Consider the following 144,179-nt stretch of genomic DNA (forward strand, 5'->3'; position numbering starts at 1 on the left):
GACTGGTTCTTCAATGGTACAAAGAGCAATTAGTCTTCTATGGCAGAACAGAACAATAGAGAAAAAGACTGGTAGTTCTTCGAAGCTTAATCTCAATGGCAGAAGCAGAGCACAGAGGAATGGTCGAAGAGAGAACAGAGGTGTGCTGAAGGGAAGGCCAAAGGTGTCTCTCCTTTGGGACAGAAGCTACATAAAGGTCACAACTAACAAAATCATGCAAAAAAAAAAGAGGGTAAAATTGGGTTTTTATTGGCCTTTAAAGCAGTCGGATATGTACGTGCCACAAGAGACAAGAATCGATTGAATCGTGTGATTCGATTCATCGATTCACTGCCTGAATCACTCAATTTAGGTTTGATTCAGCTTTAAAATCTATTCCCCTAACGATTTGACTCGATTTGCTGCCTATTCAATGATTGGAATTGAGAATCGTACGATTCTAACAACTATGCTCTCAAGTACCAAAGCAAAATGCTTTGTTGGGTTGAATTTGTTGTTGTAATCATGAGTTTAAGAGATATTTCTTCGTAAGTACATTAATCAGCAGAAATAGTGAACAAAAATTTCACATTTTCTAGACCTCCTAGATAGTGACCCGATTTACTTCTCCATGCACTTGGCATGCTTGATTTTAGTGTTTTTTCTTTGGCTGTCTTCTTAGTTCTTACAGCTTGAGATTGTTATTGTGTCTTTAGACAAAACCTGTTGATTGGCAGCAAATTGGGTCATATCCCTAGTCTTGGTTTTAGTCTATGTTGGTTTGGTAGCTTTGGTTCTGGATTCTGATAATCTTATTTATGCATGGGTATAAGAATCAGAATGGTAGTCTTATATAAATACAAAGAAAAAAAATAGAATCATGGTAAATTAAATTAGAGATTTCACTGGAGAAAGATCAGTAAGAAGTTATAGCACCTCCACTTCCCCATCCTTTTATTTTCTTTCCATGTTTCCACGAGTCCATGGCGACTTATTGTCTTTAAATCACTTTCATTTCTAAAGTATAATGGTTGTCGCAAGATGTCCTTGACCCTTCCAATGGGTTTATCTTCTTTGCCTTTCCACATGCTTGTGTATAAGCTATGTTCAAACTTTAGTATTTCAAGGAATGGCATTATGGTCATTTTGTTGGTACCTGCCACTCCAATCCCTGCTTGAAAAATAAAATAAAATCAAACCAATATTTTGTGGCCCATGTGATAACGAAGGGGAATTATTTCATTCATTATTTTTTTTGTCTCCCTTCTGTTTTAATTTTTTTTAAAGCAGTAATTATACTCCTTTTACTTATTTAGTTTAACTAGTGATTTACACTGTTATTTCTATTATGCTGGCAGAGTCAGCCCGTGGAGGAGTTCTACTGCGGTCGAGGAAAACTGATGGAATTTGATCTACCTGGAGGGATCCCAGAGTCCTGGCCAAAGTTGCTACAAGCTCTTGATCTTGACGAGCCAGAGGACCAGAAATCTGCCACAGCATGAGTTTCACGGCAGTAGTTTAGATTTTCAAACTGAGTTCTATCATATTTTTTGCATGTCTAAGTTGCATGCCCAGCAATTTTGCAGGAAGAAATAAAAACCTGAAATCTGCACAGCTATTTAATCATGGCAGCGGCAGCAGCCTAGATGAGCTTTGATTTTTTGTATTTCATGTATCGTAGTGATTTATTTGAGTATTGAAGCCTAATATTATTTGGCTGATGGAGGGTGTTGGCATAAGTAGCCTTTCATGGGAGCGTTGTTTCAGTAGCAGGTCTACCACAATACAATTGTGCTTTACCTTGGTGGTTGGAACTAATCAAAACTGTATGTTTCCACGAATTCTCCAAACCAAAGTTCTACTTACTCTTCTAATTTGAATAATTTGACCTCGGTTTTCTGTAGTGTATGATTCTATTTTTACTGGATTGTGTTTTGGTTGGTATCTGTATATCCTTCTGATGTTTATAATGATATTACTCATAATTTGCAGCTGTGTTTAAGCAAGGGCCAAGGGAGCAGCCTTAAATCTAAAATTTTTATGGATTTGGATGAAATATAACACAAATTTTGGGTGGAAACAATTCTGAATTTACAATATGGTGCAGCGCAATGCGAAAATTGTACTGTGCTCTGTTTTGTTCAAATTCAAACAGCTTGAAATTCAAGATTGAATTTATGCACTCGGGCACTGTTCTATGATTCTGGGTTTATAGCATTTTAATTCTTTATCGACCTTTGAACTGCATGAATTGCAAGAAATAGGTTTATTCATCATCTCCATGTGCTCCTTATGCTTCATCAACTGGTTGTCCCCAGTCTTTCTTGTTCTAGAGAACCAAAAAGTAAGGGATCCATGTATCAATAGCATAAGGGTGCGTTTATTTCAGTAATTAAGATTTATGGAACTAGACTTGATTGAATGATATTAATAGGACTGATTATGGTCATTGTCTTGCTCTGTATTTGGATTGTCATTGATAAATGGATATGGTAATCATTTAAAAGATCAAAATTTCTTAAAAAAGAATACTATAAGGTTAACTAAGTCATTTTATTACATAGTGGGTACATAGTAGGCCTAGTGGCAGTGCTAGTTGAGCTAGCATATTTATGTCAAGTAAATGGGTTTATCTCTTTTGACTAGTTTGTTTTAGCCAGTACTTTTGTTGCACATGTTAAGGGTCCTTAGCTTAATCTATCCTATTGAGGTCACCGAAACTAGTGCATCCTTTGATGGTACTTAATAACATAATTCAATAGAATGCTAAGATTTGTGTACAGTTTGTGCGCACAAGCATTTAATATATATGTTATATAAAATAAAATTTAGTAATTTGAAAAAAAAAAAAAATTGTAAACGGGAAAAAACAAACATTTGATGAAGATTCTAAGCTTGCAAACAAAAAAAAAAAAATCTTAAAATTCACCAGTCCATGTGGCTGTGAATGATGATTGCTTCTTATTGTCAAATTTTGACAATAAGAAGCATACATAATACACTTGTTTAGAATAATGATGATTGATATGGGTATTATATTGGGACAATAAAAAGAACCCAAGTGGTCCAATTAGAAAAAAACCAATTGTCTCCTAAGCAGCACAATGAGAAGCCACAATTTTAAAAGATAAGGTGGATCACCCTTTAAGGCAGGCTACTTTCTCCACAACCATTGAGTGGTAAATAGCTTGAGTAGTTATAGTAGTGTAGCTTCCTCCATTCAAACTTTATTTATAAATCTTGAGAGAATGAAGTCATTTGAACTCTAGTTAGTGTCAAACTTCTTTTCTTGGACGCTCTAATAGACAAAGCATTGGAGGATTCTTTCGGAACTTGACCTCCATATTTGCGTGTCTTTTTGTTGGTGATTTCATCGTTCCACCTTATTAAGACCAAAGTTTTTTGTTAAAAAAATCAAGCATCGAATATGGGAAGCATGGACAAATAGCCATGAGACACTTATGTACTCATTATGAACCCAATAACCTAATTTTGTATGACAATGATGATGACTATTGCTCAATATTATCTCATCTCAATAAACTTTATAATTCACCACCTAACTCAATTATAGTCTAGGTCCCCTATAAAATGCTATCCCCCTTCTTGAGCAGTTTAAAGCGATGAATGAATAGATAAAAGCTCTTGCTCAAAATGTGTAGATAGTCTCGTAACTCTTTTGTTGTGACATAAAAATACTAAGGGATGAGCTAGCTTTGCTTCCTCCTTGGAGCATTTTTGGTTCCTCCTTGGAGCATCTACTTAAGCACTAGCTTATAAAGGAATCTTTCAATGATATCATGAACCTAAGAGGAAAATGATTGGGTTTGAAGAGACCAATGGGTGAATTTTATCATAATCGAAGTCCAATCATCCTTAGGGTGGACCCAAATTAACCAAGAAGGTCATTGAGAGTTCCTATCCCTAGGCTTTAGGATGCCTTCCCTCATTGAGTCCTATGGTGACACTATGAATCCTATAAATAACTTGGAATGTTCAAAGCCATAATGGTTCTCTATAGGACCCCGATGCCATTATGTATAATGGAATAAGACATTTGCTACGACTTTAAAGAAGGTTGCACATACTTATTATTTCAACATGGATTCAACATTGTTGCTCTTTTAGATAATTTAGTGTTATATTAGTTTATTTATTAATTATTTTAGCAGTAGTTTGAGATAAGCCAAAATCTTGGATAATCCTTGAGGAATATGTCAAAGCATTCAATACAGAGGCTCTTAAGGTCCTTAACCTATATCATAGTGTAAGAGTAGTAGGTATGATGCATAGACTATGTTATTCAAGATTTAGTTTATCCCTCTCTAGGAAGTCCTTAAAGTCTTTATCTAACCTAGAGTGAAAAAATGATACAAGCTTGTGGGACATCTAGCATAGCAGCGACCTAGCACACTTGACCTCTTGCAATGTTATCATGATGAGCATCATGTCCACTATGCAGAATCTTATACATAACTTTAAGACATATATGGCCTTCACATTACCTTGCACCATGTTCTTCGAACAAGTCATGGGAATGGCCTTTGTTAAGTTCCCTTTGTCTATTAGTTTGCTACAAAGTTAACTTGGTTGGATACCTTGATAAGTCTTGCCTTACAACTTACAGTCTAATATATTGGGAATTACCCTTCTCAAGGTAGAGGGCCTTTTAATCCTTTTGAAGCACCAGGTTGCACTTGCCATTAGGTTCATTATTGGTGCAAAGATGATAAATGTGTTTAGGGAATTTTTGTAGCATTAGGAGTGTTTAGGAGAGTGGTGGTGGTGGGGTGAGGGGGGGGGGGGGGGGCACATGTACGATACTTGTGAAACTAGGGGTTATTTTTTGACAAAATACTCATTAAGAGCTTGATTATATTTGTGTGGGAGATGAAAAATAGGCAAAAGGCTGAAGACGTGGTCTTATTTTGACTTTTAGACTTAACTGGGGTGAGTCTTTGTGGGGTGTTCCCACAACTATACTCTCAGTTACAAATGCAAAGTCATTTATTTTCATGAAGTTCCTTATCTTCATGAAACACGTGCCATTGACAAACCAATGCTCCTTACCTTTTGACCATCACCTTGACCCCTATGATAATTTATGGTTGTTTGCATAATAAAGAACAAACGTGTTGGCCCCTTGTAAAGATTATCGACTATAAGAAGTTCCTTATAGAAGCCATGCATTACTTTAAGTGGATAGAGACATAGATTCTTGCTTGAATCACGGAAACAACCAATAGGGAATTTAGTTATATGCTTCTTTAGATTACTTGGAACCACTCTAATAGACAATAATAAATAGTTTAAATCCCAAATTTCAATGCATTTTCTGTGGAACTAAACACTAGAACATGGTACACCTCAATTAGGTACCCTTTTAGTCAATGGGCATGCCAAAGTCACAAATAAAACAATTAATTCCACATGTATTGAAGACTAGAGCAAACAAGTAGACCATGATTGTGTGACTTGGTTCAACTTAGCTTTTAGGATAGATGTTGCCATCTTATAAAGTAGGTATAGGCCAATAATGATGAGGAGGGAACTTGTATCGATCTAAATCACATCATATCGACAACAAACAACTTGATTTGATGACACCATGGATAGAGAGAGGCTATTCTATGTTAGAGATCTTGTTGTAAGAAAAAAATATCTCTACCATTGAGCTAGAAAACTTAGATAAAAGTAGGAGTGATCTTGTCGAGTCAAGGAAATTGTCTAGCTAGGAATTTATAGACTTCAAGATTTGGGAGGCTATCTATCCCTATTTGGAATTCAAAATACAAAATACACACACACACACACACACACACACAGGTACAATGAAAAATCTTAACTTTATGCCTTTTCTTAATGGTTGTGCATGTTTTTAATTATTTATTTCAATTTTTAGTCTCACCTCCTCAAATTCAATTGTTTATGCATGGAAAAGCCCTAGTCTTGCTTAAGCATGATAGGATTAAAAAAAAAAAACTTACTCGAAATTCATTAGATAATAGGCATAAAGATTGATATGGACTAAAGGCAAGACACCCAAAAAAATATTAAGGACAATTAGTTTAAAAAAGGATAAAGGTTTCTTGAAAGCAAATTCCCTAAAAATATCTTTACAGAAATTAGATCAAAAAAGAATAAAAGGCATAGAGCTTGACATACCTTGAAGGCAAAATGCTTAAAAATTTCATAGGGGTGGTTTGCTCGGAATAGATAAACTGCAAGCCTAGCCCGAGGGCAAAATACTTGAAAAATCCTAAGAGCAATTATCTTGAAAAAGAATAAAAGGCACAAATTGTAGCATATATAGCCTAAAAGCAAAAAACTCGATATATATATATCAGAGACAATTAACTCAAAATGGATAAAAGGGCATAAAATCTCACTTTGCCTAATGGAAAATTGCTTAAAAATTATAACTTTATATCGAGGAGAGGCTTTGGATTTGAATTTGTGTGGATTTGAAAAGCATGTCATACAAAATTGTATTGATTTTTATTTTTATTTTTTCCAAATCCACCAAAATCCAAATTTAAGGCCAAAAACCCATACTCCTAAACACAACATAAAGGTCGTTAGATTGAAAAGGATAAAGGGCATGGAATCAGGAATAACTTGAAGACAAAATATCTAAAAAATCTTATGGTCAATTTGAAGGCCTGAAGGCAACTCAAGAGGTGGGATGAATTGGGTTATTTAAAAAATTAATTAAATTTAATATGCACAAGATTAATGCACAAATAATCAATGCAAATAAAAATTAAAGAGATAGGGAAAAGAGAAAACAAACTCTTTTATATTGGTTTGGCTTCCTCAAGCGTACATCCACTCTCTCAAGGCCCAACCCACCTTGAGGTTCCACTAAATGTGCAACTTTTCAACACCTTACTTTCACAGGAGGCAAGGACTCCGATATAACAAAGAAAGAGTAAATTGAGAGTGAAGTTCCTCAAAAAGAAGAATTTACAAATACTGAGTTCACAACAACAAATTCTCAAGAAAATGAAGAAGTTAAGGTACAAGAGAGTGTTTTCCTAGCACAAGAAAAATTTAAGAGAGAGGAGCGCTTTAACTTTTGAGAATATGAGAGATGTCACTTTCTTGCTGTTCATTTGCTCTAAGGTTCATAATAAATACCAAAACACAAAAAAAAAAAAACGTTTTTTTATGGACATTAGACACATTTTTCAATCAGGCCAATCGGCCGCTTTCATAGACCGGTCAAATGCTTTCTAGCCATTAGAGCAAAAAACTATCCATTGAGATTAGGAGGTCTGCAAGATGGTCGACCGCCTCAAGCTTCTACCTAGATTTGATCGATTGCCCTAAGCTTTGCAACTTGGTTTCTTCTCCTTTCTCTCTCTTTTTATCACACTAAAGCTTAAAACAATTAGATCTAAGGTAGTTTGTTATCATCAAAGTTAAGTCGTGAAACCTTGAGGCTAACACAATCAATGTACAAACGGGTAAAGGACACATGTCCTAACAAATCCTAAAAACAAATTTCTTGAAATTCTAAGGTTATTCAACTTGAAATGGATAAAAGGCATGGTGCTTTGCTTAGCATAAAGGAAACTGCTTGAAATATCCTAAGGTGGCATTTGGTTTATGGGGAATCTTTCAAAATTTTCATGATTGTGATGCACAAAGCATTCAATTTCTCATTTTGATTTTGGAGCCAAAAAGTGATATGTTTGTAATATTAGCAATTTTGTAAGATAAGCCAAAGAAAAATATTTCCATGAGTTTGGACATCTATTTCATGAAATATGATTATTGGAATATTTCATTTCAACGGACATCTTATATTTTGTGGACCAATCGGTATCTAAGGTGGCATTTGGTTTGTAAAAAAAGAAGGCAATAACATTATTAGGAATAAGATGCTTGCCCCATATTAATATTTTTATTTGGTTTACATCAAAAGATTCCTAAAAAATTATGTATGACGCCCATGTCGATGTTAAGTTGAACATGAGAATTTTGGCAAACATTTCAAAATGATGACCATTATACCTCCTAACCTTTGCATGAACAATATATGAAAATTAATTATATATGAAAAATAATTATATTTTCAACACAAAACCTACTAAGAATGTGTAACAATTTAAATCCGTCTCCTCAAAATTTCAACAATCATAAATAAAAAAAGTTCAACATTTAATAATCCAACCAAAATAATGGAGGGTCATATTGTTGGCCCAAGTGGCAACCTAAGAGGAAGGATGAATTGGGTTTAATAAAATTAAAAGTGCTCAAAGCAAAATTTAAAGCAAATTAAACAAACCAAATAAGTCACAATATTAAAGCAAATAAAAAAGAGAAGAGGAGAGAGATGCAAATGATTTTATGGTTGTTTGGCTATCCCCACCAACATCCACTCTCTCAAGACCAACCATCTTGAAGTTCCACTATTCCTTTGTTTTAATTGATATCAAAGAACTAATTACAACCCCTTGTTTTAATGGAGACAAGGCAACCAAAGCACTATTCTTGTTTTTCAAAGACCAAAGTATCAGTACAACAGAGCTTACAAAAGAAAATTCCTCAAAAAGGAGAATTACAATTCAAGCTCAAAAAAGAAACTCTCAAAGAATAATCAAATGTAGGCTCAAGAGTTTTCTAGAGAATCTCTCAAGAATAAGCAATTCAAAGCACAAAAAGAATTTGAGAAAGAATTGAAAGTAAAAGCACTTGGTAGTTCAATATAGATAGCTTTTTTAATGTTCTCAAGACTTATGAGAGCATATATATAGAATTTGGATGAAGATTAACCATTTTCTACTTGTTGGAGCCTTTTGGCTTGTCAAACCAATCGACCGATTACAGGTCAATTGTTTACTAGCCGTTAGGGAGGAAAAAGTGACCATTGTAGGCAAAAGCTGCCAGATCGATTGACAACCTATAGGGGCTTGTTTATTGCCTCTAGTCTTTGCCTAGGCCAGTTGATTGTCCTTTGGGGCCTAGTTGCCCACCTTGGCATAAAGTTGGGGTTTTGCCATTTTTTATTCCCATTATGCCAGATTAAGTATAGCAATGCTACGCCTTATATTTTCTTAAAGTTTTACAAGTTGAAATACAATACAATAAACAATGCAAATACATCAATTTAAGTCTTCAATATGTTCTCTCAATTCTTCAACTTTTCTTCAAATTAAATGGCTTAAAACTTGTAGAAAACAAATTAAACACAAAATCATTAGTTCATAATATAATTTGTTATCATCAAAACTAGGTTGATGAAACCTTGGGGCTAACAAATATGGTTTCATAAATTTAACCTTATTATTGTATTATATTATTATGATAATGTTGAAATATTCATTTTTTATTCATTTCTATTTTTTATTATAATAATTTATTATTTTAAATATAATAATTATGCATAATAATTTTATATTATAGGGACATTAATGTCCTTCTAAACATACAATTCATATGGGAATGAGATTCCCATGAAATTTATCCATAATAGAGCATGAAAATGAAACTTTCCAACTATGTAGGGTTCATTCTCATGGAACATAAGATTACTACCATGTTACATTCTAGGTGATCCCAAAATAATAGTGGGGTCAAGATGCAAGACATCACATTCCTAGGAATTTGAAATTAATGACATACATGAAAGTAGAATATCTATGAAGGAGCACCTTCCACAAAGAAGTAAAAGAAAATACATCAAAACAGCGAAATATCAAGGAAGTCATCGTCGTTCGCTTTTTTAATGACTCTAATTTTGCATGAGAGGAAGAATGGAGTCGTTTGCCACTTCCATAGGCTAGTTGTCCTCCTATATCCACACTAAAGGGGTAAAAGTTGCTTAGTGAAGTCACCTGTCTTCCTAAAGCATCTTGGTGACCATCTTCTCATAAAGTTGAAAGTAGTCAATCCATAAAAGGCTTTTGTGCTCGTCCTTCTTCTTTTAGTAGTCTTGAAAATCTTTGGCTTTAGCCAAGTTAGATGATATCACTTGGGCCTCCTCTTGGTGTGGTTAAGCCTCATTCTCAACAACCTTAGCCCCTCCCCTAGCCTCGACTTGGGTAAACTTGACATCTACTTTAAGGGCTATGCTCCATTCTTCTTTTTCTTGAGCATTACCTAGTGGGATGCAAGATGCTCGCTAGAAGCCTCCTTGCTTAGTATAAGCCCCTTGAATTGATGTTGCTAATTCCCCCAAAAAATAAGTCACTAAAAAATAAATACACATAGAAGGTCATTTGCATTAGCTAAAAAACAAGAACCTCCAAAACTATAGCCTTCAAAGCTTCAAAGTTAGTACGACTCAGAGATTACACAAATATTCACACCTTTTCCCTCGAGGTGGCAATCCTTATTATTATCTTAAAGGGAAACCATGAATAATTTGACCTTTGTCCATGCCTTTTCAAGGTGACTACCTCTATTAAGTTAAATACTCTTATTAAACAACTTGATATGGTTTTGTTTGCATCTCCCTTTGCCACTTGTTCTATAGTAGCTTTGCAATCAACTTCCAAGGAAGCTTTGTTCAAGACTATCCTATATTCTTCTTAATTCCTTTCTTTCTCCCTATACCCCATGAGGATGCTAGTCCCTAAAAGCTTTGGAGTTAGGGGGAACAACTATAAAATATATAGGTAAATAATTTTCTTTTTTTGGAATTAAAAGTAATCATATGGAAATTATAAGGAAATGACGAAAGGGAAAAGGACTAGAAACCTACCCTCTAATTTAACAAGACTAAGAACTAGTCCCATCAATCTCTCTTTAGCTAGTAGAAGAGAGGAAGTGGGGGTCATAGTTTTAGAGCTCGTCCTAGTGAGCTTTCTACTTCTTGCTCCATTGGGGATTAATTGCCCATTTATGATTGGCGAAGACATACTTGCCCTTTTGATTTGTGGTAAAGAATATTGGCTTTAACATAAATATCCTCTTAGGTTTGGCATAGAAGTACCATTACTCTAAAAAATTAGAAGCTATTAAAAGTGAATAGGTAGTGGAGGTGTAACGACCTCAAAATTCTTATCATTTTTCATTGTTTTTTTTTTTTTTTACAATAAACATTCCTACGCAACGGAAACACAAATCATAAAACCATTTATACATAAACTGTACAATACTAGATTCTAGAATATACAGACCATACAAAAATGCTACTCCAATATCATCTATCCCAAAAACATACACAATTCTACCAAAAACTCACCCTACAACCAGGGTGATCTGAGCTACACTCTATTCGCGAACCTGGTCTGCTCGCCTCACTGGCTTACCTGAAAAATATTAGAGTAATGGGGTGACTCGACGCTCAGTAAGTGGAAATATTCTATCACTAGTGTGTGGCAACTAAGTTAAAGGTACTTTAAAATATAGCAACTGAACTGTAATGCAACAATCTGTAAAACATATCTTTCAAACATATCTATCTTTCTCAATTTAAAATACACTATATCGTCTGTATTTTCTACTTTTCATACTGACAATATATCATACTATTCTCATCATATACTATAAAATTGTATATATATATAAAACTGTGCTTTTATCCATGGGACTCTATACGTCATGATTTGACCCCTCATGACAGGGTTGTGCGGCCCGTAGGCGGGACTCTATTTGGTCGGCCCTCTAGATAAGTCATCATACTCTACACTACCTCAGCTCGACCAAACTGCATCCTTTCCTAAGCTCGGGATTGGCTACTACCTCGTCAAATCGGCCCCCTCAACCTAGTGTATTGGAGAGCTGCATACTCTCCGAATACGGCTAATGGTACCCACATACTATCTGAGATATGTGGTTGCACTCTATCTATATCTAGCAACGGTACCGTGCTCTGTAATCTGTATCTGTTTGTGTACCTTTCCTCAGGGATCTGTTACTATATACATATATACATATATACTTTTTTACTGTTTTCATCATGTTTCCAAAATTACCGTAACGCTGTCTTTATGTACTTTATATATATACTGTAAAACTGTATACTGCATCTGTAGCATCTTGATGCTATCTCTGTATTTCTGTCTGTATATTACGGTAATAGGAAATATGGCATAACAAATTTTGTATAAAGCTATGGTATAAATACTGATTTGAATAATACTGTATACATGTATCTGTATATATGTATATATATCTGTTTCCTGAACTATTCATATAAAAACTGTATATGCATGTACATTTCTCTGCGAATATAAATCTATCTCTGTATAATCTCATATGCTGGAAAACCATATCAATTGTATATACTATCTATATCTTTGTATTTAGTATAGTATGATGTTTCATAACAACTGTATAAATTCATTCTTCACACGAAAGTCTACTTAGGCCACACAAACATTTATGCTCATTTTCTATAAAAACTGTATAATAGACTGACATAAAAATATGCTTATAAAATCTCTATTAACTCTATTAAAACTCCTCACATGGCATATTTCCCTTACCTCAACTTTGAAAAGCCCCTATAAAAATCTGGCTCTATACCTGCAGGATTCCTAAATCAACCTCCTGAAAACACAATATCTCAGAACAAAATATTATTATTTTTCTGCCTACGTCATTTCTTATAACTACCATAAAGCCAAAAACTTAATAAAAGATCTTAACCAGAATTTGGGATGAAATCCAACTTCGTTTTCTCAACAATCCGCTCTGGCAAACTTGTAGGGAATTTCACTAGGAGCGTCGTGGTAGCCTCAGATCGTCGATCCGGCAACCAGTGGGGCCGGAAACGAAGAGAGAAGGGAGAGAAAGTCGTAGGGAGAGAGAGATTTCTTAAAAATGAATTTATTCCCGGATTCTCGTATATATATATAACAGGGGATTTCGTCCACGAGACCCTGTGTTCGTCGACGAGTCCTTCACAAATTTCGTCAACGAGGCCCTGTATTCGTCGACGAAATTCAAGCTGCCTCAAAACCCCTCTTGATATTTTCTCATCGACGAAACCCTGTGTTCGTCGACGAAATTCTAAAGACCTTCGTCGACGAGATCTTGTGTTCATCGACGAAGCTTGGCAATTTTTCTGAAATTATTTTTATTTAATATTATCTCCAAAATGCAATGTCGTCGACGAACTTCTACGACCTCCTTCTGTTTCTGTATCTATTTTCCTCTCTCTTTAATATTTGAATATCAATATTTTTCTGGGTCGTTACAGGAGGTACCTCAACTTCAAGGGTAATTGTTTCCTTGATATACAACAAAACTTGTAATGATTCACAAGGAGTTTGGAAGAATTTAGAAAGGAGAAATCTTATAAAGGTTAAGGACCATGGTATAAAATTCCAAAAGAATGAGAGGTTGCCTTAGGTTGACTGTTACAACCTCCTTTGTGGGGGTTGACAACCATAGGGTAATTGAATGAGGGATGCTAAATTTTCCAATGAGCTAATAACGATCTTCAATAGTAAATATACTAAATTTTAGGATCCTTCAACTTCGTATTGAAGAGCTTTCAAATATCGACAAACCCTTTAGTCTCCTCACCAAACTTAGGGGAAGCTTGGGAAGTAGGATGAGATCAATCAACCTCTTGAAGACCTCTTAGACAATAGGGTGTTTCTTTTAGTGCAATACTATGGGATCGAACAGATCATGAAAAAGGAAGGGGAGAAGAAAAACGAGAATTCACACACCTACAAGCATGGAAGAAAGAGTGAACTCCTAAACCATGAAAAGAAATGAAGAAGAAAAGTGTTTAAGGACAAGGAATGAAATAGAAATAAGATGAAAGAGAACTTACATAAAACCAAAACTATATAATTGAAGCGACTAAGAAAGAAGAAGAAAAGGGGGATGCCTTCAATGAAAGAGTCATGAGGAACCTTGATTGAAGAGCACTAAAAAAATGACAATGGTGAACCAATGTCATTATGCTTACATGACACTAAGGAGGATAGATGAGAGAGTAACAAATAAAAAAGTGAGCCATTTCCTACCTTTAAATATATACCCTTTATAAATAATTTAGATCACATCAAAATCACAAGTTGGAAAAAGGTTTGTTCAACATACACTAATGCTCTCCATGTGTCTAATAATCCTTTCATCTATCCCATTGTGTACAAAGATGATATGGTGCTTTAAAGTGTTTGAAGACACTTCTATATAATGTAAGAGATTTAATAAATTTAACTTTTATCGACCCTAGTGTGCGTCTAAAGCGGGGGTGAATAGATGTTTTTCGTAGACAAAAAGGATTGCTACAAAATAAAAACTTTGGCAAGCAACAAGTGAAAAATATCACAATAAATGACAAAGCAAATAATCACATTTGAATAAAAGGATGAGGGAGAGAGAAGCTCAACACAACAAATGAATGTGATTCGGCTCCAAGCCTACGTCCACGCCTTAGTACCAAGCCAAGGATTTCCAAATCCACTATGCAATCCCCTTCAAGGCAGAGAAGCCTTTACAACACAGGTACAAAACTTAGCTGCTCACCAAGAGCTTCAACCCTAGGTGTTCACCAAGAACTACCTCAATGAATGCTTACCAAAAGCCTTCAAGATTCACAAACAATAATATATGGAAAGATTACAATATGATGCTCCTTCTTGAGCTGATGATACAATATTAAAACTCACACTATTCTCTTCTGCAAATGATGTGTAAACAAGAGATAAGGAGCAAGAGAGTTGGGAGCAAAATGTGAAAACCTAATATAAATGCTCAATGAATGTTCTCAACAACCAAGATGCTTAATCTACTATTCAATGAATGCTAAAGGCCTATATTTATGGCCAAAAAGACGAACATGTTGCTGGCTAGCCGTTGGGCATTAATGGAGAAGAGACAAGGAAATAACTAGTTGTTATCGCGCATTTATTGCTGTCAGCTCGAGTACACTCGTCGACGAGTCACACACATGCAACCATCGATGAATGCCCTACTATCATTGACAAGTCTTCACTACAGGTCTCAACAAGGTCTCGACATTTCTTCGTCGATGATTCCCCTGTATTCGTCGACGAGTCCCTTTGTTTTACTTCTTAAAGAGAGACCAAAATGAACTAGGATAGGTTCAAATGACATGTGTACTTCCAATTATGTTCCAACCTTGTCCAAAGTGAGTTTTTACCTTATGTAAGATGTCTTGTTGATAAAACTCTCATTTGGACAACTTATGCAGTGTGTGACTTGGTATGCATGTGTCAACTTAGTTAATGGTATGAACTATATGCATATGCAATTTGTTCAGCTCTTTACAAAATGTTCTTATACACATCATACACACTAGAGTTACAACATAAATCCTACTTCACACATAACCCAACAAGTATGTAAAGAATGCAGGCTTTCGTAAATGCTCCGGTTGGTGGTGCTTTGGGTGTTCTATGTATGTGCCTTGGATATGACCCTTTGCTCATTACTTCTTTGATAAACGTTTGACCCTTATGCTTGCTTTAGTATTGTCCTGTTTATCTGAACTGAACTTGAGGAAAAATATCAACTAACCTAAGAACCACTAATGAGTTGTTATCATCAAAACAAGCTGGGATGAAGAACCTTAGCCACTGGGGCTAACATCTTCAACTCCCTACTTATTAACTTAAATATACTACAATTGTTTCTTTATAAAATTTTAGAAGCGTACAAAGCACTTCCCAAAAGGTGCTAACCTTCGTACAAGCTCGCAGGGGGATATGCCCAAGAAATAACTATCTTGGTTCACACATCTACCATTTTTGAAGGTACAAATACTTCATTGCATGGATGGATTGTGTAATACCTATACTCCTATATCCATATGAATTGAACAAGGTTGTGAGGATAATTGATTCATAAGATAATAAGGGAAAAGTAAGTGCCCAATAAAAGACTCAAATTTTTTAGCCACATAACATAGATGTGGAGAGGCCATAGTCCTAAAATATTATATGGATCAACCTTCATATGGGCTACTCTTATTGCAAAAGGAGTGCCTTGCTAATTATGTATTCGAGTCCCATTTATGGGTAATTGTACTATTGTAACTTCTCCCATTTCAACTTTATTTATTAGTCAACAAGTTTAAGAGAACAATTAATTATTCAAACTCTAGTCATTGTATCCTTTTCTCTTCCTAAAATATTTGATTGACCTAAGTATTGAAGTTTCACACAGGAGAATAGGATTGATTGAGGAAATATTTACCTTGTAGCTTATATAATTTTGTTCTTTGCTTGCAGTTGCAACTGTTTGAGGTTTGCAACTATTCAAATGAATGTTAGGAATGCTTTTCTTAATGGCGATCTTAATGATTATTTGGTTGAGGATGTTTACATGAAGCCTCTTTTTGGCTGTGAACATCCCCTAAATAAGGGTTGCTGCCTCCACTATGCCTTATATGGTCACTATACATTATGTGGTCTTAAGCAATGTTGTTGAACTTGATTCTCTAAGTTTAGCTTGGTTAGGCTTCTAATCTAGTGGAAAAAGATTCTGTTTTAGTCATCGAATGCTTTGATTTTAGTATTATCCTTCTCCTGTGTGTTTTGATGACATGGTTATTCTTAGAGATAATGTTTTTAGAATTTGAAATCTTCATACTTTTCTTGGCCAACAATCTGAGATGAAAGACTTGGGACACTTAGTTACTTTTTGAGTTTGGATGTCACCTTTTATTCATATGGATACTGCTTTCATAGGCTAAGCATGCTTCTGAACTTATTTCTAGAGTTGCTCTAACAGATGGTAAAATAGTTGACAATCCTTTGTAGAACAATGCCAAACTTCTTTCTATAGATGGTGACCTTCTCATAGATGCCACTCTTTATGAGTAATTGGCTTGGAGTCTTATCTATTTGGTAGTGAGTCATCCTGACATTGTGCCTGCAATCTCTCTTGTCAGTTAGGTTATGATGCTCCTTACTTTACTCATTTTGTAGTTGTTCTTCTAATTCTATAGTATGTTAATCGTTTTTTCTTGTTGACTCTCCATTATTCATCATGTTCAAGTCTAGATTTACATGTTTACTAAGAAACAAATTGAGTTGGCAGCTCCAATCGTTGTTCCACCACTAGGTATTACTTCTTACTTGGCATCTCCCTTATCTCTTAGGGAAATAAAAAACAAAATAAAGTTTCTCGCTCCAGCACAAAAGATAAATATAAAGTTTGGCTAGCATTACCATTGAGGTCCTTTAGCTATGATGGTTATTATAGGATAAGAGAGTCCCGTTCTTTGGTTCCTATATCATTCATTGTGACAATATAAGTGTTATCCAAATTACTTCCTATGATATCTTCCGTCAGCTTAAAAAGCGTATGAAGATTGATGGACATTTCATTCATCATCGTATTCAACAAAGACACTCTAACTATGTCATGTGGATTCATAGAACCATCTTACTAACACTTTCATCAAATCTTACTCTTCGAATTGCTATTGTGACCTATCATCATTATCATCTTGTGTAACGACTCGGCCCTTTATACGGACCCAAATTCCTACCACACATACAGAATACCTATACCTGATAAACATACATAAACAACCCACCCTAAACAGGGACATACGAGTGTATCTCATACATAACTGTAATTCAAATGTTACGGAAAAACATAAACATCCATAGGAATTTTATTAGACAGATACCAAAGTTCTAACTGTATCTTTAATACATATGATCCATACTTAAAACATAAACTGCATTATATCCCCAAAAGAAACTAACTAGGCTAATAACACAGTACTAGTACAAAAACTTACTCCTATCAATCAGATTCTAAGCTTCAAAGTCTCACTAGAAGATTAGGATTGATGCCCTAAAGGACCTGAAACAAAGGTTGTAAGATTGAGGTGAGACACTTCTCAGTAAGGAAGAAGATATTACAACAGCACGTGATTACATGAGTTTATTCTAGTTAAAACAGTTGCACAATTCCACATTCGTATTACTGCACCATAGGAGATATACAAATATAATTCAGCATTGTTAAAAGTGAGAGTTCCCGAGGTTAGGGTAGGGTACAGGCCCATACATTGTACGATCCCTCCACATGGTACTCAACACTATGACCTTGCCTATTTTAGTTTTTAAATCATGTATATGAATATTTAGAACAACGAACAGCTTTGAAATGTGATAATATGCCTATTTATCTCATCGCACGGGTTGTGCACTGATATCTCTGACATGTCTTGTTCGTGCAGCCACTATCAAGCATCTATTATATAGTCCGACTGCACGACCTGGTCCATTATTTCACAGTGGTCCCAATACTCTCCTGCAAGCCAACTATCTTTGTACCCACACTGATTCACTTGTGTGGTTGCACTGTACTTTATTAGCAATGGAACCGCGCCTTTAGAAACTGGAGTATCTTTCAACTCCTTTAATCTGAAGTATCTTTCAACTCCTTTAGTAACAAGTTGTGATCCCATTTATCATATATAAAATTTACAATGGAAACATAATAACCTGTGCATTTCCAATATTTTCACAATCTCATTAATGAACTAAACAAGCATTCCTTCTTTCTTTCAAACTGAGGTATCAACCGGCACACGTACTCTCGGTTTACCCCTTTTTACATATAAAGTTCGGTATTTAACCAGCACCTATTTTCCACAGTTTTAAATAGTATAATGGAACCTTAGTTCCTATAGTTCATAACTATATATACCAATGCATTATAAGTCCATTTAACAACATATATCACGTTCGTTTCGTCAAAAACTGCTTTAAGGAGTAATAGGTTCAAAAAGTCATTTAAATGAAAAATGAGGGTTCAAGCATCTCTCACTAGTAGTTTAAAGCAACTAAGTAAGTTTTTAAAACATTTGGAGATCATATGCAAAATCCCTAAATTTACCAAAACCGTAAAAATAATTAAACTGACACTTTTACCAGGTAGAATTTTGCAAACAAATAGTCATAACGTACATAATAGTATAGACTACAGTTTTACTGGTTTACTTTTCAAAATAAACTGATATAAACAAATCCCCTTACCTTAAACCTCAAACCGAAACATGAATAAATCGATCCAAAATGACAACTCGGGGTCCCTAAGACCTAAAAACTGAAGAACAATACTTCAATATAATTTCCTATACTACCGATCTACCGAACCGAAATCGAATTCAAACCTTTACCTCAATTTTAGGAAAAATTCTAAAATTCCACAAATGAAGATTCGTTCCACAATAAACATAGAGATTCTCCTCTTGATCTATGTGGTAACGATAGATTGTGGATTCCGGCCACGAACGACGCGAAATCCTAGAGAAAGAGGGTTGGTTTGAGTTCTAGAGAGAGAGAGAGAGAGAGAGAGAGAGAGAGAGAGAGAGAGAGAGAGAGAGAGAGAGAGAATGAGAGTTTATAAAATAAAACCTAACTTAGCCTTTAAGTAATCAAAATAAATATCTCCTCCAAGATATATATATATATATATATCAAAATATCTCCTTTCAAAATATCTTCTCCAAAATATCTTCTCTAAAATATTTATTTATTTATTTATTTTGGGTTGGGTTACTACAATCTCCCCTCCTTATAAGAATTTCGTCCCCGAAATTCTCCAACCGATACCAAGCATACTCTACCTTACGTTGGAGACCTACAGAAGAGTCGATAGCCACCCACAAAGCAGCTTCGGCCCGAATTTATTATCTACCCTTGCTTATGGCGTAGGAATACCATGGTTACAATGCGATGCTTCGGAAGATTACACACACACACACAAAACTCTCCCGAAGACCATACCACCTATACTATTATACTAACTACCTACCATAAGAAAATAATTGTGGGTACTTCTGGTGTATCTCTGACTTTAACTCCCATGAAGCTTCCTCCACTGCATGGTTACGTCATAATAGATTCACTAGCAGTATTTTCCTAGTCCGTAATTGCTGAATTTTTCGATCTAATATCAGTACTGGTACCTCCTCATATGATAAAGCATTATTGATCTCTAGAGGTTCGTAACTTAGCACATGCAAAGGATCCGACACGTACTTTCTCAGCACCAAGACATGAAACACGTCATGGACTCTAGATAGTATTAGAGGTAAAGCCACTCGATGAGCAACCAAACCTATCCTTTCCAGGATTTCAAAATGGCCGATATACCAAGAACTTAGCTTCCCCTTCTTCCTGAACCTTATCACCCCTTTCATCGGAGTGATCTTTAGAAACACCATATCACCTACCTCGAACTCCAGCTCTCGTCGACGAGTATTAGCATAACTCTTTTGCCGATTCTGAGCTGTCCTGATTCTTTCCCTGATCAATTCGACTTTTGTAGAGGCCTGCTGAATCAGTTCCGGACCCAGTATCTATCGCTCGCCTACCTGATCTCAGTACAATGGAGATCGACACCGATGACCATACAATGCCTCATAAGGTGCCATCTCTATGTTGGTTTGGTAACTGTTGTTATACGCGAACTCGACAAGTGGTAGATACCGTCGCAACTATCACCGAAATCCAATACACAAGCCCGCAACATGTCCTCTAGCGTCTAAATAGTCCTCTCAGACTGTCCATCCATCTGCGAGTGAAAAGATGTACTAAATGTGAGCTACAATCCCAAGGCATCCTGTAGACTCTTCCAGAAACGAGACGTAAAACGTGGATCTTGGTCTGAAACAATAGAAATAGGGACACCATGGAGTCGTACTACCTCCTGCACATAAATCTCCTTAGCCAACCTATTCAGAGAATAGTTGACTCTGATTTGAATGAAGCGTGGAGTCTTCGTTAGCCAGTCCACTACAACCCATATAGCATTCTGACCATGCACCGCCACAGGTAACCTCGTTACGAAATCCATCGAAATGTGTTCCCATTTCCACTTTAGGATATAAGTGGCTGAAGTGGTCCTGCGGGTCTTTGGTGCTCTACTTTGACCTTCTGACATGTCAGACACTGCTTTACAAAACAGACGATCTCTTTTTTCATGTTGGACCACTAGAAAGATTCACTCAGGTTTTGGTATATCTTCGTACTTCCAAGATGTACGGTGTAGAGCGAACGGTGTGCCTCTTCCAGAATGACCCATTTAATCTCAACGTCATCTGGTACACATACCTTGTTATGGAATCTCAACATCCCATCACCTGAGATACTGAAATCCGACTTTAAACCATACTGAACCCCTTCCATAACCTCAACAAGCTCAAGATCCTACTTCTGTGCTGCACGGATGCTCTTCTGTAAGGTCGGCTGTACCACCAAACTAGCAAGAACAACCTGATGATTTCCTTCCACCACTTCCAAACCCAACCTTTCCAACTCCATACAAATCTGGTGCTGAACTTCCAGTGTAGAGACCAACGCATCCACAGACTTCCAACTTAGAGCATCAGCTACCACATTTGCTTTACTCGGGTGATAGTTAATGATACAATTGTAGTTCTTTATCAATTCTAACCATCTACACTACCTCATGTTCAGCTCCTTTTGGGTGAAATTGTACTTCAGACTTTTTATGATCGGTAAAAATATCGCACCTTTCACCATACAAGTAATGCCTCCAGATTTCAATGCAAACACTACTGCAGCTAGTTCCATATCATGTGTCGAGTAGTTCTTCTTGTCTCTTTAAGTTGGTGTTGACCCTATGTGTCATACCCTGTTTTGATGGTTCTTCTTCTTCTAGTTTCCTTGCCTTGGACTATAGGAAGAACTGGGAGGTGCTGGCCTCTTATTCGAAGCCTGAACTACAAGGTCCTCCTGTAGACTCTCCTCTGCAACATTGGCTTTGTCCACCAAAGCGGCAAAGTCTTGCATCTGCCAAATGGCTGTCTGCTTTTGTATCTCCTTCCTCAAACCCCTCTGAAATTTTCATGCCTTCATCACCTCATCAGGGATCATGAATGGAGCGAATCAGGAGAGCTCCTGAAATTTGGCAGTGTACTTCTGAACTGTTAGCTGCCCCTATGCCAAACTCATGAACTCCTCCATCTTTGCATTCCTAACCGTGGTTGGGAAGTACCATCCAAAGAACAACTCTCTGAAATGGGCCCACGATATCACCACTAGAATGGGTCAATGCTCCTCAAGCATTCTCATAGACTTCCACCATATTTCTGCTTCGCTTGATGATTACGGGTCAAAACTGCTTAATTGGGCATCTTAACCCGGGCTTTTCGGTTTATATTTTTAATTAAATGTCCAAAATTGTCCAATATTTTAATAAAATGCCAAAATCATCATTCTTGAACTTTATTGCACTATTTATGAAATTTTGGTAATTTTTTTGTCGCAGGAAAATTCCCGGGAATCAAAACCGATACCTGTTTGTATTTCATACATAACTTTTCCGTCCGAGCTCCGATTGATACGATTCAAATTTTTGGAGAAAGAGGAAAGGATTATCTACAACTTTCGTGTTTTGAGTTTTATGAGATACGGGCTCTAGAAGAGCATAATTTGCGACGAACAGAGAACAAATAAAATGAGAAAAAAAAATATATATGAATAGGTATTTGATGTGACCCGGCCATGCATGGCCGGCCGGGTTGGGTAATCCGGGTCATAGGGTTTTTCCCCATCCCCTTTAAATATTCTCTTCCTCCTCCTTCTTTTGGAAGGCAGCCCGTGAGGGCTCTCCTCTCCTCTCCTCTCCTCCTCTTCTTCTTCTTCTTCTTCTTCTCCTTCTCTTCCCCTTGCTTCCCTGCTCCCTTGCTGCAACTCCCTCTGCCCGTTAACACACAGCCGCTGCAACTGCTGAAGGAAGGCCACCACTGCTGCCCTGAAGACCCAAGACCTCTCCAGCACAAGCCTCTGCTCCACTCTCCTTCAGACTGCGACATCAACACAACCTCAACCTCAGCAGCTCCACTTCCCTGCCTGCAATTCCACAACTGCTGTCCAAGCCACACACAGCAGCTACATCTGCTGCCATGGCCCTCTCTCTCTCTCTCTCTCTCTCTCTCTCTCTCTCTCTCTCTCTCCCTTCTTTCCTATGCTCTTTTCTTTCTTTTATTTTAAATTACAGCAGGTTATTGTTTTTTTTTCCTTCTTTATTTGGTTTTTATTTAGAGTTTTGAAAAGATTATATGAATGAGTGTTAAGTGATGTCAATTTATTTTAGTGAAGTTTAATTTTTACTTATCTATTTGGCTTTTAATTGATGTTATTGTTAAATTTGAAGAATTTAGATTAGTTTTGGTTAGAACTCTTATTCAGTTAAAGATTCAATTTTTATTACGCGTGTGTGTGTTGAGTTTAGTTTCCATTGGGTGTTTTTAATTCCTTATTTGTAGTTTCCATCTTTAATAATGCGTGTTTAGGTATTTCCTTAAGTGAACTAGGATTTCCATACTTGTTTTTTTTATTGCAAGCATGAGTGGCTAAGTTTGGTAACTCGGGGTGTGGGTTGATGTCGTTTGCGTTTCATGGTTTATTAGTTATCCTATGATATCATTGTTAAACTTTTATTTAGTTAAAATCGAAAATTAAAGGGATCGTTGATAAATCGCTAGCTCTTGCTTCTTGTTTTGTTGTTGACGTTAGGCACATCAAAACCTTGATTTAATCTAGGATTTTAATCAACTTATTTACACGATATTCGGTTGATGCGTAATAAGAGTTTTTATTTTCTTCCGTTTGGATGTGGCCAATTTACTCGATCTTTAGTGACAAAATTTCATCTTATTAATGCCTTGATTGGATTAACAAGAAGAGGAGTAAGGCCTAGGAAATTAGTAAATGGTGGAAGCAAGCAGACATTGACCCGTAACCCGAGTGTTTGGTAAAACTGTTTCAGTTAATTTGTTTAGTTTTGGTTGCGTTATTAGATTTACATTTTTGAAAAATTGATAAAATTTCAGTTTCATTTTGATAGTTTACTCAAGCATCTCCCACTTTGTTTACTGTTTTCAAAATCATAAAATACCAAAAAGATTTTCAAACCCCATTTTTCAGCAACAAGATTTCACTAAACTTGCATAAATACTTTGATACTCAGTGGTCCCTGTGGAATACGATCCTGGACTCATCCTTGATACAACTTGACACTTCTGCACTTGGAAGCATAACTCAGAACGAGTCACTTGACAACTTAAAAGTTGTAAAGCCACTTTCCGCTTTTCAGTGCACTTCAGGACGTGCGGTATCTTCTCAATCTCCCTGATCCAATTTTCAACTTGAACTGGGTCTGCACTTCCCATGAAAACAAGAAGCTTTGGCAAGGTGAACAGATAAATAGAACAACCTAGCTCAGTCACAGGATGATCGTGCCCCCTATTCATTTGAACCACCTCAACCATCAACTACTGAGCGAAGTCCAGCAGAACATTCGTGGAGTCACTGCCAGCCTCAGGGCCAGCTCCCTCACTGCTACTACCTCCAACATTGGCAATATTTTCCCTGGATTCCATCCTGAAAAGCAATTGAGAAACTCATCTTAGTACTTTAATACTCTACATATCGGTTACTATCACAATACTAATAGACTCATGTTTCCAATTCTACCTTCCCACTCTAACACAAATTCCGCCCCTCTACTCGGAAACAAAACCGTCAATAAATTGTCGTGGTTTTCTGAACCCTTCAAAAGATCCAGAAAATCCCAAAATTCTGTCAATGTATTCATGTCTTCAAGTATAATAAGCAAAACTCAAGGTCTTATCCATGTCCTATACTCTGGTATATTCTAGACTACAGAAACTAGCAAATCCTAAGTTCTGCATATATCTCTAACCAGGCAGTATGAATCAAATCACACTTCCGACTGGTTAAGGCTCTGATACCAACTGTAAAGACCTAGCCCTTTATACAGACCCAGATTGCTACCACACATACAAAATACCTATACCTGATAAACATACATAAACAACCCGCACTAAACAGGGACATACGGGTGTATCTCATACATAACTGTAATTCAAATGTTGCGAAAGAACATAAACATCCATAGGGATTCTATTAGACATATACCAGAGTTCTAATTGTACCTTTAATACATAGGATCCATACTTATAAACTGCATTACATCCCCAAAAGAAACTAACTAGGCTAACAACCCAGTACTAGTACAAAAACTTACTCCTATCAATCAGATTCTAAGCTCTAAACTCTCACTAGAAAACTAGGATTGATGCCTTGAAGGACCTGAAACAAAGGTTGTAAGATTGGGGTGAGACACTTCTCGTTAAGGTGGAAGATATTACAACATCACGTGATTACATGAGTTTATTCTAATTAAAACAGTTGCACAATTCCACATTCATATTACTGCACCATTGGAGATATACAAATATAATTCAACATCGTTACAATCGAGAGTTCCCGAGGTTAGGGTAGGATACAGGCCCATACACTGTACGATCCCTCCACACGGTGGTACTCAACCCAGTGACCTTGCCCATTTTAGTTTTTAAATCATGTATATGAATATTTAGAACAACGACCATCTTTGAAATCTGATAATATGCCTATTTACCTCATGGCACGGGTTGTGCACTGATATCTCTGACATGTCCTGTTCGTGCAGGCACTGTCAAACATCTATTAGATAGTCCGACTGCACCACCTGGTCCATTATTTCACAGTGGTCCCAATACTCTCTTGCAAGCCGACTATCTCTGTACCCACACTGATTCACTTGTGTGGTTGCACTGTACTTTATTAGCAATGGAACCGCACCTTTAGAAGCTAGAGTATCTTTCAACTCCTTTAATCTGAAGTATCTTTCAACTCCTTTAGTAACAAGTTGTGATCCCATTTATCATATATAAAATTTACAATGAAAACATAATAACCTGTGCATTTACAGTATTTTCACAATCTTATTAATGAACTAAACAAGCATTCCTTCTTTCTTTCAAACTGAGGTATCAACTGGCACACGTACTCTCGGTTTACCCCTTTTTACATATAAAGTTCGGTATTTAACTGGCACCTGTTTTTCACAATTTTAGATAGTATAATGGAACCTTAGTTCCTATAGTTCATAACTGTATATACCAATGCATTATAAGTCCATTTAACAACATATATCACGTTCGTTTCATCAAAACCTGCTTTAAGGAGTAATATGTTCAAAAAGTCATTTAAATAAAAAATGAGGGTCCAAGCATCTCCCACTAGTAGTTTAAAGCAACTAAGTAAGTTTTTAAAATGTTTGGAGATCATATGCAAAATCCCTAAATTTACCAAAACCGTAAAAATAATTAAACCGACACTTTTACCAGGTAGAATTTTGCAAACGAATAGTCATAACGTACATAATAGTATAGACTACAGTTTTACCGGTTTACTTTTCAAAATAAACTGATATAAACAAATCCCCTTACCACAAATGAAGATCCGTTCCACAATAAACGTAGAGATTCTCCTCCTAATCCATATGGTAACGACGGATCGTGAATTCCGACAACGGACGATGCAAAATCCTAGAGAGAGAGAGAGAGAGAGAGAGAGAGAGAGAGAGAGAGAGAATGAGAGTTTATAAAATAAAACCTAACTTAGCCTTTAAATAATTAAAATAAATATCTCCTCCAAGATATATATATATAAATATCTCGAAATATCTCCTTTCAAAATATATTCTCCAAAATATCTCCTCCAAAATATCTCTTTATCTATTTATTTATTTATTTATTTTTTTGGGTCAGGTTACTACATCTTGAGTTTGAGGGAGGGTATTGAGATTTTGAGTATTATTGTTACCTTTGTAGTTGCATCTTTGTTGTTTTTAGTTATCACGTACATTGGGCATAGAAGCATCTGTGTTATACCCATATTGCCAAATGTCTTGGCCGGGATCTCAAGGAATGTCACCTTTTTGGAACATAAATCTTTTATGAGCATAAAGGTTATCCTTTACCAATTCATGTTAGATTACCAATTTACTAAAGTCTTAAGTCATAAGGTTGTTAACCGACAATGCATATCAACCATTAACACTCTGCCACACATGCACCTCAATGCAAGATATTGGAAGATAAATAACACCCGTTACACGGATAATATAATTTTTTACCACCAACACAATAAAAGTGAACAATAAGACTAGGACTTTAGACCTCTTAGTAACCATCACTCTCCATAAAAGAAAAATATATAATTGTGATAATTTAGGATGTACGAGAAGTGCCGATATACCTTGGAGGGCAAGAATAAAAGGAAAATAAAATCGCAACCGATGATGCACAAAATCTCACATAATCTATTAGGCCTGGCAAAACGGGTCATAACCCGCCAGGTCACCCGGACCCGCCCGTTTAAAATGGGTTCAGGTTTAAATAAGTCAACCCATTTAATAATTGGGCGGGTCACGGGTCAGCCCGTTTATAAACGGGTTCAGTCGGGTTTGGGTGGGTCACCCGTTAATTTGGATCCTTAAGCTTTGCTAGCAGCTTCACACTTAAAAAAAAAAACCTTAAGGCTAAGTGCCTGACTCGCTAACCCCAACCCGCGCCGCGGCTCTCCTTGTCTGAGTCGTCTCTGACCTCTCAGCTCTCACTCTCTCAAATCTCAGATTGTCAATCCTCTCCTCTCCAATCCTGAGTTTCCTTTCCTCTCCTCTGGTGACTGGTGCGCTGCTACGTGCCGGACCTGCCAATGCTGCGAGCCTACGAACGATCCACTCCACACCTTGAGCAGCTCGAGTCATCATCTCCTCTAGGCTCCATGGACAACAGCCACAGGCGTCAATCCCCCCCAGCTCCAAAAACCACTTCTCCACATCTCCAGCCTCTAGCTGCTCCACGGTAAGATTAAGCTCTCTTAGGCCTCACGAATCAAGCTCCCTCATGATCCACAGATGCAGAGGACCGGAGGTGGAGCCGTGGAGGTGAGTTACAATTTTTTTATTTTTTAGGTTCTCTGTTATTGGCTTGTTTGGTTTCATGGATTCATGATGAATCACGAATAAAATTATCTTTAAAAGGATTTTTAAAGGATAATTTTCTTAGTTAAGTAGTGTATACAAACATATATACATGCATCCATATATATATATATATTCATACAATTTGTTGCAAAAAAACTAACGATTTTTTAGTTTATAAATTTTATAAAACACAATAGAGTGAACATGTCTAAACATATTCTGTTGCCAAAGGGGAAGAAAGTGAACATCCATGTATACTTGAACATATTCTATTGCCTTTGGTTGTTACTTTTAGGAAAAACCTGCTTACAGTAAACCACATTTGCCATCCAAAGAGGGGATTTTATTAGATAAACCCTCTTAGGTTTGAGATAAATGTGATTTAAAATACCTCATTCCCTTTATTTTTACCACAAGGACTCACACACACACACACACACGTAAAATGAACATGAAACAATTAATCAACCAAAGTGGACATTCAAATGCATTCAAAGTGATCAAAAAAGTCTAAAAGTAGAATTTTGAAGGATATTTTGGGATTTTTTTTTTGACAATTTTGATGAATTTTCTATTCTAAGGGCATTTTAGTCTTTTTAGAAAAATGAAAATTTGCCTTTTTTTCTATTTTCTGAAAAAAAAAATTGTATCTTTTTTTAAAAAGAATTTTCATGGCTTTTCCTTTCTTTTGTATAAAAGAAAAAAGGAAATAAACATGACAGATTATAACATAATAAAATAAACTAAACACAGTAAAATAAAAAGGTGATTGAGATGTATAGGAGAGTCCTTGGTCAACATACTTTAAAAGAAAAAAAATGTGGGGCTGAATATGTTGCTAATGTTTCAACCCATGAGACGACAAATTTGAGACGCCACATTAATAGTTGTCCATTACGTGATAACTATGATGTGAAATAGATGCATATGAATTATGGAACCAAACTTCATGCGAAAAAAATTAAGCAAGATGTTTATCGTGAGAAGATGAAAATTGCTGTAATAAAACATTGCTATCCTTTTTCATGGGTTGAGCATGAAGGAAATCGAGATGTGCATAAATATCTTAATCCTGATGTTAAACCAATTGCCAGGAACACTGCTAAGGTTGATGTTTTGAAAATACATAAAAGGGAGAAGGAGAAACTTAGACTTACACTAGAGAGTGTTTTGGTAGAGTGTGTTTGACTTTTGAATGTTGGTTTTCTCCTACGACTGAAGGATATTTATATATTATAGTTCATTTTGTGGATGAAAATTGGGTATTGCATAGTAAGATCATTAACTATTCTCACATGCCACTCCCACATTCAGGAGTTGCTTTGTCAAAAAAAAAAAAACATTTAATGTATTGAAGGAATGGGGTACTGATAGGAAAATATTTTCCATCACATTGGATAATGCAACTGCTAATGATAGTATGTAAGATATTCTATCAAGTCAATTGTCTTTGCAAGCACCTTTAGTAAGTGGTGGTGAATATTTTCATGTAAGATGTTGTGCTCATATTTTGAATCTTATTGTTCAAGAAGGCTTAAAAGTGATTGAACGTGTTGTATATAACATTAGAGAAAGTGTCAAGTACATTAAGGGTTCGAAAGGCAGAAAACTTAAGTTTGAAGAATGTATTAAACAAGTTGGTATTCTTGCTTCAGTCAGTTTGTGCTTGGATGTACCAACTAGGTGGAATTCAACTTTCATGATGATAGAAAGTGCACTTATATATCGACGGACTTTAATTCATTATGCTTTACTTGATGCAAATTATAAGTATTGTCTGTCAAATGAAGAGTGGAATAGAGCTGAGGTCATTTGCAATTTCTTGAAGCCATTTTACGACATGACAAAACTCTTCTCGGGTTTAGATTATCCTATATCTAATTTGTATTTTTCAAATATATGGAAAATTCAATTGCATTTACTTGAAACAATGGAAAATTCGGACTGCATTGTTAATGCTATGGCTGCAAAAATGAAAGAAAAGTTTGATAAATATTGGAAGTGTTATAGTGTCGTTTTGACATTTGCAATTGTTCTTGATCCTCGTTACAAGCTTCAATATTTCGAATTTTGTTACTCAAAGATTGATTCCTCTACTTCTCGGCAAAAGCTAAATCTCCTTCGTCAGAAGTTGTGCTCTTTGTTCAAAGATTATGCAAACAAATCAAAATCTTTTTTGGAATCTACCGCTCCATCTACTAGGGGTATTGGTGGTAGTGACAATCTCATTAGAGATGAGCTTTCGGTAACTTCATTTATATTTTCTAATTTTTCATTTCTTATTTTTAGCTGTTATATTTATATTGTTTATTTTTCTATTATAATATATGACAGGAATTTGAATTTTATGAAAGCCAATATTGTGCTACTATAGAAAAATCTCAATTAGATTTATATTTGGAAGAGCCTAGGCTAAATCGTGTGGAACATGCTGAAATGGATATATTACAGTATTGGAAAGATAATCGATTTTAATATCCTGATTTATCTCTTATGGTGCGTGATGTACTTACTATTCCTATCACAAGTGTTGTATAAGAATCTGCATTCAGCATTGGAGCCCAAGTTCTTAACAAATATTGAAGATCACTTTTGCCGAAAAATGCAGGAGCATTGATAACAACTTGAAATTGGTTGTTTGGTTAAACAAGTATGCATTTTTCTTTTGAGTTTTCCAATATTATTTCAATAATTTCAATAATTACATTTTATTTACTTTCATATCCTTTGTCAATTGTTATTGTTTCTTATTTGTTATCTATTTATTTTGTCATTGCTTGGATCCAAGTGAAGAGAGAGAAGAAGCTGAACAATTAGAAGTCAAATTTGAAAATCTTTTGATTAATGATTTGGGAGAAGCTTCTACAAACAATCATGGCTAATTAAGTTTTTTTGTTGTCTTTTGAAAATTGTAATCTTGTGGATTTTTATGGAACTCATTTAAATTGAGCTTTGTTTGTAAATATTTAACTGTTATATTTTTTAAGATTATGTTTTGATTATGGGATTTGAATATTTGATTCATGTGTTATGCATAATGTATGAATTAAAAAAATATGAATGATGAATGAACTTATTAAATATTTTACATTTAACTTTGTATGTAAATATTGTGGGACTCATTTAAATTTATATTTATATATAAATATTTTATGCATGTATTATGCATATTTAATATTTTTAGAGGTGTGTTTTTTTTAATTATACATTTTTTAAAAAATGTATTCATTAAAGGGATCTATTATTTTTTACATTTTATGTTCTTTTTTTTAGAAATTAATAAATATAATGCAGTATTTAAAAAAAAAAAATTGTCATTTTATATGAAATTTTTTAAAAATTTTAAAATAAATAAATTATATATTTTTAAATAGGTGACCCATTACCCGCCCGTTTATTAAACGGGTGGGTTAGGGTTGGCATGTGTGTGATCCGTTTAATATCGACCCGTTTATGACTCGGCCCATTGGTGACCTGCCCAAACCCTACTCGTCCGCCTGTCCGTTTTGCTAGGCCTATAATCTATGATGTGACAATTTCTATGTATCTTTTTATGCATGGGAAAGTTGTTAGATAGATGAGCTATTGCTTAATTATACCCACTTGCTTAAAATTGAAAAATGCTTATCATACACAAGTTTTCTTAAATTTTTTATTTTATTTTCAAATTTAAATTTAGGTGACTTCTCAATTTGATTTTAGATATTTCATTGTATCAATTTTTACTTTGAACTGCGCTAAAATTTTTTATCTTTCAATGTTCTCAACTCTTTCATCTTTCCTTTCTTTATATTCATTTTTTTATTGATTAATAATTCTTTAGTATGTGCTTCTAACCGACCGTTGTCTATTGAACTTATATTTGATACTTTCCACAATTAAATATATTTAATTTTACAACTTCTCTCAATATTTTGTTAATTCTTTTCTTTTGCTATCCCAAATGTCTAATTTTATAATTATTTTTATTAAAACCTACAAAAAAGGAATTTCAGGATATTAATAATATTTGATTTGAACGTTCTAGAACTTTTAATTCAACAATGGCTTAATTCATCCCTCTTGTTACATCTAATATTGAAGTCTAACATTTTTTCTTATACTCCCTATCAATATGAAAATTTTAATTGTCCCCAAAATACAAACCTAAACTCCACCTAGTAACAAATGAAAAGACAACCTAAACAAAAGCCAAACAACAAAAAAATATTATTCAATATTTCAATCATAAAAGAATATTTGTTAATAGGGTTATAATTAAAGCAAACCAATTTATGTTATTAAAAGGGAATGGACGGCTTGTCTTTTATGAATTTTTTCTAAAAGAAAATTAAAAATATATTAAGAGAATTGATCCACAATCTTGCAGCAAATCAAAGCTTGCCATGTGCCACTGCCCACCTTGCCTTCACTTTATAGATAAGGAAGACAAGGTACGTAGCTAGATTATATCCTAAGCAACCCCTCCTTGTAATCATTGGGTCGCTACAATTTCAACATTGGAAATGTTGTAGTATTTCTGATATTTTATTTTTAAATTTATTTTATATACTTTTTAAAATAAATAATTTTTAAATAATATGGATTTTCAACATTGTAAATGTTGTAGTATTTTATGATATTTTTATTTTTATATTTTTAAAATAAATAATTTTCAAAAAATATGAATTTTCTTTGAAATTAAATTATTTTTACTATTTTTGGTTGGTTATGTATTAATGCTCCACACAAAATAGTATTATTAAACAAAATTATTAATAATAAATTACTACAATTAAAAAAAATAAAAAAAAATATATAATACTAGCCTCGTGCCACTAGAAGCTCAACCCTTCCACTACGTATACTCACGGTATCATTTAGTTTTCTGGTCTAATTATGGTTGACAATTGTTAGTTTAGATCTATCGTTAAGATCCCTACCATCTCTGCTTGATTCACTCCCTCTCCATAAATTTCTTCAAGATTTTTGGTGTAGTTTGGACAATTCCAAGCTTACTGCCATTGTATCTCAACACCACAACCAGAGAAGGTTTAGTCGAGAAAGACCATTGAAGGGTCAACAGAAGCTACTTACCTATTAAGAAGATTAATAGAAAAGTTAAAAGAAAATAAAGGGGAACTTGTATTTGGTTTTTATTAATTTAGAGAAAACTTATAATAGAGTATCTAGAGAAGTTGTACGCACGTGTCTTAAGAAAGGAGGATGGAGTTGATATACTGATATTATTAAAGATATGTATGATACGGTAATAACTAGAGTTAGGATTATAAGAGAAGAGTACAGATTTTCCAATCATAATAGGCATACACTAAAGTTCTATTTTAAGCCTTTATGTCTTTGCTTTTAGTGATCAATGAACTTAATAAATTCAATACAAATTCTGATGATGTATGTTTTCGAAAAAATATATTGTTTTTATTGAAAAAGAATAAGAGGGGATAGAAGCTAAGTTACAACGTTGGAGAACAACTTCAGAGTCTAGAGGATTTATAATATGTAGAATAAGATAGAATATGTGAATATAATTTCAACCATATTGAGGGGAATATTGAAGACAATATTAAACTTAATCAAGAAATTAACAATAGTGATAGATTTGGATATCTTAAATCTTTTGTGCAAGCAGGAGAAATTGAAGAGAATGTAGTATATGGAGTTAAAAACATGTTGGGTAAAATGGAGTACATCGGGTTTACTTTGTGACCATAGAATACCATTAAAAATAAAAGGAAAATTCTATAAGATGACCATAATGCTAGCCATACTTTATGAATGTTGGACAAGTAAGAAATAACACATTTAGAAGTGGTCAAAATGTGCATGTTAAGGTGGATGAGTGATATAATATTAATATAAATTAAAAAATAAATATATATTTGTAATAAGTTAGACAAAACCTTTGTCGAGGATAAGACAAGAGAGGGATGACTTAGATGATTTAGACATTTGAAACGTGAACGAAGTATTGCACTAGTGAGTAAGAATGTGCTCATTATTATAAATGGTATTAGAAGAGAATACGAAGGAGGATAGACATAAAATAATTTGGAATTAGATAATGAGAAGGAATTAATAGCTTTCTAAGTTAGTGGAAGAAAATCCCCTTAATCACATGAATCACGAGATATGATTCAAATAACGAATCATACACAGTGATACTTAAGGCTTGTTATTATTGTCATCGTCGTTAGATCTGACAAAATGGATAAAAATTTGTTAATCCGAACTGAATCTGACCTGCTTAAATTGACTCATATCGGATTTGTACATTAAATGAGTCGAATATGATTTGAACTTTTTTATTTACCTCTAAATGAGTAAGTTGACAGATTTAGAATTTTTTCCGATGGATATCCGCTTATCTACTAACAACTAATAATCCCATATATTCATGCTTATTAGACATCAAATCAATTAGTATAAACTCTATTGGCCAAGACCTAGTCCCACACTCTCAATTATTGCACTAGTGTATGCATCTCTAGGTCTACCATATGCCCACATCCAAACTCAAACTCAAATACTTAGTTTTCTTATAATAAAAACAAAAGTCTCTAAATTCATGCTCTGAAAAATAAAAAAAATTATAACTTTATGATTAGTTATTAAATGTTTAATATATTACCAAATTATAATTTTAAAAATAACTTTAATTGTTGTGTTGCAAAATAAATTGTTTATTGGATGGTTAAACAAAATTATAACAGGGATGAGATTGACGAATTATTCGATCCAAACCACCATAAATTCACAATTTAAATTAGTCGGATATATATTGTAATATTCTCATCCAATAATTTGCTTAATTTGCCATAGATTATCCGACCCAATCTACTTTGCTAGGTCTAATTGTCATCCTCGTTGAGGTACTAGTCATGTGCACACAACATGAACACCAAAGTATTTTAGGAATCCAAATTTAAAATTATTTCTAATTTTTTGAGATATTTTTAAAAACTATTGTGCTTGAAAGTAACAAAGTTTGTTTGTTTTTGGGTGGGAAGATAAATTCATAAAATATAATTTTACACAATTATACATATTTCAATATGTTGATTATTATTTGAAAACATATTTAGTTTGAACGGTATTAACCCCATGTTTGAGGAGCTCTTAGATTTGGATTTTGATAAAAGGTAATATAAAATTATATTTAAATTTGTCCAAATCGAGCAAAATCTAAATTTCCGATTCGAAATTTATGCTCGTAAATGCAACTTGAAGGTTTTTTGAAAAATGATTGAATAATAAAAATGATTGAAAACAATTTTGAGTTTATTTAACTAATAGTATAGATAAAAGTTAAAAGAATTAACATTATCTCAATTATTTCATTTAAATCGATAATTAAGAATAAATTTTTTTTATCTTTATTTTTATATATCAATACCAAACTCATAGGATAATGTTATTTCACAAACTCAATAAAACTTTTTTTGCAACCTATTAACAATAAAAAGCTTTGAATTTGTGTTAGATTTTGATAAAAAAATATATTAAAATTTTTTCAAATATTTACTTTCAAAGATAATGTTATTTCACATGAAAATATTTTTGATTTGGCAAATATCATAATCTTGGTCAACAATCCTACGGTCCTAGTTATGCGGTCGCCTGGGAAGCGTGTTCCCCGCTGCACTGTATGCGGCGTGTCGCCACTTGTCCTTAGATTTTTTGATATTTGTGCCAATCACATGAAGACACGAGTAATGTCGCCGTAGCATTAAAAAAAAATAACGCAATCGTGCGGCCTTTTTAAATTTTTTAAACCGATCAGCTAACGACATCTGGCTCGCCAAGTCACCCGGATGAGGCGCGAGGATCACTCGAGATACTTCCCGAGTCCCTTCAGCCAACGGTTTTAGATTTTGTCCAGCTCAGACAACCATCGCCCCACATGTATCCACGTGGCAATATGGAGCCCTCCTGGACTCCTTGTGGCCACGTCAGCAGTCCAGGCACTCTTCCGAAACTACCCCTGAAAAGTTCAAGATTTCCAAGCTTTTTCCTTCGACCTCAAGTCTCATCATTTTCTTCTTCAAACGAGTCAAGCTCACATATGCAACACATCGCAAGAAATAGGTGGGATTCTTAGACAATTTCATACCCTAGTTTACACGAGAATCGTCCCACGGAGCATTCTTTTTCTTCAGATTCTTCTGGTTTGATTTTCTTTCTCTCTTTTTCTTTTGTTTTTCTTTTTGTTGCATCTTTTTTTGTTCTTCGCCAGGTTGCTCGAGCTTTGATAATGGGGGCGTTGTTTTCTTAATGATGCTTTGAAGTGGAGTTCGTTCAATATAGTTGTAATTTTTCCCCGTAAAATCGATTATTATGCGGGATATTCGGATGATGTATTTTGATTTTTTTGTTCTAACTATGATTGACAGGATTCTCTGTGATTTTCAATTTCAGTAGTAGGGAAATGGTTATGTCATTCGTTGGTTATGCGCATTTGATTTGATTTGATTGAGATATTTGAAATGAGCTTTGTCTCTTTTAATTCTTTTTGTCTCGGAATATCTCTCTGTTTTGGTTAATATATTAGGGTTGTGGGTGTGGAGTTTATGCCGATAATGTGTGCAGGTTTTACAGGGAAAGAGTAGTTTGTGGAGCTCAGTGACATTTTTCTGCAGATTAAGATGGCCTGTTGTGGTTTGGCATGACCTGCATGAATCTGGCTGTGTTTCTTCTGTCTGTGTGACTGCTTGTGTAGTGATTTTATTGGCGTTTGAAGAGGTTTGGCTCTTGCTGAAGAAGCTATGTATTATTTCTTTTGCGGTGCAAAGAGATTTTATGCTTAGCTTTGACCTTGGACCCTTCTTATCATCAAATTCTTTTTCTTTCCCCTGAATCTGGCTGACAGGGAGTGTTTCGATGAATGTTGATGGAGATGGGAAAAAAGAGTTGGCTGAACAAAATCACTGTGAGCAAGAGGTTAATAATGTTGGGGATGAAGTCGCAGGTGCAGGACAAGATTTGTCCAAAGAAGATAAGCAGAGGACTAGTAAACTTGCCAAAGATGTAAATGATGGTAATGAAGGGGCGGTCCCGGAGCGGGCTGTTCTTCGAATCCCACAGCAACAGCCTCAAGGATCTGTGGTATGTTGGGAGAGGTTTCTGCATGTAAGATCCCTCAAAGTTCTGCTGGTAGAAAATGATGTTTCTACGTGCCACATTGTTGCTGCACTCCTTCGCAATTGCAGTTATGAAGGTTGGTAACATGTTTTCTGGGAAATAGAACATGCCATAAATTGGACCAATCGCCTAAATTATGGGGTCATCCTGGCACTGGAAAAAAAATGCTAGATTACACCATTGCCATATTGGTCTCTGCATCTGTCTTGATGTGCCTTAATTGTCATGTATGCAAATTGCTTTCTATTTTATTGCGTGCACTTTGTTTTTGGTGTTGATTTTGAATTAGTAATGCTGGTACAAATTAAGCGTTACTGTTGCTGATTTCTTGAATTGTGCTCTCAAAGATTACCTTGTCAATATAAAGCTTTCTCAACTTACATACTTTTCACTTGGAAGGGAATCTAGATAAGGAAGGATCCTAAAAAATTCTTCTTGTTCCTCATTCAAAAACACAATTTTCATTTTGGGCAATCCCTAGCCTGTGGACCCTGCCCCTAGGGTCACTCTTCCCTAAAATCAGTGCTTTTATTTGATTCAAAAGCTTTAGAAGAAAAGGCCTAACCCTGTTAGTGCAGTGGTAGGAAGAGAAGTATGATCCCCTTCGACAAGCCAGCAATGCCCCCAGCATGCTGTGGCTCACTAAGTAAATACTTAGCTATATTGAACTTTCAAATCCTTCGTCATTGGTCTCCTTAGACCATCTATTCCTGTCCTATCATCTGTTTAATGGGGTTTATATATTTGTAAAGCGGCATTCCTCCTTGACTTGATCTTTAATTGAATTATGGAATTCTCTCCTAGAGCTGTGGAACTAACGACTATATCAGAAAGTAGAATTACCAATAGGAAGAATCTGAAATGATCCCATTCTGCATGGCAGGCGAGGTAGGATAGAGAAGAAGGTTGCCTAGATCTATCTTTTTATTTTTCGAAAGAGGAGATTTTTGGAGAATGTGAATTTTGGGCTGAAAATGATTTTTAGATTCCTTTCCAAGTGATTTTTGGGCACAGACAAGCCTCCATCATTAAATCATCCATTCTAAGAGAGAGGAGCTTCTGGTCATCAGCCTTTGGCCATCACCTCTAACTCCGAATGACCTTGGATAGTAGGAACATACTTACACTAATGTGGGGATCATTGCCTCTATTTAGGTAATAGGAATCCCTTTTGTGGATCAGTTATACATCTAAGTGATAACAACTTGTGAGGTTACTGCCGCAGATATTTATCCTTGAACATTGGGAAGCCATTCATTGAATGAGGAGTCAGCTTATGTTATTTTAAGGAAAAATAAGAAAAAAACTATAAATTGACTCAATAATTTTGAGAGGCATCCTAAGGAAGACTATGGTTCAGGAATTTGGTTACAAATTCAGAAGGTTATGGTCCTTGTAGCAGACCCATTAAACACCTCAATTTGCCCTTTCAGTCATCTTTTTGGCGAGTTGGAAATGGAGAGGATCTTTAAGGTAAATGCACAATTTGAGGTATAGAACATCAATTCAATAGGTATAAAAGCAACTCTCCATCCATCATCCAAACAAGCAAACGAGAATCTTATAATTTAGACTATGATTTGAGTCATTTGACCCTTGGACTTGCATGAAAGGTCCATGTTAAGCTAGTCATGGGGGAATAGACAAATCAATAATATAAAAAATAAAAGCTATCAAGTTAGGTAGACACCCTAGGGTCTATTTTGATCGTGGATTTGTGTGGGGTTTAAGCCTTAGGTTGCCTACATATCCCAGTTTGTAATTGGGAATAAAATCATTTCCAAATGAGTTCATCCTCTTGCAAATGAGAAGATCAAACTAGGGTTAACTGCATGCACATGAGAAAGGCCTTCAACATCATATAGTATGAAAAGTAACTACTGTACTAGACAAATACATGCTTATATGCTATGCCATTCTCATTTGCTTAAGAAAATTCTAACTATAACACAAGCCCACTTTATGCAATAATCAACAAACTAAGGAGAAGAGGTTACTGTGCTTCGAGTATATATGTGCAAAACAAGCTTTGAATTCCTGTCAGTTCCTCCTTGGAAATTCTTTCACAATCAATCTCCAGTGTTGAGTCTTTCTTCTATCTTCTGAGTACACTCTGCTATAATCTCACAGGGGCAGAGTTTCCTGAGTTTCCCTTTTCTCTCTTTTGCTGTTCTTGGTCTCCTAATTGAGCTCCCAAAGGTTCTATCACAGAAGAAAATCAGCAGCAAATTGAATTAGCATTGGGAGATGGGAGGGTAAGTCAAGCCAAAGGAGCCACCTGAGTTGGCGCCTTTAGCTCCTATGGTTGCTGCCTTTGTTGCTCACAGGTGCTACTCAATTGGCTGGTCCTGCAGGTTGGCTTTTTTGTGGTCTTTTCCTTCTCTCCCTTGTTATTTTGAGGATTTGGGGAGACATGGCCGAGTTGGGCCATTAAATGCCCCATTTTGGGCCTTAAGAAAGCCCTTGGTCTCCCCACAAATTATGGAAATGCCACTTTGTAATTTAGTACTTCAATTATTTTTTTTTGATCAGAAAAGAAATTTTATTAATAGAAAAAGCAGGGCATCAAGGGCATGCCGACCAAGTGCAGCGAGAACAACAAATAAGAAAAGATACACTAGTCAAAGAAGAACATCGAGGAAGTCGAGAATAACAGACAGGTCCTCCCAGGCATCCCACTATGCCAACTAGAGATCATAGACAAAATGTAGCAAGGGGTATAAGGGAAAGAGTCTTTCTTTTGGTCTTGTTGGAGCAGGTCCCTTTCCAAGCCCAAATCTCATCCTCAACCAAAGCTGCCATGACCCATTTCTGTTTGACCATGGATTTGGAAATGGCCAAGCTCCAGAGAATTTAGTACTTCAATTATGACAACTTTGCACCCTGAAAAAAAGTGAATTTGCACCCAAGGGCCCCCCCGGGGCCCCGGGGGGGGATAAGGTATCTACACAACCAAGTTTGGCTAGAAGAGAAAATCCGTTTAAGCCTTCAGAGTGAAGGTCCTTTTGTCACTCTCTTCGTATGAAGTCTTTGGCTACTGAATCATATATTTTCACTATCCAATCTATTTTTTGCTTCGTTAGAGGCATCCACTTGCTCCAAAACACCTTTCTCAATGTTATCGGAAAACTGTAATTTGCTAGTGGAAAATCCACTTCATGGAAATTTGTTTTAGAAGCTGGGACAATAACTATGGTGGGAAGGCCTCATAAAAACCTAAGGGTAACAATTTTTTTGTTCAATGAACCTGATCAATCTTGTCCCAACTCGAACTAAAGTTGTTTTAAGCAAAATTTAAGTGTCTGAAATCCAGGTTTAGATAATGTAGGCTGTTCGATTTTGAGACTTGGTTTTGTTTGGCTTGACAAATCTGGGCAAGTTAATCCTGTTTGTCCACATTATGCAGACTTTGCATATGAAATCATCATAATTACTAGCATAACATGCGATCTAATATCGTTCTGTAGATCATTATTATGTTCAAGTATATTCATGTTCTAAATTGATATGTTCTTTACTGATTTCAGCTAATCAGATTGTTCTGGTTTTTTAACTGAGTTTAACCATGCTTCAGACATGTATATAGGATAGAAATCTTATCCAGAATGGTTATGAGTCCTTTTTTGTTTAAATCACCATTATTAAAATTTTAACTTTTTGAATTTCTTAAAAATTAATCCTTTGCGACAACAATAGATTAAAAACAATCAGTTGGGCAGTTTTTTTAATATTGCCACAGAAGTTTAATGTCTTTTGGTGTGTTATTTTTCTACCATGTTATTTGCCCAATAGTTATTGATGTTCCTGAACATTTTTTGCTTAGATTTGACATTTGAGCTGCTTGGTAATATTTTGGGCCATAAAGATATCATTTTAGGCATATGTTTCCGTGACTAAAACCAGATCATGCAAAAATCATTTTTCTTTTCTTTTATTTGATGATTTTCTGGTTTCATTGGGTTGTGGCAGTTATTGAAGCAACTAATGGATTGCAAGCCTGGAAGATATTGGAAGATCTAACCAATCATATAGATCTAGTCTTAACTGAGGTAGTCATGCCTTGTGTATCAGGAGTTGCTCTTCTATGCAAGATTATGAGCCACAAAACTCGCAAAAATGTTCCTGTGATTAGTGAGTACTCGTTAGCTCTGGGCCAGTGGCATCTTACTATGTATTTTATTACTTCTTCTGACAAGATTTTTGTGCAGTGATGTCATCTCATGACTCAATTGGTTTAGTCTTTAAATGTCTGTCAAGAGGTGCAGTTGACTTTCTACTAAAGCCTATACGGAAGAATGAGCTTAAAAACCTTTGGCAGCATGTTTGGAGGAGATGCCACAGTGTGAGTTGTGATAACTCTCCATTCAGATATTAGATTTACTATTTTTTTGATAAATTAAATTTGTTAAGGAAGAAACAAAAGAGATACAAATTAAGGGAGGATGAAAAACTAAAATTAGAAAAAATGTAGCAAAGAGAAAAAAACTATCATGACCTAATTTAAAGAAGCCCCCTCTTTAATCCGCTGCCAGCATAATTCACAGAACACTGCAGATTAGCTAATTCCCAGTGGCTTTCTTCTCCTTCCTGGCTTCAAATGAACTTCATTTCCTTCATGACTAGACAGCCATAACCAAGGTCTTAAATTTTGATTTTGACTCAAATTTCGAAGCTCCAAAAGTATAGAAACTTCGATTTCGATTTAAAAAAATAACGGAAATCAGTAGTAAAACATGGAATTTTTTGTGAAACTTTAGAAATGGTTAACAAACAATATAAGTTTTAGGACTATTATATTACAAATTAAATGCATCTATATTGTGTACGAGGTGGAAAAGTTGTAATATAGTATGTGTGTCAAAGATATTTGTAGGATGATGTACAATAAACATATTCAGTTAATACAAATGAAATTCATAAATCATTTAAATATTATTTATTATACGAATAATGATAATTTAGACATGAATGGTAAAATAAAAAATATTGCTGTAAATTTATTTATTTTATATAATTTCAAAAGCACTTGTAATAATCTTTTGTTTCGATAAAACATATAAAATAAATTAAGAGAGAAATTTCACTTCACTTCTGAATCCTTCATTTGAATTCCGAGGAAATTTCATTGTGTAGTTAAATTTTCGACAAGTTTCGCTAAAATTTCGCGATTTTGATAAATTTGGATGATTCGTTGAGATTTTGACGGAAATTATGCAAGAAGGAAATTGACTGCCATTTAGATTTCGAGGGTGACGGAAATTGGAAATTTCGACAGAAATTTTGACAATTTTGTGGAAATTTATGACAATGGCCATAACCCCATATTGTCCTTTATCTGTTGAGCTGCTAGATCCTTCCTATCCAAGGTCTCCACAGGAACAGGCTGTATCCCGTCCTGCTGCTCTTTTCCCAGACCAACTTCCTCTGAAAGAGGAATTCCCTCCAAGTGGAGAATTCGTGTGTTGACATGCTCTTTTTTTGGGTTATAGAAACATGAATAAAAATGTGTGTGTGTGTGTGTGAAAGAGAGAGAGAGCAAGAGATGAAATTTGGGCTAGAACATTGAATGCTTCAAATCTGGTTTAGAGCCATTCAACCTAACACCAGTGGGGTACAAGGAAAATGTATTACCTGCTACTCAAATGAGTGCAGTCGAATGAGAACAAGATGTCCTCCAAAGATCAAAAGAAAAAAACCAGAAAATTGCAAGAAGGCCTTCAAGGAAATTAAATTGTAGCAACTGATGGCGAGAGTTGTTGTTTGTGGGGAAGGGCCTAGCCGCAAGTCCTAATCATCATTTAAGGGATGATATTTGAATTTTCAACTTATTTTTATTTTCAGCAATTTATTTTTGGAAGAGAGAGAGAGAGAGAGAGAGAGAGAGAGATGCTTTAAATCTGGTTTAGAGCCATCCAACCTAGCATCAGTTAGTTCTATAAATTGTTCCTAGGATGGAGAAAGTTTGATAGGGGATCAAATCGTAGCAATGGATGGCGAGAGACGAGAGTAGTTGCTTGTGGAGAAAGGGCCTAGCCCTGAAGCCCTAGTCGTCAGATTTTAATTTTTAATGTACATTATTTTCAGCAATTTATTTAGGAAAGATTACTTGCTTTAATTTTGGAAAATAAATTGTAGGATTTTTCTGTTTATGTGGTTGTAAATGCTTGGAAAAGGCAGTCTTGGAATTTTGAGGATTTGAAAATTGAATTTAGGATTTTACTTTTTGTGTTTGCCGGTGTGTCCTGCACTGGCGATGTTATGGTAATGCATCATTAAGTTTTAGATAAAGCCAATAGAAAGACAATTAAGTGGGACTCTTGCTAGCTAAGCCCTCACAATATTTAATGCGATATGTGAACAGAAATGTTTGAACTGTTGTTGAACTCAAAATTTGATTTAACTCCAAGTTAATATGGCTCCATCAGCATCCCACCAAACCAGTGCTTGTGGTTAGGCACTGGCAGAATTACCACCTATCCATTTACCCGCCCAAGCCCTTAACATATAAATATATGGGTTAAAATATTTATCCCAATTATTTAATGGGTTGAGTGTGTTGACCCACATCCACTCATGCTCCCATCTAAGTTAACTCTTCCTTATCTTTAATTAATTTATTTAAAAAGTTAAAATTAGAAAGGCGTTCATGGTGGCAGAGATGGTGGTGCTGGTGGTGCAGCGGTGGTGGTAATAAAGATGGTTATGGTGGTGGTGGTAGTAATGGAGTATATCGCATTGGTAGTAGTAGCATAGTGTTATGTATGGAATGGTGACAATTGTGGTGCAATGATGGCATTGATAGGAACCTAGAATGGACCATCACTTGTTGGAAAGTGGTTGCAGAGGTTCTTCTTGGAGGTTGGTTCCTTATGGCATATGGTTGTTAAAAGCAAGGTTTTTAGAATCGGGATCCTACATAGAATCATTGGGAGGGTCTGCAGGATTGGACTGGATCATGGATTGTAAGATTCTACTTACAATGTAAAATAAATTAAAATTTCTATATTTGGCAATTTATGACAACTCCCAATAAAAAAATGCTAAAAACTTGGTAGTAAGTTTAAGAAATTAAAATTTTTTTTAAGAATGTTGCTAGCTTGCTAGCTAGCACCTAGCAGGTTTTTCCTTCAATAATTTTGACCCTTAAAAAAATCTGAATAGCCTGAACTGCAAAGTGCTCTGCCAAGAGCAGACTGTTGTTAGCTTATTTATACAATAATCACTATTAAAAAGAAAAAGCAAAAAGAATGAAGAGAAGGAAGAAGAAATTGCTAATCTAATATAATGAATTGATGTAAATTTCTAGTTTCTGTGGTTTTGTCATCAAACCTTAAGAAGAAGAAGAAGGAAAAGAAGGGAAAAGGAATAAGAGGAAGAAAAGAAGAAAAAGAAAAGTGTTTTTAGTTGAAGGAAGTACTTTTTGTTAGTTGCAATCTGCTTTGGGAAAAAAGATAGATCTCTGGCTTGTCGATATGAAGAGAAAAAGAAAAGGAAGATGGTAAGAAAGAAACTACAAAGATAATGCGTAGCTGCTTGAAGCCTGCAGCTTTAAGCTCTCAGCCTGACTCTGCAACTCCCTGTTTGTTGAAGCTCTCTGCTGATCTCAAAGCTCTCAGCTGGCCTCTACTGTTGCTGGAAGAAGGAACAGCACAAGCCTAGCAATAGACAACCTAGAATCTGTCTATCAAGAACTATTAGCTCTCAGAGAGCTTTCAATTTTGAAGGAAGAGAGCTTTCAAGAGATGCTCAATTGCTCTCTTGACTTGGATCGATCAAGTCCTAGAACATGGTCATTATTTTGCCCTAATTTTGATGCATTAAAGCCAACTAGACCAAAAGTTGTGTCTATTGCAAAAGTAAAGTGTTTGAGCCAATAAAAAATTATATTGGGCCTTTTTATTTGAAATCCTAAATAGGAAAAATCCATATTCCATTGCATTAGTAGGATCGGTAGCCCGATCCTAAGATCCTAAGGATCCAGATAGGATCCTATTGGGATCCCACTTTATTAAAATTCTACTTGAGATCTGGATCGATTAGGCAAGTTTGAATTGTAGGATTGTATAATCGCATGATTTGGATCGAGATTTCGATAAACATTAAAGCAAGTATGGATTGCGTCAGAATGGATGGGATGCTAAAGGGAGTGGCAATATTTCTCACGCAAGCCCTTGGAATTTTATTTCTAGGGTTGTTCACTTCTTTTACCCTCTTACCCATTTTCTGTTGGGAATGAGTCTTATTTTATAAGAGGATGTTTGGATTGGGGAGGTTCTATTGGAGTTTTTGGTCCCTTGCCTTTTTAGACTATTTCCCATGCAAAATTCACCGCTTAATGCTTTCTATTCTTTTGATTTTTTTTTTTGGGGGGGGCGGGGTGGGAGGGGGTGGGTGTTTCTTTGCATTGGAATTTTTTTTTTTATAAATCTCAAGGTTGATGATTAAACCATTTTTGTTTAGAGTGTTGGAACCTTGATAACTTGAATGGGAAGTGACTTGAGGATTTGGTTTGCGGATTCCTCTGGTTCTTTCTCCAAAAAATCCTTTCAATCTTAGTTGTTGAAAACTCTGAGCCCTTAACCATTTTATCTGGAAGGCTAAGATTCCTTTAAAATCAGGGTTTTTATGTGGACCGTGGCTCTTAATAGGCTTAATATCAATGATTTGTTGTAGGTGAGAAGCCTTTCCAGACTATTAGTCCTAATATTTGTATGATGTGTCTCGAGGCAAATGAAAATGGCGACCACTTGTTTCTTCATTGTCAAGTGGCTAAGCAGCTTTGGGTTAACTTGTTTTCGGTTTGAGGAAAATTTGGTGATTCCGCGGACTGTTGAGTCTTTTTTGTTGGTGTGATACATGGGCTTTAGGAGGAGTAATAAAGGAATAGTTCTTCGGAGATGTGCATTTTTTATCTGTTTTGGACTGTGCGGATAGAAAGGAATGCAAGGATTTTTCATGACAAGACAAGTCCCTTACCTGTGCTTTGGGATAGAGTTATTTTCTTGGCTTCTTTTTTCATTATTGGACCATTATTTGTTGCTTGTGTATGCGGAAGTCCTAAGTTGAGCAATCATGGGGAGGATAAAAAAAAAAAAAAAAAAACTTTAGAACCACAATTAAATTCTTAAGCCTATGCAGAAGGCTGAAGGCTTAATTTGGGCAAACCATGGTAATTCATGACAATTAAAATAGAAAAGAGGTTAAAGCATTGATTTAAGACACACAAAGGTGATTTGTCCATGGCTTTGCACTTGGAATGAAAAACCAGTTGCCTAATTAACCCTATTTTTGATACAGAACCAAAGTAATTCCTAGGCCTCTATGTAAAGGAAGTTTTCACATCCATCAAACACATCAAAATCACACACACAATCTAAATATTCATGATCTCATCATTCAACCAACATATGTAAAACAATCAATTTTCTCAAAAGTATAAACCATAAATCACCCAAAGAAAAAGGGCATTGTGATGGTGGGATTGCACTAAGAATAATAGTCCTACTTGCCTACCTGAACCACAGTGGTTTCTATGAAGGAAGATCACTGACTTGAACAAGCTCCCAAACATGCTACTATATATATGTAGCTAACAAAATATTGTAGCAGTAAAGGACCTCCCTTTAGCTAGTATGACAGCCTTTTTTGGACAGATATGATGGTGGACTTTGCCTTATTTATTTATTTATTTATATTTTTGGTTAATGACATTTAATTTTGGGATAGTATAAGCTTTTGGGACAATATGTCGTTGATCAAATAACTTTTTTTTTAATTTTTTTTTATGAGTGAATGGATTATGTTTATGATTTGTTAAAGAAATTTTATTTTAGATTCATCTATTTTTATTGGCTTTTGTTTTTCATAGCTTGAAATTTATACAATAATGCTCGACATGCTTTGGGTTATTGATTGATTAACAAAAATGAGAAAAACATGAAGATATCCATTCCAACCATTCATCTACCATTGCCGAAAACAAACTCAACTCCTCATAATGCTCTTACCCATGTGCAAGAATTAAAACCTAATCCCCCTTAGCTAGGCTTTGCCTCTTGTTATACCTCTTAGCAAGATGGGAAAATGGTGAGATTTAGAACTCTAAATAATGTAGCCTTCTTCTTAGAGCTCTGCCTCTTATGCGTCTTGTCGTACCCTTGCTCTAGAACTCCCCTATTTGAACTTCTTCCCCAAGACAGGGCAACTTAGAATCATATTTATAAACAAACAACAGCCCCAGGGTTAGGGTTTTATCTTGGAGGCCAGGGAGTCCATTGAAGGGTCCAAAATAGCCCTAAAATTGATCAAGGGTGAGAAATAGGGTGTCCAAAAGCTTGAACGCTGTTGTGGAATAAAAAATGCACAGAGAAAGACAAAAAAAAAAAAAAAAAAATGGAAACATGAAGCTAGCAGTGCATTCACCCACTGTGTAGGCAGTGCTGTACATTCTGGTCAATCTCTGGCATTTTCAGCCTTTATCAGGTTGATCAGTTCTCCTTTGACAAATGCAACAATGTTTATGAGAGGAAAAAGTAAAGGAATATTTTTTCCTAATAGCAAAAGAAGATTTCATTAATAGGAAGAGAATTTACATGAGGAATAATGAGACATCTCCTGAAAAAGGCCTGGAACAATCCAGAAAAAAACTAATAAATTCCAAAAAAGATAAGATCAACATGCCAATAGGTTCCTCTAATCTCTTTGTAACTCATGGAAACTAATTCATCTGAAAAATCTTAAACCAGTGCACCACAGTGAGGCCAAAGTAAAGGAATATTTATTGCTTCATAAGTGTACATTATGATAAAGCGACATAGATAGCTTGGAGCACTTGTGTTACATGCTAAATCAATATTTCCCTGTTTTATTTTATTTTATTTTTCCAACTTTGAACTTCCAAAGAAATTACAACTCAAGCAAAGCACATTTGCAACAATATGTGTGCAACAATAAGACCTATTATCATTCTAAATGTTCTAGTTAAGCTTAAAAAAATAGGCATTATGTCACACAATTTGTACAGCTGGTCAATACCAATAAGATGGAGAATACGGAATGGTATCATTAATAATAAGCATAGGAGTATTATCCTGGTCTAGACTCTGTTTGAAGGTTCCTTTGATTCTTTAATGCCTATTATCCATTAATTTTACAAGTCATGTGGGTTGGTGTTTTAATGACGAGTAGTTCTTTTAAGGGGATATTTGATAATGTGACTGAAAATTGGGTAAAAAGTTTCAGCTATTTGTGCTTTTATAAATGAAATAGTTCTATATTTTTTCAAGAGAATAATGTCGTACAGTGCCAAATTCTGTTTGTAAAATTTTATATTCCTACAATGCATTTTATATTTCATTATCTCATTATTGATTGCAATGACATTTTATGTTTCTCATCCTTCTTTTCAGTCAAGTGGTAGTGGGAGTGACAGTGGTACAGAAACTCAAAAATCTATAAAATCAAAAAGCATTGAAAAGTCTGGCAATGACACCAGCAGCAATGATGAGAGCATTGGCTTGAATTTTGGGGATGGAAGTGACAATGGGAGTGGTAATCAGGTATTATAAGTTCTCTAGTGGGGAATTTCAAAATCTTGTGTGTGTTCCTATGAATTAGATTTATCTGCCTTTTTTTTTGGCAGAAATCTAATCATGGCTTGAAATCTTTTATTCGCTTTATATATACTCTTATGAACAATTAACCTGTCAATTGGTCGCTGTCAGTTTGGAATATGTACTTATTTTTAATTTATTGCTACTGGATGACAGCTGAATTCTTGCTTACTTTGGATGCATTAATTTTTCTATTATTCCTATTCTTCTAATTTTTGATGTGTTAAAACAGATTGTTAGTATTTAGTTTCACTTGTATGAAGCGAGCAAGTTGCTTTTTTGTATATCTTCTATGGTTTCATTGATCTTCTGGTTTTTTTTGTTGCCTATGCTAAATTTAAATTTTCATTGTGAATGATGATATGTTGATAATAACTAATGGCTAGTATCTGCAAATATGGTCATTGGATTCAGTTATGAAAGGCACACACATAGGGACATGGACAGTCTTGTAAAAGGTAGGCCTTGATGCAGCGAGTCATGATGATGAATAATTTGTAGTTCTTGCATATATTGTTCTTGTGTGTGCATGTATGGGATAACCATTGAATGTTAGTGTACTTTTTATGGTTCATAAGGGTGTTTGTCATAACTTTATTTATTTTTTTATGTACTTTTTGTGTTGGGCAGTGTATACACTCAAGAGTTCATGTACTGTAGAAGTATACTAAGCTAAACATGTTAAGTTAATTATTATGGATACTTAGTTTCAAAATTAGTTGATGTTACTCTACTATTGTGACAGTTCAAGGATTAATTGTTGAACTTATTAGCATGTAATGAATTAATCCTAAGTGGTTTACATATATTTAGAAGAAATTAATTTCATATTTTATACTGTTGGAACTTGACCCAGTGGTAAGGATGTTGAACCCAAACATCTCTCCAAGTTTGGAGGTAAGACTGCATACCACAATACCGTGGGAGCCTTGTCTACTCGGGGTTACATTTATGGGAAACTTTATTAATGTCAGGTTGTATTTTGTTTTCTTTGATGCATGGATTTCTGGTCCTAGGCTTTGTATATTCTCTCTTCCTCCTTTTTTTTTTTTTTGTTTTGTTTTTTCATTCGTTTGCTTGCTAGACTAGAATATATGAAAACAAATTCATTGGGAGTGCAAATCATGGGATCTAGCAATAAAGGTGTCAAAATAAAGGAAAGCGAAAGACATAGACTGCAGGATTACACACATCTCTGACCTTACTTCTCTCAGTCTGGAACCATTGGTTCAAGTGCATCACCAGTCTACCCTAACTCATGCTCCCAAGGGTTTTAGAGGTAACCATGGTCTGAAATATGAGAACACCATCACCTTTATACAAATCCTTCTGGTGACTGGGGGCCCTTGGCCCCTTGTATCTTACAGATGCCAAACTGCCCAGCCAGGGATGCGAATTTGTTTTTTCATGCACTGTACGAAACATCCCAGGACAGATTGACCAATAACAAGCCGCATCTAAGGTATCCACAACAAAACTAATGTGATAAATTGTTTTATGTTACTGAAGTGTCTACAGATAGTCCAGAAGAAGAGAAGACAGTTGTATGATTCTGGCGTTGGTTCCTCCATCAATCTTGGTCCCCATGGGGACAGTTGTAGGAGTCTTGGAATGCCTGAATTTTCATCCATGATACTAGATTTTGTGGGTGCACATGATGCACCTGCAACAAGATGCATTGCATTGCACATGCCTAAATTTTTTTATTTTATTTTTTATTTATTGGGGTTGGATTCCCTGTCCCCATTCGTTTGTTACTTCCTTTTCTCATTCTAAAACACTTTCTTTTCTTTTCTTTTTTTAAATAAAAAAGGTCTTTTAACTTTTAATATTCAACCTCTTATCACACTCCGGTCTATTATTATTATTATTATTGAACACACCTGCTATAATCTGAGGGCAGGCATTGGGTCAACAGTAAGGTTGCTCCTTTGTGACAGTTTAATCATGGGTTCAAGTCCAAGGAAACAGCCTCTCTAGATTAAGCAGGAGGTAATGCTGTGTATACTGTGACAACCCTGCCCCTACCCTCGCAAAGCGGGTGCCTTATGGCCTAGGGACGTCCTTTTTTTTTACTGCTTCTATAAGTTGTGTTTTAAATTACGCTGCTGCGGAATGTTCCCTCAGCCTCCTAATAGGTTTCTTGAGGTAGGAATCGTGATCTTTAAGTGCCTTCCAGCATGATTGGAAAGCTTTGTTGTACTTTCTCTTTATTTTTGCAATTTTTTTATGAGTAAGGAGGGTGTATCTTCCTCTTCTTGTACTGTTCTCTCTCTCTCATATAATTTTTTGTTTATATGAAAAAAGTAACTGGTGTGTTGCACACATGAAAGATAATCGATGGATAAAAAACTGTAATGATTTCTGCTACCTTTTTTTCTTCAGCTTTCTGATGCTTTTTTTTTTGGTAGAGTTTTACTTAGAAACCAAAAAACAAAAAAGAATGGTGAACAAGATTTCGTTCCAATTCCATTTTGTGTCAAAAAGGTATTTCTAAAAGTTAATGAAAGATTTTGCGATTAGGTTACTGTTAGCTACCTTGTGCAGCACTCATGTAGTCACCGGACTCTTGAAACTGGGTACTTGGGTATTTTATGAAAACAAACCTAAAATGGTGAAAACATCCTCAAAAGTAGGATGGTGAGTTTTTCTTTCTATAGCAGTGTAGGTGCTTGCTGTTTGATCACTTTTGCATTTGACTGATCACTGCAGGACCTAAAAGCTTAGGGTCTATTTGGTATCATTTCTATTTCTTGTTTTCTGCTTTTGTTTCTCTACGGTGAAGACACAGTTCATGAAAACATGTTTGTTTGAGTAGACAAATTTCTGTTTTTGTTGTTAGCTTTCAATTGTTTGTGGAAAAATTGAAAATCGGATTTTATGGTTCTCAATTGTTTTGGAAACTTGTTGCTAGGATATTTTAATATCCAGAATTCACTTTTTTAGACTAAATCATTCATTTTATACATATTTTTTAAATTAATATAAAAATAAAATTATCATATGAATTTAAACTATAATTAAATATCCATAAATTTTATAAAAAAAATAATAATAAGAGCCATTTACAAAATATTTTTATTATTTTCAGATGTCGTCTTACAATAAAATTGTTATTGTAAACTGAATTTTGAAATATAATAATTAAGTAAAATGATTATAATAAATTTACTTTTATTATGTCATTTTTTTAATTTATATTATGTTCTAATTTTATTATTTTAACCAATGTTTTAAAAGGTGAAGACGTAAGGCGAGGTGCTCTAACCTTTAAGAGGCGAGGCGTAAGCTTTAAGGCATTGAGGTGTATGCCTTTTGAGATTTTTTTTTAAAGATAAAAATATGTGAATAAATTACATATTTTAAAAACAAATAAAAAATTAAGAAAATCACAAATAAAATGTAAACAAAAAAAATCAAATATAATTTGCAAACTACTTGTTGACCATTCAAAAAATTGCTAACTTAAATTCATTACGTAAATCATGACAAAAGATAGCTGTGACATTACAAAGTTCAAATTATTTTTCAAGATCTAAGATACAACTAAATTGTTTTGGAAAGGTTGAGGGTTAAGAGTTTTAGAAATCAACTCATATTATGACATTCCTTTTATATAAACACGGAGTTAATAGTTTCTAGCCAAATCTTACTTTTGAGAATCACACACCCAAAATGCATCAGCCTTAAGTAAAAAGGCGGAAAAGGCGTGCCTTTGTGCAAATGCATTAGCCTCAGTGTATAATGTGTTAGCCTTTTTGGGGTTTGGTATTTTAGATTTAAGCCTTAAGGCGTTTTAGGCATGCCTTGCCTTGAGGCGATCCTCAAGGCAAGCCTCAATTAAGCCTTTTAAAACATTGCTTCCATCAATCCTTTTCGTTGTTTGGGGATCTTGCTAACACCATAAGAAGGAAAGAAGGTCACTAAACATTTATAAGATCTAGTTAATTGACTAAATGATAACATGTTAAAGGGAATTTGAGGCACATAAAACATGTACAAAAGAGGCATAGAAGGAAACAAAAGAATATTGCCACAACGAGAAACCGATGTAATTGAACCATAGAAAAAGTAATCTTGAGTGTAAAGTAGTGGGTTTCAAGGATTGAAATAAATTAGGGCTACCTGTCATATGGGAGGAGACACCATAATCAATAACCCAGGTGAAGAGGATGAAGAGCCAAGAAGCTGGCTGTACATATATGGGCTACAGTAGCATTAAATGTAGAAGACTAAGTTCGGAGTTTTTGAATCACATAGACAAGATTGTTATATCCCTTTTTGAGGACATGGCAAATGATGTGCTTAACTCCCCAGTGTAGTGGCTAGGTGCACTTGAAGCACTCTCAACCAGAGACTTATTGGCCTAGGACAATTTCCCATGGAGATCCAACAACAATAGTATGGTTTTTCTTGCCACAATGTATGCAAATGTGAGAATTGCCGCTACGAACTCCTAGTCCTTATGCATTACCTTTGCCACAATCACTTTCCAAACTCCATCCTCGTCCTCCAACACTTCCCTTATGTCATGGCCAAGTATTTCACACCTTGTGAAGGGCTGTGCAGCAGTAGTTAAAGCACTATTGTTTAACAAGTTAGCCAAAGATTACCACAATTTACTAATAGTAGAACACATTCACAACAGTTGAATAAAATGTAAGCGGAAGCAATAAACGTTCATGAAAGCAAATTGCAAGCAAGTGGTAAACATTGAAGCAACATAATTCATTAACAAATACCTCTGTAAGTGACGTGTGTTTAGCGAGGGAGGCAAGTGGGTTAAACACATTTAACAATGCTCGTGAGTTTTACAAGGCTGATGAACGTTCACCCTCCCTAGACCTTTATATGCTATTTTAGCTTTGACACTAGGAAGCATCAAAATGTCTGAGGGGTCATACTCCTTTTTTACACTAAGCCTTGCACCTACGCGGAGCATAAAATTATACTAGTATTCACATGATGATAACCCATCCCATGCACATCTGGCAAGCAGCAACAGGCAAGAATAATGTCCTAAACAAGCTTGGCTAGTGACATTCTCCCCCACTTATGTGGTCAAAGTCCGTGTAGACTTTGATGCTAGGTACTCTTCAACTTTGTCCCCAAACGGTTGCATGTCTTCCTCTAAAATTCAGCAGATTTCTTCGTCTCCAAAGTCCTCCCTCACTAAGAACTCATGCTGCTTCTTCCTTGATAATATGAACTCTCTATTTGCAAGGATCACTTTAACTTCTCTTTTTTCAGGTTGTGTTGTCTTCATTGGCGCTCCGGTCAACTAACTTTTGCTTGGATCTTTAGTGTCGGCGTTGAATGGCTTGAGGCAGCTGACTCGAAACACAAGATGCACTTCATCCAAGCCGGAGGATCAACCTTGTGAAAGGCCTTCTTGACTTTGGTCAAGATGGGGACTAGTCCTTCATATTGGCGAAGTTGTCTCCTATCTCGACCCCGTAATGTTTGATCTATTTAGGATGGAGCTTAACAAGCACCAAGTCACCCATGTTGAAGTGCTATGGCCTTCTCCCCTAATCTGCCCACTTCTTTATTCACTTGGAATCTTTCTCTAGTTAGTCTTGTGCAATCTCTGCATTTTGCCTCCATTCTTTGGTGAAAATGTATGCTCTTGGACTCTTTCCTTTGTTTGGCTCATCCACTGTGTGAGGTAATAGCAGTTGCTAGTCTGTAACAAGCTTGAAAGGACTCTTGTTGGTTGTTGAGCTCTTTTGGGTGTTGAAACAAAATTGAGCCACAGCAAGTAGTTGCCAATTGGCAGCAACAAAATGGCACAAATACTCTTCTAATAGCCCGTTGAATCTCTTCATCTGTCCATCTGTCTACGGGTGTTAACCATAGTTTTTTATTTGTTATTTGATTCAAGGACAAAAATGAGCATTTGTTTAATGAAGTTTTTAATTTGTTTTAGTTCTAGAAATGTTAACCAAACAGGTTGCTAGTTTCCGGTTTTTAGTTTCTATTTTTATTTTTTTGTTTTTTTTTTTGGTTCGACCTTGGACTGCCCAGTTAATACTTCTCTTTATGGCCCAGATCTCTGTTGCCAAACAAGCTAGTTGTTATGCTGTGAGCCAAAAAGTTTCAAGCTTCTGACATTCCCCGATATTTGCAGATTGGTTGCATGTGGAGGATAAACAAGCAATGGATTATGCTCATTAAGCAAATAATGACATCCAGTTAATATAATTTGAAAAATAGAAGACAAATGTGGGCAAGGAATTGAAAATGCAAAAAGAAACTATGTTCACTAGGAAGTGGAGTGACTAGCCTTAATATCCTAATCCCCATCTTTCCATAGGATTTTGGCTATTCTTCACCAATTGAATACGACTTTCTGGTCGTAATGGATTTAATGGTGTGGTGAGTCAAAGGTGGGGAGGTGAGTATGGAGCTTTGTAGACTCAGAAACTTGTATGATTCTTGGTTAATAATCTTGCACATCACAACTGCTACTGTCTCTTGTCCATCAAACAAATGTTAAGCAGAATGTTGTAAGTTTTATTTTTTTTTTCCCCTGTATAGTGTTAATTATGTAAACCAAGGAACATAATTTTAATGTTAAGGTTTCATTACAGTCGAGAAGATCCTAAAAATGGTTCCAGAGTTATTTTTGTGGTCAAAGATTAGAGACACCCAAGCAAGCACATATAATTAAAGAATTTCAATAACATATAATGTTCCGATTATAATTATACAGGTCTATCCAATTTCTATTGACATGCTCACTTTCCTCTATTAAAAAAAAAGATCCTGCATGATGAAATATGAAACCTCCAATAGCTGTAGGTTTTGGCTCTAGTTATTACAAACAAGATAATAAAGGTCATGTGATAATCTTATGTAGGAATAAATCAGTATGAGACTATCAGATGCAGTTACAGTTCTTTGAACTAACCATATATTAATCTACTATAAAATGCGAATTTTGTGTTCATGCATATGTCTACGTCTTGTATATTTTGTAGTCATGCTTATAAGCGTGAGATTTGGCCCAATTGTCTGGGTGCTGCATCTAGACCAAGGAGTCGCAGATTCAAAGCACAGAAACAGCCTATCCAAAATGTGGAGGCAAGACTGCATATATTATGCCCTCCCAAACGCCCAATGTGGTTTTGGAGCATGGCATGGTGGGTGTTCTTTCAATGTTTTATGTATCTGTTGCATGGATGCTATGCGCCACTGGTTCAATATTTTTCAACAACTTAACAAAATTCAATGCAGAAATGTGCTGCATGGCAACACTAGTCATGAATATTATCCTACTTCTAACTGTTGCTGGGTGCCAGCAGGAAGGAAAACACTTGCAGACAGACAGTGAAGCTATTTTCATGTAGAATATAGGTCATTTTATGAATGATAATTCTGTGACGGTAAACCAATCTCAGATCCACTTCAAAATCAAAAGAGAGAACAAACATAAAAAACTTGGAATTTTTTTTGGCAGGGTTATTGTACAAAACAAGCAGCAGAAGTCGACAGCCTCCAAGCAGTCTCTCCATCAGACCAAATTATGAAATGTCCTGGTAGTAATTGTGCACAAGTTATCCATTCAAAAGTTGAAATCATTGGTAATAAGCATGTTCATTTATCTGCAGCAATGGAGTGCCAAGAACAGGAGGACCAACTTGGTATGCCTAAAAAAATCTGGGCCTGTGTGGCTCTCTCGCACTGCAGTTATTTTTTTTTGATGAAAAAGCCAGAGATGTTATTAGAAGGGAAAAGAATGAGCAAACCAAAGCAAAAAAATCCTCCTAAGATGAAATAAAAAAGAGGTCAAGTTAATTGTTGTCAATCTGAAATAATTGAAGATTCAAAGATGAAAATACGGAATTTAGTAAAAATAGCATATTTTCTTCTAACACTACCCCTCAAGTTGATGGTGTATAAATATCACCTAACCCTACCTTGTTACAACCATTAGACAAGGTGGGCTTAAATAAAGGCTTTGTGAAAATATTGCCGGATTGATGAGTTTATAAATGGAGTCTTCACAATCTTCTTAAACATAGCATCCCTTACAAAATGATAGTCAACTTCAATGTGAATTTTCGATTGCTGGTGATATAAATGATAGCTTGATTATCACAAAACATATCTATTGGCTTCGTTACCAAGAATTCCATCTCTAACATAAGAGATTTCAGCCACAAGCTGATTCACTGTATGAGCCATAGCTCAGTATTCTGCTTCAGGACTAAATCTTGCTACAGCAGTTTGTTTCTTGCTATGCCAAATAATAAGATAACTCCCACAATTGTACAGAATACAATATCTAGTAGGCTTTTGATCCTCAACAAAGCCAGCCCAATCTACGTAGAAGTAATTCATGCTCTCACAGTTTTTATTACATTTATATATCAATAGATAACTCCCACAGTTGTACAGAATACAATATCCAGTAGACTTTTGATCCTCAACAAAGCCAGCCCAATATATGTAGAAGTAATCCATGATCTCACAGTTTTTATTACGTTTATATATCAAAAAGCCTTTAAGATACTTGAAAAACCCAAACAACCAATTACATTTATATATAAAAAATCTTTAAGATACTGCGAAATCCTACAAGCAACATCCCAATGTGGTTGTTTGGGATTTTCAATAAACTAACTCATCACCCCCACTGTAAAAGATATGTGATATCTAGTGACAGACTGATAGTCATGTAGATCAATTTGCCAACCAACTGCTTATATTGAGTTTGTCTTCAAAATCCGGTCTGACATCCCTACACAACTTCATGTTAGGAGAGTATCAAATGGTTTATCTCCTAATAAACCAGCTTCAATAAGTAAGTAAGTTTTTTGCTGAGATTGATTCAACCCTTTTGTACACCATATAATTTCAATATCAAGAAAGTAACACAAAGTACCCAATTCCTTGATTTGAAATTTAGCCTGAAGCTATTGCTTAACACCTGCAATCTCTGTTCTAGTCAAAGTAATGATCATGTCATCAACGTACTAGAAGAACCAAACCCTCTCCTTTATGCAGACAAAGACCAAATGATTAGTGCAGCACAGGATAAAGCCAAATGTTGAAACCACCATACTAAACTTGTCAAACCAGGCTCGAGAATATTGCTTAAAACCATAATGGCCTTATGCAACCTATTTACCATCCTCCCTCTAAGCAACATACCTAAGAGGTTGCTCTATGTATATCTTTTCCTCCAAATCTTCATGCAAGAAGATGTTTTTCACATCCAAGTTTAAGGCCCAATCAAAATTAACTGTCAATGAGATCAACACATGAAAAGAATTTAGTCAAGCAACAAGAGAGAAAGTCTTAATACAATTAATAAAAAATCTTTTGGTGTACCTCGTGGCAACCAAACCCTTAGCCATTCAATAGAGCCAAAAGATATTTGATGGTGTAGACCTAACAACACCTAACCATATCCTTACCATAAGAGTTTCATGTCCCTCGAGTGGTCAAGGCATCCATTTCTACATCCATTGCATACTTAGAAACCCTCTCAACATGTGAGGAATAGAAACATAGGAAATAGACAAGATAAATGAACACATAGGACTAGGAAGGTGAAGAACTAAAACATAATGATTAATAAGATATGCAACTTAAGGACTATTGATTGCACATTTGAGTACCTTTTTGGTGAGCAATGGGCAAATCCAAGTCATCCAAAACCAATAGTTGAAACATTGATGGGCAGAAGATGTGGTTGCATGATGGTAGTGATGTCTCATGTCTGTGTTTGCGTTCATCATTTATAAACCCTAAATTGTTTCTTTTGGTCTATAATTGCTGGATTTGGAAGAGTAGAAGATTTATGGAAAGGGATAATGGTAGGAATAGGAGGATACAGTACATGAGCAGGGATCATAAATCGTTGATGGACTCGAATAGATTCATCCAAGAAGGATACTACACTAGAGAAATACAACATCCCTTATAAAAAATGACATCTGCACTAACATATTTTTGGGAAGTGCGGGGATCATAATTCTATATGTTTTTGAGTTCTTAAGTATCCACGAAAAACACATTAAGATAAGAGCACAAGGAGATAACTTATCCTAAACCAGTATGTGGAACATGAGTAAAACATGTACACCAAAAGACATGAGGCACTACAGAGAACATTAATGTTTTTGAGTACACCATGGAGAAGGGATTTATCCTCCTAGAAGGTTGTAAGAAGAGCATTAGTCCAAAATAATTTAGGAACACACATATGAAGGATATAGACCATGCTATGTCAAGTAAATGTCTATTTTTTTTAATTTTTTTTTTCAATTACTCCATTAGGGGTATGCATACATGATGTTTGATGAATAATTTCCTTGGACAAGAAAAAAACCGAGGCTCATTTTGGACAAATTCAATTGCATTATAAAGATCGAAAAATTTGGATACAATGCCAAATTGATTGTTTATTTAATTGAGTATATGCATTAAAAATTCAAACGTGACTTTTAGCAAATATATCCTGAATATTCTGGATTATACGTCAAAAATAATCCACAAAGGACACAAAATATTGATGATTACTAAGAGAAATTCTTCACTATACATAGGCCCCAAGTATTTGAACAAATAAAGAGAAAGCAATGATTTACTATGTGACTTGATTCTAGATGGGAAAGATGTCCTAGCATGCTTTTGCAAGGGACACGAAGAACACTCAAAACAAGAAATATAACTGAAAATAGGAAAAACTTGTTGTAATTTTTGAAGAGATGGATGATGCAATTGAGTGTCATTGCTCATGAAAAGCACCATGAGCAGAAATTGAGGATGTGGTATGACAAGAGTTGGATCTGCTTCCATCACCATTGAAATAATACAAGCTGTACTTCTCAAGCCCTCCATGGGGTGGTAACTCGAAGAGATGTCAAGAAGTGAACTAAGGATTTTGAAAAGTTTGTCCAGAAGTTGCTAGTAAAGCTTGAGTCCCAGTCACTAATAATATCTTGGGGAACACCTCAATACTTCACCATATGTTTAAAAATCAATGTGCTATCTCCTCTATTGAATAGTACTTTGGTGTGGGTATGAAAAAATTACCAAACTTAGAAAACCTGTCTATGACCACAAATATGAACCCTGTACCTCCCACTCTAGGTAGACTGGGTGATGAAGTCCAATGGGACGCTCTCCCACAGTCTGGTTGGTACTAGTAAGGGCTCCAGTAACTCTGTAGTCTTCTTCTGCTCCGCCTTGTCTTGTTGGAAAGTGAGATAAGTTCAAGTATACTCGATCACAACATCGCACATTTGTGACCAGTAATACCCTTGATTCAGCAATGCCAAAGTGCAATGCCTTTCTGGATGGCTTGTCCACACGGTGTCATGACATTTTCTTAGCAATGTCTTCCTCAGTTCTCCAACTCGAGGCACAAAGAGCCAGTTACCATGTGTCCTTAGCAATCTATCTTCCAAATAGAACTGGTGCGCTTTGCCCTCTTCTGTCAACTTTATGAGGTTTTGGGCAATTGGATCTTTGGTAGTGGTTCTCCTTAATGCGTTCACACATTGTCGTGGAAGTGCGTTACCATTTGTAAGGCCATAAGTTCGGCCTTCCTACTTAGTGCATGTGAAACTTGGTTCATCCCCCTTGCTTGGTGCTTAATAATAAATCAAATTTTTCCAAAAATTCTTGTCAGTGGGTTTGCTTGGGTGATAATTTTGGTTGTGTAAAGAAGTGGCGACAATTGAATTATCTACTTTTACCACAAACTTCAACCCAAGCAGGTAATGTCATTACACGGTTCAGCTTCACTAAGCTTACGACTCTTTTACGCAATGAGATGCCCATCTTGTAACAGGACTCCACCAAGGGCATAGTTTGACGCATCTATCTGTACCTTAAAGGTTTCATAATGTTTGGAAGAAGTACTGAATCTCTCATCATGGCATCCTTCAAGTAGTCAAAGGCTCCTTGGCACTTTTCTATCATGTTCCACCCATTACCCATCTTTAGCAATTTTGTTAAAGGAGCAATTCAACTTGAATACCCCTCTACAAACTTTCTGTAATAGTTGGCAAGTCCAAGAAAGGAATGCAGGTCTATCACTGTCATTGGGACCATCCAATCTTGAATAGCTTTTACCTTTACCATATCCATCTAGATATGACCTTGCCTGGTCACATGACCAAGGAATTTGATGCTCCACTGAGTGGAAGAGCACTTCTCTTTCTTCATATACGGATTGGTCTTCTTTAGCTTGTCGAGCACCTTTCATAGATGCTATTTATGTTCCTCCAAAGTGGAACTATAGACAACAATATCATCTAGGTATATCATGACAAACTTGTTGAGGTGCTCAAGAAATACCTGGTTCATCAAGGTGTAGAATGTTGCTAGCACAATCATTAACCCCGAATGGCATTACCAAGAACTTATATGCCCTATATAGTGTCATATAGGTCGTCTTCAGTACATATTTGTTTGCTATCCTCATTTGATAGTAACCTGACCTTAAAACAAGTTTGGTGAAGTACATTGCATAGCTTAGCTAATCAAACAAATAAAAGATTAGTGGTATAGGGTACTTGTTGTGCATAGTCACCTTGTTGAGCGTGCGGTAGTCCACACACATCTACATGATCCCATCATGTTTCCTTTGAAAGAATGTTAATGCTCTGAATGGTGCTTTGAAAGGATGTGTATAGCCCGCTCTTAACAACTCTTCAAGTTGTTCCCTTAACTCTTGCTAACTCTAGATGCACCATCTATGGCGCCCTTTAGCAAGCAGCTTCACTCCTAGTAACAATTTGTTCTTATGCTCCACACCCTATTGTGTTGTGAGGTAGGTTGTTTGGCATCATAACTTTATGCTCATCTAACACAGCTTGGATGGCAGTAGGCACGTGCTATTGGCCTACATCTTCATCTACCACCAACGTAGCAAGATATGTTTGTTCACCCTCCTCAATCCTTTCTTCAGCTGCTTGGCAAATAGAAACTTCTTATTGTCTCCCTTCTTCGTAACAACTTGCGCCATGCAAAGGTGGTCTCCTATAAAACAAAGGGACCAACAAATAATATTAGTATTGACTTAGTCTCCCTCAAGAATTTCATTCCAAGAATCACTAGGAAATCATCCAAGGGCATAGTTGTGAAATTTGCATGTCCTACCCACTATACAAGCTTCATACTAGCTTGCTTGCTTGCTACTTCTAAAGTAGGTTGAGCTGTGGAGTTAACCGCTTTCATGCATCCTCAATCCTTCTCTAAGGATAAGTTAAACTCTAAAGATAAGTTAAGTCTCTGTGCTTTTAGTTGTGAAACGAAGGTATTGGTAGCCCCAGTATCAACCATAGCATAGGTGCTATTCCCATTGATCCATAGATCCACAAACATCAACCCTCTAGCCTAGATAACTTTCGTCTCTTTTGTCTACCTCTCCAACGCGTTCACTAGTTGCATTGCACCCATGCTCCAGGTTTCCTCCTCATCTTCATCATTTTGTAGAGCCCTCTCCACAATGGAAGCTTGTAAGGCATTGAGTGATGACTTGTGAGGGAACTCGGAAACTCTATGATGGCCTCGAGATAAGAAGCATGTCATCTTACCCTTACCATTGGGTTTGTTGAATAATCGAGATCTTGAAGCTTCCTTTGAAGTTAATGCCTTGGTGTTGACTCCCCCAATTTTAGGCTTGACCTTCTTGAAAGACTTTTCGTTGTTTCCACCTCTACCACTCTCTTTGGATTTTATGGAACTCTCTCCAACGTAGTCAGTCAAGTGTTCTATGATAGCTTGTGTGGTAAGCAAGTCTTGAACTTTTTGTAGGTGAAGTTGCGTCCTTGCCCACGATTTAATCTCTTCAAGAAAATAGAACAACTTATATTTCTCCAACATATCCCGTATGTCCAACATCAAAGCAGAAAATTGTTTCACATACTCCCTGATTGACCCATCGTGCTTAAGGTCGCTTAGTTTACGTTGAACACTGTACTCAACATTCTTAGGAAAGAATTGGGCCTTGAGCTCTCTCTTCAACTCTGCCTAACAATTAACAACACAACATCCATTCTCAATTTGATTGCACTTGGTACCCCACCCTAGCTTAGCGTCACAAACCAAGTACATTGTCATAGTGGTTACTTTCACCTATTTTGTGTTTGTCCTCATTGACGAATGTACCACTCCATATCAAATAAGAAGTTTTATATCTCAGCATCATGGACACCCCTAAACGTTTTGGGTTCTAGCACCCTGATTTCTCCATACTCTGTAGCATTGGAGTTTCCATAGCATAATCACTAGGTTCACCTTTGCAGTCAAATTCACCATCTGTGCCTGCAAAGTTTCTAACTTATGGTGGAGGTCCTTTGATATTTTCACCATGTAACTTTGTTGATGATTTTGTGATTCCTCCAAAGCATCAACATGTTGAGCTAGTTTGACCATTGCCATGGTTGCATTGTTGGTTGTATCAGCATACGCCTCTATTGCATCAATTCTCTTGGTATTGGTTGGCATATTCTCTTACCAATGTTTAACACAATCCCACAACGAAGGTAACTAAATGCACGTAGCAATTAACTAAGCTCTGATATCAATTGTCATGGACCAAGTATTTCACACCTTATGAAAGGCTGTGCGACACTAGCTAAAGCATTTTTGTATAACTAGTTAGACAAATTAATGCAGTTTACTAACATAACACATTCACAGCAGTTGAATGAAATGTAAGTGAAAGCAGTAAGCAATTCATGAAAGAAAATGGCAAGAAAGTAGAAAACATTGAAGCAACAAAATGCAAACACCTTTGTAAGCAATGTGCTAAACATGTTTAACAATGTTAGTAAGTTAGACCGATGAACATTCACCCTCCCCTAAAGAGCTTTATATGCTATTTTAGCTTTGGAACGAGGAAACATCAATATGTCGGAGGAATCATACTTCCTTTTTACACCAAGTCTTACACCTACTCAAAGCATAAAAGTTATACTAGTATTTACATTATGGTAACCCATCCCATGAACACGAGGCAAGTAGTCATAGGCAAGCATAATGCCCTGAACAAGCTTGGCTCGTGACACCCTACCATGGTTGGAGGCAATGCTAACCATGGTTGAGCTATCATAGGAAGAGGCTTGAGAAGAAGATTGAGTGTTATCTTTAGTGATCCATTGGATTCTAGCATATGCTTCATTTGGTATTGGTTCACTGGCAATAATTTGATCACAAGTGGATTGAAGCTTAGGACTACAACAACAACAACAACAACAAAACCAAGCCTTAGTCCCACTAAGTGGGGTCGGCTATATGAATCTTTTTCCGCCAATTTATGAGATCATGGACCGTTTCTTTTGATAGATTCAAGGAGATTAAATCCTTACTCACTATCTCCTCCCAAGTTATTTTAGGTCTACCCCTACCCCTTCTATTGCCTCCCATAGTAACTAAGTCACTCTTCCTCACAGGTGCACTGTGTGGGCTATGTTGCAAGTGTTCATACCATTTGAGTCGTCCCTCCCTTATCTTATCTTCTATAGGAGCTACACCTAACTTACCACGAATATGTTCATTCTTTAATTTATCTTTCAATGTTATACCACTCATCCATCTAAGCATTTTCATCTTGGCAACTTTTACTTTTTGGATATTATGTTTCTTCGTCGCCCAACATTCCGATCCATATAGCATAGCTGGTCTTATAGCTGTCCTATAAAACTTCCCTTTCAATTTTAAGGGTATTCCACGATCACATAGCACACTTGAAGCATTTCTCCATTTTACCCAATCTGCTTTAACTCTATGCATTACATCATCGTCAATTTCTCCTTCAACTTGCATAATAGATCCAAGGTATCAAAATCTACAAGTGCTATTTATTTCTTCATCATCAAGTTTAACTTTGTCTCTGATATTCCTCCTATCATTACTAAAATTATATTTCATATATTCTGTTTTATTTCTACTTATCCTAAAGCCTCTAGATTCCAAAGCTTCTTTCCATAATTCTAACTCAGCCTCTACTCCATCCCTAGTTTTGTTCAACCTAGAAAAAAACTTGGGATCCAAAACTCTATCCTTTGCCTCTTAATCATTTGAATGTCAGAGCTAATTGTTTGATAGTTGTTGAGTTTCTATCGTGTACCGTTTGCTATAGTACTCAGGAATGGGCATACCTTCTTGGTCATATTTGAAGAAATTCCCATAGAGGTCAAAAATACGAGTTTGATTTTTTTATCTTGTGAGAAGCTTTAACAAAGATCATCCTATATGGCCTTGGCTGTTATATGAAACATCATGCTTGCAGCAATTTGTGGCTCCATGCTATTCCACAACCACATAAGAAGTCATTTTCTCTTTCATCCAATCTTCTTAATCTTTGGGAATCTGAAGATGTATGAGAATGCAAGTAAATACTCGGACTTCCCTTTTGCTTTAGTAAACATATGTACTGTATGATGCGACAATAGTTAGTTGGAGGACCAAATGGCTGTGATCTGTATGGTAACAGCATATGCTGAAGCTCTCTCAGTAGAGGCCATCAAAACCATCCCCTATACACTACAATCTGTGCACACCAGTATTGGGAATAAATAGCACAACAACTCGCACATGCACTGAACAGCAATCAGATCTTAAAAGTTCCAGAACTTCAACAGGAAGCTACAACCACAGAACTGAAGTACAGTAGCCTAGGAGGAATCACATACGTAAATAGTCTCTCACCCACCCTGTCAAAGTTGGCTTTGGGCACACAGAGCAGAGAAGTCCACACTTTGACCACACAGAACAGTGGAGACCACAAGGAAGCACTGCAGACACTTACAAAGCAGTGCAGGCACTCCATGACCAACCTGGCAGTAGCTAGAAAGCATAGGCAGGCATGAAAACAACGAATACAGCATCATAACAGTATCAGCAGTTGACCGGAAGTCAAAGGAATCATCAGAACAGCAACAGTAGTCCACAAGAAATAGTAGGGTGCAGTATTTACATGAGCAAACTTCCATGTGCCACACAACACACAGGAGGGGTTCACGGCTGAGAGGAGAAGGATAAGAAATCCTAAAACACTCCCAAACCAGAAAAAAAAATCTCTACTTTAAGGGTTGACAAGGGAGAGAAAAGGAGAGGAAGAGAAGGGCTGTAAAACTACATCAGATTACTCAGGTTCAGAGAAACTACTCTGATGTCATGTTGTAAATCTGAAATAAATTGAACATTCAAAGAAGATAATACAGCACTTAGGGTTAGAGATGAAGAGAAGAAGGGAAGAGGAAGAGAAAACTCAGTCAGCAATTTTCCTGGAGCCTTACATACAGCTCCAGGTCTGCCCTCTTATACGTTAATAGAATAAAAAGGACTTGACAAAAATGCCCCACTCAACCTAATTACTAAAATAACATATTTTCTTCCAACATTAATAAGGTTTTCCAATCACATTGGAGATCTGCAAAACAATTTCCTTTAGAACACCCAAAGGCAAAAGCATAAAAGAGAAGCCAAATATTGTATCCTTTCCCAACGCAAAGATGCTCAATCCCTTTCTAGTGAAAATACATGCATTTCTCTTGCAACTAAATCCACCGCAAAACAGTGGAAACCGTGCATCCCCACAAATGATCAGCATCCATGCTGCTCTCAAAACCTCTAAAAGAGATGGGCAAAAGATCTTCCACCATCTCTGGACTAACTAAACATAGATGAGTAATAAAGATGAATAGTGGAGAGAGGTGCCTCAATGAGGGTGGTATGATCACCTAGAGAAAATAAAACGTCCTTCCACTCATGCAAGCATTTAGCCTCCTTAGTGCCCGTGCCCATTGGATCCCAAAAAGCTACAGATCTAGGATTACCCCCCAAAGGAGCACCTAAATAGGTCAAAGGCCAATCTAAAATTCCACAGCAGCTAAAGAAGCTCACTCCAAAACCCTATCAGAACAAAGATTTATAGCCCTGATCTCACTCATCCCCAAATTAATTCTTAAGCTGCAGATCTAGGATTACCACCCAAAGGAGCACCTAAATAGGTGAAAGGCCAATCTAAAATTCCACAGAAGCTAAAGAAGCCCACTCCAAAACCCTATCAGAATAAAGATTTATAGCCCTGATCCCACTCGTCCCCAAATTAATTCTTAACCCAGCGAACCCCTAAAGATTCAAGAGTCATAAAATTTTTAAGACTGTGATCGGCTAGGAAGATAATAATACCACCCATATACTGAAAATGAGACTATGACCCCATTACTACCCAACTCAAACCCTCCTAACAAACATTGTATCCAGAGCCCTATATATCAATTTACTTAAAGCATCTACAACAAGAACAAACAAGGCTGCCATTAATTATCACTCAGAAAGCAGATCCCCTTTCCTGACATCTCTCAGAGACCTAAACAATGACTTGCATTCACCATTAATTTTCACTAAGAAAGATGCTAGATAGACACCCCCTCGTCCAAGACCGCCACCTCTCACCAAAGCCCTTAATAGGAAAAACCTTATCCAGAAAATTCTAACTGATCACGTGCCTTCTGAAAATCCAGTTTAAATATTCCTCTTCTCGTTCCTCTGGTGAACATCTTCCACCACCTCATTAGCCTACTAAAATAAATCTCTGTAGCCCCCACAAAATCACTCTGAGCCTGAGAATAGTGTCACCTAACACCAAACTGAACCTATATGCAAGAATCTTTTCAATAACCTTGTACAGAGTTGTAACAAAACTGATAGGACAAAAATTTGACAGCTTAATGGATAGTCTCTTCTTGGGCAATAGGCATCAAAGTGATAAACAAAGAGTTAATACTTTTCCTAAGAGATCCATTTAAAATATATATGATATATATAATATATGTATTATACTATTATATATCATATATATATATATATATATAATATTATATCTTCATAAAAAATTCACCCTCACTATTTCCCTATAATCCTGAAAAAAGCTGTATAAAATCCATCATATTAATACCTCTTTGTATTTTCTGTTTCTTTGTTTTCTTTTCCCTCTTTCCTTGGTAATTTGTTGTTTTCCCTTCCATCAGATATAGCTGCAATGGCCAGAGAGTCAGGGATAGGGGTACCTAAATTTCCAGATTTACAACTTCAGGATCCAATTGACGCTTCAGTTAAGCTGGTAGGTGCAGGGGAAAATAATATGACTAAGATAGACTCTGGTAAAGTCAATGAGACAGTTGACAAAGAACAGTTGGATCTCAATAATGATACTCCACTTGGCAAACTGAAGTGCAGTACTGCTAAGCTGATGGCAGGTATGATCGTTGACACTGCAAGTCCTAGGATGGGTGGCAGAGAGCCCAAGGCATTAAATCAATCCAAAATCTCAGAAATCAACAATAGGGACACCAGTGATGCTAAAGAGTTACCATCCCTTGAGCTTGATCTAAGGGGGCTTGGAGGAATTAATGACGTTGGGACAACAGTCCAGGGTGGCCAGAGTGCTTTGAAACACTCAGATCTTTCAGCCTTCTCAAGGTTTGAGAGAAACTCAAGGACCTGACAAGGAAAATTTTAAATTGTCTTCATGGAATCCCAAAATGATAATTTCTCTTTCCTAAATGGAGCTTTTAACAGATCTAGCCATTCACATGCTGTCTCACTGTGCAGGTACAACAAGGCCTCTTGTGGGAACTCTAGAAGTGGTTCCCCACTTGTGAAGACATTATCAATGCATAAATTGTCTCATTCAATTGGTGATCCTCCCAAGCTCTGCTCAAATTGGGCTACTGATAGTTTTGATACAAACTCCAACACCATTGGAGTTTGTGCCAAGTCTGTAAACCCAAAAGACAGGTTGGCGGCAACATCTTTGAATGCACTCGCAGGTTTCCCATCTATAGCAAATGCTGATATGAGTTCGAACACCAGTAGTCCTCAGGTCCTAATACATAAGGCTATTGACTTGGAAACTATGAGAGTGCTTGCTCAACCAAAAGGCACACAACAGAAGCTGGAAATTGTCCACCCACATCGCCATTATGACCACCCCAAGCATCTTGTCCACAACATGCAACAGCAACAGCAACAGCAATTGCCATTGCGACACAGCCAAGATGATTTTTCATTGAAGGAAATTGACGCTGCAGCTGCACATAGTGGGTTGTCTAGCATGTTAACTGGGGCTAAAGGTAATGCTAGAATTTACAGACTGGATGAAAATGCCTCCAGTAGTAATCAGGGGAGCAATGGGCAGAATGGGAGCAGCGCTGCAGTGAATACTGGAGGGACAAACATAGAAAGTGATGATGTTTTAGCGGGGGAAGGTGATAGTGGTGGTGCTAGTGGGAGCGGAAATAGAGATAGAGTGTATCAAAATAGATCTGCACATAGAGAAGCTGCCTTGACCAAGTTCCATCAAAAGAGAAAGGAGAGATGCTTTCAAAAGAAGGTAACTACATTTGTTTTCTTTTCTACTAAAGCTTGGTGTTGGTGGTGGTGTTGTTGTTTTTTTTTTTTTTTTTTTAAGATACTTTGGCATTTTGTAAATTATTTCCCCCCCTGCTCTTTAGTGATTTTTATTTATGTTTTTGTCCTGTCTTCTGTTTGTCCCTTACTGATTGAGGATGTGAGTGAAGACCTCCTAATAAGCAATATTGTGGGACACTACCCACTTGTGGGCCCTCAAACTTCCCTAGTTGGGTGCTTTTGTGTGCAATCATGCTCATGCATGATGGGTTAGACCTGGTTGCTTTATTTGTTTATTTTGTATTGTAAAGTTATAGACGGAGGAAATAAAAAGAGAAGTAGAGGAGGAGAAGAAGAAAGAAAGAGGAAAAATTAGGTTGCAGTCTCTTGGAGCATACTTACAGGGCCAGTAATAATAATAAAAAGACTTTTAGGACAAAAATACTCCCACTCACACAACCTAATTACTAAATTAACATATTCCTTCTAATACTCACCCTCAAACTGGAGTTGTATAAATATTACCTAAACCTAGCTTGTTATAGCCATCAAGGCAGTGTTAAAAAAAGTTTAGCTAAAACATCGCCTAACTAATCATATTTCAAAAGGACCTTCTTCAACACTGTATCCCTCACAAAATGACAGTTGACTTCAAGCTTCTTTGTTCTCTAGTGAAACACTAAATCTCTAGCAATATAAATGGCAGCTTGATTATTGCAAAACACAGCTTCTTTACTGAGTCTTACATCTCTAACATAAGAGATTTCAGCCACATAAGCTCACTCATAGACCCAGAGTTTGAGCCACAGCTTGGTATTCTGCTGCAGCACTGGATTTTACTATAGAAGTTTGTTTCTTGCTATGCCAGGTAATAGGATTACCTTCCACAATGTACAATATTCAGCAGTAGACCTTCGATCATTCCTACCTATCTACATTAGACTATCCCACCATCTCACAATTTTCTGTATTAAACCTCCAAGAGAGCCTTTGATTGCAAAATCCTGCAAATAGCATACTGGTGTGGTTGTTTGAGATTTTTCACGAACTAGCTCACACCCTGCAGCTAAAGATATGTCAGGTCTAGTCAAGGTCTTAAATTTCGATGTCAACTCAAATTTCGAAGCTCCAAAAGTATGGAAATTTCGACGGAAATTTTGATTTCGATGACAATTTCGATTTCAATGTCAATTTTGATTTTGATTTGAAAAAATAATGGAAACCAATATTCTTTTATGAAGCTTTAGAAATGATTAATAGACATAATAATGTAAGATTTAGGACTAATATATTACAAGTAAATACATCTATGCCGTGTATAAGGTGGAGAAGTTGTAATATAATATATGCATCAAACATATTTGCAAGATAATGTACATTAAACATATTTAGTGAATCAGTTAATACAAATGAAATTCATAAATCATTTAAATATTATTTATTATACAAATAATGATAATTTAGAAATGAATGGTTAAATAAAATGTTGTTGTGAGTTTATTTTTTCATATAATTTCAAAAACACTTGTAATAATCATTTGTTTTGATAAAAATGAATTAAAAGAGAAATTTTATTTTATTCCTAAATCCCTCATTTGAATTCCGAGGAAATTTCTTTACATAGTTCAAATTTAGACAAGTTTTGCTAAAATTTCGAGATTTTGATAAATTTCAGATGATATGTTGAGATTTTGGCGGAAATTATGCAAGACAGAAATCGACAGCCATTTCGATTTCGAGGGTGACGGAAATCGGAAATTTTGACAATTTCGTGGAAATTTAAGACCATGGGTCTAGTGACAGTCAAGTAGATCAACTTGCCAACCAACTACCTATATCTATGTTTACCTTCATCTAGTCCAACATCGGTAGACAACTTCACGTTGGGATCTGTAGGAGTATAACAAGCTTAGCTCCCAAAATACCTATGTCACTTAGCAAGTCCAACGTATATTTTTGCTAAGACAAATTCAACCTTTTCCTACACTGTACAATATCGATGTTGAAAAAGTAGGGTAGAGTACCCAAGTCCTTGATTTGAAAATTTGCTTGAAGCCATTGCTTGGCATTTGCTGCTCTAGTCACTACCAACGACGATGATATCATCAACATAAACTATTAGAAGTATCACACTTGTCTCCGTTTTATGGACAAAGATCAAAGTAGCATTGTATGAAGCCAAATGCAGAGACTACCGCACTAAATTTGTCAACCAAGCTCAAGGAGACTTTAAGATCATACATTGCCCTTATGCAACCTCCGTACTTTATCATCCTTCCCCTGACCAACATACTTAGGAGGATGCTCCAGGCATACCTCTTTCTCAGATCTCTAAACAAGAAAGCTTTTTGACATGTAAGGTCCAATCGGAATTAACTGCCAACAAGATCAATGCACGAATAGGATTTAGTCAAGCAATAGGCAAGCAAGTCTTAAAATAGTCATACCATATGTTTGGGTGTACTCCTAGGTGATCAATCAAGCCTTAAGCCATATGATAGTGTTGTTAGGAAGATATTGATGATGTAGACCAAAAGACACCTAACCACCTAGGATTAGCAAGCCCTTCAACATATGAGGAATGGGTAGAATTTATAGAAACAAAAGGAAATAGACAAGGCGCAGGAACACATAGGACTAGGGAGGTGAAGAATTGATGTATAAAGAGTAGGATAAGCAATTAAGGACTATTGAGTACGTGTTGAGAGTACCTTTCTAGTGAGAAGGAAAATCCGAGTCACTCTGGGATGGATCTTGAGACCTAGGAGTCAAAACAATGATAGGCATAAGAGGTGGTTCCATGGTGGTAGTGATGCCTGTGCCTACTTTCCATCATTCATAGACCCTCAATTGTTTCTTTGGGTTAAATGATGGATTCAAAAGAGGAGCAAAAAATTTCTCGAAAGGGATAAGGGTAGGAATAGGAGGATCAACACACGAGAAGGGGGGGACCACATATCGTTGATGGACTCAAAATATATTCATCCAAAGAGAACACAACACTAGAAAAATAAGTTGTCCCCTAAAAAAAGGTGACCTCGACACTAACGTATTTAAGTGTGGGGATCATGACATCTATATCCTTTCGAGTTCTTGAGTACCTAACTAAGACACATTTAACTGCACTAGGAGAGAACTTGTCCCGGTAGTGGAACATGAAGAAAACATGTGCACTCAAGCATGAGGCACAATAGAGAAGATGGATGTTCTAGGTACACGATAGAGAAGGGAATTTGTCATGACCCTAGAACACTGGACTCTTGAGGGCATCTTGTTTAGCACAAAGCAAGCTATAAGAAGAGCATTAGTTCAAAAAGTTTTAGGAGCATGCCATGATACCATCCCTCCTCCTAGTTTGCCATCCAATGATTTAGACCTCCTCATTGCTATTCAAAAGAGAACCCACTTAAGTACCTCACATACTCTTGAAAGGAATACTTGTCATTCCTCCATAAGTCCATATCAATACTTTGTCGCTTTTCCCCCGATGTCTCCTCTGAAGTCTTTACAAGAAGTCATGCTTGATGAAGGTTGAAGATGGTTACAATGAAGAGATTCAAGCTCTTCATCGTAATCTTACATAAGGGGTTGTTGATGGGTCTATGCAATTACATTCTACCAGAATGATATATTCAGAAATTAAGAGACAGACCAGTAGCAAATGATATAGTGATATACTGTACACAAAACCTTGCTCTTTTGCAGCTAAGATTAATTCTGTTTGGATTTTGATCTCATTGCTGATATTTTCATTGGCCTCTATTTCAACTTGATGCTGGAAATCCTTTCCTACATGGTGATCTGTAGGAGGCATGTATGAAGCAACCTCTGGTGATTGTTGCTCAGGGGGAGTCCAATGGCTGTGTGCAGGTTAATGAAAGCTATGTACAGTTTGAAGCAGTCACCTTGCACATGGTCTGTAAAAAGTTCAGTAATTTATGTTTAAGTTTGGGAATGAAACAGGAACAATCTTATCATAAAATATTCAGTAGTTCTTCTAGCAGAATTTTTTAGTTGTCTATGCAGATGATATATTTATTATAGGGGATGATGCAACATGTAATTTTGATTTAAAGAGTTTTTCATCATCTCATTTTCACACTAAAGATTTGAGAAAATTGAGATATTGTTTGGGAATTGAAGTAGCTCGCCCTTCTAGAGGAATCAAGTTGTTGAAAAGGAAATATGTGCTTGATCTTCTAGAAGAAGTTGGATTACAGGGATGTAAAACAGTTGATTCATCCATGGATCATAATGTAAAGTTGTTGGCTGATGGAGGAGATTTGGTGGAAGATACAAACCTAGGATTTTAGTAGGTTAAAATTATTTGGCGGTTACTTGTTAATACTGTGAGCCAATATATGGCTCAGGATGCCGCACTTGGATGCAGTTATTCACATATTACAATACTTGAAGAAAAGTCTGGGTCTTGGCTTTCTATACAAGTCTTGCGGTGATATGCAGCTTGTTGAGTTTTTAGATTCTGATTGGGCAGGTTTAGCATCAAGAGATTTACTACTGGGTATTGCATCTTTAATAAAGGGTAGTCCAATTTCTTGGAACAGTAAGAAGCGGAAAAAATCGGTTAACTGAATTTTCGGCTCAGTCCGGTTCGGTTTTCAAATAATTTTGAACAACCCTATCATCCAGTCCTATAGTTTTTCCATTTTTCATCCTTTTTAGTGCGAACTTAATTTCGTTAACTCTGATCTTGTGGATAAATCTCATATTTTCATTCTTTTCCTCATAAGTCAATCCTAAGTTTAAGTCTTCTACTTGATTTTCATTAAATAGCTTACTAAAGTAACTTCGTCATCTTTCTTTTATTTCTTCTTCCTTAATCAAGACAATATCATCCTCACTCTTTATACATTTTACATTACCTAAGTCCTTATTCTTTTTCTCTCTAGCTCTAGCAAGTTTAAGTATATCTCTTTACCCTTCTTTTGTATCTAATCTAGTACACAGATTATTAAATGATCTATGCTTAGCTTCACTAACGGCCTTTTTTTGCACCTTTTCTCGCCTCTATATACTTTTAAAAGTTATCCATATTTCTACATTTTTTGCCATTTTTATACCAAAATCTTTTCATCTTTACGGCTTTTTGCACGTCTTGATCCCACCATCAGCTTTCTTTGCTATTCGAGAATCTTTCTCTTGATTCCCCTAACATCTCTATTGCTATCTATTTAATAAAGCTAGCTATCCTACTCCAAAGAGTGTTTGTGTCTACATCATCCCCTGTAGTCCAATCACCATCTTTGATCATTTTATCTTTAAATTTTATTATATTTTCTCCCTTTAGGTTCCACCACCTAGCTCTCTTAAACTAGTTTATTTATATTTTCTTTTCCATTTTTTAATACATATATCTAACAATAAGACTCTATGTTGTTGGTTAAGCTTTCACCTGGGAAAACTTTACAATTCTTACACAATAAACATCTCTCCTCCTAGTTTAAAAAAAAAAAATCTATTTGACTTTTATTTTGTTTGCTTTTGAAGGTTATTAAGTGTCCTCTCTTCCTAAAGCAAGTATTCTTTGTAATAAAATCATATGACATAGCGAAATCTAAGATCATCTCCTCAGGCTCATTTTTCTCTCCATATCCCTATCCTCCATGTATCCTCTCATGGCCTTTATTATCCCTTCCAACATATCCATTCACATATGCTTCTATGAATATTTTCTTAGTCCCTAATATGTCATGTATAATATTATCCATATCTTCCCAAAATTCTCTCTTAAGGTTTTCGGCTATGCCTACTTGAGGAGCATAAACACTAATGATATTTATTATCTCTTCGCCTCAGACCATCTTGATTTTTATAATTCTGTCCCCTACTCTTTTGACATTTATAGATCTTTTAAGTTCTTGTTTACAATAATTCTTATTCCATTCTTATATTTTTCTTTTCCAGTGTACCAAAGTTTAAATCCTAATTTATCAGTTTCTTTAGCTTTCTCCCCCACACATTCAGTTTCTTATAATCATTGTGTCCAAAATTTTCATGCTTTTACTCGTAAGTGCCCTTATATTCCAAGTTACTAACCTAATTTAGTCTCTTGAACTAACTTTTTTACCCACCCACGTCCAGAATGATGTGGGAACCCTCACATATTTGACACTGTACCCAAGCATCGACCAAGCAAAATTTCCTAGAAACTGAATTTTGAGATTCAAACCCCAAATTGAAATTTATCTCTTAACAAATCATATTTAACTAAAAAAAGATTATTACAAGAGTGATGTGAATGACCACTTCCAATTTTCTGAAACTTTAAGCGAAATTGAACTTTGATATTAGCTATAACATTTCATTCGACCTTTTATGCCTAAATTACTTGCATTTGCATAATAACTAATTTAGGCTGTTTTAAAGGTGCGAGGTTTTCTAATACCCAATAGGATTGGTTGGCCTTGTCAGTCTGATTGTTGCATTTTGACTTATCATTTCTATTTTTCTTTTTTTTTCTTTTCTTTTTTTTTCTTTCTTTTGTTGAGGAGATTTCTTGTTTTCCTTCCTGTATATTCTTCCTGTTCTAATGAATTCTTCTTTTGCAATAAAAAAAACTAACTTTTAACTGATCTATGAACTTCAGTTACATTAATTGAATATGTTTAGTATGATGTAGTACACTTACGCACCTTGCCAACCAAGTAGCTGTCATTTATTCGTTTTATTTACTGAACTGTGTTTTATTTACAATAGTTTAGTTCCAAATCTAGCTTAGTTATAGTTATTAATTGTTTCAAAGTGGGATTAAGGCAAGGGCAAGTCTTGTTGTACCCCGAGCAAATGTCACTGCTCCGCAAACTGTCTTTGCTGCCTACAACTGTCCAAACTATTGCCTCCACTACTATGTAGGTTTCTACAACTATGATAATTCTAAATGAGATTGCGTGAACCATATGAGATAGGGTTATCAAAGAACATGATTGGTGATGGATGATTAGGTGGGTCAGTTGTTGAGAGAAGAATGTATTGGAGTGTACTCCTGCACTTGTTCACCTTTGTGATTTAGACTTGGAATGAACCAGAGGAGGTAGAGGAGGAATAGCAGGAAAGAGACATGAATGAAGACAAGGAGGGTGTTAAGAGGAAAATATGGTAAGGATTCAAGTAAGGCATGACAAGTGACAACAACAGGCAGGATGAAGAACAATATCCCTTTTTTGAGTATGAGAATAGCCTAAAATACACATTTAAGAAATTGACGATCAAATTTCTCTAAACCCAGAGTGGCATAACAACTGCAGAACCAAATGTATACAACTTGAGAGAGAGGATTTTGGGATGAGAATAACACAAAGAAAAGAGTTTGATTTTTTAGTACTTGAAAGAGTGTTGATTATGTTAAGATAACAAGCCACAAGGAGGCATCATCCTTGTGTAATTTTGGGGCAGACATCTAAAACATAATAGAACAAGAAATAGCCATTAATATTGGTTCCATTTAGACTCCATTTTTGTTGTGAGAAACATGAGAATAAGAATAATGATGCATTCCTTGAGCTTCCATACTATGAGTAAAAAGGAACAGAAAAATATTCCAAGGCATTTTCACTAAAATTACTAGAGGGGCAGAAAAATATTCTGAGGCTTTATCAGATAAAAGAGCACAAACTTTAGCTGCAAACTGAATTTGATTCTTAGCACAGAAAGATTTTAAATAGCGAGCAGCTCAGAACAGTTTTTAATTAGAAACACCGTGTCATTCTTGAATAATCATCAATAAAAGTTAAAAAAAAAATATTGAATCCATTATGAGATGTGACATGGATGGACCCATACATTAAATTGAATGAAATGAAAAGGACCAATAACTGTAGAAAAAACCTAGGAGGATAACACTGTATGGTGTTTACTTTACTGATATGCTCTACCTAGGACAAACACAGACTTCATTGATGGAACAATCTATTTCAATTTTTCCAAGAATGGATGACTAAAGCGAAAATGCGACTGGAAAGAAGTGCACCAACCAATCATGCCTCAACCAATCAACCTTTTTGTCATGAGATCCTAAACACGCCAGGAGGGATAAAATGTGGCATCATAACTGCACAACTGGCATAATTTACTAATATACAGAAGATTAAATGGAAATTTTTGGAAGAAGACTGACAATAAGGAGATGCTGGTACTTGGGGATGGGACAAACCAATACCAAAAATATGAGATAATGTACCATCAGCAGCTGTTACCCCTATAATTAAGGATGATATAAGTTGGACACTGAATAGCAATGTAGAAGATCTGGTCATATGATTGAAAGCCCTTAACTACCAAATCCATGGTACAGAAAAGGATGATAGACATGCAGGACCATAATTACCTGATTTGACAAAAGTATCAGTAGTCGAAGATGAGCCTGAGAATCCAATAATCAGTACTCATCTCTGGGAACAGTCACTTGGGTGGTGGGCATGGTCTTGGGAGCTGGACAGCTACCTCAAGCTGCTCCTCAACTACTACATCACATAAGCAGAATCAGATCCAGAGTCTGTCCTGGAGTTTCAATAGTAATTGTAAGTCTGAGCTATATGGACAGAGTGAGTACAGTTGTGATCTCCACAACCAACTTCTCAGTCACCACCATGATTATGACACCCACTTACAGGACCTCAACCAGCTCCACATCCATCACCAGGCATCAGCAATGATTTCTTCTCCTGTCTTGAAATGTCCTCCACAACCTCCTCCACCACTATACTTATTAGCACCTAGGCTTGAATCACCATGATCACCACACATAGCTGCAAATCCAGTTCTCTCCCACTAACCAACAAGTAAGATTTCGATTGTTCAGTCAATTTAGCTCTGCAAAGACCTGAGAGCTTCAGCCAAGAAGGAATTTCTGAACTCCTAGGAATTGTGCACAAACATTCATTATGCCCCTTTCTAGCCACATCAAAATCATCACGTTATTTAGTTATCTCAGAAACATTAGGGGAAATGTGCCATGACATGTTTAATTTATCAAACTTGAAAGTCATATACTTGTTGGAATAGTATTCTGAGCATCTATCATTTTGTTTCTTATTAAAGTAGGATTAACAAGCCCAAAGGTGATGTTATTTACACCAGAATACAATTCATTCTGATGTTCCCAACCCATTTTGCAGACTTAAAATAACAATACAACTGGCTTATGGTTCCATGATATTCCACAACACTGTACAAACTTGGGAACCTCGTGTAGCCATTCTACATATTTCTCATATGTTATCAAAGGTGGGTCTTCATGAACATTCTTCAGCTTCCACCCAGTTGTGAAGGAAAGTTCAACAGCCGTGGCTCATAGTATAATTAGCCCCATTTAAGTTAATGGAAGTCATATAAAATGGACTGTATACAGAAATGGCAGCACAACATTCTTAGTATTGGTTACGCCAGCGTCACTAAATGAACTCATTGCTACTCTCAATCAACTCAAATGAACTCAAGCCAACCCAAACTTTCACCAGGATGACAGAATGAACACAACACCTCAAGAATCTTCAAATCAAACAAAATCCATAAACAAGCAACCAAATTATTAGTCTCCAGAACCCCCCAATCCTTGTTTTATGTCAACAATCCGCAAACACCAAAACAGATCACCCAGCAGAAATTAAAGGCAAAAAAATAGGCTAATTACACTACACAGAACCATCAACCAACAAGTCACTAGTCAGTAAAACAAGAAAAGAATACAATAACTTAATTGAGCACAAATAGTGCTCTAACAGTGGCTGCAAGAAAAGAATACGAAGACTCAATCGAACACAAATAACTCTCTAATGGTGGTGCCCCCCAGCCAGTAACTCCTGAACGAACAACCAAGTCATGGATCAACACCACAAACCCAGCAGCGTAACAGTTGAAAGACTAGCCTTAACAGAAGGACAGAACTCTTTTTGGCACGAAGAACACAACATGAAGCATCAACCATCAATCCGGTAAAAGAACTCACATAGTAAGGATTTTTTTAAAATCATGAACACATCTGCCCCTCCTAACCTTACAAGAAGCTCTGGTTGTTTGTAGTTCTGTGTTCCAGAAGATGACTCCTCTGGTTGCTGGCTGAAGAAGAAGGAAACAGGAGACCAAGATGTGTGTGTGTGTGAGAGAGAGAGAGATGATGTGGTGAGAAACAGAGTGATGTAGGACAAGAAGTGGCTATTTGGATGGATCATTTTGACATAATTAGGAGGCCTATGTTAAAGAATAGGGTGAATAGTTTATTGGATCTGAAACCCAAATGTGCTGAGTTAATTAGTTGTACAAGTATATGTGTGTAGTTTGCTTGTGTTAGGATTATTTATGTTGGGTTCTTGTTTGTAGTAATTGTGTATTCTACGGGTATGTTTGTAATGTAATGTAGTTTTAGGGGTTGTGTGTAATTTCATGCGTTTAGAGGCTTTCTTAAAATAGCGTGTGAAAGCCATGATGTAGGCTGTTGTTAATGAATTTGAATTGTTGAATTGAATGTGAGTTTTCCCCTGGCATCTCCTCTCTCTTCTGTCAACCCTTCCCCTTCCTTCCCCTCTTCTATTTCTTCTAAAATCTCCCATGATTGCAGAAACTTTATGTTGCCCCTGCATCATTTGGTATCAGAGCCCAACCACGATCTCTCTCCCATTTCAGTTCATCCATCTTTTCATTTCAATCTTCCTCTTCCCCATATTCTTCTCTTCTTCCTCCCCCCACTGTTCTACAACTTCTATCTCCCTATGATGCTGCTTCTTCTCCTTCTCTTCTTCTTCTTTCCTTCTCCTTCTCTGTTCTGTAACTTCTCCCTCCCTTGCTGCTGTCGCTTCTTCTTTCTACTCTTCTTGTTCTCTAGTTTTCTGCTCTGCATATGTTTTGTTCTCTCACTCTGTTTTGTGTCTAACCCTCCCTTCTCTGTTATTTCTTCTTATTCTTCTACATTCTTCTTGTTTTTTTTCCCTCTCTCTATTCCATCATTCTTTCTCTGATTCTTCTATATTCTGAAATTTTCTGAACTTTTCAGAAAATTCCAGTCATGTCTCCATTTCTTCAAACACCACCTTCCAGACCCCTTCCTGCAACACCACCCATCCCATTGAAAATAGAAGCCCCCAAAAACAATTCCCCTTCAATTTTCACTACTGTTTGACCACCGGAGGACACCCCACACGCTGGCCAAAACTTCCCCAGTTGTCGGCACTTCGAAAACTCTGATCTCCTATGCTCTTCTCATAACACCGCCGCCACCAATGAACTTCTCATCCCTAATCTCACCTTACTGGTGGTGCACGTGCCCCAGGTGCCGATGACCTGCAACTGGGAAACTTCCACAGTTTTCTGCAATTTCTAGTCTTGCAAAATATTGCTTCAGCCACGAGATTTTGGATTTTATCCAAGATATTTTGAGCTGCAAGGAGATATTTTGTTGCGGACACAACATATTGCAAGCAAGCACAATAATTTTGGCACAAAACCTTGAAACTGCCACTGCCAGCATCAAAAATCAGGTTTTTTTTTTTTTTTTTTTCGCTTCATCTGTGATTTTTGAAATTGAATTTATTTTACTTCTACATTATACCCTCAGATTAAAGGTGACTTGAATATTGTTCTTAAATAATTGAAAGTGAGTTCGTGATTTGCTTCATATAATTGCGTCATGGTGACCAATGCTGAATTGTCTGCAAAGGTGGAGTTGTTATCTGGTAGGATACAAAATACGGAACATGCTTTGGAGACTATTACTAGTGCTTTGAAAAGGCTAACAACCAAAGATGCAGCCCTAGGTAGAAGGCCCATGGAATTTCCTACCAAACAAGATGGTGGAATAGCTGCTGTCCCTTATGCTTTTGAGTTGTGTGAAGGCTGAAATAATAATTTGAGTAAGGGAATTAAACTAGAAGTCAGAATTTAATGGTGATGGTTCTGATGAATTTGATGTTGGATGTATTCTTTGGGGTACCATTTCCAATTGTTTGACATGAATGAGACTAGAAAGTTGTGCTTTTCTAAATCAAAATTGAAGGGAACTGCTCAAATTTGGTGGATTAAACAAAGGGAGATTTTAGAAGAAGATATTTGGTGAGATTACAATGTGGGATGAGATGAAGTGAGCAATGCAGGAGCAATTTGTGCCTCCCAATTAACAGCAGCGTGTTCATCTCCAGCTCTTTGATTTGAAGCAAGAAGAAAAGATAGTTATGGAGTACACTAGTAGGCTCTATCATTTCGCTACTCGTGTTGGTATCGAATGGAAAGAGGACGTTATGATAGCTTTGTATAGAAAAGGGTTGAAGCTAGATATTGCCTCCAAACTTGCTGCATGCCATCTCATTACAGTTGTGGATGCCACACAGGTTGCCACGCAGATTGAGGAGGACACGCAACGCAATCCTCTTAAAGCTACATTGACCCTTCAGTTTGAGAAGAATACTAGTAGAGTTGTGTGAGAGAAGACAGTTGAGCAATTGGGTAAAGGTGTTCAGACTAATACTTCTTGGAAGACTCCTGATCATTCCGAAACAACTTCTAAGAGTCAACCATCACTCAAATGCTTTAAATGTCAAGGTTTTGGACATCGATCTGCACAATGTCCTAACCAATTCATGGATGTTGGCAGAAAAAGAAGAAGAAGATGATGATGATTCCAATTTGAAAACTTGTTTAGTGCTTCGACATATGCTCTCTTCCCACAAGGTTAAAGAGACAAAGGATTGGATGCGGACCAACATCTTTCAAACTCTTAAGTGATATGCCAAAAACAGCTTTGTTCTTTGGTTATTGATCCTAGTTGTTGCACAAATGTAGTTTCTAAAGAAGCTGTGGAGTTAAATTTGGAAGTTGAGCCTCATCCCAAACCATACAAAATTGCTTGGGTGAATAATACCAACTTGAAGGTCCATGATCACTGCTTACTTACCTTCAAGATTTGTTCCATTATGGAGAAAGTGCAATGTGATATCCTTCCTCTCAAATTTTGTCACATCCTTTTGGGTCAACCATGGTTATTTGATAGGAAGGTGAAGCATGATGGATATAAGAATTCTTATTCCGTCTCCATTGACAAAAAGAAGTATAAGTTGATGCCATCACGAATTCTCCACTCACCAAGTTGAAGCATATTGTTGGTTCCTTTCTTATGAAACGAGGTGACTCTATTCATGGTGATGGACTCCTTGGTATTTCGTCAAGTTCTTTTCAGAAGGAGAGAATTGATGTAGGATGAGAAGGGGCTATTTGGATGGATCATTTCGACCCAATTAGGAGGCCTAGGTCAAAGAATAGGGTGAATGGTTTATCGAGTCCGAAACCCAAATGTGCTTAGTTAGTTGTTTAAGTATGTGTGTGTAGTTTGCTTGTATTAGGATTATTTATGTTGGGTACTTGTTTGTAGTATTTGTGTATTCTAGGGGTATGTTTGTAATGTAATGTAGTTTTAGGGGTATGTGTTTAATTTCATGTGTTTAGAGGCTTTCTTATAAATGGCATTGAAAGCCATGATGTAGTCATTTGTTAATAAATTTGAACTGTTGAACTGAAAGTGAGTTTTCCCTTGGTATCTCCTCTCTTCCCCTTCCTCTCTCTTCTATTTCTTCTAAATTCTCCATGGCTGCAGAACCTTGATGATGCCCCTGCATCTCAGGGAGAACTGAAACTTGTGCATTCCGTCTCTCGCACATGTTAAAATATAAATTAGACCAAGAAATTACAAAAATACTGCTGAAAGCATCTTGACTTATTTTTAACAATTAACAGAACTAGAACACCTTCTGACAATATCCATTGTTAAGTCATCACATTTTTTTGAAGAGGATTAGGAGCACAGAATGATTCTGATTTACCTAATAATCAAGTGAATCTGATTGCATGATGGAAAAAAAGCAAGAGCAAAATAATGGAAAGGAGCCCAAATTCCATGGGAAGTGCAAGTGGGCTGCATAGTCAACTAATTTTCTCCTTTTCTGATTCAAACCACAAGTAAAAGCCATACTACATAGTTGGGATGGAGTTGTGGAAGGATAAAAAGAGAACATATTCATTTATAAGTCACTTGCATTAAACTGACTTAGGAATTTGACTTTCCTACTCACTAAAGGTTGGTGCAAAGCCCCTAATCTCTCAGTTAGCTAATTTGCATTGCCTGTTTTATCGAGTAGCGACTGTCGGCCTAGAATGACTTGTTTTGGTTCATTTATAAGTCACTTGCATTAAACTGACTTAGGAATTTGACTTTCCTACTCACTAAAGGTTGGTGCAAAGCCCCTAATCTCTCAGTTAGCTAATTTGCATTGCCTGTTTTATCGAGTAGGGACTGTCGGCCTAGAATGACTTGTTTTGGCCAAGAACCTACTTGAAGGTTTAATGGGTAACTATAATTTATTGCATCTACATGAAGGCTTAATGAGAATCTATAATTTATTGTGTTGTGACTTGTCAAGGCACAATTTTTGGAGTTTCTAATAAAGGATATTTAAGGGATTTAGATTATGTCAAGTGCAGCAGTGCAAGCAAACCTTGTTGGGAACTGGAAATTACAAGCTTTCATATCCAAAATTAAGGAATCGGCGGGAAAGATGAAAATAGTCAGGCTTTGGGAGACTAGAAAGGTTATAGGCAGTGATTATGTGGTTCAGTTGACTAATGTGTTCAATATAACCTTGAAGACTGAAAATTCTCAAATGATTTGTGAACACACTTTGATATGTATGACAGAAGAGAAGAAAGTTGGAGTTACATGGACTATTTTACAACCTTGAGGGGAACCGAGTGAAAGAATGCATGAAACAAGTGGATTTCCAATTGCACAATAAGATCTGGCGTTAAGCCATTGACTTCTGCATTGTGTAGACCGACTGACGTACATAGGGGAGAATCTGATGTTGTTTGTTCTTGTAAATGATCTAGTTTTGATCGGAAAAACTTTGCCTAGATTAACTTCATGTTAAAAGATGCCAGAAAGGTGTTAAGACTCTAGGTTAAACAGGATTAGAACCAAGTGGGCAGACACAAGAAAAACTAGGAGCAGAAGAAAATTGTGGATATTGATGGCCATGAGTTCCTAGAGCTGACCCTTTTTGTTACTGGGAGATTGAAGATAACATTGCCATATTGCTCATGACTATTACGATGCGTTGTGTAATTATATAGCATATGGATGCATGTAGATTCATTTGCCCTTGTTTCACATTTCCTGGAAAATTAAGAGCATTGAGAACTTAATCAGTAGGAGATTTGGCCTTTGAATGAGCAAGTAGGGAGTACCATTTCCTTGCAAAGGCATAAATTGCTGCAAACATGGCTTTGCATACCACAAGGTACACATTTTTTAACCATGGAATTTCCCCCATCAGTAGTGACTATAAACGGTATTTTCTTTCATAGCCATTGTAGTTATTCTTTCCAGATCATATGCTTCCCCAAGCAGCACATTCTCCAAAGGTGCCATTTGCCTGCTCCCTTTGATCAGTGAAAGTAGGTTAGCTCTTGTTTATGAAATTTGAGCTTTCACCTATCTTGTTTCTGGATTTATTTTGTATAATGTATAGTCTTGATTCTGAAAGCTTTGAGTTGAACAAATATTGCATACAATTTTGCAGGTTCAATACCAGAGCAGGAAGCGACCAGCAGAAGGACGCCCCCGCATACGGGGACAATTTGTGCGGCGAAAAGTGCATGAAGACACCAATACGATTTCAGATAACTAATTTTTACCTATTTTCATTTATTGCTAACAGATTTAAGGCCCCCAACCAGAGCACTAATTGTACATGTAGGGATAAGAGTACTAAAAATTCATGGTTAAGAGGATTTTGAGGGGTTCCACACTATGAGAGAACTCCCACTGTAAAACATGGGACTCTTCTATTGATGGGGCAATCATTATTAATAGTCAAGTTTTTTTTTTTGTGGTATTTACAAATTTTTTATGATTTTATTTCATCTGTAGGTGAATTGCAATATTCTTCTTATAAAAAACTCCTTTGAATTAGAATAAACATTACCTTAATTAAAAAATAGTAATCTTTCATGTCTTAAACCCCCACAAATTATTTCTGAACAGAACGCTGCGTTCGACTGCAAATAAAAATCAAGGATATATAAAGGGCACGATCAACTAATCAATGCAAGTATGCACAGTTGGCTACAATAAAAACTGTTGGTTGTTTGGAGTTCGGATCTTAGATTTGGATTTGTGTAGATTTGAACAGAAGTTAGATGATGTTATATGAAAGTGTATAAAAGATTACTCAAATATATAAATCTAAATTTAAGATCGAATTTTATGTTCTCAAACATGATATATAAAAGTTGCTACATCAGTGAATATGATGGAGAAAAATATTTTTATGTTGAAATTTAGTAATAGGTTTTTTTTTTTCTCAATTTAATTTTGTTAAGTCATTTATTTTATAAATTTTATAATGATAATGATGATATTTTGTTTATTTTAAATTTTGTTACAATAATCGTTTCATTTTAAATTTTTTTTCAAACGCAACCTTGATTTTATGCAGACAATTTAGCTTCTGCTAATTATATTCATTTGTTATACTTTAAAATTTAATACTGCCAAACGCTGCTTAAATAGGATTTGAAATGGACGATGGAAAGAAAGGGTCATGTCGGTTTGGCGGAATATGAATATTATCTGAAGTTGAACTAGAGCAGACAGACTGATGCAAACCGACCGTCACCGACGGAGGCATTGTTTGGTTCTACTTTCCAAAAGATTTTCGCTTTTGAAAGTAAAAATAAAGCTTCATCTTTAAGAATAAAAATTTGAAAAGTAATTTTAAAAGGGTAAAAGAATAGAAGTTTTAGGAATTTTTCTTGAAATTATAAAACTTCAACAAACCTCAAGGTTTTGTATGCAGTCTCATTTTATGTAAGAGACGTAGAAGAATCAAATGTCAAACAAAGTTTTTAAATCTTATGGAAAATCACATGTGCTAATCAAATTTTAAGGGTGGCGTATGAAATTTCTGAAACCTCTCGTTCTTTTCTTCTAAACCTCAGAAGATTTTAATGTTTTTTTTTCACCCTTTTGAATAAGAAAAATAGGCTATTATTATTTTATCCAAAATTCTCATTTTTTAACCTTTTTTTGGGGTCTAAATTCTTTTAAAATCTTTCGGAACTTAATCTCGTCTTTGGCCTAAGTGTTAATACACTTGTCTCCTATTTAGTTTGCAGAAGCATGATTGGAATGAAAAATAAATTTTAGTATAAAAGATGTTGACCTCTCATTTTTAGTGGTTTAACTAAAAGATTCTTACTTTCCTTGAGATTTTAAAAACATAGACTCTTAAGATTTTAAGAATTTCAAACACCTGCCTTAAAGTTTGTAAAAGCACACAAAATTTCGCTTATATCTTATAAAAAGACAAATCTTTTAGGAGTATAAGTATCTAAGAAGATCAATAGGATTTTTGAAAGATGTGAGTGCCTTTTGCCAAATCTTAGAAAAGACCCTAAAGTTTAACTCTTGTTCTTATTCTCATGTTTGATTTACCAAAATGAGGATGGAAGGAAATGTTGGTTTTTCTCTTCAATGGAATGGTGATGACAATAACAATAGTCGCAAATGTTAAGAATAATAATAAAAACATTTTAAACTTGTCATAGGCATGCGCTAGGCAGTGCTGCCTGCGCGAAGGAGGACAGCAGTACTAGAAACGAAAAAAGAGCAGCTGGTATCTCTTGCTGTGGCCCCAAATTCCTTTAATTAACTACAGTGGTACAGTCGGCGGCTGTAGCCGCAGCAGGGGACAGAAGCTTTGGTTTGGTGGTTGAAGGCGCTAAAGCAGTAGCGTTGGAGAATGCAGTGTTGGTCGTGCGGCTGCATCTGCAAAGAGGATAGCGCAAAAAGAGATCGATGTGCTGGCTCAAGCTCAAGCTCAAGCTCAAGCTCAACCACACCCTTCTCATCCAAGTACGTGGACTTTTAAATTGTTTTCATTGATTTTTATTGTTTCTATTTTATTTTCATTTTGTCGTGTTGGTAATTTTGCATGGATCCTCACGTAAATGATTGAAAAACAAAAATTCTTGCAAAAGCAAATGTCATTTTTCTTTGTGTCCTGAGGTTGTTGCCTTCTTATCCATCTTAATTATTTTTTTCAGTATTCTTAAAAATTATAGGAAAATTAGAAAATGTTATAAAAGATGTAGAAAAATAAATAGAGATAAGACAAAAATTTTACGTGGTTCGACTATACCTACTTCATGGGTGGATGAGATAAAAAACTTCACTATCTCGGAAGGAATTATAAGATGATTTGGAACTGACCTTGTATAAAATATATCTCATCTCTCTATCTCTCATCTTCTCTCATCCTTTTTATATGCCTACTCTTCTTCAAGCATTTTTTGTGTACATTACAAAATGAGAGGGAGAGCCTTTTATAGGATAATACATGGTGGTGGAAGATGAATGAGTGACAACCATATTTTTCATAACACTCATCATTGGATGTCACCCATATATTAACTCTTTCTACTAGGATTTTTAAGATGTTTCATTCCGATGAGATGAACTAATTTCTTGAATGTTGTAGTAGGTAAAGTTTTGATGAAAAAATTTGTTAGATTATCACTTGATCGGATCTACTGAATATTTATATCACCATTCTTCCGGAGTTTGTGTATCGAAGAATTTTGGAGAAATATGCTTTATTCAGTCACCCTTTATGTATCCTCCTCTTAGTTGAGCTATACATGTAGTTTTGTCTTAATATAGAACCATTGGAATACCCTTAATTGATTGAAGATCACAATTTTCTTGAATATGAGAAATCATTTATCTGAGTCACATGCATTCTCTACTAGCTTCATGGATAGCTAGTATTTCAGAAATAATTGGAAGATGTTTGTTGTGACTGTCTGTTTTATTGATTTCCAAGATATAGCAATTTTCCCGTAAAGAAATATATATCTAGTTTGAAACTTATCATTGTAAGGAATAGATAGAAGCATCTGCATATCCTATTAGTTGAGATTTAGAATCAAATGAGTAGAATAGACCCAAATCATATGTACCTCTTAAATAGCATAAAATGTGCTTAAAATCATTCTAGTGTCGCCGAGTAGGAACAGAGTTATATCTTGCTAGTAGTTTATAGAAAATGCAATGACGGGTCTTGTACAATTGGTCAAATGCATCAAAGAGTCGATAACACTTAAATATAGTACTTCAGGATCAAGTAATTCCTCCCTCTCATCATGAGGTCGAAATGGATCCTTCTTAAAATCAAATGATCGCACCATCATTGGAGATCCCAAAGGATGGACTTTGCCCATATATAATTGCCTTAATATCTTTTCGATATATTTAGATTGATGAACAAGAATTCCTCCATTTACATGTTCAATCTGTAGGCCAAGACAATATTTTGTCTTTCCTAAATCTTTCATATCAAATTTTGTCATTAAATAATTAGCAGCTTTAGTAAGTCGTTCAGAAGTCCCAACTAAATTCAAATCATCAACATAAACAACAATTATAGCAAATATGGATTCTAATCTTTTAATAAAAAAGCATGGATAAATTGGATCATTTATGAATTTTTCTTTCACAAGGTATTTAATCAATTCTATCACATGCGTCCAGATTGCTTTAATCCATATAAAGAACGTGGGAGTTTAACTGAATATAAATTTTTGAATTTTGCTTCAGGCAATTTAAATCCTTCTAGGATTTTCATATAAATTTCACTATCCAACGATCCATTTAGGTATGTTGTTACTACGTCCATAAGGTGCATGCTCATTTGTTCAGCAACTGCAAGCCAAATTAAGAATCTGAAAGTGATTTCATCCATTACGTACGGGAGAATATGTCTTCTCATAATCAATTCTAGGTTTCTACGAGAAACTTTGTGCCACAAGCCTTGCTTTATATCGAGTAATTTCATTACTTTCATTTCGCTTGCACATAAATACCCATTTGTATCCAACAAGTTGGACATCTTCAGATGTTTAGACTACATGTCCAAAAACTTCTCTTTTTGATAGGGAGTTTAATTATGATGCAATAGCCTTTTCCATTTTGACCAATCACTTCTATATCGACATTCATTAACAGATTTAGGTTCAGAATTCTCATTACTTCTGGTAATACCAGTAGTTACTGCATATGCAAATGTGTTGTTGACAACAACTTTATTTTTATCTCACATTTCTCATATGTAATGAATTAAGATCTCATTAGTATTTCCAGGTACCAATCCCTTTTCAAGAGATGTTTTTTCAAGAGTTTAAAATTCTCTTCAGGAGATTCCTCTTTAGGAGATTCCATAATAGGGATTTCATTTTCAGGAGAAATGAGTTTGTGAATGTCGAACGGATTATCTACCTCTGTAACCTCTTCTGGAGTGTTTACAGATTTCAATTTTCTCATTCTAAGAATTTTATCTTTTATACCAACAGGCCTTCCACTTTTAACTTGCGGTTTAAGTTTATTAGTCGGTTGTTGTCCTTCAAGGACATTAATATGCAATAGTTATTAAAAATTTGGGATGTAAATGCACCAACATTATCCAAACAAATTGATTTAATTGGATAATCGGAAAAAAATGAGCTCATAATATAATCAGTTGAAAAAAAAAGTCTAACAAATGCAATATTATGAGTAGAAAGTAGAGAAACGTGTGACCATCTAGTAGATGCCTCAATTAAGGCCATGAAATATTTAAATGGTCCAGAGGGTGGATGCATTGGTCCGCATAAATCACTATGAATTCTTTGTAAGAAACTAAGAGATTCAAGACTTACCTTTGAAATAGATGATTTGACAATTAATTTCCTTTGAGAGCAAGCAGCACACATGAAATCACTTGATAAAAAAATCTTTTGGTTCTTTAGTGGATGACTATGTGAATTCTCAATAATTCTTCGCAATTACATCTCTAGGATGTCCAAGACAATCATGTCAAAGTGTAAATAAATTTGGGTCATTGCACTTCTGGTGCAAGACATTATATGATTCTACTGTTTTAATCTTTGTATAATACAGTCCAGAAGATAAAGTTGATAGTTTTTCTAAAAAAAATTCTTTCCAAAAATAATAAAAATTATAAAAACTCATTATTATAATTGATCATAGCAATAATAAATATGATAGTTTATTTATTTAAATCCAAATTTTGCTTACTTTATATCTTAAAATATTGCATCATTATTTTCATCTTGATTTTTAAGAAAATCAATAAAATTTATTTCTACTTCTTTATTATTTTCCTTTTCATTTATAGAAGTTTGGTGTAGATCTACCAAATATCTAGGCATACGATAGGTACATGACCAATGACATTTTCCTCTACATCTGTAGCATTCATTTTCATGATGTCAGGGTTGCCGATTTTGATCATTATCTTGCTTTTGGGGGTCATCCCTCTTCTGGGGGTTATCTCTCTTCTAGAGGATTGTAACCTCACGTCGATGCCAGTGATTATTTCGATCATGACCACAACCATGCCCACGACCATACATGCAGCCTCAACCTCGATCACAGGATGTGTTCATATTCATTTCAGGGGTCGAACTAGTTGGACAGGTTGGTGATTTTTTTGTCAAAAGTTTGTTATTTTGCTTAGCAACAAGAAGAGATGATATTGGTTCTAAAAATTTACTAAATTTCCTGTCCCTATATTGCTACTACATGAGCACATAAGTGGGAGTAGTAAATGTTTTTTTTTTTTTCAAGCATGTCTTCATCAGTAATATTTTCACCACATAATTTTAATTTTGAGCTAATCTTATGTCGAGTTGAGTTCTATTTACTGATTGATTTAAAATCTTGCAACCTCAAGTGCAACCACTCATATCGGGCTTTTGGTAAAATTACAATTTTTTAATGGTCAAATCTATCATTTAATTTTTTTCATAAGATAAGTGGGTCTTTAACAGTGAGGTATTCAGTTTTTAATTCTTCCTCTAAATGATGAGAGAGAAAGATCATGACTTTTGCGCGATCCTACAAGGATGCGGTATTTCTATCTAAAATAGTATTTTCCAAGTTCATTGCGTTTATATAGATTTCAATATCAAGAATCAATGATAAATAATTGTTGCATGTGATGTTAAGAGGAACAAATTCAATTTTACTTATTTTCAACATATAAATAAATTAATAATAATAAGACAATTTAAGAAACTGAAATAAAATTGAAATTATAATATAATATTATTTTCACCCTACTAGGGTACTTAAATATGTTTCTTTGGGAACATTATTTTATTTTTTTTCAATTTTTACTCTTCGGGAGTATGATTCCAATTCAAAATATTAAATTGGGTAATAATTTATCATCTCTTCCAGAGGTTAAATATACTATTTCATCTGGAGGATAAACATTTCACCTCTTCAAGAGGTCGATTTGAACATTTCTTCGGGAGGTTAAAAATATATCCTCTTCAGGAGGTAAATTTTTGTCATCTCTTCTGGAGATTAGATATATAGCCTCTTCAAAAGGTCTATCTTTTTGGAAGATTAAATATGTAAACGAGAGATTTAAATGTATTGCCTCTTTAGAAGGTCTATCTTTTCGGGAGATTGTATATATATATATATATAGTCTTTTTAGGAGGAGTATCTTACTATCTCTTTTGGAGATTGATATTGTTTAAAATTTAAAAGACATATTCTCTTCTAAAGAATATTATATTCTTGTAGAATAAAGTTTACAAGAAATAAATAAATTAAATACGATTTTAAAAAAAATATCTTAGTTTGTTAGAGTCTCGTGCTGATAACGCGTTAGAAAATATGCAGAAAAATAAATAGAGATGAGGGGGCTATGCTGCTTACTCCCCGGATAGATAGGATAAAAAACTTCACTATCTCAGGAGGAATTATATTGTTGGAATTGATGTATTTCCAAGAGGGGGGTGAGTTGGGTATTTAAAAAAATTATGCCTAGGTCAAATTTGAATCCACAAATAGTAATACGCAACCTAGGGTCTGTCTATGCAAATTTCAATAACCCAACAAAATATAACTGAGCAGATAAATAAAACAGATACAATAGGCTCAGTATTTCTCAATCATTCACAATATTTTTAGCAAGTGCACATTCATAAGAAATTTAAATATAAGCATGCATGTACAGGAATTTAAGTGCGAAAAATTAAAGTGCAGGGAAATAGAGAACGACACACGATATGATATCGGGGTTCGACCAACACTGTCTACGTCCCCGCCTCAAGCTCACAAGTAAGAGGATTCCACTAATTGCTCGCTTAAGGGTGCAGCGACACCGATTACAACCTCTCCTCCAAGGGGTGAGGTATACCCTGACTCAAATTACAGGGTTGAGCCCAACCAATACAACTTACAAGGTGGTGCACCTAGTTCTCTTAACTGGGTCTAAACCAGTCTGGTGTTTTCCTAACCGAGTCTGGGCAATTTGGGACTTTTTACAAGACAAGTCTCCCTCTTCCAACCACACGTCGAGAATACAACAGATATTCAATATTTGTACAAACAAATGCTTCTAATATAAGCTTATGTGTACAATGATAAGTACAAATGCCCTCACGTATGATATGAATTAAAGCTCAATGTGAGTATTTGATTTTCTCAAAAGTATTTTTCAATCTTTGAATGAAAATGTATATAATGAACACTCAAAGATTTTTCCCAATAGAATTATCTCCCAAAAGTAATTTTCAAAGAATAGTAGGAGAAGTTGGAGATTTGCTTACAAAAAGATTTATGCAATAAATACAATGTAAGCTTATGAATCTTGCAATGAAAATGCAACGATTCACAGGCTAAGAAAAGTATTCCCAACAAATGTTTATCAAAGAAATACTATGGGAATAACTCAAGAAACACTATCACAAAGATTTTCAAAAATTAAAGTTTAAATGAGAGTGAAAATACTTTGAATGTAAGAATATATGCCCAAACAAATGATTCTTTAAACAATCCACAAGAGCAATAGATTTGCTAATGAGAGTAAAAGAACAAATCAAAACTCTCAAAACAAATTTGCTAATGAATAATATAAGAGAGTATAAAGCTTTTTGTTTGATTTTGAAAATAAAGCTCAAAAATATTTTGGAGGATTTTCAATCTAATCTCCTTTTTTTAAAAAAAAAAATTGAGTTATGAGAGGGTATATATAGACTCAGGGGAAAAACTAACCATTAGGGACATATTAGGAATTTTAAAAATTGTTAAATGAAAAATTAACTCGGTTTAGCGCAGCAAAAATGGTCTGACTCGAGAGGTTCGATCAACCTAAGCTCAGGTCGGTCGACCCTAAAGACGGGCGAACCAGAACCCTTCGTGAGTTCGGTTAACCATGACAAAGGAATGGTCTACCATCAATTGGGTTCGGTAGATCGTGGTGATTTTGAACTACATGTTTGGTCAACTGAAGAAGGTGGATACAAGGTTCGGTTGATCGTGGGAGCTCAGTTCAAAAATGGGTCGGAACATTTTGACTTTGGGCTGCCAGAGGGGTCGGTTGACCGAGGTGTTTTAAACACACACGGTTTGGTCCAGCCGAGTTTTGGTCAATTTTTTACTTCGGACAAACAGTAGTTCGGTCAACCGTTGGATTATAACACAAGGGTGGTCAGTCGACCGAAGAAATTTAAATTTACAATTTTTCCCTTAATTTGACCTAAAAACCCAACGTTAGTCGACAATTTCATTTTAACTCTAATCTTTGACCCTAACCAATTAGTTATTAAGAAAAAAATTTTCATGAAAAGTGTTGGTCCCTAGGGTCTATCTATGGTCATCCTAAGCTTTGACATTCACATCATGCATGTTATGTATTATTATAGACCAAAATATAAAAATCAAATGCATTACAAGTGAAAACAAATATGTCTTCTTCTTTTACTCTTTAATTTATCGTGAAACACACCAAGTTGTATGCACTTTAAGTCCTGTCTTGACTTTCACTTCTCCTTTTCATGTATGCGATATGAGATATAAACTTGTTTAAGAACTCGACACACACATTAGATCCTTGTGTTTTGTCAACATTAAAATAGAGAACGAACTCAAAAAGTCAACATATAAGATGATTTGGAACTAGCCTTGTACATAATATATCTCATCTCTCTATCTCTCCTCTTCTCTCATCCTTTCTAGATGCCTACTATTTTTCAAGCATTTTTTGTGTACATTACAAAATGAGAGGGAGATGACCCTTTTATAGGGCAATACATGGTGGTGGAAGATGAAGGGGTGACAATCATATTTTTCATAATAGAAAAAAGTTTAGGATGTTTTTCTAGGCTTCTTGGAGTCTTTAGAGCTTTATTTTGTATTAGATTAGGGTTTCTTGCTTATTAAATTTTTTTTAAAAAAAATTAAAAAGTCAAAAAAAATCCTTTATAACTATTCTTTGTATTTGTTTTTTAATTTAGACCGATGGAACATTTCAAAATAGGAAAATAAGGTTTGAATTTAATTAATTACCTTTTCTATATTAGGTAAATATTGGGTGTGATCTTGAAAATAAGGTTTGAATTTAATTAATTACAATTTCTAGGTTAGGTAAATATTGCATGTGATCTTATATCCTTATTTTAGAATTTATGACACCATCTTTCTTTGTTAGTGCTATTCTTGTGGTTGTTGCCTTATTATATTCCATTTTAATTATTTTTCAATATTCTTAAAAATTATAGAAAAACTAGAAAAAGTTTAGGATGTTTTTATAGGCTTTTTGACTCTTTAGAGCTTTATTTTGTGTTAGATTAGGGTTTCTTGTTTATTAAAAAAATTTAAAAAGTCAAAAAAAGTCCTTAATAACTATTCTTTGTATTTGTTTCTTAAGTTAGATAGATGGAACATTTCAAAATAGGAAAATAAGGTTTGAATTTAATTAATTACCTTTTCTAGATTAGGTAAATATTGTGTGTGATCTTGAAAATAAGGTTTGAATTTAATTAGTTACCTTTTCTAGATTAGGTAAATATTGTGTGTTATCTTTATTTTGGAATTTATGACACCATCTTTCCATGTTAGTGCTATTCTTTTGGTGAGTTTTGGCTTGATTAGATATTACGCTTTGATTGTGGGATTGCTTTATTTGCTTTGGTATCTTAGCTTCCCGTTTCTTACATTATCTCCATTAACATAAAAAACTTGGCGTGATGTCTTTCTTGAAATTCTTGGGGTGAGTAAAGTCTTATGATTCTGATAGAGTACCTGATAGTCATAAGGTGGAACGATATGTATTATAAAATCAAATGAAGAATCAAAATCCAAAAGGTGGAACGATTTTTAAAGAAATGGTTATCTAAAATCAAATGAAGAATTAAAATTCTTACTTGATTAATGTGTGAAAATTCCGAAATTACCATAGTACTGTTCGAAAGGACAGGTGTGTAAGGTGCTAGTATCTTCCCCTCATGAAACTATATTTCCAAACCTGACTTTGATATTGCAAACCATGATTACCAATTCTTTGGACCTAGATTGAACTATAGACCGATTTATTAGTAGTAAGTAGGTAAACTTAACCATACTTAAACTAAAAAAAATTGGTGGCAACTCCTTAAAACCCTTAACATGATCAAATTAAACTCTTACATATTAATTATTTTTTAGGATCATTATCCCTATCAAGACATCGAATCTCTGCACATGTCGTTAGTAATAATATTATTGTTGTAATTATTGTTACCATAGTTAGTGTTGTTGTTGTTGTATTATTATTATTATTATTATTATTATTATAACAAGAAAATTCAAATGAAAATCTAGTATTCTTATTTTATTAAAAATTATAAAAAATATTATGATTGGTAGAAAAAAGATTTATATAGTCAACCCTTCTTGGTGAGACTATTTGTTGTTCTTTATCTTTTTTCAACGAAAAAATGATGTTGAATTGAATTCATATAGTAGAAAGGTTATAAAAATAAAATAAAATTGATAATTTTGTACTAAAAAGCACCAAACTTTAGAAAGAATAAAATATTGGGATTCCTACACGTATTACTAACCAAACATAATAATCACATTGTAAAAGTGATTTCATTATTGCTTTTTATTACATTATTTTCTTGATTCCTTTCAAACTTCAATTTCATTCCACAAGTCAAATGTGAGGCTTACATTATGTTTAATTCATAAAAATATCTATTCTTAAGAAATAAAATGGATCATAACGAATGCAATGAAAAAAAAAAAATGGATAAGGATTAATAATTTATGGGTAAAAAATAGTTGCTCAAAAACTATTTTCACTTCTCAAGAAATCATTTTTTCAAACCAGATTGTTTCTTTCTCGTCCAATCAAAGCTTTGGCATTCCCCCCCCCCCCCCAACCCTGTCCCATTCATACCTTCTTCATTTTTAAGGCTTTATGTGAGATTAACCTTTTTTCCTCACTCTCTAATCTTTACGGGACCTTATAAAATCACGAGAAATTATAGAATGTATCTATGCCTCCGTGTTTCCATTTGCCTATAATTTAGTTGCAATACATGTAGTAAGGCATTCATTAGAGTAAATGCCTTTCATACTTATTATGGGCATGCACCTTGACCTAGCCATGCCACCTTGTATTGTGTTGGTCTATAATTTTCTTTCACTAAGCACCCTTTATTCATGTGACTTGGATGACTATGTAATCTTAGTTAGCTTAGGAACAGATACATTCATCTAAATTTCCTTTGCACTAATTTAAGGATTTTTTTTTTTTTTTTTTTGGGCCAATTGATTTCATTGATGAGAGATTAGATGGTTTATCTTAGGAAATTTATCTCTTTTAAAGCTTGATTAAAAGAAAACTAATGAGAAAAAAAATAAAAATACTATGACCTAATGAAGTATTAAATATGAAGAGCGATGATCACTCTACATTAGTGACTAAAATTTAAAGGATAGTACTAAAGACAATGAAAATCAGATAATCCCCACATGAATTTTATAGCCCCATAATTAAGTATAAAAGGCATTTACTCTAATGAAAATTTGTCATGATGTCAAAGTTGTGGTGGAGAGGAGTAGAAGGGTACTCCAAGACACTATAAGATAGTTCAGAAAATATTATAATTTCATGGTCTATACACTATCTTGATATTGATTTAAACATTAAAAAAAGGTCCTAGATACCACTAGGGGTCTCCTAATTTTTTTTTTCTTTGTTGCTTGTGATCGCCATATCTATGGATGTGAAAATTATATTTGATTTTTGGGGTCAACAATTTAGTATATACCAGATAAGGAACTTTGCTTTCCACATGATAATTCTTCGAACGAGAGATAACGCGAGAGAGAGAGAGAGAGAGAGAGAGAGAGAGAGAGAGAGAGAGAGAGAGGCGTCATAACTGGTCCTAACTAGGAAACACTTTGGTCCCATGACCCAAGGAGGCTTTAAAAAGGGACAAAAAGTCCTTTCATGATGGTCTTCCTCTAATATTTAAGCTTTTGAAAGTCATTCTCACGCACAAAGACAAGATAGTCCTCGACATAAGCCTCTGTTTGGGAGCACTTAAAAAAAAAAAGTGTTTATAACACTTATCATTTAAAATTAATACTTTTATAAATATATTAAAAAGAAAAAAAGAAACTGACTTGTATTGCAACAAGCACTTGTTGCAAAAAGCGTTTTCCAAAAATCACCTTTTTGAGAACTATTTAAGAAAATTTTGAGAAATAATTTTAGATAACTTTTTGGCCACTAATAAGTGACATTGTTCCTAAGAAGGATCAATTTTGTTTATGTAAACAAATTTTGGTGGCTATTTTATAATTAAAAATATATTAGAAGATAATCAAATATTATTTTATTATGTATTATGACATGAATTGTTGATGAAACATAATTCAATTCTAGAATGAAGAAGAAGAACGATCTAAATTAATTTTAATTAATATTAAAAAATTAAAATTACTAATTTAATTAATAATATTATTTTAACATAAATTAATATGATAATCATACGTTATCGATATACATTGAGAACAAAAGTATTCTTAACAAAAAATAATATTATACTATGTTTAAAATAATAACTAAAATAATTATTAATTAAAATTTTAATTAAAATATTATATTTTTATTTAAAATGTAGTAGAAAAAATTATAACATGTTAATTATTAATAAATATAATTAAATTTTGGAATGAATAAAAGGAACCCAATAGTTATGGTGTATTCCGAAGAGGGGGGGTGAATTGGATATTAAAAAATATATTTTAGGTCAAGTATGTCCTATTTTTAGCACAACCAGTATTACATAACCTAGGACCTTTCTAAGTAGTCACAAATATCATAAAAATTGAGATATTGCAAATATTTAAAATCATGCACAATAATCACAATAAGTCAAGTATAAACATATAAGTGCAAAATTGTAAAGAGAGTAGTGAGAGAGAGCGCAAACACGAGATTTTTACGAGATTCGGCAAACCCGCCTACGTGCTCGCCTTGGGCAACACACCCAAGAAGGCTCTCGAGCAAAATATGTGAGAATGAATATGAGCTTAAGCCTTACTTGTATAACCCCAAGAAAATTTCCCCAAAAGAGATTTTCAAAAATAAATGTAGGAGAAGTAGGATTTGAAGCTCAAATGGAGTATAAAATTTGAATGGGTACCAAAGAGTATGCAAGTATGCTCCCAAATGAAATTTCTAACATTTTTCAAGTGTTTGGGCATGTATTTATAGGTCAAACCCTCGTATAGTCGTTATATGACCGTTGAGGGAAGAAATAATATTATATTTGGAAAACTAGCCGTTTTTCGACCGTTCGCATAATTCTGCCCGTTACACTCGTTGACTAGTCAACACGCACAACTCATCGACGAGTCTTGCCCGGGGTTTTCTGCACGAACACCTTTCAGTGTTTTGAACATAATTTTTTCTATATTACTCCAAATTGAATGTTCTTAATATCAACAGAAAATTAAGAGAAAATCTCACAACCTTTATGTTGGATACTTTTTAAGATAATGAGTGATTGATTGATAAAAACGCTCATCAATGAGACAAAAGAAACATGAAGGGAATTTTCTACTACGGACACCTTTCCGTATTTTGGGCATTACTTTTTATTAAAAAAAAAAAAGAACTCCAAATGGGACATTCTTTGGTGTCAAAGGAAAGCTAAGAGAAAATCCCACAATTTTTACGTTGAACATATTTTAAGGTGAGAACTGAATGATGGATAAAATTGCTCACCAATGCGACAACAGAAACATGAAAGGGATTTATGTTGAACATATGTAAAATGATTTTCCATGAAATACAGAGTGCCTAAGGTCAATTTAAGATCTTTTACGAGCTTCAATTTAAATCATATGGGTATGCATGCACAAGTGAACCCTAATTACTATTACAACTTAAAAATCAAAGTCTTCAAATTCTGCTCCCCTGATGTTCATGAAATACGCCATGGAATATGATCTTTAAGTCCTTTTACGGTTTCAATTATGCATCCGTCATTCGTGCTTTCAGAAACATAAACCTATTCACACTCAATGCATAAATGAGATGATTTAGTTTGTCATAATCAAAATAGTGATCAAACTCAAAAAATCAACAGAACCATCTATAAAATTAAATTAACATTAATTAAATTAAATTTTTTAATTTAGTTATTAATACTATTTTGAACATAAATTAATGTGATAATCATATGTTATAATTATAAATTTATAACAACAATATTGTTAATTAATAAATATTATTATACTATTTAATTAATAAAAGTACTTAAATTTTAATTAGAGAATTAATATAATTATCATTTAAATTTTTAATTATAAAATATTAATTGTTCGAAATATATTTAAAAATATTTATTTATTATTTTACTATGTTTCATGGTTCTGAAAATCGGACTGGATCAGCCAATCCAACCCAATTTGACTAGAACTTGCCATATGTCCGGTCCAAGTACTTTAGGTTGAAAACTGGAAATTGTGCGAGCCAAATGAGAACCGACTGACCCGGTGCAATTTGGTCAAAACTAGTGCAACCCAGGTTCATTGTCGAGTCAACCCGGTTTATTTATTTTAATTTAAAACTATTTTAAAAAAAATATTTTTATGTTAAAATGGTAAAACTCATTTACCTGAAGGGTAATTTTGTAAATCAAAATTCTCAAAATTAAAAAATGATAATTAACCAATCTTAAAGTTTAATACATTATGAATTTATATAGCATAATTTTTAGATATCTTCTAGTTTTCATTATTTATAATTATGTATGTATGTATATATATATTATGACATCATGTGGACGAAACCAATTTGACCACTGGTCTAACCGACCCGATGGCCTTTCTGGGTCGACTACTGGTCTAATTTTCAAAATCATGTTATGTATTATGACATCATAACAAGAACTATCTATTCACTTAAATTAATATTAAACAAATTTTAATTTTAATTTAATTAATAATATTATTTTTATCCTATATTAATATGACAATAATATGTTATAAATATACATTAATAACAACGTTATTATTAATTAAAAATAATAATCTTATATTAAATTATTTTATTGAAAATACTTAAATTTTACTTAAAATAATTAAATATTATTAATGAAATTATTAATAAAAAATAATAAAATTTAAAATTTAAAATATATTTTAAAATAATCATATAGCACCCTATAATAAAAGTAAATATTACAAAAACCATATATTTTAAATGCAACCAAACATCACTTATAACTTCCAACACTTTTCTAATTCAACACTTATTAAATTCAGTACTTTTTTTCTCAAAATAACGTCTACATAAGCGGTTCCAAATGATCCCAACTAATTCAAAATTTTACAAAGTATTTATAATTTAAGTGCATATTTATTGGTTTTGATAGATGTTTGATCAACATTAATAATGTTGAGAGAGGGATTAGATGATGCAGGTTTTGCCATTATATTTTTTTTTCTTTAAATCCTAAGTAATGTAAACGTCAAAAAGTATTTTTTGTTCTCATGAAACTTCAACTTTAATCATCCATTCGCTTCATTTTACAATTGATTCTTTAGTATTTTTTCACCCATCATCTAAACTAAATATGCATTAACAATATGTTCAACAAAGAGTTCGTATATATGTGTGTGTTTGTGTCTAAACATGTGTGTGTGTAAAACCTAAATTAAAAAATAAAAAGAAGAATATTACATCAAAACTCCCTATAGCATGCAAGGACAGCACAACTCCAAAGAGGTAAAAAAGGAATGAAAAAAAAATTGGGGTGGTTAAATATCTAACACATCTACTAGTTGACATCTACTAGAAAGAAAAAGTAAAATTGCAAATTGGTTTGCCAATTACACCATTTATGTTGGTATTTATTAGGTTGTATATACTTCTAGCAACACCTTAAAAATTACATCACCTTATGATAAAAGGTAATGCAGCTCCTGAAGGAGGCACCTACTTGGAGGGCGATTGAGAGAGTGATAAATGGTAATACGGGGTTTAAAGGGTTCTATGGAGTTTCCACTAACATTTTATTTCCTAAGTGTGGTTAGATCAACATATTAGAATTGATTAGTTGGTACTCAGGTTCAAAAGTATAGTTATATGAGGAGAATATATTAGCACCTCCTACACATTGGTTCTACAAATGGTATCTACTTAGTCAAAATTACCCATTTTGAATTTAATTAATCAAGAGTAAAGACTTTTCCTTGCCTATTTAATTATTGGCCTTTAAATATTGAACATATTCTTCCATTATGGAGACTGCTCTCACCTTCAGAGTCTAGAAATGACACCATCATCCCACAGTCAAGTTCTATTGTCGAATTATTTAACAATTGTTTCAAGAAGAGAATATCAACAAAAGTGCCATATAAAGAGTCCCAAAACAATCGAGGGCTCGAGTATTTAGAAGAGACAACATTTTCATATCTCCTTTTTGAATGTTCCAATCATGAGGGATACTACACGTACATTCAAATGCACATGCAAATGATGATAACAAAATGAATAAATGCACACACAATCTTGCCTTCTTGGGCATACATCTATGAATGTGTATAAATCCACATCTAGTTAGAATGCATACACATTACAACGTGGCCTACTCACATTTATTCATGCATATTCACACATGGCATATATACTTATGCTCACATGTGAAGGCACTCATTATGCATGCACGCACATGCATTTACATGTATTACTATACACATGAGCAAACAATACATCCACTATGATACCACTCGTGTATATATGCATAATTATTCATATCCATACGCTCGCATATATGCATATGTGTACATTCACACTCACACCCAAACATGCATATATGTCTTATACCTAGTACATACCAATGTTTATGTTACTGAATGAAAAGTTGAATGACCTTTGAAATGTTTTTCGATCACGATCACTTGAAAAGAAAGAAAGTACGAATGGCTTGGAGGACCCAGGGTGTACTCCGAGGGATCGCTCCGATGTCTAAGTAAGAGATTTGCTTAGGAGGTTTTATGTAACAGTAAAATAATAGGTTGAAATGAGATGCCTTACCTCTTCATGGTGTTCCCTTTTATATTGGCACGGTTTGACCCTATGGTGATATGCCATTTATGAGTATATTAAGGCGTTGGCGTGAATAACTCTAATCTTTATGGTCATTATAGCGCTGGCGTGAATCGCTCCGACTAAACAATTGACTTGGGTGGTTTGGTAACTGTCCTCATCAATGTAGTACTTTAGTCTTCTCTTGGTTTATGGTAGGTGTTGATTTGACAGCCGGTTTTCTTAATGGTGATACATTTGGGGTATATCAGTTGCCCCCCCTTCAGGTTTCGAATATTTCAAAGTTCAAAAGTAGTCTCCTTTTTTATTTTATTTTATTTTAAGTTTTTTCTAAACAACTTGTTGGTCTATCAGAGTCGTCCTCATAGTTTCCAAGCTGCCCATTCGGCGTGTCGAGCTGATGTCTACAATGAGTCGCTTATCCGGCATGATAGTCTGTCATGCTGACTACATGACTTGCCAAGTTGAGACCGTTTTGTTGTGGGCTCATCCAATCTGGTGTCACTACCGAGTTGCCTATGCGGCTTGCCGAGCCATTCCCGTTTCATTGTCGGCTCATCTAAGTCGATGTCGTTGTCAAGCTGCCTACGTGGCTTTCCAAGCCATTTCCATTTCGTTGTCAGCTCATCCGAGTCGATGTCGCTACAGAGCTGCCTACGCCGCTTGGCAAGCAGTTTTCGTTTCATTGTCGGCTCATCCCAGTCGATGTCGCTGCCGAGCTGCCTACGCGGCTTGCCAAGCCGTTTTCATTTCGTTGTCGACTCATCCGAGCCGATGTCGCTATCGAGCTGCCTATGCGGCTTGTTGAGCCATTTCCATTTTGTTGTCAGCTCATACGAGCTAATGTCGCTACTAAGCTGCCTACGCAGCTTGCCAAGCCATTTCCATTTTGTTGTCAGCTTATTCGGGTCGTTCCATATTCGGCTTGCCGAGCCGATGTTTTCGAACAACCCTCGATCCAACCAGCTAAAATATAAGCAACTCTTTATGGTTCTATTCGTGTTGACCAACTATGATTCAACTAGCTCTGATCCGAGCAGCTCTTTGTGTGGCTACTCGTGCCGACCAGCTGTGATCCGACCAGCTCTTTGAGTGGCCATTTGTGCCTACCAACTCTGATTAAAGCAGCTCTTTGAGTGGCTACTTGTGTCGACCAGATCTTTGAGTGGGTCTTCGTGCCGACCATATTTGATTTGAGTAGCTCTTTGAGTGGCTTTTCGTGCCGACCAGTTGTGCTCCAACCAACTCTTCGTGCTGACCAGCTCATTAAGCCGATCAGATCTTATTGCCAACCGATTCTTTGAGACGCTCTTTGTGCCGAGTAGCTCTTTTAGATGCTCCTTCTGCCGAGCATCTCTTTGAGATGCTCTTTGTGCCGAGCATCTCTTTGAGCTGCTCTTTGTGCCGAGCAGCTCTTTGTGTCGAACAACTCTTTGAGGTGCTTTTTGTGTCGAGTAGCTCTTTGTGCCGATTTTTATTTTGCCTTATGAGTTGTACTCATCAGTTAGGCTATGTTCAGGCCTCATGATATTTGCTCATCAGTTGGGTCGTTTTCTTTCGCCTCATGAGTTGTGCTCGTTATTTGGGCTGTCTCCAGGCCTCATGAGCTTTGCTCATCAATTAGGTCATTTTTCTTTCGCCTTATGAACCATGCTGTAACAACTCAAACCCGGTGGGACCCGAAGTACTATTCTCCATACATATATATCTTTGATACCATCATTATAATGACCCAAACCTGAAGTGGGGTCCCGGGTACATTGGTCCATAGCTTAATTTAAAAAACTTGTAGGGAAAGATAATTAAACCTCAAACTACATTACCAGAGTACTATACCACCGCCTTAGTCACATAAACACCTCCAAGTAGTACTATTACATCCCAAGGAAACAAAAACATAACAAACTCAGTGTCTCGCAAGCACTTACAATAAACCATAAAATCTAAACCCAGCCCCGACACTCGCTAGGCTCGATTCCCTATAGGTCCTGAAATGTGATAAAATTATTAAGGTGAGACACTTCTCAGTAAGACGAAATAGATTATTATCAGTGTGTGGCTAACATTAGTTTTAGTATAAGCAATATATCCTTTAATTTAACTTGAATGCAAAAGCATTTATATACTGTATAACTCACACCTATATAATTTAAAATACTCATTTCCCTTCTCAAAACATACTCCGACTCAATATATAGCCTTTTTTTTTTTTTTTACATAAATCTATATATATGCATAGAAGAACCTCCCTGACTGGACAATCATATAACATCATGTATGAAACCCCCATGATCGGGTTGTGCAGTCCGAAGACTAGATTTAGCCATGGTTGTTCTACCACCAGGCTAAGTCAAGATATTCGTCTATAAGTCCGATTTGCCTACCTAGCCTGGTCCGAACTCTAGGGGATACACAACCCTTCTCTGGCCAAATCGACTATCCAATTACCAACACTCTCAAAATTGTGTGGCTGCACTGACATATCTCGTATGTAGCTACGGTACCGAGCTTCCTTTACATATCTAGTCCATCAAGGTTCTTAAACTATATAATGCAATTTATATAATAAAAACAGTTAAACGATCTCATTTTCTCAACATATAAAACATATCAGTATTTCCCCATATCTGTATAAAATCGTCATATCATAACTCAATACCAAACCGTCATTTCATAATTCATCATCTCACATATCGGTATAAAACCGTCATATCATAACTTGGTATCAAACCATCATTTCATAATTCATCATTTCACATATCGGTATAAACCGTCATATCATAACTCGGTATCAAACTGTCATTTCATAATTTCACAATATTCTCAACATTTTCTGAGGTCAGTATAAAACCATAACTTTTACCATACCATATCATAAAAACCAATAGGTTTAATTTTGCAATAATAATTATTCTCATGTCACACGATTTGAGTGATATATCATAATATACTAACTTCTCGGGGAAAATATATATTGCTAAAAATAAGGATATAATCATCTCTAGGGTTTACCTTAACTCAAAATACCTATTTATACGAAAAGGAGATGATTACTCTACTCACTTTATTTTTTTCCCAAATACGTATATAATAAGCAAAACCATCATTTTCATACCTTGATTCACTCAAAAAATTATATACAGTATTCCTGTAATCACATGCTTCATTTTAATCGACTAAACTTCCAAAATTAACTAACATAATCTATTTTCCTTACCTGTTCTTGAAAATCTGGCTACAACGTTCGGAGAAAAACCCTAGTTTTTCCTTAAACTTGCCGAGGAGAGAGGAGCTAATAAGTCAAGAGGAGGGAGAAAGCGATCAGAGAGTGAGAGAGAGAGAGAACGGGAGGGCTTTAGAGAGGGGAAAACACAAGAAAATGAAGAGAAAAAGAGAGAGAGAGAGAGAGAGAGAGAGAGAGAGAGAGAGAGAGAGAGAGAGAGCTTTATCAAAAAATAATGTTGGCCCGCACGAAACCAAATTTTTTCGTCAATGGTTTGGTCACTTACCAAACCAAATTTTTTCGTGTTCTATCATATAGGCTTTCGATTGTTTGAAATAGTCGACGGTTTCCCTAAGATTTCTGAAATCGTTGACGATTTGGCCTTGTACCAAACCTTTTTCCCATCTGTAACCGTCGACGGTTTTCCTAAAGCTCCTGAAATCGTCGACAGTTTGGTCTTTGTACCAAACTATTTCTTCTCTTTTCTTGGTTTGGGTTCCTACACGTGCTCATCAGTTGGGTTGTATTCTTTTACCTTATAAGTTGTGCTCATCAATTAGGCTGACTTCAAGCCTTATGAGTTTTGCTCATCAGTTGGGCCATTTTTCTTTTGCCTCATGAGTTGTGCTCATCAGTTGGGCTGTCTTTGGGCCTTGTGAGTTTTGCTTATCATTTGGGTCATATTTGTAGGGTTTCAAGATCTTTCTTGGGGCTTGTAGTTGTTTAAGGGGTAGACACCTATTTTGGGTGTGCGTCTGTTCAGGTTATGTGCCTATTTAGGATACATGCTTATTCGAGACACGTACCTTTCTTGGGATAGGTAGCTTCTCAGGAGGCATGTCAGCACACATCTTACTTGTTCATTCCTTCCTTGTCTCCATCGAAAGCTTCTCTTTGCATCTGCTGGGTACGCCCTTCCATCCTCCTCTCTTTTGTTTGCTTTCATCATTTTTGCTTGTTTTTCCTTGGCATTGTGTGGTATTATTTTAGATTTGTTCCTCATGTTCTTCACATTCGTGACATGTTCTTCGAATGTTCTTTGCATTCTTCACGTTTTCTTTGAATGTTCTTTGATTTCTTCACGTGTTCTTTGAATGTTCTTCGCTTTCTTCGTGTGTTCATCGAATGTTCTTAGTAGATTGTTAAAAGTAGGCTTTATTGATTCTTCTTTTTGAAAAGCATGAGTTGTTTTTCTTCTTCCCCTTTCCATGAAGTCTTCTAAGGCTCAATTTGCACCTCTGACTAGCATAAGCAATCCTAGGTTGAACCTTACCCATGAAGATTTGCGTGACCTACGTTGCTTGCTTGCCATTCTGGATAGTGTCCAACTTAGGCTGCCCACCAGCTTTGAGTCTACTCGACGGCTAGGCCCCAATGAGATTTTCCTATATACAGATTATCTTGACCTTGTTCTTAAACTGCCTTTTATTTCCTTCTTTTCTGATGTATTCTGATTTTACAACATAGCTCCCTCCCAGCTGGCCCCCAACTTGTACTTGACACTAGTATGCTTGGTCGTGCTCCTTATCCGAAGAGGTCATCAACCCACAGTAGCTTTATTTCAAAGCTGCTATCAGATGAGAAAACACACTATAGAAAATGAGGTGTACTACTTTAATTATCTCCCTAATTTCAAACTGTTTACCCCTGACAACTCGTCTATCCATGATTAGAAATTCCGGTTCTTCTTTGCATCTAGGGATCTTAATTATCATGGGCCCCGTGGCTGGTCGACCCCTCTCGATGGTGATCTTCTTCACCCTATCCTTCCCTTTTTGTATATACATATAGGCATATTATTTTTACCCCTCTGTTCGTCGTCTAACTCCACCTTCCTTTTAAGCCAGGTAGTGCCACTTGGCCCTATCTCTGTTTCCCTTAAAGCAAGCCATCCTTCGGGAGCTCCAAACTAGAGCCCGACAAGGGATTGTTCCCCACACCGAGCTGGTCAAGGATCAAGTCCTTGTGTAGTGTCAACTCAGCCCCGTCTCACCCAGTTTTTACTTCTCATTAGATTTTTGGTATATATATATAATAAGAATGGTGTGATCCCAAGAGAGGGGTGAATTGGGTTTTAAAACTTTTTCGCTAAATTAAAATTAACGTCAATTCACCACATAACATATCCCATTCAAAATACATGTGTGTATGTAAAAAATAATTAAACAATGAATACAGACATATACGAGTGGAGCATATCTCATTTAACTTAGATGTGTGTATGCAAATAATTATAACAATAAATAGGCAAGCATACATATTCTGAATTTAAAGTGCAGAAATTAAATGAGTTAAAAAGAGAAAGACACACAATATTTGTTATTGAGGTTCGGCCAAACAATCCTTGGGCATACCCCCCAAGGATTTCACTATCCTTGCTCACTTAAAGGGGCAGAGCAGAAACCATTTACAACTTCTCCTTACAGGGCGAGGTAAACCCCAGCTCAATTATAGGGCTGAGCCACAACCATATATCCTCTCCTTACGGGAGAGGAATACCCCGGCTCAATTTCCTAGCTGAGCCCAACTGGTCTCCCTTATAAGGCGAAGACTCCCTAATTCAATTTACCGAGTTGAACCAAACCAGTCTCCCTTATGGGGCAGAGACTCCCCAGTTCAATTTACGAGCTGAACCCATCCGATACATAAAATCATTTTTATACAAAATACATGCTTATAAATACAAGCAGAGATGTACAACAATAAAGCTCAAAAATACACTCTCAAATATGACATGAAATATGCTCAGTATAGTAAGGGTGTTTTTCTCAATAATATTTTTCAATCTTTGAAAAAGATGTGTATGATAAATACTCAAAGATTTGACCCTAATAAAATTTTCTCGCAAAAATATTTTTCAATAAAAAGTGTAGGAAAGCCTAGGGATTTTCTTGCAAACAATTTTTTGCACAAACAAATATATTTGATTTTGATTTTAATAGTAATATGCGATATGCATTTTCAACGATCTTAGCCCCCAAGAGATTTTTACTAAAAATGATATTCAAAAATATTAGGTCAAGGAAAGCTAGAGTTTATAGCTCAAAAAGATTTTAGCAAAGTAACATAAGTGAGCTTTAGGATCTTTGCAATGTAAGTGCAAAGATTCACAAGCAAGAAAAGGTTTCTCCAAAAATATTTATCAATGAAAATACGTGGAGAAACACAAAGCTAACTCTCACAAAATGATTTTCAAGAACTAAAGAGAGAGTGAGAGTATATGCTTATCAATGAAAAATAAATGCCCAAATAAACTACTCTCTTAAAAATTTTCAAAGAATAAGTGAAAGAGAGTTGAAGAGAATGTAAAAATTTACCCAAAAAATATTTTTGAAATAAAAATGAATATAGAAGAACTTTAATTAAGGAAAGATTTGAGAGAATTTTGGAATTAATCAAAGTCACTAAACAAAGTTATGAAGGGGGTATATATAGATTTCTAAAAAATTTGACCATTGGGAACACGCTTGATATTTTTAAAAAATTTAATTAAAAAATTAAACACGTTTAAGCGCTAAAAATTAGACCAACCCGAGAGGTTCGATCGACCGGTGCTAGTGCTAGTCGACTAACCATACACAAGAATTTCAAATTTCAAATGGGTTCGATCGGCCGAGGAAAGGGCTGGTCGGCTGGCTTGGGCAACTTTCTGAACCTTCGTAGGTTCGGTTGGCTAAAACCAAAGTCGGTCTATTGGTTCTTAAGAATTGGTCGGCTAAGGCATTTTTTACCTAATTTGGTCGGTCAATCGAGCCTTTGACTTTGGTCAACTTTCTTAGGTCGATCAGTTGAGTATTTTAGTTCATTTTAGGGTCGATCGCCCGAACATGACCAAAAATACAATTTTGCCCTCAAGGCATGGTTGGTAGGCTGAAGTTTTTAAAACGTGAATAGGTCGGTCGACCAAGCCTAGTTAAAAACTCAAATTTGGCCTTATTTTTTACCCTAAATGATTTAAACATTTTTGTATGATTTTAGTTAAGAAAATGGTTTTTCTTTTACCGTGTTGGGTGCCCTAAGGTCAGTCTATGGTTCGTCTTGAGCATTAGGTCATATCATGCAAAGATATGCATTATTACAGACCAAATAATAAAAACTAAAATGCATTACAAATGAAATAGTAAATGTCTTCTTCTTTACTTCTTTGACTTCATGGTGTTGACTTTTTGAGTTCAATCTCTATTTTGATGCTGACAAAGCACCAATATCTTATGTTTGTTTTAGTATGTGAACAAGTCTAAATTTCAACACACATAAGATCAAAGGACTTGGAAGCCAAAATAAACACCAAGATCATACGTATTTGGTGCATTCCATGAACGAGCAAAGAAAAAGAAGAAGATTGTTTAACTTGTAAATGCATTTTTATTTTGATTTGGTCTGTAATATTGTGGTTTATAATAACTGCATCTCATGCATGATAGGCTTATATACTCAATGACCGTAGACTAATCATAAGGAACCAAGTTCACTGATCATAAGGAACCAGAGGACCTTAGGCGGTCAACCGATGCCAAATTTTTTGGGTTAACGCTCAAGGACCATAGATTGACTTTAGGTCTCTAAACATCACATGAAAAGTCTCCTATAACTTAGAAATTATACTTATGTGAACAGGGGTGACTTTAAATAAAAATTTGGACCTAAACATAATTTGAATGGCCTTGATTGACCGAACCCGAAGTTATATAAAAGCTTCGATCGACCAAACTTGCGAAAGTCAATAGTTTGACTACTCGGTCGATCGAACCCGAAACTACACAATAGGTTCGGTCGAACAAACTTCCCTAAGGTCAACAGTTGACTATTTGGTCGACCAACTTTAAAATGAACTCCAACACTCTTGTCGACCGAATTAGCACGTGGGGAAATCCCAACGACTTGTTCAACCGAACTTGTAGTGTAAAATGGCCTGGTTGACCAAACATTCAAATTCGATCAACCAAACTTAACCCGGTCGACCAAACCTCGGAGGTTCCAAAATCACCTCTAGTCTAGTTGACCAACACTTCAGCTCAAAAATACCCTGGTCGGCTGAACTAAGTAACCCGGTCGACCAAACTTTAAAAATGGTTGACCGAACCTCTGGGTTTGCTCGAATTTTACCAAGGTTAAAACATGGTTAAGTTTTATTAACCCTATTTAAACTTTTTCCAAAATACCCAATAGGTCCCCAACGGTCAAAATTTGAGAGATATCTATATATACCCCCTCATTTGCCTTGATTAGTATGAGATTAGTAAAAGTCATTAGCAAAAATCCTTTCAAATATTTTATACTTATTTTGCTATATACTCAATATTCCAACATATTTATTAGAAAATATCATTTTGAAAATAGAGTTTGTTTTTCTAGTTCTCCTAACTTGCAAATCAATTGCAAGTTGTAGGAAGATTTGTTTGTGTTATTGGGCATCATTTCAAATCATTTCCTTGGCATTACTCTCACACATTCATACATATTTGAAAAACCTTTTTGAGAGTTTTGCTTGATTGTTTATTCCCATAATATTTCTTATATAAATGATTGATTGGAAATAACTTGTTTTTAGCTTCCTAGTCTTTGCATTCAAATTGCAAGACTTGAGAGCTTGCATATTTTATTTAATAAATATTTTGCAAGATTAGACCCAAAGTATCTGTTGCGATTATATTCGAATAAAATATTTGTGTGATTCTTGATTAGGGTTTTTGAGGTAACCTTGAATATTCACTCGTTGAATATATTATCTTGAATTAAATTTTCAAGATCTCACTTGAGCATAAATACTATCATCTGTGAGTGCATTGATTATTGTTTGTGTGTATTGGTACACATCTGCTTAGTGTAAGAAGCATATTTTTTTTGTACGAAAAATTTCATATCTATTGTATTCCCGACGTATAGTCGGAAGAGGGAGACTAGCCCTGTGAATAGTCTCGGATTGGCTTTGACCTGGTTAGGAAAGTTAGGTGCACCATCATATTAAGGTGTTGTATTAGGTGCTGCTCCACCCATTAAGTGAGCCTTAGTGGAATCCTCTTACTTATCAGCTTGAGGTGAGGAGGTAGGCACAGTTGGCCGAACCCCAATAACATTTCTTGTGTCTGCTTTTAATTTTCGCATTTTAAATTCCAGCACTTAAATGTTTATGTTTTACTATTGAGATTGATTAGGTTTATAAATATATAAAAAGACCCTAGGTTTGTGTAATACTATTTGTGGAATTTGATTTGACCTAGGAGAAAATTTTTAAATACCCAATTCACCCCCCTTGGGAATACACCAATTCCAACACAAGGAATGCGCCTGATTGTGATCTTTACATTCTTTATGGCTTCCATCTTTGGTCCCCTTATGTGTGTGTTGAATTATATACTTGTTCACAAGCTACGTACACACATAAAATGTTTGTGTTTTGTAAGCATCAAAACAGGGATCGAACTCAAAAAGTCAACAATATATATATATCTGCTCTATCTGTTCTTTACCCCCCCCCCCCTTTTTTTTAGGTATGGACATTAATTGTTTCGAGAACGTACTTGCTCAAAGGAAAAGACAGAGGGCAAGAAAGAAGAAGAATAAGAGCTTACAAGGCGAGTCTTCTCAAGTGGAAGATGTTCTTACGACAGATGACGAGCAGCTTCCCACCCAAATGCCTCCACCTACTGTTGCTGCCTCCGAGGGCCCGCTTTGCATGACCCTATGCTTTTTGGTCTTGCCTCCAGCGTGCAGTAAATTTTGAAGACCCCTTGGAGCTAAAGATGACTCTTCTCGAAAGCCTAGCCGCAACTACTCAGCATATTGCTTACCAAGTTGCCTTTTTTATTTTGTTTATAAATTTACTTTATTGTTCACTGCTATATACTTATGGTGGTGTTATTTTCAGCTGATAGCTATGGCTCTAACCATGGAAGATAAAGTTGCCAAGATGTATTAGGTCTTTATAGAAGCAAAGGAATGAAACTTTGTCCTATAGAATGAGCTAAATGAAGCTCGGAACAAAGCTGCTCTTCGAGAAAGAGTTCTTCAAGAGGAGATCACTAGAATTCGGCATGAAGAGTTCCCTGCTGCTGCCAGTACTACTACGGGTGCCACGATATTAGACTATCGCAACTCCGACTAGTTTGTGGTGGATAACTCTTAGACGTACCGAGAAGGCTTTTGGAGGTTTCGGGAGTAGGTCAAGACATTGCATCCTGATCTTCCCCTGTCCGGCATCTATTCACTTGGTTATAGCAATAAGTGTCCTCTGTCGGGGGAAGAGATTGAAGAGGATACTGGACAGGGCAACGAAGCTAGTGACTAAAGAATTTGCTCTGAAATTTTATTACTTGGTAACTTTTTGAAACTTGATTTTGAAGCTTTTTGTAACTTGCTTTTAAAGCATACAATTTATGAGTAGTACTTTTTCAACATTTTAGAGTTCCATGTGTTCTTGATCTCCTTCCCTTCTAAGTCTTTCAATGTGTATGTTCTTGGCTTGATTTTTAATGCTATCTGGTATGACCCTTCCCGGTTAGGCTTCAACTTGCTTGGTCTGGGTTCTACAGGATTGTTTTGCACTTTTCTTAGGACTAAATCTCCTAATTTGAACGTCTGTGCCTTTACCCAAGTGTTATATACCTGATCACCTTCTGTTGGTACGCTGCAATTTTGATCTATGCTTGATCTTGTCTTTCCTCTAAAAGATATAACTCTGCTTTTAACTCTTCGTTGTTGTTCTATTCGTTAAAATGTTGTATTCGCCAAGAAAAAATTCCTATTTATACGGGGATGACCTCTTCTACTCCAAAGGCGATCATAAAAAGGGTTTCCCCCGTAGCTGTTTGTCGGGTTATATGGTATGCCCATATAATTGATGGGAGCTCTTCTACCCACCTACCATGTGACAACTCCAGGCGTGTTCCAAGGCTATGCAAGATCATTCTATTCATATTTTCTACATATCCGTTACTTTGTGGGTGTGCAACAAATGCAAATAACAACCATATACCCAAGTCAGCGCAAAATGTTTTGAAACGGTCGTTGTCAAACCCATGATTTGTCACTATGGCCCAAGGTATACCAACCTGTAGACCACCGAAGTCCATACGAACTTGGTGATGTTGTACTCTATTATATGGGACAGAGGTTCCACTTCTACCCATTTAGTGAAGTAATCAATGGCTACAGTAGGAACTTCTGCTATCCAACTACTTGTGGTAACGGTCCTAAAATGTCAAGTACCTATTGGACAAAAGGACACAAACTTGTTAGGGGAGATGGCATACTGGCTACCAGGTGTGGTATGTTAGTGCACTTTTGGCATCTGTCGCACCACTTTACCATTTTTATTGCGTCTTTTCTCATAATAGGCCAATAAAACCCTTGTCGCAGAGCTTTGTGAGCCAAGGCTCTACTGGCCAAATGGTTCCCGCATACCCCCTTCGTGAATCTCTCCCATCACGTATTCCCCTTCCTTGGTATCTAGGCATTGCAAATAAGGTAGCGTCAAGGATCTCATGTACATCTCTTGGTTTATCAGTGTGTACCTGGTTGCCTTCCTTATTATCCTCACAAATTGCTTTTTATTATCTGGTAGGGATCCGTCGCGAACATACTATATCAATACGGTCCTCCAATCTTCTTCATTTTCTCTTACCACTACCACCTTGATGCTGATCTCCTCGCAAGTTGGTTTCTTTATTCTTTCAAGGTAAATAGCATTCTCCCAATTTGATTTTGAAGTTGAAGTCAATTTTTCCAATGCATCAGCTTTTGTATTTTCTAATCGCGGTATGTGTTCAATGTCAAGTTGGAGGAATGTTGGGATATATTTGTGTGCCCTCACCAGATATTTTTTCATCTTTTGGTCTCCAGCTTTGAATTCTCCCTTTACCTGCTCGACCATGAATTGAGAATCGCTCAAGACTTGAATTCATCCCACCCCAAATGATTCTGATAAGCGAAACCTTGTTAGCAAGGCTTCGTACTTGGCATCGTTATTGGTTGTTGTGAACTTCAACAGTAGCACATACAAGATTTATAAGTCATTTGGTGCCATAAGGATTAATCCTGCTCCTCCTTCAGCTCCTTTGGACGACCCATCCACATGCAACACCCAAACATCTAGCTCCTCTGATTTTTCACAAGACTGCTCTACTATGGAATCAGCCAATACTTGAGCTTTAATTGCAGGTACCGGCTTGTAGTGGATGTCGAATTCCCCCAATTCAACCGACCACCTCACCATCCTTCTTGAGGTCTCCAACCGCTGAAGGACTTGTCTTAGAGGCAAGTTGGTCAGCACAATCACCTTGTGTGCCTGAAAGTAGGGTCTTAACTTCTAGGATGCACAGATGATGGCAAAGGTTGCCTTCTCCGTTGTTGTATAGTTGACCTCTACTCCCTGTAATACTTTGCTTGTGTAATAGATGGGCTTGTGTTGCCTGCCTTCTTCCCTAACCAAGATTGCACTAACCGCATACAGAGTGGAAGCCAGGTACAAGTAAAGGTCCTCTCCAGTTTTTGCTTTTGACAATAGGGGTGGGGAACCAAGGTAATGTTTAAGCTATTCGAAATCTTTACCTTGTTCGGCTCCTCATTCGAATCCTCATATCTTTCGCAATGCTTTAAAGAATGACATGCATTTATCTCCCAAATAAGAGAAGAACTTACTCAGTGAACTAATCCTCCTAGCAAGAACTTGAACTTCCTTTTTCGTTTGAGGTGCTTTCATTTCCATTAACGCTCATATTTTGTTAGAGTTAGCCTCTACCCCCCTGTGTGTCACCATAAACCCTAGAAATTTTCCTGCAGAGACACCAAATACACATTTAACAGGATTTAATCTCATTTGGTACTTGCACGGCAGTTCAAATGCCCTTTTCAAATCTGTGCAGTGCTCCTCTGCCTTTAAGCTTTTTACTAGTATATCATTAACATACACCTCCATGATTTTCCCCAAAAAATCTTTAAATATTCTATTCACCATCCTTTGATATGTCACTCCTATGTTTTTTAACCCGAAGGGCATCACCCTGTAGCAGTAAAGTCCCCTTTCGATAATGAACGAAGTTTTCTCCTTATCATCAGGGTGCATACCAATTTGGTTGTACCCTGAGTATGCATCCATGAAGCTTAGGAGCTCGTGTCCGGACATGGAGTCCACCAGCTGGTCGATCTATGGAAGAGGGAAACTGTAGAGACCCAGAAATAGTAATAATAATAATAATAATAATAATAATAATAATAATAATAATAATAATAATAATAATAATAATAATAATAATAATAAAAAGGAAAAATGGGTTTGGTGCAGGACCAAATCGTTGACGGTTTAGTAAGCTTAGGAAAACCATCGACGATTTTGATTTACTGAGAGTCGTTAAAGTAAAAATGCGGTAAAAACGGTTTGGTTAAAGACCAAACCATCGACAGTTTCGGGAAAATCATTGACGATTTTGTCTGGGGTAGCAGCCTATAAAAGGGAAGGAAGCTCATTTTTTTGTAGAAAAATTTCTCTCTCTCTCTCTCTAGGGTTCGGTTTTGATGTACCCCAAATATATCACCTACCCTAAAAGAGAAGGCATGTGCCCAGCAATAATGGGGGAAATCACCTACCAAGTCAATCGCTCGACCAAAGCCATTGACACTCCCTATATATTGATCGAAGTGATCCACACCCGCACTATAATGATCAGAGTGATCCACGCCAAGCGCTATAAATGATAGATCTATCAGGGTCAAATCTTGCCAATATAAAAGGGGTACTACAGAGAGGCTAAGGTATCTCATTCTAACCCAAATTCACCATTTCTTACAACCTCTCTAAAGCACTCCCTTACTTAGGCATCGGAGAGATCCCCCGGAGTACACCCCGGGTCCTCCAAGCCGCATTCGTTTTTGTCCTTTTCAGGTCATCAGGATAAGAAAGCTCACCGGAGGTCAAATCAACATTTTTCACAGCAATAGTTGGCGCTGTCTGTGGGAATGCTTCTAAGAGGTTTTAAATTTTTTATCCTCGATCCCTGCATCATGACAACAACCACCAATTCCAGGTATGACCCTACTACGGGTGATCAATCACCCCAGTCAGTTCATTCTGCACCCAAACACCGTTCGGGAGTGACAAAGGAGGAATTCCTTATCTCCCAAAGAGAATGGAAGTCTCCTAGAAGAAGATGGAGGACATGTTCAACATGCTCTTACAACAAATGAGTCATAGAGAACTTTCTCCCCGCCAGCACCTGGTTAATCTTGACTCACAAGAGAAAGCGGAAGACCCGAAAAAAAGTAATGGAAAAACCAACCCCACAAAGAAGGTGGAGGACGCGAACAACGTAGGAGTCAATGAACAACGATCGAACGAACTAGAGGAGAGGATCAAGAAGATTGAACAAATAGAAAAGATGATAAAGGAGGCTTGTTCCAACCCGTCCTGTAGGGAGACCTCGTTAAAGTCTTTAGGTCCACCCTTCATCGAAGAAATGATGGAGGTCCCATTGCCAAGTAAGTTCAAAATGCCTACCTTAGAAAGGTATGAAGGCTCAACTGACCCGGTTGATCACCTGGATGCCTTTAAGGTGTTAATACAACTACAAGGCGCACTAGATGCTATCATGTATCGTGCATTTGCTGCCATCTTTAAAGGGAATTCTAGGGCATGGTACCGAACCCTAAAACCCAGATCCATCAAATCATTCTCTGAGATGGAACAACAATTTGCTGGACACTTCATTAGCTGCCATAGGATGGCAAAGACCCTAGCCCATCTGTTGAACTTGGTCCAAGGAGAAAGGGAAACTTTGAAAAACTTCATACATCACTTTGTCGCTGCTACCTTAGAGATTCACAACTTGGGGTAGTATTGGCAGCCATAACCACGACCCTCCAACCTGGGGATTTCTTATGCTCCTTGCGGAAAAGGCCTCCAGTCAACATGGGGGAACTAATGGCACGAGCACAGAAGTATATCAATCTGGAAGAAGTAATGGACACAAGGTGTCATGCCCCGAATCCGCAGATGGGTCCCAGGTGTGAATATAGTAACCTAACATGTCTTTGTATCAATTCAAACATACGTGATACAATACAATAAGAGGGTTCAACCCCATGGGGTACACAGATTCCCTATACACATACATATATACATCCATACTCATCAGTTACGCAGTGAAAAATGCTTCATCTATCTATATCACATACCATACTAGAGTCTATACAAAGCTAGGATACACGAACACATGCAATACTAAGGTATGCAATCCCATAAATACCGTACATACTCCGGGTGTCTACAAAACCCATCATGACAACCCGATTACAAAATCTCGTACCTAACCAGGTACTAACAGCAGCTAATGACACCCCGCTTCTGATCACTAGGATATTAAATACGGCTACCTAATGGACCTGAAAACATTGAACGTACATTCGGGGTGAGACACCTCTCAGTAAGGAAGAAAGGAGGTTATATCAGTGTATGGCATACTAGTGTTATTTTACGCAAAACATAACACTATACAATACGATACAGTTCGAAAACATTTCCATACAGTTCCATATAGTTGCATACAGTTTCAGTATTTTCACAAATGGATTCTAGTACATACGATACCCAAAACATACGGTCAGTGTCGTCACACTAATACGCAATTACGCTATGAAATCTGAAGCTTCACAGCGATTACATTGCCAATACGATGTAGCTCACACTGGTATGCAACTACTCCATGAATCCAAAGCCTCACAGTGTGATTACATTTCCAATATGTAACTACTCCGTGAAACCCAAAACTTCACAGTGATTACATTGCCAATATAGTGTAGCTCATACCCTTCGGTGATCAGCCGGGACACGTAGTGATATTTCACACCCTCAGATATAGAGTTGGACACTCTCGCCCACGGTTTTCACACTGGTACATGGCGCAGCGTATGATAATTAGCCGCTACATAGCTGTTTCGGCGTACGGTAATTAGCCACCACTAGCCGATTTCACAAAACCTGGAATCATTTTGGAGCTCACACTCCTATACATATCAGCGTACGGTAATTAGCAGCCATTAGCTGTTTTTATAAATACCTGGAACAATTATATACAATCATACATACCACACTTATTTGGTTTACGGCAAATCATATCGTTTTCCAATTCAAGTATACAGTTTATACAAATATGGATAACAGTCATCTCAAAATATAATTTAAACAAAACAAACGATTTTCCAAACAAAGCAGAGATGACACCCAAAATCGCCAAATTTTCTCGAAAACTGTAACCCAAAAATCTAGTATTTTACCCAATAGATTTCCCCAAATAAACTACCAAAACATACATACGATTGTAGCCTACAAGCTTACCGATCCTGAATTCGAAAATAAACTAATATAAACTGATCCCCTTACATTACCCCGATTTCCAACTACGAACTCTACGGTCCCCAAAACTATAAACAAAGACTCCAAAACCTACAAACCACAGTACAATACATGCTTACAATTCGTACTACTACACATATTCTGAATTAGAAACGAAAACTAAGTCTTACCTCGATTTTAGTCGAAACCCGAAATCACTCGAAATGAAATTCCGATCCGCTAGAAATGTAGAGAATCCTTCCCTGATCCTTGCAGTAACGTCCAATTTATGAATCAAGCGACGAATGACAAAGAAATAAAGAGAGAGAGAGAGAGAGAGAGAGAGAGAGAGAGAGGGAGGGAGAGAAAATCAAGCTATCTTAGCTTGGAAGCAACCCTTTTGGATATTTATAGCCCTTTGACTCGGGTGAATTCGTCGACGAATTGGCATCCTTGTTGACGAGTCCGCCATTACCTTCGTCGATGAGATGGTGGCCTCGTTCAACAAGCCGAGGTTCCAGATTTTCCCAAAATGCCTCGAGATCTCCTCGTCGACAAGACACTGAATTTTGTCACCAAGAACAGAAGGGACTTCGTTGACGAACTCTGGCTTCATCGACGAAGCTTGCCCAAATTACCACTTTACCCTTTTTTCAAATATTAATCCACATACCACGGTTCGGGTTCTTACACAAGGAGAGACTGAGTTGATTTGAAAAGAAAGAGCTTGAGGGATGCAGGGGAGGCCTCCAAAACGGGGAAGAGCAAGAGAGTAGCAAGCTGCAGAGCAGCCCTAGGGGGTTAGGACATACAAGTAAGTTCTAGTCCTACACTCCACTAAATATCTGGTGAACCAATGCCTTAGGGGGCTCTAACCCAATCTAGCATGCTCTGAAAGGAGATTGTTTCATAAACTTGCACCTTTGTCAGTCATATTTTTGAACTTTTTGTGTGCCTTTATTAAATTATCAAACTTTGCGTACATATCTATAAGTGCATTCTCTATCATGCTACTTGATTTCAACCCAAAAGATGAGCACAACTTATTAGGTAAAATAAAATTGGCTCAATTGACAAGCAACGCTCGTGAGGCCAAAATACTGCCCAACAAATGAGCACAGCTCATGAGGAAAAATCGGCCCCACTGACAAGCAACGCTCATAAGGCCAGAAGACTGCCCAACAAATGAGCATAACTCATAAGGCAAAATCGACCCAACTGACGAGCAACGCTCGTGAGGCCAGAAAACTAGCCAACAAATTAGTACAAATCATTAGGCAAATCGGCCCAACTGACGAGCAACGCTCATGTGGCCAGAAGACTACCCAACAAATAAGCACAACTCATTAAAAAAAATCAGCCCAACTGACGAGCAACGCTCGTGAGGCTAAAAGACTGTCCAACAAATAAGCACAACTCATTAGGCAAAATCGGCCCAACTGATGAGCAACGCTTGTGAGGCCAAAAGACTGCCCAAAAAATGAGCACAACTCATTAGGCAAAATCGATCCAACTGACGAGCAACACTCGTGAGGCCAGAAGACTGCCCAATAAATGAGCACAGCTCATTAGGCAAACTCAGATCAATTGAGGAGCAACACTCATGAGACCAAAATATGTCCAACAAATGAGCAAAGCTCATTAGGCAAATTTAGCCCAACTAACAAGCAACACTTGTGAGGCCAAAAAAGCTGTTCGGTGAAAATTCCCTATAAAGGGCAGTTCGGCAAGAATGTCCCACTAAAGGCAGCTCAGCAAAAATGCCACCAAAAGAGCAGCTCGGCAGCTCGAAAGAATTCCCCACGAGGGACAACTCGAAAAAAATGCCACTAGAAGAGTAGCTCAGCAACTCGGAAGAATTCCCCACGAAGGACAGCTCGGAAAAAATGCCACTAGAAGAGCGAGTCTCCTTCGAATTCTAGAGAGAGAGAGAGAGAGCGGATTTTGAGTTTCTTCACCATTAAACAATGAATAAAATATTTATAACTTAATTGACTTGGCCAAACTCGTCAACGAAGTGGAGCGCTCGTCGATAAGCAAAAGAAAGGATTTCGTTGACGACGGCATGGCCTCGTCGACGAGGTTTAGATTTTAGAATTCCCAAAATCTCTTGGTACTCACTCATTGACGAACCTCTGAATTTCATCACCAAGCTGTAGAAGGGACTTCGTCGACGAGAGAAGGAGCCTCGTCGACTAGCCCTGCTGTTTTTCTCTTTTTTAATTTTCTTCCAATTTTCTCTTATATTAATTCCAAAATTCTCGGGTCGGGTTCTTACAGCAGCAGCCTATAAAAGGGAAGGAAGCTCATTTTTTTTAGAAAAATTTCTCTCTCTCTCTCTCTCTCTCTCTAGGGTTCGATTTCTCTCTCTTTCCTCAATTTCTCTCCATTTTTAGGCCAGATTGAAAAACAAACACCACGTTAGGATCTTAGCTCTGATCCTCAACATTCTGGAGCAGATTCGTCATTTGGGCATCTTAGGCACCACTCCAGAGATGAGGTAAGGGGAATAGATTATGTCAGATATTTTTGAAAATTCAACTGATTAAAAAGGAGTATGTGATTACACATTATATATGATTTTTCTAAATATTCAGGCATATGGATATGGTGATTTGAATTATTATATATATGTATTTGTGAAAAACTAAAGTGAGTTGGGTAATCATCTCACTTTTCTTATTAAACATGTATTTTGCATTATATAAAATTATGGAGATGATCATACCCTTATTTTTAGCGAACTATATTTTTCCTGGGCAATTAATTACATTATAAATTATCACTCAAACTGTGTGGCATGAGGAATAATTATGATACAACAATTTTATACTAAGATACGATATGATAGCTATGATATGATGGTTTTATACCGATTATGATATGACAATTTTATTTTGAGACACGATATGAGAATTATGATATGACGGTTTTATACCGATTATGATATGACAGTTTTATACTGAGATATGAAATGACAGTTATGACAAGATTTATACGAACTTGTGAATATGGCATGTTTTATACTGAATTGTGAAATGAGACCATGTTATTATTTTGTGTTATAAATGGTACTATATGGTATAAGAACCCTGTTGGACCAATTATGTTAAGAGCACGATATCATTGCTAATATGATATTTTAGTGCAACCACATTATTTTAAGAGTGTTGGTGGATGGATAGTCGATTGGGCTTGAGAATAGTAGAGTACCCCCCTTGGAATCCAAACTAGGCTGGGTAGGCCAATCGTACTTACAAACTATTATGTTTGACTTAGCCTAGTGGTAGGCCAGCCATGGCTAAGTACAGTCTTCATGCCGCACAACCCAATCACGTAGGGTTATTACATGTTGATATATGATAGTCCATTTAGGGAAATTCTTTTATGTATATATGATGATTTACATACGTAGAGAAATTGTTACGACAAAGCATGTTTTTGAAAAGAAAGTATATATTTTCAAATATATAGGCATGAGTACAGTTTTACATGATTTCTCAATTAAAATTAATTATTTAATGGATACGTTTTTATTACGTTAAAACTCATGTTATCACATATTGATGATAATCTATTCCATCTTAGTGAGAAGTGTCTCACTCCAATAATTTCAACATTTCAGTGAATACAAGGAACCAAGCCTAGAGAGCTCCGGAGTGGGACTAGATAGTGTTGTTTAAAGTAAGTGCATGTGAGACACTGGCATGTATATATGTGTATATAGATATGTTTTGTCTATTTGGGATGTATTGTGGATATTTGGAGATACATGGGTAATTATAAGAAGGTTTAGCACTCTGGTATAGTTTTTGTGGTATGAAGTATTTCCGCTACATGTTTTAAATGAATTAAGGACAGGTGCACCCGGTACCCCACTTCGGGTTCTGGTCGTTATGGTTATGGTATCAAGGATTATGTGTATTATTGTTATTATGATATGATAAATTTTTGAGGAGTCACAATTGTGGTATTAGAGATTATCACAAGGATTTATGTATGTAAAAGTAGCACTTTGGGCCCTACCGGGTTCGGGGCGCTACAGAAACTATCCTTAAAGCATCCTTTGTTCAAGTTTGTTAAATCCATGCAGGTCTGCCATTTTTCATTTGGCTTTTTCACAAGAACAACATTTCTAAGCCATTTTGGATAATTGACTTCCATGGCAAAGTTAGCTTTCAAAAGTTTTGTTACCTCTTCGTCGATTACCTTAACTCACTCTAAATTGAAGCTCCTTTTTTTCTCTTTCACGGGCCGATGGTTCGAGTTCACCTGTAATTTATACTCAATGATTGTGGGGTCGATCCCTAACTTGTCATCAGCTGACCAGGCAAAGATGTTGGCATACTCACTCAATAGTTGGGTCAGCTCCTCTTTTAGGAACTCGGGTAAATGGCTCCCAATCTGGACACACCTCTCCTAGTCACCTTTTATCAGGATGTTGATAATATCTTCATCTAGCGTTCTGATCTGCGAGTATTCTTCTCTTACCTCCAGATCCTTAATGGCTAGGATCTCCCGTACCTCTATCTTACCCTTCAACGCCATTACATAGCAGTTGCGAGCTGCCTTCTGGTCCCCTTTAACCACTCTGACTCCGTGTGGGGTAGGGAATTTCACCTTCAAGTGGTAAGTGGAAGTTACAACCCGAGCCAAATTGAGTTTTGAGCGGCCCAATAAGATGTTGTAGATCGAGGGGCGATCGACCACCAAGAAATATGTCATCAAGGTGATTTGTTGCGGAGATGCCATCATTGCCAAAGGGAGCGTTATCGTGCCCTTAGGATGGACTACGTATCCTCCGAACCCAACCAAGGGTGTGAAGATTAGCTTCAGTCATTCTCTCCCGATCTTCATCTTCTGTAGTACTGACCAGAAGACTATATCAGCTGAACTCTCATTGTCTATCAATACCCTTCTTATTCTGTAATTGGCTACCAATAGTGACACTACCAAGGCGTCATCGTTAGGCTATTGCACACCTTCTTCGTCTTCTCTAATGAAGGTGATAGCATCCTCTTGCCTTTGTTTTTTGTTATTTGGCTCCTTTCCTTTTGTCAGGAGCACCTATTTTGTGTACCTTTTCCAAACACCTCCACTATCTCCTCCACTGGTTGGTCCACCGAAAATTACAGCGATCTCTCCCACAATTTGTTCACCCTTGTATTATACTTTTGGCTTTTTATGCTCGCTAGCTTCCGTTCAACGGTCTTCTTTTTTCACAAACCCTGATAGATACCCCCTCTTTATGAGGGCCTCAATTTCATTCTTGAAGTGAATGCACTCCTCTACGTCATGCCCATGATCTTTGTGGAACTGAAAAGAACTTGGACACGCTTCGCTTATGTAATGGTGCATGCATAGGCTCAGGCCATGAAACATACCCTCTTTCTTTGATATGCATTAGGACGTTGGTTCATGAGACATTTAGGGGAGTGTAGGACTGGAACTTAACTGTATGTCCTAACCCCCTAGAGTTGTTCTGCAGTTTGCTACTCTTTTGCTTTTTTCTTGTTCTGGAGGCTTCTTCCATATCCCTCGAGCTCTTTCTTTTCAAGTCATTTCAATTTCTCCTCGTGTCCATCACCACCTCTAGATTAATATATTTCTGAGCTCGTGCCATTAGTCCTCCTATATTGGCTGGGGGCTTCAAGAAGTCCTAGGGCTGGAGAGTCGTTGTTATAGATGCCAGCGCCACCTCGTGATCCAAATTATGAATCTCCAGGGTTGCAGTGACGAAGCAGTGTATGAATTTTTTCAACGTCTCCCTTTCTCTTTAGACCAGGTTCAATAGATGAGCTGAGGTTTTAGCTATCCCGCGGCTATTGATGAAGTGCTCAGTAAATTGTTGCTCCATCTCATAAAAGGAGCTAATAGATCCAAGCTTTAGGATCTAATACCACGCCCTGACATTCCCTTTAAGATTGGAGGCAAATGCATGACACATGATAGCATCTGATGCGCCTTGAAATTGCATTAGTACCTTAAAGGTATCTAAGTGGTCGACAACATCAGACAAGCCTTCATACCTTTCAAAGCTAGGCATTTTGAACTTACTAGGCAGTGTGACATTCATTACTTCTCTAGTGAATGGGGGATCTAGTTGGTCAAAAAAGGCAATAAGATGCATTTATATCACAAACAAAAAGGAAATTATAGCTTTTTTTGGGAAGGAACAATTGACTAGGATTTGTTGATGTGTTTACTTCAAAGTTGTCAACATTTAACTAGATTAGTCAATAGATGATGTAATAGACTCAACCTACCTAATAATTTCTCCTCAAATTGTTGAAGTCATTTTAATGAAAGCATTATTTATTTATTCATTTGTAAAAAAAATTTGATTGTTTTTTCTATTTCAAAATCACCAGAATTTGGAATTGGGTTTGTGGAAGCCAAAAAGAGACAACTGTTCTATTTTAATAGGTATTCATAAAGACCCCCGGTGTTGCGTGTTGGTTAGAAATACATATTCTAAGAACAAAATATAAATTCTAAGATTATATTTGAAATACAAAGTATTAAATTATGATTAAATTTAAATATTAGAGTATTTTATTAAAACTTAATAAATTAATTTTAAGTTACGATTGAAACTAACAAAAAACTTATAAAATATTTAGTGTCAAAATGTATGCAAAGACTAACATAGTTAGAGAATAATGGTGTACAATTTTTTTCTATTAATAACAACAAAAATAATTTATAGAAATATTTTTTGTCGTCACTCAAGCTTGACACAACCTAGTTCCAACAATAGTGCTCAATGCTAGAGGCTAAAAAAAAAAAAAAAATAGTGTTACACAAAAAAAAGTAGAAAAAAAAAAAGTACTGGGTCTTTAGCTTCAACGACACATTACACATTCCTTAATAAGTTTGAATATTGATAAACTAGAGTACAATATATTTAATTTTGAATTGAACTAGTAAATGCTTATTCACATCATGAAATTCAATGTTTGAATGTTTTTTGTGTCATTGTTATTACAAAAATCCCCTTATTCAATTTTAACATGGTATTAAAGCTCTGGTTATTGGGAGATCCTGGGTTCTAATCTTGTCGCCCGCATTTATTCTATGGCATTATTTGTCATTTGTTTATCTCTCCACATGCTATCAGGCTGCATGTGTGGCGGAGTGTTAAAGTTTGATATACATTGTTGACCCCTAACCTTTCTTGTCATCACCCCCTATTTATGAACACACGCAACAGGAACACGCTGTTACACACACAACGAGCTTCCGTTCAGCGACAGACATCCCTCTAGTCCCATCCTCCCTCTGCTCGGCTACCGGTTCTGACGACGTCATCGTCATCATCTTCACTGAATCAGTGAGCACGCTAACACTCTGATCACCTTCGACTTCTCTAGTTATTCTTCGTTCCGGTGTCATCTCACTCTCAGTGATAACTTCATTGGTATTTTTTTAGTTCTCAATCACAATCTCTCTCTCTCAATCTAGCGAAGCAGCAGTTAGTGTTTCTTCCGTCTTCTTCGGCAATGTTTCAGCCGTCGTCGCCTTTGGCGCTAGTAGCAATCTCGGGTTGCCTTCCTCGGTGGCATTTCTACTTCGTTCTGATTGTATGCTCCAGCGATCTCTTCTCAGTTCGGTGTTCAGTCTTCATTCAATGTTCTTCCTCCTCTACACACGTCGTCGATCCCTACAGACGTCGTTCGGCATTCAAACCTCATCGCCGTCATTGTGGTCGTTCCCCCCTGGACTGACGCCGTCATCGTGCTTCTCCGAATACTGCTTCTCTACAATTCGTCTCCGTCTGTTTCTTGCGGTCTCTCTCTTTTTTGGCCTCACTGCCCATTTGGTTCTCAGTTTTTCCTATCATCTCAGCAGGTATCTTCTGTCATTTTAGGTTGCAGGTCTCTCCCGTCGTCCCAGCTTCATCTTCTCCAACATTCATCTCTCTAGGCTAGTTTTCTCCAGTATTGCCAGTGCTTGCAGCAATTTTTCCGGAGCTCTGTTATCCTCTTCGGTGTGCTCTTTGTCTCTCTAGTGACCTCTGGGTAGTCTCCAGCCAGACCTGCCTTCTCCGGTCTCATCCTAGTGCACCGTTCATTCTCCAGCATCATATATGTTCTTTGACATTCTCATATTAAGCAATCGCTAAATTTTCCTTTCAATTCTTACAGCGAGATTATCAAATCGAACGTTTATATTTTTTTTTCCCGTTATAGAGATCATATCTGACCCGATTTGGCGGTTTGATTCATCTGAATTGATTTGTGACATTATGTCCAACATCACATCTGGTTCTTCAATAGCTGCAAATACTGTCACAGGTTCTTCAACTTCTTCTGAGATTGCTGTCCCTGATCTCACCAGCAAACAATACCGTCAACTCTTGGATCTTTTATCGCCCTCAAACACCAACTCTGCCAATTTTTCTGGTAACCTTGCTTTTTGTCATTCTGCTTCCTTTTCTAATACTGAATGGATTGTTGATTCAGGTGCCTCCGATCATATGCCTTCCAATTTTTCTTCTCTTGCTAATATTACACTTCTTAATCGACCATGCCCCATTAAGCTTCCAAATGGTGACATTGTTCCTGTTACTCATACCGGCACTATGCGTTTTTCTCTTACTTTCTCTCTTTCTAGTGTTCTTTATGTGTCTTCTTTTAAATTTAATTTATTGTCCATCAGCAAACTTACCACTGATCTCAATTGTGTTGCTATATTTTTTCCCACCTTTTGTATTTTTCAAGACCTATCAATGAGGAGGCTGATTGGAACGTGTGAAGTACGGGATGGACTTTACCACTATAAACCTCCCTCCGCCTCAGTTTTCCACTCTCAACATGTTTCTGACGCTACTCTTTGGCATCAACATCTTGGTCATCCTTCTATTTCATGTATTCCGAAAATTTTAAATATTTATTGTTCTCATTTGCCTTGTGATGTTTGTGCTAGAGCAAAGCACACTCGTTTACATTTTTCTTTGAATACAAATAAGAGCACATTTTGTTTTTATCGGATTTATTATGATATATCGGGTGGTTATCCTACAGCTTCACTCTCTGGTGCACATTATTTTTTAACAATCATGGATGACTACTCGCGTGCTACATGGGTCTATCTTATGCACATAAAATCTGATACTTTCACTTTCCTTCAAAATTTTTGAGCCATGGTCAAAAATCATTTCAATTGCACTATTAAGCACGTACGCACTAGTAATGGTCGAGAATTTCTATCCACCCCGCTTCAAATTTTTTTCCATGATCAAGGCATTTTTCACGTTTCACGAGTACACATGTGTGGATACACCTCAGCAAAATGGTGTTGCAGAGTGTAAACATCGTCATCTTCTTAATGTGACTTGGTGTTTACGTTTTCAAGCTAATCTTCCCATCTCTTTTTGGGACGAATGCATTCTCACAACCACATATTTAATTAACCGCACTCCTTCACCCAACCTCAATCATAAATCCCCTTATGAACTTATTTTTTAGAAACCACCATCGTATACACACTTGCAAGTGTTTAAGTGCTTGTTTTATGCCCAAACCGCTCACCAACGTCGCGATAAATTCTCTCCTCGTGCTCTTCAATGTGTTTTCTTGAGTTATCCTGCTCATCATAAGGTTTGTCATGTATACGATCTTGAAAACAAAAAAAATTTCATCTCCCATGATGTGTCCTTTGAAGAAAATGTTTTTCCCTATCATCTCATACCTCCCACTTCTACATCTTCTCCCATCATTCCCTTTCATATTCCTGTTATACACGCTTCCTACACTTTACCTGCCCCTAGCCTCTCACTTCTCTCTCCTTCTCCCTTAGTATCCTCACCGACACTCTCACCCTCACCCCTTTCCCCACCAGCCCCTCCACCCATCCCTTCACGGCCCAAACGAGCTGTCACACATCCCTCTTACTTGGATGATTATATTTGCCCTATTTTACCAAAATCCTCCACGACTTCACAAGTTTCAAGATCTTCCTCAAGTACGGTTCATTGTCTTTTTTTTTTTTTTTTAATCTTATCATCATTTTTCTAATCAACATTTGGTTTTTCTTTTTGTTATGTCCCAACATCCCAAACCCACCTCATATCCTCAATTTGTGCTACACCCGCATTGGCGTGATGCCATGACTTCTGAAATCCAAGCCTTAGAAGTCAATCATAAAAAAACCAATTGGCTGTAAATGGGTGTTCAAAACAAAAATTTGGGCCGATGGATCCATAAAGCGACACAAAGCTCGCTTGGTGGCCAAGGGCTACACTCAAGTAGAAGGTTTGGATTATCATGACACTTTTGCTCATGTTGCTAAACTTGTTACTGTTAGGTGTGTTCTTGTAGTGGCTACAGCTTGAAATTGGCATCTCCTTCAATTGGATGTCAACAACACTTTTCTCCATGGTGACCTCAATGAGGAAGTTTATATGATCCCTCCACCGAGTTATTGCAAACAGGGGGAGACTCGTGTTTGTCGTTTTCAGAAATCCCTTTATGGCCTTAAGCAAGCCTCTTGCAATTGGTTCTCTAAATTATCTTTTTTTTTTACTTGTTGAGGGGTTCACCCAATCTCAGGCTGATCACTCTCTCTTCACCCGCTCTTGGGGTCAGTCTTTTACTCTCATACTTTTTTATGTTGATGACATTCTCATGGCAGGCAATGATCTCTCTGATATTAGCACTTTCAAAGTCATGCTTGCTCAAAAATTCAAACTAAAGGATATTGACAAACTGAAATATTTCCTTAGTCTCGAAGTTGCTCGCTCTCCAACTAGCATATTTCTTAATCAATGAAAATATGCTCTTGACATCCTCACTGATAGCAGTCATCTTAGTGCTTGTCCTGCCAACTTTCCCATGGAACAAAATCTCAAGCTCAATAATACTGATGGTGATCTTCTCTCCGATCCAATCTCGTTTCAGTGACTCATTGGACGTTTGATATATCTCACCATCAGCCGTCCCGACATTGTATTTCCAGTCAACATTCTCAGTCAATTTATGCACCAACCCAAACAAGCACATTATGATGCTGTTGTACGTGTTCTTCGATATATTAAGGCATCTCCTGGCTATGGCTTATTTTTTTCCTACTGCCAACACTCCTCAAGTCTCCGCCTATTTTGATTCAAATTGGGCTAGTTGTCCCCATCTCACTTGCCACTCCACCACTGGTTTTTTCATTCAGATGAGCACTAGTCCAATTTCCTAGCCTACTAAGAAACAACCTACAGTGTCTCGCTCCTCCACCAAAATTGAGTACTGGGCGCTTACTTCCACTACTTGTGAACTTACATGGCTCAAAACTCTTTTAAATGATCTTGGTGTACCGCATTCCTAGCCTATGCTCTTATATTGTGACAACCAAGCGACTCTTCACATTGTCCAAAATCTTGTTTTCCACGAACGTACAAAACATATAGAAATCAATTGTCATATTGTTCGTGAAAAGTTACGGGGCCGACCTCTTCTTCACTAAGCATATTCCTACCCACAGACAACTTGCTGATATCTTCACCAAAACTTTGGGTCGTGAACATTTCCTAAGCTTATCATGCAAGTTGGGCATTACAGATCTCCATGCTCCAACTTGAGAAAGAGAATTAGAGATACATATACACTTTCCATTTTTCATTTATTGTGTATTTATTATAGAGCAGATATTTAGGAATAATTTGGGATCCTTGACTCATGTATAAATATATCCTTGTATTGTTGAATAATGCATATAGAAAAATCCCCTTATTCAATTTTAACACTTCTGCAAGTTTGATGTTGTCAAGTTCGATGGAACAGGAAACTTCGGTTTATGGTAGAGAAGGGTTAAGGATCTATTAATACAGCAAGGTATAATGAAAGTTTTATACGAAGTTCAACCGGAAAGCATGGATGAAACAATTTGGATGGAATTGGAAGCAAAGGCGGTGTCGACTATTAGGCTTTGTTTGGTTGATGACGTGTTGTATCTCATTATGGATAAGGATTCTCCGACAATAATTTGGCAGATTTTGGAAAACCGGTATACGTCGATGTTTTTAACAAACAAGTCATTTTTTAAGCAAAGATTGTATTGGCTTAAGATGACAGAAGGTTCATATTTGAATCAACACATCAACGCATTCAATCAAATTGTAAGTGATTTGATGCAAGTTGATGTGATATTCAAGGAGTCTGATGCTATTGAATTCCCTACCTGCGTCTCACACGTATGAAAACTTGGTTACTACTCTAACATGGGGTAAAGAAACCCTAAATTTGGAAGAGGTAATTAGCGCATTGCTGAATTTTCATCAAAGAAAGATGATTAGCGATGAAATTCACATGGTGAAGGACTTGTGGTAAAGGGCAACCACAAACGTGGGAGAAGCAAGTTCCGGAGTGGATTTTAGTTGCAATCCGGAAAGAAGAATGACATAAGGTGTTTTAAGTGCAAAAAAATTGGGCACATAAAATCAGAGTGTCCTGAGTGAAAGAAATGGAATGTTGAAAATCAAGAGGGTTTGTCAAAATCTGTGAATGTAGTGGAAGAAGGAGACTCAGGGAGTAGTGATGGTGATATGTTTTCTATTTCATCGGGTTCAGAATGCCTCACGGATTCTTGAATCCTAGATTCGATATGTTCTTATCACATGACACCCAATAGAAATTGGTTCAACACCTACAGGTCAATTAATTCTGGTTCTGTTCTAATGGGAAATGATGCTTCATGCAAAATTATTGGAATGATTGTCAAAATTAAAATGTATAATGGTGTTGTGAGAAATTTTTGTGATGTAAGATATGTACTGGATCTACAAAAGAATGTGATTTCATTGGACACTTTAGATTGTAACGAGTATAGTTACAAATCTGAAAGTGCCCAATGAAATCACATATAACAACAGAGAGAGAACAAAAAAAGGCATTGAATACTATGTGACTATCCTAGAGACTACCACGAGAGGTCTATGACCAAGATTCCGGCTGAAACTACTTTCAGTACAAGTTGACCTTTTTTTGGAATTTTTAAATTACACTTTTAAATATTTTTTAATATATTAATTCAAAATACTATTTAGATAGTACAAGGAATGGTAATGGAAAACAACTTGTAATAAAATTTTCCTTATCAAAGTTACTACTTTCTTATGTTGAATATTGTGTATGTGTGTGCTTGAAGCCCAAAGGGGAAAGGAAAGAGAGTGTTGGCCTACGACTTGAGTGAGATTCGACTTTGAATGCCTAACAGGATCCTCGAGCCTAGATTATCAATCTCAATGAAAAAGAATAAAAGAAAAACAAATTACTAGCTAGGCCTAAACGAAAACAACAAATGAGAAAAAGTGGAATCGAACCAAAAAAAAATATAGAAAAATGAGATAAGGAGCAAGAAAATAAAGAGCAAAGAAGGAACTTGACCTTATTTAGTTAGAAGATTAATGTTTGAAGTTAACCAAGACAAAATTCAATGCACAGGGTGGATTGGGTTGGATGGTTCTTTGAACAAAGTCTTGATGGTATAATAAATATGTTTCTAAGATTGATATATTCGTAATGCAAATAATTAGTTAAGAATAATTTTTAAAAAAAAAACCTTTTTAATGAATGCATTCCATTTTTTGAAAGAAACTAACAAATATATATCTTAAATTGGAGAAATTACTAAGTAAACTGGGTCTACTACATCATCTATAGACTAATACAATTAAATGTGATAATTTCTAAATAGTCTAAATAAACAAGCTCATTATTATTCCTTCCCATAATCCTTGTTTTCCTAATTTCTTAATAAATCCATCTTTTTGCCTTTTCTATATTTAAATTTATATATCTTTAAAAGAAAAAATAATATTAAAAAAATTTGACTTCAAGGCTTAACATTATCTTTTTTACTTGAAGAAAGGGAAAAAATTAATTATGCTACGAACAAAATAAATTAACTAGTAGAATATATATGAAATTGAGAGTACATGTTTACCCACAAAAAAAGAATATAAAGTTTTTCTTAACACTTTATAATGTGTTTTGTGGTTTGCTTGATGAATTATTGAGGATGCATCAATGAGCAGGCTACAATATTTTTATCCCTCTAAGTTGGTGCCACCTGGACAGGTCCAAAGGGCTTACCCAGGTAGGAGTTATCAGTCATAAATAAATAAATAATATTATAATCTAATAATAATAATAAATATATTTTTATGTATTGCCTAATGATTCATTAGGAAAGTGATTTTTAAAATATATTTTATATATATCATCTTCTTTTCACAATTATTAGTGAAATTATATCTTTTTATTATTTATATATACTAATATTATTATGACTTAGCACATCTTAAAAATTGAAGAAACAAATTTTTATAATCTATTTATATTTTAAGACAACTTTATATTTTCAAGCAATTATATATACTCTCAAATTTAGATCCCTAGTACTAGGAAATGTGATTTTTTTTTTCTTTTCTTGAAGTAAATAAGACTATGTTAGTTCCTAAACTCAAAATTTATTTACTTTTTTTTTTAACATATCCGTGTGTTTTTTTAAAAAAAATTGTATAAATTTAAATACATAAAAAAGGCAAAAAGATGCATTTATATCATAAACAGAAAATAATTTAGAGCTTATTTTGGAAAGGAACAATTGACTAGGATTTGTTGATGTGTTTACTTCAGAATTGTCAACATTTAAGTAGATTAGTTTATACATGATGTGATAGACCCAATCTACCTAATAATTTTTCCTTAAATTGTGAAAGTCGTTTTAATGAAAACATTATTTATTTATGCATTTGTGTAAAAATTTTGATTGTTTTTTCTATTTCCAAATCACTAGAATTTGGAATTGGGTTTGTGGAAGCCAAAAAGAGACACTTTTTCTATTTTAATTGGTATTCATAGAGACCCAATGTTACGCATTGGTTAGAAATATATGATCTTGGAACACAATATAAATTCTAAGATTATATTTATAAATATAGAGTATTAAATTATAATTAAAAAATAAATAATAGATTGCTTTATAAAAATTTAATAAATTAATTTTATGTTACAATTGAAACTAACAAAAAACTTATAACATATTTAGTATTAAAATGTATGCAAAGACTAACATAGTTAGAAAATAATGGTGTGCAATTTTTTTTCTATTTATAACAACAAAAATAATTTTATAGACATAATTTATTGTGGTCACTAAAGCTTGACACAACCTAGTTCCGAAATTCCTATCTATTTGCATTCTCATACATTTTCTTCTTTTCTCATACAAGCAGGAGTTCAGATTTGTGGGGCCGCGTTTGCGTTTCTCACCATAGTTAGTGTTAGTCATTCGAGCGAGGAGGCTACTCTTGGATGGATGTTAGGGGTATATGTCTGTGTAAAGGAAGTGCCAAAGAAAGAATTGAAACTTAGCGATTTTCTAGTGGCGAAGGAATTTTCAGATGTCTTTCCGGAGGAGTTACCTAGATTGCCTCCCGACCGTGAGATTGACTTTACCATTGATTTACTTCCAGGGACGACACCGATTTCTAAAACTTCCTACAGAATGGCTCCAGCAGGGTTGAGAAAGTTAAAAGATCAGTTACAGGACTTCTTAGATAAAAGATTTATCAGACCCAGTGTATCACCCTAGGGAGCGCCAATTATGTTTGTAAAGAAGAAAGATGGGACGATGAGGATGTGCATCGACTACAGAGAAATAAATAAAGTAACCGTTAAGAATAAGTATCTACTTCCCCGTATAGATGACGTATTTGATCAGCTCAAGGGTACACGGGTTTACTCAAAGATTGATCTACGATTTGGGTACCATCAAGTGAGGGTCAAGGCAAAGGATGTCTCCAAGATAGCATTTTGAACTCGGTATGGCCATTATGAGTTTTTGGTTATGTCTTTCAGACTAACGAATGCTCCATCTGCATTCAAGGACCTGATGAACAGAGTTTTCCATCAATACTTAGACCAATTCGTAGTGGTTTTCATTGATAAAATACTGGTCTATTCGAGGAATTTTGAGGAGCACGAGACACATTTAAGGTTGGTACTTCAGATACTCAAAGAAAGGAGGTTATGTGCCAAATTCAAGAAGTCTGAATTCAAGTTAGAGAAAGTTGCATTCCCTGGGCATGTGATATCCGGGGATGGAATCTCTGTAGATCCTAACAAGATAGAGATAGTAGTGGATTGGGCGGGACCGAGGAATGTTCAAGAGATCAGAAGTTTCTTGAGACTGGTGGGATATTATCATCGGTTCGTTGAGGGATTTTCTAGGCTATCAGAGCCTCTAACATAACTAACCAGGAAGAATGTTAAGTTTGAATAGAATGATGATTAAGAGCAGAGCTTCTAGGAATTGAAACAGCGACTCATCACTGCACCAGTTTTGACTATTCTATCAGGAGATGGTGAATATGTAATCTACAGTTATGTGTCTCAGAAGGGGCTCGGATGTGTGCTAATGCAACAAGGAAAAGTTGTGGCTTATGCTTCACGGAAGCTTAAAGAATATGAAAAGAGTTACCCCACCCATGATTTGGAGTTAGCAACGGTGGTTTACGCCCTGAAGATTTGGAGGCATTATTTGTATGGTGGGAGGTATGAAATATTTTCAAATCATAAAAGTTTAAAGTATTTCTTCACACAGAAGGAATTGAATATGAGACGGAGGAGTTGGCTTGAGTTGATTAAGGATTACGATTGTACCATCAGTTAACACCCAGGGAAGGCTAATGTGGTAGCTAATGTGTTGAGTCGTAAATCAAGGTACACATCCGTATCAGTGATAGAAAATGCACGTCAGATCAGAAAAAATTTGGAAAGACTTGGTGTGGAGCTAGTAGGGGGAGATCATCAGGCATTAATTGCTCACTTAGTACTTCAACCGACTTTGCTAGAAAGAATTAAGATTGTGCAAATGCAAGAAGTAGAATTAGTAAAGATCAGAGATAAAGTGCAGAGCGAATAGGAAGCTGATTTTAATATTTCTGATGATGGAGTTCTGAGGTTTCGTAATAGGTTGTGTGTACTTGATGATGCTGAAATTAGAAAGACCATTTTAGAAGAGGCGCACCGTTCCTTGTATACATTACATCCATGGAGTATGAAAATGTACACGAATTTGAGGTTATCCTTCTGGTGGAGTAATATAAAGAGAGAAATTGTAGAATACGTAGAGCAGTGTTTAACATGCCAACAAGTGAAGGCTGAGCATCAGAGACTGGTGGGACCACTACAACCACTTCATATTCCCAAATGGAAGTGGTAGCATATTTCTATGTACATTGTATCGGGGTTACCGCCAGCATTGCATGGATAGGATGCCATCTGAGTAGTTGTGGATAGATTGACGAAGACTGCCCATTTTCTTCCCATCAGAGTTAACTACTTCATGGGTAGATTAGTAGAGTTGTATGTACAAGAAATAGTCAAACTGCATGGAGTGCCCGTGTCCATCATTTCTGACCGGGATCCACATTTCATGTCTCAGTTCTGGAAAAGCTTACAGAGAACTTTGGGGTCCCAGTTGGCTTTTAGCACGACCTTTCATTCTCAGACTGTTGGACATATTGAGAGGACTATTCAGATATTGGTGGATATGCTGCGTGTCACGCCCCGAACTCGAAAATGGGACCCAGGGGTGCAAATGTAATCTAACATGTCCTTGTATCATACAACCATCCACAGATATAGAACAAAGGATGAAGGTCTGACCCCGTGGGGTTCCTAGGAACCCTATACACATCCAAACACAATAGAATATATACAGCGGAAATAGGTCTTTCTATACAAGCATGGTACCATACTAGAGTCTACACAAGAGCAGAAACAAGGTTCCATAAAAAATGTACAAACGGGTGCTCAACACATCTCAAAATGGCAACCCACAAAACACAAGTCCTAGCACTTATCCAAGCGCTGCCCGTAGTACACTGGCCACTATGCTCCTAACCCAAGGACGCTAGTTTCGGTTACTGGAAGGACCTGTAAAAAATGTACGTACAGTAGGGGTGAGACACATCTCAGTAAGGCAAATACAGGTTACGCTAGTGTGTGACATTTGAGTGTTATCATGACAGCAAATATATATACACAGTTAAAAGCATTTCTAGTGTTTTCACAAGGCAGTTCCAATACAGTGCATACATGCACACACACGCATACGCACACCCATGATCTACCCAGTGTCGTCACACCCCTAGACCCGAAGCCGATCCGCGATATCTGGCGTTAGTCCATAACCAACCCGCGATACACGGCGCCACCAACACATGGCTAGTCCCAGACTACCATGGCATCGTACTGACGCTAACTGGTGGATCCACACCCTTCGATGATCAGCCAGTATAGGCTCACGCCCTCAGATATAGAGTCGGACACTCTTGCCTACATGGCAGGCGATAAACACATGCCCCCAGATATAGAGCCGGACACTCTTTCGTACCTGGAACAATTTGGAACCTAGTTCCTACTGCATTTCAACCAAAACACAAACATGCATGCTCATATAACCAAACATACCACACCTATTTGGTAATCTAAAATCATGGTTTTCCAAACACATACAGTTTAAAATAAGTCAAGGCACGACCATCCTTATATCACAGTATAAATCATCATATACACACAGTTTCAACAAAACCAAGGATGCAGCCCGTCGCCCCCTTTTCCCAAAATTGTAATCATGAAAAACCCATAGTTTTACCCGTTAGATCCCCTCAAATGAGTTGTCAAAACACATACAAGATCGTGGACCACAGTTCCACCGAATTCGATTTCAAAAATAACTAATATAAACTGTATTCCCTTACCTTTCCCTTAGATAACAGATTCCAAACACTAAGGCTCCTAAACAGCGAACCGAGTTCTCAAAATCTACAAAACACAGTACAAAAAATACTCACAACACTGTTCTCTACAAAACTACTGGATCAGAATTGAAAATCGAGTCTTACCTCGATTTGAAGCCAAAACCTGTAAATGGCCGAACTGAAAATCTGATCCATAGAACTTGTAGAAAATCCTTCCATGGTCCTCATGGTAACTTCGGATTAGCGATTCTCGCAACGAACGGTGAAGAAATCTAGAGAGATGGAGAGTAGGAAGAGTTCTAGAGAGAGTGAGAGAGAGAGAGAGAGAGAGTCTAGTTTTCTTAGTTTGGAAGTAATGAAAAAAATATTTATAGCTCCTTTATCCCTGCCATCCTTGTTAACGAAATGGTGTCCTTGTTGACAAGGGCATATAGTCAGCTCGTCGACGAGACAATGGATTTGTCGACGAATCCTGATATCACTGGTTTCCCGAAATCTCTCAGCTTCTCCTCGTGGACGAACCTCTGAATTTCGTTGATGAGACTTACATAGATTTCGTCAACGAAACCTATTAAATTCCCAATTTTCTCCTCTTTTATTTAATTAAACCCACCTATCACGGTTCGGGTTCTTACAGTCTCCCCTCCTTATAAAAATTTCGTCCTCAAAATTTGCCATCTCTCATTCACAAACTTAAACATACAACTGAATACATACACGTAAGCTCGCAACTCGCAACATATCTTCCAAGATCTATATTGTCCTCTCTGACTGTCCATCAGTCTGGGGGTGGAACGTTGTACTGAAAATAAGCTCGTCCCCATTGCCTCCTACAAGATCATCTAGAATCGAGAAGTAAACCTTAAGCCTCGATCTGACACAATGGACACCGGTTCTCCATACATTCTCACAATCTCATGCATATACATATCAGCTAGCCTACTTAAAGGATAGCCAACCTTGATCGGTATGAAATGAGCAAATTTCGTCAATCTATCCACGATCACCCAAATAGCATTCTGTTTGTGAAGCGCTGGCGGCAATCCGGTAATAAAATCCATGGAAATATGCTCCCATTTCCACACCAGAATAAGCAAAGGTTGCAATGGCCTTGCCGACCTCTGATGTTCAATTTTCACCTACTAGCACGTCAGACACTGCTCCACAAACTGAGCAATCCACCTCTTCATACCAGACCACCAAAAGGTCTCACGCAAGTCACGATACATCTTTGTACTACCAAGATGTACCATATACAAGGAACGATGTGCCTCTTCCAAAATCGCCCTTCTAATCTCATCATCATTCAGAACACATAGCCTAGTCCCAAACCTTAATACACCTCCTTTAGAGATGTTAAACTCTGTTGCCAGTTCCTGTTGTACCTTTTCCACAATCTCAACTAACTCCCGCATCATTAGCATGTGCAACTTTAATACGCTCAAACAAGGTCGGCTGGATCACCAAGCTAGCAATGAAAGCCAGATGATCACCAGACACCAACTCCACGCCAAGGCTTCTAGATCCCATCTGATATGATGATGAGCTATAATTGCAAACACAGCCGCATGCTTTGACTTCTAACTCAACGCGTCAGCTACCACGTTAGCTTTCCCCAGGTGATAACTGATCGTGCAATCGTAGTCCTTGATCAACTCTAACCACTGCCTCTGCCTCATATTCAACTCCTTTTACGTGAAGAAATACCTAAGACTTTTGTGGTCAGTAAAGATCTCGCACTGCACACCATATAAGTAGTGTTGCCAGATCTTCAGTGCATATACAACAACAGCTAACTCTAGATCATGCGTAGGATAATTCTTCTCGTACTCTTTCAGTTGCCGAGAAGCATATGCTACTACCTTACCCTACTACATAAGCACACATCCCAAACCCTTCAGAGACGTGTCGCTATAAATCACAAACCCACCATCCCCCGAAGGAATGGTCAAAACCAGAGCAGTAACCAGCCTATGCTTCAACTTAAGAAAGCACTACTCGCAATCATTAGTCCAGTCAAACTTCACTCCTTTCCTGGTCAATTATGTCAGAGGTCCATATAATTTAGAGAAACCCTCTACGAACAGACGATAGTAACCCACCAATCCCAGAAAACTCTGAACCTCCTGCACACTCTTCGGTCTCGCCTAGTCAACCACAATTTCAATCTTGCTAGGATCAACTAAGATACCATCACCAGTCACCACATGGCCTAAGAACGCCACCTAATCCAACCATAATTCACACTTCTTTAGTTTAGCATACAACTTCTTCTCCCGCAGAATCTGTAATACTAACCTCAGATGATTATCGTGCTCTTCTGAACTACTCGAGTATACCAAAATATCGTCAATGAATACCACCACGAACCGATCTAGGTACTTATGGAAAAACCCTATTTATAAGATCCCTAAATACTACCGGAGCATTCGTCAACCCAAAAGGCATGACTAAGAACTCGTAGTGGCCATATTTGGTTCGAAAAGTTATCTTCGCAACATCCTCAGACCTGATACTCACCTGATGATATCCTGACCGCAAGTCGATCTTCGAAAAGACCCGTGTCCCCTGCAATTGGTCAAAGAGATCATCTATATGAGGTAAAAGATAGTGATTCTTCACAGTTACCTTATTAATCTCACGGTAATCAATGCACATCCACATCGACCCGTCCTTCTTCTTCACAAATAGCATTGGAGCTCCCCGGGGTGAAACACTAGGTCAAATGAATCCCCTGTCCAGTAATTCCTACAACTGCTCATTTAACTCCCAAAGTTCCATTGGAGCCATTTAGTACGGAGTCTTAAAGTTCGGTGCCTTACCTGGCAGCAACTCTATCGCGAACTCCACCTCATAATCTAGAGGTAAACCGGGTAAATCATCTGGAAACATATCCGGGAACTCGTTGACTACCCAAATATCCTCAAGCCTCAACTCATCCCGCAGCGGTTCCTTCACACAAGTTAGGTACCCCTGACATCCGTCTAGGAGTAGACTCCTTGCCTGTAGTGCTGATAGAATCTGTGGCGTTGAACTCATATATGATCCCACAAATTCATACTCCTGCTCCCTAGGAGGTATAAATACTAATACCTTCTTACGACAGTCAATCACAGCATAACTGGAGAACAACCAATCCATCCCTAGAATGGCATCGAACCCTAACATATCGTATACTACCAGGTTCTCCGGTAGCAGCTTCCCTTGAATTACCACTGGGCAGTCTTTCAACATCTTCCTACAGAATGATATACTCCCGTATGGTGTAGTAAGAGATAACACCTTGTTCATGACTTGGGTCTCAACCCCACACCATCCAATAAAACGTGTAGATATAAAAGAATGGGTTACACCCGAATCAAACAAAACAGAAGCTTTATTTGAAAGCAATAATAAGCTACCTGTCACTACGTTCCCCGCATGCTCAGTGTTCGCTGGGGTAAGAGAATATACTCTGACTGGAGTTGTATTCGTCTAAACGGTTCCCCGAGGTATCTGATTGCTCCCTCGGTTCACACTGGATGCAGGCGTGTCTCGTTTCGGTGCATGAAATTCGCGAGCCATATGGCCTGGCCGACCACAGTTATAGCAGTTACCCTCAAAGGATCGGCACTCACCCTCGTGCCATCTGAGGCACCTGGTACAAGGATCACTAGCTTGGCTCCCCTAAGAACTCTGGCGCTCGGTATTCTAATGGTAACTCGAGCCCTTGTTCCTCTTCTTCCACAATCCCTGATGAGATCCTGACTGAGAACTAGAAGGTACTGTCTTCTTCCTCGATTCCTGATCTACCTTATCCTCTTAGATATCAGTCTCAATCACCGTGGCTTTATCCACCAACACCGAGAACTCGAGGATCTGAAGCCTTCCCACTAGTCTGTGGATATCCTTCCTCAAGCCTTTCTTAAATCTTCGAGTCTTCTCATACTCGCTCCAGATCAAACACAACGCAAATCGGGACAACTCTATGTATCGAGCCACATACCCTTGCACTGTCATACTCCCTTGAGTCAGAGCAGAAAACTTATCCGCCTTCGCATCACATACTGAGGCCAGGAAGTATCTGTCAAAGAACACCTCCTTAAAACAACTCCACAACATCTCCTCAAGACCACCTCTATGCTTCTCCAGCAAATTCACTGCAGTCCACCATCGACCTGCCTCCTTAGATAGCTGGATGGTAGCATAGAGGACTTGCTGCTTATCCGTGTAGTACAGGACTTCCAAGATCCTCTCAGTCTTGTCCACCCAGTCCTTTTCTATCATTGGGTCATGTCCCCTAGAGAACGTCGGAGGATGCATGCATGTGAACCTCTCAATGGTGCACCCGCAGCAATAGGAGAGCGCTCGCGTCTCCTGACACTTCACCCGATCTCTCACAAAACCTGCCTCGAGGTTTGATGGAGACTCATCACTTGCAGTCTCCTCGGAGCCACTTCCCAGGTCATTATCCTTGGGCTCTATTCTAAAACACAATAGGAATCTATCAGTATCCCTACAACACATACAATTAACACAATGATCTATAACTAATCGTGTTAACTATTCCCTGCCAGGTTCAGGTCTGTCCTACCACATTGACACGAAAGTCATCAATGGTTTGCCCTGCCTTTATTGGAATCGTCATCCCAGGAAAAATACGAAATACCGCTGACAAATCCCGATCTACCAACAGAACAACCCTCAACCAACACTACACACATCTAATATCCTATACTCTGGTATGTACTCACTGCTAAGCCTAACCAAGTCTACAAGACCTAACAACCTGGTTAGCTCTGATACCAAGCTGTCACACCCCGAACCCGAAAATGGGACCTAGGGGTGAAAGTGTAATCTAATTTGTCCCTATATCATACAAGCATCCATAAATACAGAACAAAGGATGAGGGTTCAACACCGTGGGTTTCCCAGGCACGCTATACACATCCAAACACAATATAATATACGCAGCAGAAATAGGTCTTTCTATACAAGTATGGTACTATACCAGAGTCTGTACAGGAGCAGAAACAAGGTTCTACAAAAAACGTACAAACGGGTGCCCAACACATCTCAAAATGGCAACCCACAAAACACAATTCCTAACACTTACCTAAGCACTACCCGTAGTTTACTAGCCACTACGCTCCTAACGCAAGGACACTAGTTTCAGTTACTAGAAGGACCTGTAAAAAATGTACGTACAGTAGGGGTGAGACACATCTTAGTAAGGCAAATACAAGTTACACTAGTGTGTGGCATTTGAGTGTTATCATGACAGCAAATATATATACACAATTAAAAGCATTTCTAGTGTTTTCACAATGCAATTCCGGTATAGTGCATACACGTACGCACACGCATACACACGCCCATGATCTACCTGATGTCGTCACACCCCTCGGCCCAAAGTCGGTCCACGATATCCATCGTTAGCCCATAGCCAACCCACGATATATGGCGCTACCGGCACATGACTAGTTAGACTACCATGGCATCGTACTGGCGCTAACTGGTGGATCCACACCCTTTGGTGATCAGCCAGTATAGGCTCACGCCCTCAAATATAGTGTCGGACACTCTTGCCTACATGGCAGGTGATAAACACATGCCTTTGGGTATAGAGCCGGACACTCTTTCGTACCTGGAATAATTTGGAACCCAGTTTCTACTGCATTTCAACCAAAACACAAACATGCATGCTCATATAACCAAACATACCATACCCATTTGGTAATCTAAAATCATGGTTTTCCAAACACATACAATTTAAAACAAGTCAAGGCACGATCATCCTTATATCATAGTACAAATCATCATTTACACACGGTTTTCAACAAAACCAAGGATGTAGTCCGTCGCCCCCTTTTCCCAAAACTGTAATAATGAAAAACACATAGTTTAACCCATTAGATCCCTCCAAATGAGTAGTCAAAACACACACAGGACCGTGGACCACAGTTCCACCGAGCCCAATTTCAAAAATAACTAATATAAACTGTACTCCCTTACCTTTCCCTCAAATGACAGATCCCGAACTCTAAGGCTCCTAAATAGCAAACCGAATTCTCAAAATCTACAAAACACAGTACAAAAAATACTCACAACACTGTTCTCTACAAAACTATCAGATCAAAATTAAAAACCGAGTCTTACCTTGATTTTACACCAAAACCCGAAATGGCCGAACCAAAAATCCGATCCATAGAACTTGTAGAAAATCCTTCCACGATCCTCATAGTAACTTCGGATTAGCAATTCTCGCGACAAACGGAGAAGAAATCTAGAGAGATGGAGAGTAGGAAAAGTTATAGAGAGAGAGAATCTAGTTTTCTTAGCTTGGAAGTAATGAAAAATATATTTATAGCTCCTTTATCCCGGCCGTCCTCATCGACGAAATGGTGTCCTCGTTGACGAGGGCATATAGTCATCTCGTCGACGAGACGATGGATTCGTCGATGAATCTTGATATCACTGGTTTCTAGAAATCTCTCAGTTTCTCCTCGTGGACGAGCCTCTGAACTTCGTT

General features: G+C 36.4%; 3 protein-coding genes across 7 annotated transcripts in view; 2 read left to right on the forward strand and 1 right to left on the reverse strand.

The window, feature by feature from the left end:
* Positions 1 to 1,882, forward strand: part of LOC131148740 (adenylate kinase-like) — a 22,795-nt gene extending 20,913 nt beyond the window's left edge. For both annotated transcript variants that reach the window (XM_058098644.1, XM_058098645.1), the window contains one exon: positions 1,338 to 1,882. In XM_058098644.1, coding sequence (XP_057954627.1) covers positions 1,338 to 1,481 — 144 coding nt within the window. In that variant the 3' untranslated portion in view covers positions 1,482 to 1,882. The remainder of the gene's footprint in view (positions 1 to 1,337) is intronic.
* A 33,885-nt stretch (positions 1,883 to 35,767) lies between these two features.
* On the forward strand, positions 35,768 to 84,778 carry LOC131149273 (two-component response regulator-like APRR3). 4 transcript variants are annotated; one of them, XM_058099582.1, is made up of 11 exons: positions 35,768 to 35,918; positions 36,340 to 36,492; positions 36,620 to 36,967; positions 40,861 to 41,022; positions 41,100 to 41,233; positions 48,300 to 48,449; positions 55,966 to 56,149; positions 67,508 to 67,958; positions 68,091 to 68,276; positions 68,352 to 68,871; positions 84,464 to 84,778. In XM_058099582.1, the coding sequence occupies exons 3-11, from the start codon at positions 36,631 to 36,633 to the stop codon at positions 84,569 to 84,571; spliced, it is 2,232 nt and encodes a 743-aa protein (XP_057955565.1). In that variant the 5' UTR covers positions 35,768 to 35,918; positions 36,340 to 36,492; positions 36,620 to 36,630; the 3' UTR covers positions 84,572 to 84,778. The 4 variants fall into 4 exon arrangements, with proteins under 4 accessions (XP_057955565.1, XP_057955563.1, XP_057955564.1 ...); XM_058099581.1 differs by having other exon boundaries at positions 35,795 to 35,918; positions 55,966 to 56,044; positions 56,117 to 56,149; positions 68,091 to 68,871; XM_058099580.1 differs by having other exon boundaries at positions 68,091 to 68,871.
* A 56,691-nt stretch (positions 84,779 to 141,469) lies between these two features.
* On the reverse strand, positions 141,470 to 141,970 carry LOC131148364 (uncharacterized). Its single transcript, XM_058098078.1, has one exon. The coding sequence runs from the start codon at positions 141,968 to 141,970 to the stop codon at positions 141,470 to 141,472; it is 501 nt and encodes a 166-aa protein (XP_057954061.1).
* Between the last annotated feature and the right edge of the window lie 2,209 nt (positions 141,971 to 144,179).

This window comes from Malania oleifera, chromosome 2 (assembly GCF_029873635.1).
Source record: "Malania oleifera isolate guangnan ecotype guangnan chromosome 2, ASM2987363v1, whole genome shotgun sequence".
Lineage (NCBI taxonomy): Eukaryota > Viridiplantae > Streptophyta > Magnoliopsida > Santalales > Ximeniaceae > Malania > Malania oleifera.

What these genes read in the sequence shown, in the direction of transcription:
- LOC131149273 (XM_058099580.1), top strand. Translation starts at nt 36,631, where the DNA reads ATGAATGTTGATGGAGATGGGAAAAAAGAGTTGGCTGAACAAAATCAC. An exon ending in TCGCAATTGCAGTTATGAAG is followed by an intron (nt 36,968 to 40,860) that starts GTTGGTAACATG and finishes GGGTTGTGGCAG; the next exon opens with TTATTGAAGCAACTAATGGA. An exon ending in ACAATGGGAGTGGTAATCAG is followed by an intron (nt 48,450 to 55,965) that starts GTATTATAAGTT and finishes TTTTTTTGGCAG; the next exon opens with GGTTATTGTACAAAACAAGC.
- LOC131148364 (XM_058098078.1), bottom strand. Translation starts at nt 141,970, where the DNA reads ATGCATCCTCCGACGTTCTCTAGGGGACATGACCCAATGATAGAAAAG.